The 144,179-nt window shown below is 34.2% G+C and overlaps 2 pseudogenes; both read left to right on the forward strand.

Moving 5' to 3' along the window:
• The first annotated feature begins 22,485 nt into the window (after positions 1-22,485).
• LOC149553905 (putative protein phosphatase 2C 55) lies at positions 22,486-67,231 on the forward strand (annotated as a pseudogene).
• Positions 67,232-73,017: 5,786 nt separating this feature from the next.
• On the forward strand, positions 73,018-75,259 carry LOC149553906 (sulfate transporter 3.1-like; annotated as a pseudogene).
• Positions 75,260-144,179: the final 68,920 nt, after the last annotated feature.

Genomic DNA, 144,179 nt, shown 5'->3' on the forward strand with positions numbered 1-144,179 from the left:
TAATATTGAAGAGTTATAGGTAGGAAGTCAACACCTTCTATTGTAGGAAGAGTTACCTAGTGTGCATTTAAATTTGGCCATTGAAACTATTGCAGGAGGTCCTCTTTTGTTTGGGGCCATTTATATAACTTGAGTCTATGACCATTGATTAATTATTTAAAATGCACTAGATCAATGGTAGTTAATTGGATGGCTCCATTTGCAAAGACATGGTTAATTTCATATGGACACAACCATCTTGTCTACAACTTACCTAGCATATCTTTAAATTTGGAATCATATAGTAATGCCCAGTCACCAACATGAAATTATTTATTGCTAATGTGGGAGTCATACCATTTTTTTCTTTACTTTTTTATAATTTAAGTGTATTCTAGAGCAGCCATGTGCATTTCATCGAAGCAATTAAGATGTAGAAGATGTTCTCTCTGTGCTGCAGGAAGTTCAATGTTCAACTCCACTGTGGTTCTTAAAGTTTTATGTTCAAATTAAATGGAAAGAATTGCTATTTTTCCATATAGGAGCTCAAATGGTGTGGCCCCTATGGTAGTCTTCCATGTTGTTCTATAGGCCCAAATAGCTTCTGGTAATCTGCTATTCCAATCCCTATAGTGAAAATGAACTACTTTTGTTAAGATGGCCTCTATCTCCTAATTTGTGACTTCTCCTTGTCCATTAGTTTGAGGGTGATAGGGTTTTAATTTTTGGTGCCTGATATTATATTGTTTCATCAATTTTGTGATCATATTAGAAGTAAATTGAGCACCTTGGTCAGTTACTAGTTCTTTGGGTACACCATAGTGAGTAAATATTTCATCATATAGAAATTCTACAACTTTGTGATCATGACATGCTTCATGGCTTTCACTTCAACCCATTTTGTTAGGTAGTTAGTGCACATAAGGATATATGATTTCCCATTAGATGGAGGATCAATTGGACTGATGAAGTCCATAACCTATTTGTCAAATTTTTTTAATGCTAGTTGTGGATTGAGAGGCATTTCATCTATTCTTGTTGGTTGCTCCATCCTTTGACACTTGTCACACATCTGTGTATAGTTGGCTGCATCTTTGTGAAGTGTGGTCCAATAATAACCAGTTGTTAAAATTTTCAAGGTTATTCATTTTTTTGCAAATTTCCCTCCACATGGTTCATTATGACATGCATGTAGAATTTCATATGTCTCATCCTCTCTCACACATTTTCTCATAACTTGATCAAGTCTAGTGTAAAATAAGATATTATCAATCCAAGATAAATGTAAACTTTTCTCCACAAGCAACTTCTTTTCCTTGTAAGAAAAATATTCTGGCATTTTATTAGTTGCAAAATAGTTAGCAATATATGCATACCATGGAGTTTGAATAGCAATATGAGATGAATGGTAGTGTCATTCTCATCATGGTGGATTCTTGATAAATAATTAGCTACCACATTGGCTCTTTTGGGTTTATCAATGATGGTGATATCAAATTCTTGCAACAATATTAACCATCTTGCTAACTAGTCTATTATTGCAGGTTTGTTCATGAGATATTTAATTGTTGCATGATCAATATGAAAAAATATGGGATAGCTAGTTATGTAATGCTAGAATTTGTTTAGAGCATAAACTACTGCTAATAGTTCTTTTTTAGTCATTGTGTAGTTTAATTCTAGTCCATGAAGGCTCTTGCTAATATAATATATTGCATTTTAAATATGTTGAGATTGTTGTCCTACAACTGCACCTATGACATAGTCAAAAGAATCTATATATATGTGAAAAGGTAAAGTCCAATTAGGGGCTTGTAGAATTGGGCTTGTAGTGAGAAGTTTCTTAAGTTGCAAGAAGGCTTCATTGGATTCTGATGTCCAAATGAATTCAACTTCTTTGGTTAGTAATGTATACAAGGGACTAGCTATTTTTCTAAATTCTTTTATGAAACATCTATAATATTCAGCATGACCTAGAAAAGATCTTACATCTTTCAGTTTTGTGGGTATGGGCAATGTTTGAATTACCTCTATCTTAGCTGGATCCACTTGTATTCTTGTAGCTGATATGAAATGACCAAGTACCATACCTTCCTACATGAACATGAAACATTTTTCAATATTAAGTGTTAGATTATGTTCTTGACTCCTTATCAAAACTTTTTCAAGATTCATCATTACTTCTTCAAAGGTGACTCCAAATGTTGTGAAGTCATCCATATATATTTCCATACAATCATGTTATATATCAGAAAAGATGCTAATAATAGCTCTTTGAAATGTTGTAGGAGCATTACATAGACAAAATGGTAAAATAGAGTATGCAAAAGTACCCCATGGGCATGTGAATGTGGTTTTATCTTGGTCTTCAGGAGCAATACTGATTTGATTATAACCACTATACCCATCTAGGAAAGAGAAATACTTCTTTCTAGCTAGAGTGTCTAGAACTTGATCTATGAATGGTAAAGGAAAGTTATCCTTTTTAATGGCTTTACTCAATTCTCTATAATCTACACAAATTCGTCATTTCTCTCCTCTTTTGGGCACTATGACTAGGGGTGACACCCATCTACTATCAGATATAGGATAAATAAAACCAACATCAAGCAATTTTTGCAATTCAGTTTTAACTATTTCTCTAAGGCTTGGATTTATCCTTCTTTGGGGTTGATAGAGTAGTAGACACCCTTCATTGATGTATATTCTATGAGTGCATAATGTAGGACTCAACCCTTTCATATCACCATAGTCCTATGCAAAAGCATTTTCTTGCTTTTGAAGTACCTTTGTTAACTGTTCCATTTGTATGGATGATAATTTGGGGTTAACATGAAGATTATGACGTTTGGACAGCTCAATAGTAGTGGTAGACTCTATCAAAGAAACTTTAGAAATTGGATTTGTATCTAATTCACATGGTAAAAGTTGATGAAGAATGTCTAGTTCTTTGAGAAAAGTACAATTCTCATCACATTGCTCACATGTGGTTAATTCTAACATGGAACTTTTAGATACATCTTTTTCTACTACACAATTCTTAGTAAGAATACTCTAAAGTACTGAATCCTCTTCCTGTATCTTTAGAAGGGATTATCTATGTAACATCATAAGCTATGCTATAGAGTTTAATTCTTCTTCTTCATTCCCTAAATCTGGCTAGACAGATGTGCTTAAATTTGGTAATGGTTGTGCTAGAGGATACAAATGAAATTTCTTTATTACTTTAGAGAGTCTAAAGCTACAACTATGTTTCCTATCATCCCATCAAGGGTTATAGTAGAACTATCTGGAAGTTGTAGAATTGTTAGAGTAACCCTTAATCCTTATATTGTCAACTTCTTCATAGTATCCTTGGTCATGAAATTTATAGCAGCACCAAGATCTATTAAAGCATTTTTAATAGACTAACCATTTATACTCACATTCACAACTGGACCACCTAGATCAAAATATTTTGGATTGACCAATTTTCCTAACATAATGTCAGCCAATTGTGCCACAACATGGTCTGTAGTTAGGTTCTCTTTCTTCCTCCTAGTCTTCTTTAGGTAGGCTTCTCTAATGAATTTCCATAGATAAGAACATCTTTAATAGCTTGGAATAGGGGTATTTGGACATGTATGTTCTTCAACTAATCAACAATATCAAAAGACTATTCCTCTATTTGTATAGGTTTACTTTGTACAAGCTTCTCTAGAAAAGGAGGTTCTACCACTGGTTGAGCTTGGGCTAAGATAGTGACATTGGTTAGGTCAACCTCTTTAAAGACTATGGGTTCTAATGCTGCAGGAGTATCTAGTATTTTAGATATAAGAGGCAATTTGGCTACTAGTAAAGTTGTACCAGATCTTAGATGTATATTTGTAACATTTTGAACATAAGAAAGAGTCAACAGTTTCTTGTCATAAAATTTCTTCTAACTTTTTGACACTATTGGTCTGATATCTATAAATAGAAGATCAATGCTTATTCTGAAACATAAAAGCAAAACAAGCTAACTTCAAATCTTCCAAAGAAAAAGGAAGAAAAGATAATAGCTCTAGGTAGGAATAATAAAGTCTGGACAACCGCTTTGACACAATAATAAATGTAGAGAAATATAACAGTTCTTCATAGCTCCTCCATATTAGCGGTCATGTCCCTTGGTACCATTATGACTCTTTCCTTTATGGCGTAATGTCTTTTCTCCTTGAATGCTATTGGTTGTCTTCAATGTTTCCCTTTGAATGCTTCTAACCATCTTCAACTCCCTTTGCTAACAAGTTAGTTATTATGTAGAGATATTTGCAAATAAGTATTATCAAATTAAATTCAAATATGAGAACATACATTCTAATGGTTATATAAAATACTATATTATATATATAATATTAGAAAAATATAACATACTATCTACCCATAGTTTAATCATTAGTTCAAGTAAACATAAGTTTACAAATGTCTTGGTGGAAATAAAATAGAGTTTTTAAAACTATCATAAAATAGAGGCAATAATTAGCCTCATCAAAAATGATAAGGAAAAAATTAAAAGGTACATGTTTTGTTACTAAATTTGAACATAGATCTATAAAAGATGCATTGGAGAATGAAATTTGGATTGAAGCTATGAATGAAGAAATTGATCAGATTGAAAGGAATGACACTTGGACTCTTGTTCCTATACCCAAGGATAAGAATGTAATTGGCACAAAATGAGTATTTAGAAATAATTTGAATGAGAATGGAGAATTTTAAAGAAACAAACCAAGGCTAGTTTTCAAGGGCTATGCTCAAGAGGAAGGTATTGACTATTGAGAAACTTTTTCTCCTATTGCGAGACTTGAAGGTGTTAGAACACTCCTTGCATATGCAACACACAAAGGATTCAAAGTGTATCAGATGGATGTGAAATCAATATTCCTAAATGGACTCTTAGAAGAGGAAGTCTACATTGAGAAACTTAAAGGTTTTTTTGATCCTAGCAAAAGGGACATGGTTTGTAGACTACACAAATCTTTTTATGGTCTCAAAAAAGCCCCTACAACATGGTATGAGAGGTTGCACAAGTATCTCATAAATATTGGTTTTCGAAGAACTAATGATAACAATAGCCTATACATCAAAGAAGGTCTAGATAAGAAGATTAAATCTTTGTGGATGATACATTGTTTATTGAAAATGATGACTTATGCAAATATTTTTCTAAGAAAATGAGTAAGGAATTTGAGATGTCATTTTTGGAGAAATCAAATTCTTTTTTGGATTGCATATGCAACAAAAGTAGGATGGTATCTATATTAATCAATCAAAATACATCAAAGAGATACTAAAGAAGTTTGGAATGGAGGATTCTAGACCAATTGGAACACCAATGTCTACTAGATATAAGCTTTCCAAAGATGATGATTGAAAAGAAGTAGATCAAACTATATACAATTGAATGATTGAAAAACTTCAGTATGTGGTACATACAAGATCTAATATAGCATTACCAAATGCAATGGTGGCAATATTCTCTACTAATCTTTAAAAAAAATCATATGATGGAAATCAAAAGAGTCATGAAGTATCTAAAGGGTATTGAAGATTATGGTTTGTGGTATAAGAAAGGAGAAAACTTTGAATTGAAAGCATTCATTGATGTTGATTGGGATTCGAAGCATTATTGATAGGAAGAGAACTAGTGGTGGAGAATTATTTATTGGAAAGAGGCTAGTATTTTTGATAAGCAAGAAGAAAATTGTATCGCTTAGTCAACAATAGAAGCAAAATATGTTACTACAACAATCAATTGTTCAAATTTTGTTTGGTTCAAACAACTATTGATAGTTATGAAGATATTAAGGATCTAGTTGTTATTTTACATGATAACATCAATTCAATTAACATTTCCAAGAATCTTGTGATGCATACCAAAACCAAGAACATTGATATTATGTATCATTTGTTAAGAGAATTATTTCAAGACAAGGAAGTAAGATTGGAATATGTGAATACAAAAGAACATATTGTAGACATATTCACCGAATCATTACTTAATGATGTATTTTTGTATCTAAGAAGAAATCTAGGGTTCATTCCCCTATATGAATCCCACTAATCAGATTTTAGTGATGCATCAACCAAGAATTTTGAAGATCAATCAAGTTGATGTAGTATTCTAAAGGGCAGATTACATATGAATCAATACATTAGGTATATGGAAGTTCATTGAGTGTTGTCTTTGGCATGAGATGTCAAAGAGGGAGAATGAACTTGATTTGATATCAAAGAGGGAGAGTTTGATATTGTAGTCACAGAAATCATAGATTGATGTCAGAGGGAGTTCTCATGGATGAGAATCAAAATGAAACTAAGTATATTATCCTTACTTTTATTTTTTCTCTAAAATTTTATTGTATTATGACATGTTATCTTTCCATAAATGCCAAAGAGGGAGATTGTTGAGAACAATCATTCAATTGTATATTGTCTTTGATGTTACACAAAATGTCAATTTCTTACAAGTCAGTGTCTATTGAGATCACTCAGGTGATGAAGATAGTTTTTAGTGTTTACTGAGTATTTTAGAGTCAACCAATTTTAGAGACACTAAGTGTCGAGCTTTACTCAGGCACCAAAGAAATTTTGCAAGAAGACAATGTAAACCGAGTTCACTCAGGCACCAAAGAGAAGTTGGCACAAAACTAATATTAACCAAGCTCACTTGGTTTCCAAAGGAATTTAGTTTAAGATGTAGTGTTAACTGAGTTTATGTGGTTAACAAAGGAAGTATGAAGAAATTCTTTTATGATTGGTGTTGATCAAGTTGGGTCAACTAATGAAGGATTTTCTTGAATCGACATATTTAGTTTGATGGATTAATTTGATAAATCTAGGTGACTGAAGGGATGAATATTAAATATTGTTAAGTGTATTCACATCATCTTGACAAGGCATAAGATATAAGGATAAGGTCAAGTTGTGGGATTGAAGACAAGAAGCATGGAAATGAAAAGATAAATCAAAGAAGAGAATTAGAAGGATAAAAGAGTATCTTGAATTGATTGAACTACAAAGTTTTATTTGATCAAGGAGGATCAAATATTCAAGCTAGAATAAAGATCTAAAATTAAAAATATAGTTGCATCAACAATTAGTTAATATTATTTTTACTCTCTAATAATTTTACTAGTGTATCAAATCTCTTAATAGAGTTAGCTTAACAACTATTTGCCAAATCCTCTAACAAGGTGGCATTTCTAGATTAAAGTGTCTAAAGAGCTCTAACAAGAACACTCCTAACAAGTCAATCAAGTCCTTTAATAGGGTCACTCCTAATAGTTTATTTTGAAACCTTTGACATGGTTGGCTCCTAATAGGGCTTAATTTAGAAGAGTAAAAAAAAGAAACTAGTTGCAATTGGTGGTTTTTGCCAAATTAGGTTTCTATGTTAAATCTTGGTATCATATGTGTTTATGTTATTTTCTTTATATTACTACAACTAATTTTATTAAGGATAATCACATTAAAAATCTAAAGAAGTAATCTTTCAATGCCGATCGAGTTACAACCATATTTTCAGTTTTAGCAAAGTTTGGTTTTGATTTGTATTAACATCTAAGGGATCTAAGATTTACTTTTGTGGTAACTGATTCATCCCTCCCCACTCAGTTACTCCTCTTATATCTCCAATAGCCTTAACTTCTTTTCCACTCCTGAATCTAACACTTTTCCTACCTTGGGTTGTTCCTTCTATAGTATAGGTACCTAAATTATCTCCTTATCTACATGTACAACATCATCTTCCTTTCCCCCATCTAGGCCCTTATATCTAACAAGGTTTGGCACATTGATTATTGGTGACATGGCTAGTTCTATGGAGATTCGACCTTGTATGCATTTTGGCTATACTTGGATAAGATTTTCAATGGACCTATCATCCTCATTTGTAGCTTGCTCAAAACTCCCTTCTACAACATAGCCTTTTTTATATGTGTGATCACCAAGTTTCATAGTGCAAACTACAAGTCCTTTCTTTCATCTGCTTTGTATTTCAATTTTTGGTTGGCCTCTACCAATGTTTTCCTAACTTACTCATGGACCTCTTTCATGGACTAATAAAATTCCTTTGCATGACCACTTTTTCATTCTATGTCTCCTATATCTCTTAGCTCACATATACCCCTTGGGTGTGTCCCATAGACTAATTCAAATGTGATCTTCCTTGTGCTCTTGTTGATACTATCATTATAGGAAAAATTTTCTTGACATAAGACTTGGTCTCATACTTTTCCATACTTCTTGATCAGACACCTTAGCAAGTTTCCTAGGACCCATTTTATGACCTCTATATGGCCATATATTTGTGGGTGGTAAGGTGATCCAATGGAAATATTGGTACTCAATTTCTTCCATAGGATATTCGAAAAATATCCCATGAATTTGACATCCTAGTCTAAGACAATACTTAGTGGAAGCCCATGCATTCTCACCACCTCCTTGAAGAATATTTGAGCAATGTGACTAGCATCATGAGTTCTCTTGCAAGTGATGAAGTGTCTCATCTTGCTAAACTAGTATACAACTAAACAAAAACTATGAAAATAATAGTTAGTTCTAGGTAATCCAACTATAAAGTCCATGTTGATGCATTCCCATGGCCTATTTGGTAGAGGAAATGGTTGGTATAACCCTATAGTGGTGGAAACCCCTTTTTCTCTCTAATAAAGACCACACTCTTCAATGTACTTCCTCATATCCCTATACATTTTAGGCCAATGGTAGAACCTCTAGTCTAACTCCAATTCTTTCTTTTAGGCCAAAGCACCCACTAAGGCATTTATTTTGCTTCTCGGTACACAAAACTATTGATGTAAGTTGGATTTCTTGCCAGCCCTTTTCTTTACTTAGGGATCACCTAGGATTCTCTCCTAGCCAATTAGGGTTCTACTTCATCACCCCAACATCAAGAGTACTTCTATCTTATCCTTTTCACTTCCCTACCTAGCTACAACAAGGTTTTTCCAACTTGCTTCCTTCCTAGAGACATCTTCCCCTGTCCTTCAAACTCACAATTTCATCAAACTTGGCCATCATGCCTTAAACATAGAGTGAGGGATGCAACTTGATGGTTTTTATAACCCCCCCATCCGTATAATCTAAAATTCCATAGGTCTCCTTATCAATTCCTTCAAACTTGACAAAATTATCCTAATTAGAACTAGTAGAATTAGGCCTCCAAAGTTATTTTTTGGGTTACAACACCAAATTTCCCATAACAAGGTGGTAAAATAATCTTAGATATGGATACCCATTTTGGAAAAGTTCAATATTTTGTGGGTTTCGGGTCCTCAACCTATTTATACACCCCTTTTCTATTTTTATGCCTAAAAACAAGGGTTTTAAGCATTTCCAATCAACATCCACTAGAGTCTAATGAAATGTATAACACAACTTGTCTTGGGAACTTTTCCTTTTGCATATAAGTCCCTAATACATCCCTCCTCCTTCTATAACTCTCAAATTGAACTATCTGATACATTCAATCCACCAAAATCCTCTTTCAAGAATTTTGATCATCTAGGCATGTAGGGAAAGCTTGCCTGAGCCATCACTTATGTTGGGACAAAAAATTGCATGCTTCATTTTTAGTCCCATTTTGAAATTTTGAGAAATCAAGCCCCATAAATGCTTGTGTACCCCACTATTGAGTCAACACATAAATAATGTTTAATGTTTCTAACACCCTCCACTCAGTGTATCTAAGTGTTCCATGATGTTAAATTGATATCCCGGGTCATTCTATGAAGTTTCATTTTGAGCTAGTTTCAAATTTGCATTTTACCATAAGTGTCAAAAAGTGGCAGGAGGTTGTGTTTGCATCTAAATATCTTTAACCCATAATTGTGTCATGACCTGCCACTTTGGGAGTATCTAGTTTATGTACCTAAGAACCTATGTTTCAAATTTTGAGTCATTTTGAGTCTGTTTGTCTAGGTTTCAAATCCCTTAAAGTCAACAGTTTATTGTTTTCATGCTTATGCACTTTGCACATAATTCTGGGAAGCCTTGTTTGACAAGCTATAACTTTTGACCAGTTGATTGAAATGCTGAAATTCCTTTTGTGTTACATTATAGATGTCAAAGACTTCCTATCTTTTAATTTTTAAGTCTTGATGAATCAGTTTGATCAGTTCTCAAACGCCATTCCAAACACAATTTCTATCTATTATTGGTGTCAGTATTTGCAGATTGATTGATAGCCCTATTCGCGATGTTATAACTCTAAATCTGTGATTCATCAAGTCAAATGGATCATACCCCTATATTTTCCACTAAAAATACTCCAAGTGTTTTAGTTTTTAAGTCTTGATGATTCCATATGCACACTTTTCTAGGTCTTTTCCATTTGCAAAAATCACTTTTCAATCAGTGTTCCTAGTTCCAAAATCCAAGTAGCCCACTTTGAATGTCTGCCATTTGTGCCCAGTTATTTGTCATCAGCCCAAATTGCATATTCATGTTCACCTCATGATAGAGATTTAACGCCCCAATTTTCATTTCCCCATGTACCCATTTGCCCAATTTTTTGAGCCAATTCTAAATCTAGTTTATGATATTCTAACATGTTTTTATGCAGGTAATTCTGAAGGGGCGACTTTGATGGTCAATATCTTTTGACTGGGAATTCTTCATGAGATGAGGTCTGACAAGGTAGAAGTGTGCAGATCAAAGATTTAGTGTGTCAGGTTTCAGATCTCGATCAGTTGTCTGGGTCAGTTTTCAAAGGACCTCTCGATATCAAATTGACAAGTTGGCAAGAAGTGATAAATCAAGTTTTATTTGATTAATCAGTGGTTGAACTTAATTCTAATGAGTTCAAGATGTTCAGTTGGTTAGTTTGAGAATCTTAGTTGTTCAAAAATGAATTTTTTTTTAGTCTAACCCACTTTGGGGCCGGACTAATTCCATCAAATGAATGGGATTATATATGGATTGAAGAAGCTCAAGCTGCAATTTTTTCTCATTATAAGGGTCCCCATGCTATCATTCATTGGCTCATGCTTGAAGTAATTAGTCATCATATGAGATGTTATTCATAAATGACCAATTGTTTATAATGATCTTACAGTATATGGGCATGAAGCCATATTATCATTTCTTCATATATTGTGCTTATAATGATTGAAGCTATGTTCTCATATCTTGGGTGTGGGGCAGAATATCTAACCAAAGTAAATAAGAAACAAATAATACAAAATGCCCAACAGGTGATCCCGTCCATGCAAAGATGAAAAGGAATCCTCGTGCAATTTTGGAGGAGGTTGCGGCTTTGAAAGTGCAGAGGCCAATGTTTTGATTTTAAAAGGGACTCTCCATGTTGAGCCAAGCCGCAGAGCAGGATTAAAAGGGGCTCAACACACACCTATTAATGAAGAAGATGCCAGGTAAAAGCATATAGCCGCAGGCAGTATGAAAAGAGGAGCATCTATGTTTTAAAAGAAGCCATTGAGAGGTAGGAAAAGCCAAAATGTCATGAAGAAAAGCAACACTCCATGCCAATGAAAAAGAGAGCATGAAGCCGCAAGGGCAATCCAAGGTGAGCTACAAGAGCAGGGGTGCTAGATAATAACCCACACATTATAATGTGGAATGAGCACATTAAAGTGCAAGGAAATTGTTCAAAGCACCACAAGAGTAGACAAAGGAAAGGAAAAAGATGCTAGAAGGAATCCATGCTTTCCAAGTGGCAAGCCATGTTATAAGAAGAACTCCATGTTAAAAAACCAGTCAACACCATTTTAAAACTACAGTCAAGTAGATTCAAAGCTGCAGGCAAGGAGGGAGTTTGGTGTTTGAATTTAGCAATGGGAGTTGATTTTAAAATGAGGAAGGTCACTCCACTTAGAATAGGGGCTACTACAAAGGACCCGCAGCAAGACACGACTTAATGTGTAGTATGGAGTATGGTGAGCAAATGAAAAACAAAGGGAAGCTTGTTTCAATAGCAAGGAACAAGCAATCATTAACAAGACTATTCACTTGTGCAATGAAAGAAGAAAAAGACCAAACATGGCAAATGAAGAGCCTACAACATATGAAAAGATAAAGTAGTTAGTGACATAAAAGAGAAAATAGAGATCAACGAAGAAAAAAGGAATGCCCAAAACTGTTCTGATATTCCAATATCCCACATCTCTTGTGCAGGTAACCTCAAATGTATTTAAATACAATCGCACACGCATTGAGAGTGTGAACAAGATAAAGGCTTTTGAAGCCTTATCCACAGGTGGGCCCATGATCGACCGAGTGGACAGTTAATGGCGACCAGCAAAATTTTGATCGAAAAAACATGCAATTCAAAGGCCAATGATGTCAGTAGGAAAGGAGATCGAAAAAGTAAGAAATTTGGCTAGTTGCTACCTCACTAGCCAAAAATTTCTCAAAACTCTGACTAGTGAAGTAGCGAGTCATTGGGATGAACGTGGATGAACATTGCTAACTCGCCAAATGGGACTTGCACGATGAATCGCCATAGCGAGGTGGTGAGGGTAGTCGAGTTTGTGCCATGTGGCACATCCTCACTATCTCGCCTAGCAAAGTTGCTCATCAGTTAAGCATAGTGAGTTACTGAGAAGGTGACAAGTGGCACTGACATAGTGGCAGGGTGGACGAATCTCGTGTTGACACATGTCATGGGCTAGTCAAAGGAAGTTTGACCTAGGTAGAAAATGAGGAGAAATTTTAGACTTTTCAAATTTTAATATTTTATTATTATTTTTCCTCAAATCTCACGTCAAGTTCATTTAAATAAGGTTTCAAACTTTATATAGTTTAAACTATATAATAGTTTAAATTTTTGCAAAATATTGTTCAAACCACAAAGCAGGGCCAATCTTTAGAAGGCCATAATAGGAGAAATTTTAAACCAAAATGGATGCTCCAATATACCGTTGGAACTGGGAGAACCTAAACTTTCCAAATTTGGAGTTTTTTTTTTGCACAGGTGCTTCTTGGTTCAAGTTATAGGCCAATTAGTAAAAATTAGGGAATTGGAAGCATAACAAGTAGTTTTCACCATTGAGCACTTGAATTGGTTAGGGGGTAGATTTAAAAGCTTGCTAGAATCTAAAAGTGAAGAAAATCAACTTCAGGTTGTTTTCTTACCTTCTCAAGACCATTTTAACTGATTTATTACTTTTCCCCGAGTTCTTTTTTACACCAAAATTAGTTACTCTTCTCATCATCAGATTTTGAGATATTTTGATGCCTTTGAGAGGTGGAATGAAGAGGATATGATATGTAGTTATAGAGAGAAGTTAGAAAGAAGCTTTGATCTTCTTGGGAAGAATTTCCAAAGGGACAAGTGTCAATTGCAAATTGAATCTAGGAATTTCCTTCTCCATACATATTCTTTCTTCTTCTTTGAAACGAGTGGTTGGTTGGTTTTCTATTTCTAGTTCTTGGAGCTCTACTCAGGTTGTGAAAGCCACACACCCAACATTTCTCTCTTGTATTGAACAACATTTTGAGTTTTTATGTAGATAGTCCTTACTAGTTAGGTGATTTCATGAGTTATTTCTATATATCTTTCATGAGAATAGATGTATTCTGTATAAATCAATCTAAATCTTGTCTCCTGATTATGGATCTGTTATTTCTTCTAATTTGTGATCAAAGAGAATAGATTAGGTTGCATTCCATTTAGGCATGTATGTGATTAATATGTCTTACTGGTGGAGCAAAGAACCTTGTAATTGCTTGATGTTTGTCACAGGGTTTGCAGATTTCATGATAGGATGTTCTGAGTATGAGATTCATTCTGTAGTAGATATCAATTCACAAAGTGAAGGATAGATCAAGGATCTTGATGTAGAGATATGTTTGAGATTCTAGAAGATGTATGGTTATAATTCATTTAATTTCCTAATAGATAAGGCACTAGTCAAGGATAGGATCATTCAGTTTTGTTGCTCATACTTGGGTCTTGCTATTATCAACATATTAAATCAATTTTCCCTTTTATGTTGAAAGCTATTCAATGTTAACTCACACTTAGCTTGCCAGTTTCATGAGTTATGTTCTTATCTATTTCATGCTTGTGATTCTTGGTTAATTATAGAAGATTCAGGGGTTTTTATATGCTTCATATTAGATTCAATGTATGCTTTGATAACTAGTACCATATAAAGAATCTATAGGTCTACCCGCCTAGGTTTTGCAGAGCCTGAAGTGCAGAAGGAGTATAGCCTTATGGTTGGCCCAGGTTCTTGGTGAAGTGTGTCCATTATTGGAGATAGTTTCCCATAGATGCATTCTTACCTTGCATACTTGGTTGTTTAAACACTGTTAAATCAGGAGCCAACAACTTAAAAAATAGAAAACTAGTTTTTCTAGGCATATCCTTATCTATATAAATTATAAAAGGAATATAATTCTATGTCCCTCAAATCCATGATGATTCCATGGTGAGGATTCATGGGGGTGTCATTCTTCACAAAGATTTCCAAAATAGAACAACAAACTATCTAATAGCAAATGATTTTTAAATTGTGAACAAAAGAACTCCTACCAAGTTTCAATATTAAAAAAAAAGTAATGTAAAAGCATGAAATACAAATATCAAACAAAAAAATAAGTCCACTAATCCATTTAAATGCTTGCACAATCAAAAATCCCTAAATTGTCAATTCAAGAATGATATTATAATGGTTTTTAGTTTTAAAATTCACTACTTACAAAATCCAACCATTGGAATGGGTTTCCTTCATGATTTTATCGATTTATCAAGAGTTTTCAAATAGTCATCCTAACTTTCAACCTCATTCACCCAAAAATGCAACATTTTGTCAAAATCTTGCCAAGCAACTTTCTAAAGTTGCTGACAACTTTTGTAACTCCTAGCAATTTTGAAATCTAGCCTTTTGAAACTTACAAATATATCTAGTATGGTCCCTTTATATTTTCTAGGCATGATTTATCCTTTAGAGTATCAAATTACATGATTTTGACTAATTTCACCTAATTGTTAACTTTACAATTTTGACATCTTTCCCATCTATGTGCCAAATGACATTGTATGGCCTCTAACCTATGTAAAAAGGATATAAAAACATCATAGAGCCAAAATAAGTTCAAAACCATACCTTCCTCAGACTTTTAGGGTATAAAACCTATACCCCTAATCTTTGTAATAACCAAAACACAAGGTAGGAAAAAAAAACTAAATGGATTTAACCTAGTCAAATCCACCTAGGATAAAACACACATGACCTTATTATGTCCAAACACAACCAAATGACTTGGCTAAGGTCAGTACAAGCCAAAATCCAAAAATGTGAAACTAGGAGTAGGAGTTAGCCTAGGTGCTCCTGTACCATACTCCCCCAAAAGAAAAGAGTTCAATCCACCCTTGGATTGAGCAAGCTGTAGTCTATGCCCAACTTCTTGATGTTTCCTTCCTTGATCCATGTAGCCTCTACATCTTCTTTTACATGCCACTTGACAAGATTTTTTTAATAAGTTGTAGTCTCAATCTTCTTCTAAACCCTTGAGTCAAGTACCTTGTCAATTTCCTTAAGTCATGAAGGAGTTAAGTTTAGGTTTTTTGCATCTTGAATGACCTCCTTAAGTATCTAATCAACATCTAGAGTAAGGCCTTTGTACCTAATCAAATCAACAACATTGAAAATTGGTGACAACCTAATATCTTCAAGAAGTTTCACCTTGTAGGCATTGTTGCCATACTTGGCCAAAATTTGGAAAGGTACCAACCTTCTCATTTAAAGCTTATGAGGAACTCCCTTATACAACCTTCCTTTTTTTAGATTAACTATCACAAGATCTCAAACTTGGAATTACATATCTTTCTTGCTGTCATCCACCTTATGCTTGAGTTTCTTATCATTTTTAGTTAAGATCTTCCTTACTGTTTCATGGACTTTGCTCAAGAAGTAGGAAAAGTATCCAACATATCCATTGCCTTTTACACCATATTTTAAATCCCTTAATTCAAATACCCCTCTAGGATGCAATCAATAAATAATTTCAAATGGACTCTTCCTAGTTGGCCTATTGACTATATCATTGTATGCATATTTAGCTTGGCCAATGAGATTATCCCAAACCTGTTCATATTCCTTAGTAAGACATATCACCAAGTTTCCAAGACTCCTATTTATAACCTTAGTTTGACAATCTATCTAAGGATGGTTGGAAGATACAAAAGATAGATTTATTCCTAGTTTATGCCACAAGGTCTCCCAAAAATGGCTCATGAACTTTATGTCCCTATTTGAAACAATACTCAAAGGTAAGCCATGGATTATTATCACCTCCTTGAAGACCAAATGAGAAATTTGAGAAGCATCATGGACTTGTTAGAAACAATAGTCCACCAATATAACTGAGAGGGGGGGTGGGGGGTGAATCAATTATATGACAATTTAAACATTTAACCTCTTAAACAATCTTGACCGTTCAAAGTGTTGGCTCTTGATTTAACAATTTTGTAAATAACCAAGAAACCAGACCAATGCATCTAAGGCTAGAAAATTCCTATGATGAATGCACTTGATTGCAGTCTTCAGCCAACAATAAGGCATAACTCCTTCTTTACTTTAGGCTCTGCAAGACCTAGGTAGGTTGACCTTGAGGTTCTGAGATATGATACTAGTGCATTTAAAACATAAATCTAAACCTAATTACTACAGATGTAAACCCCTATATCTCCTAATAACTCATGTAATAACACCGATCTATAGTAGCAAATTGCAAATCTATGAATCTCATTAGTTTCATTTTGATTCTCGTCTCCAATCTCAATGAATTTTCAATGTTTTATGATTTTTGAACAAAGAGCTTAAGTTATAGTTGTAGTCCCTTAAGGCTGTATGTTGTTTTATTGTTGCTTATGACTCAAGGAGTTATGTGAATTCTTCAAGGAATCAACAGGGTTGCAAGTTTATTGAGAAGGATATCATGTAAGAATGAGATTTAGATTGGACATGGATGTCTATTCACAAGGTGAATGGGTAGATCGTATATCTGAAGATACAAATATGTCTCAAATATCTATATGTATGTGATTAATTCATGGAATTTCCCAATAGATAAGGCATTTATCATTTACAGGATCACTTGTTCATGCTACTGCATATTAGGGGTTTTGTTGAATTCAATCTTTTAATCAAATAAATTTGGTTCTTCATGTTTCATAGTGGGTTCAAAGGAACTAACCTTCAGTCAACTTATGAGATTCATAGATTTGTAATTTGCTACTATAGATCTGTGTTATTACATGAGTTATTAGGAGATATAGGGGTTTACATTTGCAGTAATTAGGTTCAGATTTATGTTTTAAATGTATTGGTACCATATCTCAGAACCTCAAGGTCCACTCGCCTAGGTCTTGCAGAGCTTGAAGTGAAGAAGGAGTTATGCCTTATAGTTGGCCCAAGACTATAGTCAAGTGCATTCATCATAGGAATTTTCTAGCCTTAGATGCATTGGTATGGTTTCTTGGTTATTTACAAAACTATTAAATCAGGAGCCAACACAAAGTAAACAACAACCATAGAAAGATGCACATAAATAATTACACTAGATATGTTGACTAGGGAAACTGTTAATCAAAGGGAAAACTCCAGTGGTAATGATGCCCACAAAATGATGTACTAATATGAATGTTCCTTGTTAGAGGATGGACCTTGATAGGAGTCTATTACAATATTTAGTACAAGAGTCCTTGTTAGGAGACTTTGAATCCCTATTAAGAGTTGTGGAAGGCAGCTGAATCTATTGTCCAAATAGCTTCGGGATTAGATCAACGAATCAACTGTACAATTGACCACGATACTATTCCTTTTAGAATAATAGATGTGTAATAGGATTTTACTTCTTCCTCTATCTAGTACATCAAACTCCTTCACATTGAGATCATGCAATCTAATCTAGAATTTTGTGATCAGTAACAGTAACCCTTAAGGTCACTTACATGCATTCATAAATCACTCTACTACTTAGTAATTTGCAAGTCTTCACTTCTTCATCATGTTTTTGAAAAATAGAATCATCTTTCCTTTATACCATGCTCAATAATAATACTTTTATTATCATACATTAATTAAATGAAATGCCCATTTAATCAATGTTGTCAACTCACAATTATGCACAAACTTTCACATGTGCAACTTTCATACATGCACACTTTTTGACATCATCAACGGTCAATAAACTATCTCCAGTTCACTGTGCAACCCTTCATTGAAATTGTAATGAACTATAGCAATCATGCAATGGGAACTACTTTTCTAATAATATGTTTCTATATAGTTCTTTGTAAATCAATCATATCTTTTGTACACTATCGATTCTGATTTTGCACACTTGCCCATGTAAAAAATACACATTTTAGTACACATAGGTAACTGTACATCATCAAATAAGTAATATAATATTCTCAATACATTAATCACAGTTTGCTACTCTGTCAATCTTTTACAAAATTATTACTATGCTATCATCAATGACAAACATAGTTATAAATAATATTCTATAATACTCCCCCATAGTATCAACATTCATGTTAACAATCACCCCCTTTGGCATTGATGGCAACATAGATGAAAAACATATAGTTCCAATAATAGCAACAAGTCTTTTCAAATCCTCTTCATCAATCTTCATGCAAATCCTTTATTGTAATACTTCTCCCCCATAGTACAATGTTTTTCATGCCATACTTCTCCCCCATTGACATCAATGTCAAAGATAGTACACAAATGGTTCAATTTTGTTGAACATCCAATAATTTATCAACATGATCACAAGCTAGTTTTTTTCTTTACAACTTTATATATAAGTTCATAAAAAACTCAAGTGTCTAAAGACACTATTGTATACCAATTACCAATTACCAAGAGTCTTTTGTTGACTTTGTTCATCACAGATACTCCCCTATACAAGAAGCATCAGCATTCAGCCCAGTTTATCAATAGTACTTTATTCCTCGGACTGATGTACTTTTGTATCTTTTATTCTAAAATAAGCAGGGGCATAACCCCAAGCATACCTCTTAGGTACTTAAATGTATCCTTTGGTAAGGCCTTCATGAAAATGTCTACAATCTATTGTAATGGACACCCAAGAATGCCCAAAAGCTGAACCAAGGCTGAAATTATATTAATACTAAAAATGTTGCAATCAGTTACAAAGAGATGTATTCCAAAGGCCAAACCCTAAGGGAATGACATCTAGAATGTTACAACAAAGAATGAACGTTCTCTATTGCCAAAAACAAGAGTATGATTCACACATCCGAGCTCTTATCAAATGCAAGTCATAAACCTCTGATACAATAATTCCATGCTAAACAATGAGTCTCTCACCCCTATTTATCCTATTCCTTCACCCTTCTAGAAAGAACTAAAAAATTAATTAATTGTAGGTGCTAGAAGCTTCCCCCTTCCAATAATTAATGCACTCTCTAGAAACTCCTCTCTTGCAATAATTAATTGTGCTTCTAGAGGCTTCCACCTTTCCAATAATTAATACACACTCTAGAAGCATCTCCTTTGTAATACAATAATTAATTAAATTAATTAAATATAAAGCCACCTTTTAATTTTAATTTATTTAATGGCTTTATAAGAAATTAATTTAATTTCTTCTTATCCTCCACTTAGACTTTGGAGAACGTGAAGGCCAAAAGATGGGATCATTACAAATCCGCCCTCCTTGAAATTGCTTGTCCTCAAGCAATTAAGTAACATAATGAACTCCAACCTCCACCTAGATCCCAATTGAAGTAGTATGCGACATCCTTGTGGACATCATACCAACTACAAATCAGCATCATCAGAACCAACCACATGTCATGCAACCTAGCACCCAATACTTGTGCTGATGGTGAAGAAGTTAGAATGTCACCAAAAGGTAACTCTGTATAAGATCTATGAAATCTCTTCTTCCAAACTATTGCAACACAAAACTAAATATTTTTAGATGGTGAAAACAAAGCCCAACTCCACTCAGGAGAGTGATCAATATCAATCTCAAACATCAAATTGTCATAAGACAATGTGGCATCCATGTTGAACATAGTACTATCGCAGAAGTGAACATCTACACTTTGTTGATCAATAGTATAATATGACTCTGTCACTATATCACTCACCTCATTAGCAATAATAGGTGTACTATCATCAAAGCACACATCTACAACTGCATGCATACTGCTAAACTCCTTGTTGGATGGTTCAACAGACACAGAAGTGGTTGCTGATAGGATAGTATCCTCGCATTCTCCTAATCCCATTATTGTTGCATTGCCATCCTCTGACAAAGCTTCATATGTGGACTCTTGACTATCACCAATAGCATAGCCCAGTGGTGTCTCGATCCCATCTGAAGAATCAACTACCTTCTGTGCTGGAGCAGCATACGAATCGTCAATGTTGATGCCCATCTGTCTAGCCATAAGTTGCAACATCATATCCATTCACCTATTATGCTCCTATTGCATCTGCTGCCCCTCCTCTAATGAACTAAGAAACCTAAGCATTTCATTTTCTTGATCTGGACTGGTATACATTTTATCAGACTCTTTTCCCTTTATCTCGTTGTTCCAAATTCTCTATAAGAACTCCATAGGATGGCAGGACTAATAGCTCTGATACCACTATAATGGACACCTAGGAATGCCCAAAAGTTGAACCAAGGCTGAAATTATATTAATACTGAAAATGTTGCAATTAGTTACAAAAAGATGTATTCCAAAGGCCAAACCCTAAGGGAATGACATCTAGAATGTTACAACAGAGAATGAACGTCTTCTATTGCCAAAAACAAGAGTGTGATTCACACATCCGAGCTCTTATCAAATGCAAGTCATAAACCTCCGATACAATAATTCCATGCTAAAAAATGAGACTCTCACCCCTATTTATCCTATTCCTTCACCCTTCTAGAAAGAACTAAAACATTAATTAATTGCAGGTGCTAGAAGCTTCCCCCTTCCAATAATTAATGCACTCTCTAGAAACTCCTCTCTTGCAATAATTAATTGTGCTTCTAGAGGCTTCCACCTTTCCAATAATTAATACACACTCTAGAAGCATCTCCTTTGTAATACAATAATTAATTAAATTAATTAAATATAAAGCCACCTTTTAATTTTAATTTATTTAATGGCTTTATAAGAAATTAATTTAATTTCTTCTTATCCTCCACTTAGACTTTGGAGAACGTGAAGGCCAAAAGATGGGATCATTACATCTATTCCTTAGTGCTAATGTACTCTAGTCTAATTTCTTTTTTTGCAACTTTCTCTTTCAACACATGATGCTTTATAGAGATGTGCTTAGTCTTAGAATGCAAAACATGATTCTTAGACATGTTAACTGTACTTGTGTTACCACAATATATGATAATATGTTCTTTGAATGTAATTCCAATATCCTTCATCATCTACTTCATCCATATGACTTAATTATAGTTGTTCACTACTACAACATATTCTACTTTTGCAGTGCTTTGGGAGGTGCAATCTTGCTTCTTGCTGGCCAAGAAACCAATCTTCCACCAAGAAAGAATGCTTCTCCACTAGTTCTTTTTCTATCATCCCTATCTCTAGCCTAGTTGGCATCAATATAAGTGCAAATATTAAATTCATTACTTTTATCATACCAAATGCCATAATCAGATGTCCTTGTTAGATATCTAAATATACTTTTTACTACTACATAGTGATATTCTTTAAGATCATCTTGAAATCTTGCCACAATTCTAACCAAATTTGCTATATTAGGTCTACTATGAGTTAGATATTGCAATCCTACAATCATAGATCTATACTTCTTTTGTTCAACAATAGGTGTCTAATCCTTGCTTGATAACTTGTGACCAGTTACCATAGGAGTTCCAATAGGTTTATAGTTTTATAGACCAAATCTTTTCAATAAATCTTTTAAATACTTTGTCTAAGAAATAAAGATTCCTTCTTTGTTTTGAATAATTTGCATTCCTAAGAAAAATTTCATTTCCCCTATCCTGCTTATCTCAAACTCATTCTTCATATCTTCTAAGATTTTTTTATTGGCTTCATCATTTCCTCCAAAAATGATATCATTAACAAATAAAATTATTACTTGGGTAAGGCTTCCTAATCTTCCTCTTCATTTTTGGGGGAAACCTATTTGTAAGGAAATTGGTGAGGCTTTGGGGGACTTCTATATGGTTGATCCCCAATCCTTTGAGCATTCCCATTCTACTTTTGCTAGGATTCTAGTGGATATTGATGTTTCTAAGGGTCTCCTAGCTGAGATTATTTTAAATCATTCAAGAGGCTCTTGGACTCAAATGCTTGATTATGAGGGCCTCCCTTTTAGGTGTAAAAAATGTTTCAATACTGGTCATATGGCTGCTAAGTGTGTGTATAGGAATTCTTCAAACAAACAACCCTCCTCCTAGTGGAAGGGTGTTTTAGAATAGCATTATACAATATACAAATGCTCTTTTTTAGCAAAAGGGGATCCTAGTTCTATGTTGGTGAATGCTTCTGCTTCCAAGGTGGATGCCCATGGTGTATGTTCTAGTTCTCTTCATATAGATTCTGTTCAAGATAATGTTGCTATTGTAGAATCGGGTCATGTTAATGGTTCTGAGGCTACTATTTCTACACATGGCGAGTTGCATTATGCTTTGACTCTCTCTGTTCAAGGTGTTAAATCTGGTTCTCTTGTTTTAGAATCTGGTCATGATAATGGTATCATGGCTTCTGATTCTAGACAAGAAGGAAAGGTTTCTAATCTTGGTGATAAAGTTGGGCCTTAGTCTACTAGTTTTTTTTCCAATTTGAGGGAAGAAGTGAAGACAGATTGTCCTGGTCAAAAGGATGGGCATCTTTTTTATGCTATTATTAAAATTGGTAAACAAACTATCAATTCCAGTAAACTAGATGCAGTGATGGCATATGGTCCTCGTCAAAATTTGGATGTTTTTTCCTCTATTTTGGACTCTCAAAATTGGCAATCAAAGGCCACGATGGTTGAAGAGGGGTGGATACCTGTGACAATGAAAAGATCTAGCAAGTCCCTTCCTCAATTTGATATGAATTTGCACTCCCATAAAAAGGGAGTGAAACTGAAATCTTAGTCTTCTTGGCTAGTTAAGTACTCTTCCTCTTGCTTTTTTGGTCTAGGAGGTTTCTCTGGCTGTTTTGCTTTTGAGTGTGATTTTCCAGGTTCCAATTTTTTCTCTAGTTTCTAAACCCATATGTTGGTTTTAGGTCCCTACTTGACCTGGTTTAATTGTACTGCTGGTTTCAGGTCTGTTTAAAACCTGGTTGAGCTTCATGGCATATCTTTATTTTTGATGGAAAGGGTTTTGGGGCCCCTTCAAAACTTACTTTTACCTTAATCTAAAACAAATACAATTATTATTAGATAACCATCTTGTAATTTTTTCAAGTACAAGTTGCTATCTGTTGCCCCTTTAGAAAATCAATGCTTTTTAAAGTATTTATCTAACCTTGCATACTAGGTTCTAGGTGCTTTCTTTAATCCATACAAGGATTTCTTTAATCTACAAACCATTTCTTTCTCTTCTATCAAAGGAAAATCTTTTGGTTGCTCAATGTAAACTTCTTCTTCAAGTTCTCCATTCAAAAATGTTGATTTAACATCCATCTAATATACCTTGAAATTTTTATTTGCTACATATGCCAAGAACATTTTGACTACTTCCATTCTTGCTATAGGTGCATATGTTTCCTCATAGTCAATTCATTCTTACTAAGAGTAGCCTTTGCATACTAGTATTGCTTTGTTTCTTATTACTTCTCCTTGTTCATTCATTTTATTTCTAAATACCCATTTTGTACCAATCACATTTTTGTCCTTGGGTCTAGGAACCAATTCACATGTGTCATTTTTTATTATTTGTTGAAGTTCTTCCTTAATTGCTTTTATCTAATGATCATCCTTGATTGTTTTATCTGCACTTTTTGGTTCTATTTGAGATATCAAGCATAGTTCTTCATTGATTCTACTTCTTGTCATTACTCTTTTTTTTTATGTCCTATTATCTGATCAGAAGGATGATTTCTTATCACATTCTTATTTGGGGTAGGAGTTTCTACTTGAATTCTTATTTTAGGTATCATGCTTTGTTCTTCTCTTACTTCTTTAGTTTTCACATTATTATGCAAGTCATTGTTAGTCTTGAGAAATAATTCATTACATCTAGTGGTCATCCAAGAATAATCATCTCCATCAAAGTTATAATCCATTATCTTTTCTTTAGTGCCAAACTTTTCATCTATTCTTACATTTGTGCACTCTACTATAGTTTTTGTTCTATAGTTGAAACATTTGTAATTTTTACTTTTTAATGAATAGCCAAGAAACATATCTTCATCACTCCTTGGATCAAACTTACTGATATCATCATCTGTTTTGATGTAGCATTTGCTTCCATATATTCTAAAATATTTGACTAATGGTAAGTATTCAAATTATAACTCATAAGGTGTTTTCTTCATACCTTTTATGATATTCAGTGTGTATACTATTGTGTTGATTTCCTCTCTCCAAAAGGTTTTTGGTACATCATTCTTCAATAACATAGCTTTTGTTGCTTCAATAATTGATCTTTTTCTTCTTTTAGCAATCCCATTCTGCTCAGTTGTACAGGGTGAAGATAGTTGTCTCTTGATTCCATGCTCTTTATAGTAGATATTTAATTCTTTAGAAGTGAATTCTCCTCCTCTATCAGATCTTAAGCTTTTTATTTTAATCCAAATTCATTCTCTACTTTGTTCTTGAATATCTTTAATTTCTCAAATGCTTTTGACTGTTCCTTAAGAAAAGCTATGCACATCATTCTAGTAAAACCATCAACAAAAATCATAAAGTACCTTTCTCCTAGAATCCTCTTATTCTTGTAGGACCACTCAAATTTGTACGAACCAATTCCAACTTTTGTGTAGTACCAAACCGCTTGCTAGGAAATGAGACTTTCTTCTACTTAGCCAAGATACATTCCTTACAAATAATGTTAGTGGGCTTAGTGATCTTAGGTAAATCTCTCACAACAAGTTTATTACTGGCTTTCACAATGTTATCAAAGTTAATGTGACAAAATCTTCAATGCCATAACCAAATATTATCAATTTTAGCTACCAAACATGTTTTTTTATTGGAGTTTAACTGAAATACATTACCTCTAGTTCTTGTGCCAGTATCAAGTCAATTTCCTTCCTTACTCTTGATAATGCATGTGTCATTACCAAACTATAATTGGTAACCTTTGTCCATAAGTTATCCAACACTTAACAAGTTATGTTCTAGTCCATCAATAAAATAAACATCATCAGTATTTGTTTTACCATCTAATGTGATAGATCCAATTCCTGTAACATGGCAAGCTGCATTGTTCCCTATTTTAACAGTTCCTCCATCATGGCTTTTGAATTTGACAAATTTTCTCATATCACTAGTCATGTGATGTGAACAACCACTATTAATGATCCAATCCTTCAATTCAACTTGTAAGATCAGCACACTTTCTTCTTTGATTTCCCTATGAAGATCACCCTCCTTTATGGCTATGAATCCTAATTCATCTTCACTTTTTTTTGGATCAAATTCTTCTTCCTCTTCTTCTTAATTAACATATAAACAATTTCTAGTTCTTCTAGATTTGAATCTTCCCTTATATTTTCTTTCTCTTTAAAGACACTTAGATGCACAATGACCATATTCATTACATGTCCAACATTTAAAGATATTCTTACCATCCTTTTCTCTTTCCACAAGAAGAGCCACTTCTTCCTAGATCTTTTCCTCTATAGATTTTCTATTGCTAGCAATGTGTCCTTGTAATTTTGTGTTCCTTGCTAGACTAGGATTAATATTAAATGCAATAAATGTTGTCTCAACTTTTTCTAATTCTCTAGATTGTTTTAGATCAAATTCTTTAGTTTCCAATCTACCAAGCAATGTTTCTTTTGTGAAATTAGTGGTACAAGGTAACATTACCCAAATCATCCATGTTATTGTCTTGAAAGGTGGTGTCAGACTTTTCAAGATCTTCCATATTACTTCATCATTAGACTTCTTTCCACCAAGAAATGTAATTCCTACAACAATCTTAGATATTCTACCAATATAGGTTCTCACAGATATATCTTCCATCATCTTAGCATCTTGAAATGCAAAATATAGATTTTATAATCTAACTCTTTTTGCATGTATATCACCCTCATAATTAGCTGCTAAGTTTTTCCAATTTTCATGAGATGTTTTGAGTTGTTTTACTTGGCTATACTCACTTTTAGGTAAAGTACTTCTCTTTGTTCCTCAGTACAACTTTCAAGATTGTCTTCTTCCACAATTTTTTTAGGTGCTTTGGTTACAAGCCAATATCTTGGATCCACGCACAAAAGATGAGTCTTCATTTTATCCTTCTAGCTATCATAATTTGTGCCATCAAATCTTAGACTTTTTCAACAAATTCTCCATGGATCTCCCAAATTTTTTAAACATTTTCTTCAAGGACATGAGGCTCTAATACTAGTTGTTGGGAACAATATTCCACCAATATAACTGAGAGTGGGGTGTGGGGTGAATCATTTATATGATAATTTAAATATTTAACCTCTTAAACAATCTGGACCATTCAAAGTTAAAAACAACAATAAAAAGATGCACATAAACAATTATGCCAAATATGTTGACTAGGGAAACTCTTGATTAGAGGGAAAACCCCAATACAAATGATGCTAACAAAATGATGTACTAATATAAATGTTCCTTGTTAGAGGATGGACCTTATTAGGAGTCTATTACAACATTTAGTACAACAATCCCTATTAGGAGACTTTGAATCCTTGTTAGGAGATTTCAACCCTATTAGGAGTTGTGGAAGGTAACTGAACACACTATCCAAACAACTTCAGGATCAGATCAATGAACCCACTATCCAATTGACCTTGATACTATTCCTTTCAAAAGAATAGATGTGTAATTTGCTTTTACTTCTTCCTCTATCTAGTACAGTAGACTCCTTCACCTTCAAATCATGCAATTAGATCTAGAATTCTATGATTAGTAATAGTAATGCTTAAGGTCACTTACACACATTAGTAAATCACTCTACTCTACTACTTAGTAATTAGTAAACCTTCATTTCTTCATCATGTTTTTAAAACATAAAAGCATCTTTCCTTTATACCATGATCAATCATAAATCCCTGAGTCAACTTCACACTTTTATTATCATACATTAATTAAATGAAATATCCATTTAATCAATGCTATTAGCTCACATTTATACACAAACTTTCACACATGTGACTTTTGTACATGCACACTTTTCGACATCATCAATGGTCAGTAAACTATCTCCAATTCACTATGCAACCCTTCACTATAATTGTAAAGAACTATAGCAATCATGCAATGGGAACTACTTTCTGATACTTTGTTTCTATACAGTTCTTTGTAAATCAATCATATCTTCCATACACTGTCGATTTAGATTCTGTGCACTTGCCCATGTAACAAATACACATTATAAGATAAGTAATATAATGTTCTTAATATAGAAATCATAGTCTACTACTCTATCAATCTTTTATAGACGTATTACTATGATGTCATCGGTGAAAAACATAGTTATAAATAATGTTCTACAATGCTCCTCCATAGCATCAACATTCATGCCAAAAAGACTATCTTAAAAGGTATAAAATGTGTCATTTTCATGAATCTATCCACTACAACATAAATATTGTCAAACCCTTTCGTATTCCTTGGTAACCCTACCACAAAGTCTATACTTAAGCAATCTCATGGCCTACTAGGAATTGGAAGGGGTTGATAAAGACCTACATTAGAGGATGTGCCTTTTACTTTTTGACATACTACACAAAATTCAAAATATTTTTTGATATTATTTTTAGGCCAAAAGTATAACATACTAACTTACTCTTGAGTCTTATTGAATCCAACATGGCCACTAAGTTCCCCCTTATGTTTTTCTTGAATCAAATTCTCCCTTATTGATCCCTTAGAAATACATAGTTGACTATCCTTAAACAACAAATCCTTTTGAAATGTGCAATAAGAAAATTCACCTAGAAATTATTCTTATACTCCTTACATACCTTGTAAATGTATGCAAAATCTTCATCATTAGCATATAGATACTTGAAGCTATCAATGACAATGCTCTACAAATGAACCTCATGCACTATTAGGACTCTCTTTCTTAGCGTAGAAACTATCTTATTATGCACTCCTTTCTTGTACTTGATGTTAAAGGTGTAGGCTTTTAGGTATTCCATCAATTTCATGTTCTTTTTGCTGAGGAAACTTAGGGCTTGGTTATCTAAATATACCAAAAACTCCTTTGGAAGCAAGTAATGTGTCTACTTTCTCAAAGCTTGGAATAGAGCATATAACTCTAAGTCATAGGAAGAGTACTCCCTCTTGGAATCATTGAACTTTTCACTATGAAAAGCCACTAGCCTCCTTTCTTTTTTTATGACTGCCCCAATTGCCACGATGCTAGTATCATACTCTAGTGTGAAGAGTTTGTCAAAACTAGGTAGAAAAAGAATGGGCTGAGTAGCTATCCTCTTCTTTAGTGTCTGAAACCCATCATTATCTTGAGGAGTCTAATGAAACTTTGCATTCATTCCACCTTTATAGTTTCTAACATTGGAGCACAAATAACACTAATTTTTTTGATAAACTCACTATAATATTGGCCCAAACCATGAAAATTTCTTACCTCTATTGCAACTTTGGGAGTAGGCCAAGTTAGGATGACATCGACCTTACTTTGATCCATCTTGAGATTTCCTTGAGACAAAACAAACCCAAGGTACACTAGCTCTTACTTCATGAAGTCACACTTCTCTAAATTTATCATTAGCTTTTCCTCATGAAATTTCTTGAAAACAATTTGTAAATTTTAAATATGCTCCTCTTTAGTTTTATTGAAAATCAATATGTCATCTAGGTAGAAAACAACAAACTTACCAATGTAATTCTTCAATACTTCAGTCATAAGCCTCATAAAGGTAGATGGAGCATTTAACAAGCCAAATTGCATTACAAGACATTCATACAAACCTTATGTGGTCTTGAAGTTTTTTTTCCATTCATCCCGTTCCCTTATCATAATTTGGTGATATTCACTTTTAAGATCTATCTTGGTAAAGTACCTTGCTTCTCCTAAATAGTCCATTAGGTATTTAATCCTCGGTATTGGGAACCTATACCTAATGGTGATCATATTAATGGATCTTGAATCAATATAAACTATCCAAGTCCCCCCCCCCCATTTTTAGGTACTAAAATAATAGGCATAACACAACGTCTTATACTTTTCCTAATTAGGCCTTGGTCTAAGACCTCTTGGATTTACTTGGTGATTTCCTCATTTTTTTGAGGGGTCATTTTAATAGGTATTTTTTTTAGGAAGGGATGGCTCCTAGAATAAAATAATTTTGATGATTAGCAGGTCTCTTAGGAGGTAGGGTGATAGGTTGTCCATCGCTAACAATGTCCTTTGGTAGTTCCATTTTCTTTCCTTCCTTGTCAAGAACTTCTTGTTTAGGTTTCAACACTTATGCAAACCCTAATCCTTCTCCTTCCTCCAAGGTCTTCAAGAAATATTTTTCACCCATCATGAGGACATTAGGACTTGGATATTTAACCTCTCCTTCTTCTATTAAAGTTTGGATATTGAATGTCAGACCATCTTTCTTGAGGAGTATGCATCTTTGGCTCCATCATGAAAATCTTGTCTATCAAACTGTAATGGCCTCCCTAGTAGAAGGTGACATGCATTGATAGGTAGAATGTAACACAACACCTTGTACTTATACCTTTCTATTGAGAATTCAAATCATGCTTGTTCAGTTAGAAGGACATGTTTCCCCTTATTGAGCCATGTAATCTTATAGGTATTTCTATGTGGAATTATTTTCATATTTAGTTTGTTATCTAACTCTACTAATATGATGTTATCTATAGAACCTAAGTCTATGATGACGTTACCCACTTTTCCCATCATCTTGTATTTCACCCTAAATAGTGCTCTTCTTTTTCTTGGTTCTTCCTTTATGGGTTCCTTAATCAATGTCCTTCTTATCATCAAATTTTCCCCTTTTTCTAATTCTAAGGGTACTTGAAATGGTTTTTTGTTGTTGCTAGACTCTTCTTGTGCATATTTGACTCTTTTCACACTCCCTTTAGAAGTATAGCCTTTCTTAGGGTATCTATATGTAAGGTGTCCCATCTAGTTGCAATTATAGCAATTTATGGTTTCAAAGTAGGGTCCTCTACCTTTCTTGTTGCTTCTTCTTCTTCCACCATTGTTGGAGCTTCTTACCCTATTGAAACCCCCTCTATTAGAATTCCCTTCTTGTTGTTCAATCCACTTAGTTTCCGCTTGGCTTCTTGAGTTTGAACCTCCACCACCATAACCTATTTGATTCCTACCATCTCTACCTCTACCTTTGCCTCTAAAGTTGGTGTAAGATTTTTTCATTTTCTTTTCTCCCACTTCCAATGCCAATTGAAAAAATCTTTGGACTATTGTCAGTGTCCATAGGATGATTTATTATTTTATGTTCCACTTCAACCTACCTAGATACCTAGCCACCTTAATGGGTTCTTCTTCTTGAGTTCTTGATCTCAAACATAACTTCTAAAATTCTTTAGTATATGTTGACAAATCTCTATCTTTTTATTTTAAGCTTTGCCTTTTTCTATGTATTTTAATTTCATAGTCTTTAGGTAGGTATTTTTATTTTGCCTTCATCACCATGGCTTTCCATTTTATAGTTGGTTTCTTTCCCATATTATCCCTCTCTTCTTGGAGATACTTCCACTAGGTTAGTGTTGATCCTCTTGTTGGTTCCTTATTTAATAGTTTTGAAAACAACCAATAAACTAGACCAATGCATCTAAGGCTAGCAAATTCTTATGATAGATACACTTGACTACAATCTTGGGCCAACTATAAGGCATAACTCCTTCTTCACTTTAGGCTCTACAAGACCTAGGTAGGTTAACCTTGAGGGTTTGAGATATGGTACCAATGTAATTGAACACAAATTTGAACTTGTTTACTATAGATGAAAACCCCTTTTATCTTCTAATACTTATGCAACGACATAGGAAAGAAATAGCTACAGATCATAACCTATGAACTCATGAAAGGAATTAAGAATTAACAAGACATGAAGAACTAAATTTATTTGATTAAAATGATTTTTACAAATGACATTCATATCTGCTTGCATCTGACTTAGTGATCAATGCCTTATCCATTGAAACATAGAGTCATTGCTAGCAGGTTGACCTAACTTGATTTCCTTACAATTAAGTTCATCAATTGAAATCCCCAAATCCAATTCTTACAAAATATCCTCTTCATACACCTAGAAACCCTATCAGAACACTAAATCATTTACTTGACTCCTTGAATCAAAAGCAATAATAGATCTGATACACAACTCATCCAAGATGTCTTAAATCAAATGAACCTTATTCACTCAATCTCAAAGCTGATGACATATGAACAATTAGGAGATAGAATAAGAAAACCAAGATAATTCATGTAAATCCCCTTTTATATTCATCCTTGGAAAGACTAAATACATAAACTAGTAAAACTAAATGTAACTCAAGATACTTCACATGATCTAGCATCAGTTACCATTATCTCAAAGAAAAAAATACATGAAATGAACTAAAGATCTACATAGGTGTGGGCATGTGGTCTTCACTACTAGAGCTCAATTCAATAGATAGGAAGTAAAACCATCAACAATCATGGTTTCATAGTGAAAGCTAGAACCTTGCTGGTATCATAGAAAAATTACCAACAAAAAAAAATGAGAAAGAGAGAAAATGATATAGGAGAAAAGAATTCCTGGATTTGATCAAACAATGAAAAGTGTTCCCTTAGAATTCTTTCCCAAGAAGCTGAAAACATCTCTCTAATCTCTCCGCTCAACTCAAAAATCAAATCCTCATCATTTGGCCTCTACAAGCACAAAATATCGGAGATATTTGATAGAAATTAAAACTAATTTGATGCCAAACTTTACTCAAAGTAAAAGTGAAAAGGTAGTTAAAAATAATTTCTAAAAGCCAAGAAAACCCATTAGAATCAATTCTCTTCACATTTAGACTTCAACAAGCCTTTATATCTACCTCCTATCTAATTTTGATGCTCTATGATGAATTCTACCTATTCCATTAAGAATGCCTTGGAAAACAAAAATCTGCTTGCAAAGTGAACTGGTGAAGACCTGCTAAAAAAATGATAGCAAAAATGGAAAATTCACTTCTTCTTGGTTCCAATAGTATATTATAGTGCCCATTTTGGAAAAAAATTGCCCCTCTGGTAGTAATTTGAATAATTCAGTCCTGGGCTATGGCTTTGCATTAAAAAATAAATAAATAAATTCATATAGTTAGACTATATGAAACTTTGAAATTCATTTAAATATTTGCATTTTAATGATTTATGCATTGAATATTTGGACTTTGATTTTATTTTATATTTCATTTTTATTACTCCCCCTTACCACTTTTCAGAATCTAATTGGATGTGCAACATTTGAGACATTTTTAATTAATTAATTAATTAATATTAATTAATGTTCTTAATTCCTTCACCTCCATCTCCCATAGCACTAGAGGCTTTCAAATATTGCTTTACTTTCTTACGAAGCAAATTTCCTTTATGCCCATATGCTTTCCCGTATAAGCAAAGAGGTTTAAAATTCACTTCCCGAGCCTATGGGGTCCTCAATTTGCATACCATCAGAGAGCTTCAAAAATCGTTTTATGCCCACATGCTAGGAGCTTTCCCATAGCATCAGGACCTCTTCAAAGTTCAACCTTCACTCATATGCTTGAAGATGGAATGCACCACATGTCAAAATACGTCCACTTTACATGTCAACCACAGGCAAGCTCCACCATTTGAGTGCTTGGCTTCTAAAAGCTGCATGTCTTGTTAGACAACACATAACTTGAGTGCTTGGATATTTAAACCAATAAAGTACCCCTGCACTGGAAATGTGGGATCATTGTTGGAGACATCCTCTATTTAAAATGTCAAGTACTTTGTTTTTAGCATGGAAGTTCTTTCTATAGCTATATGTTCCTTCCCTCTTCATATAGTCATCCCTTGTTTCAACATGGGAACTCACTTTCCAACCATGACTCTCCTACTCCTCTGCCCATGGCAGCTCCTCTTCAATATATGTCCCCTTCTTGCATTTTCGTTTATTGATTCTATAAACTAGACTTGTGCCTACCAGTATTCTTTTTAGACATGAGTCTAGGTATTGACTATCCCCGTGCATGGCATATTCCCTTTGCTTAAGGCTTGTGTGGGCTGCCTCCTACAATTCTTGACTTGCATATGGCAAAGAATCTCTACCCCTGTGGCTGCAATCTATGACTTGTGGGTTCCATCACTACATGAGCTTGTTGTTCTTAAAATGGTACCTCCTATCCATGCCACTAGCCACTCATTCAGTCTGTGGCTTCAAACATTTTACTATTGATCCTTCTTTTTTTTTTTTATGGTTGATGATATCTACCTCAAAAATGTGGGGCTCTATTCTTGGCATCACCCCCTATCCATTGGTGTATGACTTCCTACATGGTGGCTTGTAGCATCGACATAGCCACTTCATTTCTCAATGTGCTTTTCCTCCCTCCTTGCACTTACTATTATGGACACCTCTAATGTCAGTTGCTGTTAGATTGTGGTGACTGATCAGGAAAGTACTGTACATACTTCATAATTTTTTTTTTGGGAAGTAGCCGACATGGTAGCTGACATATTATGGCCGACATATGGCCGACATGTTATAACCCTAAAGCAGTTTAATACTTGTATAAAAAGGGCTTAGGGTTGGGTATTTTATATATGTGGTGATATGGAATTGGTTCTTGTGGCGGTATTGAGCTGTAAGGGATTACGGATTGTAATCAGGTTGTAATCACTGGATTGTAATAAGATCAAACTTGCTGTTTGGTGGACGTAGCCCAGGGATTGGGTGAACCACTTTAAATCTTGGTGCCTTGTGTTCATTTCTGTGTGTTCTATTATTTTTTGTTATTGGTTATATTTGCATGTAGTTTTTATTTCTGTCTGTGGTTTATCCTAACAGTTGCCTCCTATGTCAATGCTATTATGTGCTCCCCAAGTTGAGATGGCTTGGGCAAGTCCTCCAAAATTTATTGGTAGAACTTGGGAAGAAGCTTCTTTGCTTAAATCTAGAGTCAAAGTCACAAAATCATCAACCTACAGCTCAATTGGTATCTCATTCTTTTTGAAAACTTGCAACTCTGGACCTATTGTATCAAGCATCACAACACAAAACTTCTTCACATTCCTCACACCTTTTTTTAGATTTTCAAGTGTTTCCTGATGATGCTCATTGTTTCCCCAAGAGAATTAAAAAAAAAAAGCAACTGTCATAGTCAAATAATTGACATTCTAGCCTTGAAGCATGCCTCAATCACTTCTACAGACCGTGATTTTGGCCCAAGAGTGCCAACTATCTTGGTCAATGCAAGAAAGGAAGTCTTTTCTAGTTGAAGATCAATCCCCAAGTTTCTACGAGAAAGGATGATACTATCTGCTTCTTGCAAAGTCTTGTTAAAGTGTTGTAAACCAATTCAACAAAAAATGAATCAGTTAGTTATTCTATAGCAGAATCACCTCTATATTTTCAATCTTGGCATATATATGGGTCTAGTGAAGGTTTAAGTATTTTCCCAACTTGAAAACTAATCATGGTTTGAGAATGAGGGATACTAGTTGTTGATGCTATGGCTCACAATGCCCCTACTCTTTAGAAGAATCCCTAGCACTTCAAAATGATCAACATCATTTTAATCTCTATCTATCTTCAATTGCACATCTTTATCAATCTTGTCAATCTAGCGGGATTAGTCAAGCCCCAAAGTGGGTCTGGCTAAAAAAAATTTGTTTCTAAATAATTGAACCTTCAAACTAGCCCAGTGATTATCTGGCACTAATTTGAATGAAAATCCATCACTAAAACATTATTAAATCTCATTTTACCACTTATCTATAAACTGCAACTTTTTGCTAATAGGGCCTATCGGCTAGCTTTAAAACTTGACCCAAACATCTGACCAAGCTTTGAAATCAAACAAACTAATCTTTGTTCCACACACTTTTACCCTGTCAAATATCATCTCATGAAGAATTATTAGTCAAAAGATATTGACTGTCAAAGTTGCCCTCCTAGAACTGCCTGCAAGAAAACATGTTAGAAAATAATAAATTGCATTTAGATTTGGCTTTGAAAACTGGGTAAACAAACACTTGGGAAAATGAAAACTAGGATGTTGGTTCATCTTCAAAAGGAGAATACAAATCTATGATTTGGGATCACGATGAATAATTGGGCATAAATGGTGAGTAGTCAAAGTGGGCTACTCAATTTTGCAGACAGGAAACAATGGCAGAAAAGCAATTTTTTCAAATGAAATGGACCTAGGAAAGTGTGTAAATGGATTTTTCAAGATGTGAAAATTGGTACACAATTTTACAGGAGAACATAGTGGTACAATCCATTCAATCTCATCTATCACAAATTTTTAGATATGACATCAAAAATTGGGGTATTGACAAATCTGCATTTCTTGACACTAGTAAAAAGTTATAAGTTGCATTTGGAATCACGTTTGAAAACTGATCAAATGGATTCTTCATAAGCTCAAACTTATAACATGTCTCTAACCTCTAAAATTTAATTCAAAAGGAAATTTCTCATTTTAGTCAACTGGTCAAAAGTTATAATTCGTCAAACAGGGCTTTCCAAAATTCTGGGCAATTCACATTAGCATGACATCAACAAATGACTAACTTTGAGAGATTCAAAACCTATTCAAACAGATTTGAAACAACTCAAAATTTTAACCATAGGCTCTCAAGTATGGAAACTAGACACTCCCAAAGTTGCGAGTCATGAAACATTACTGGGTGTGAGATATTCACATGCAAACAAGGCCTCATGTCATTGTTTGACACAGGTGAAAATGTAGAATTGTAAACTCCACAAAATAGGACTCCATGAAATGACTCAGAATGGCAATTTATCATCATGGAATGAGTGGATATGCTGAATGGAGGGTGTTAGAAACATTAAAGACCTTATGAGGTTCAAATTGGTATCTAGGTACATGTGCACGAAAAGTATTCATAGGGGGTTCAAAGTAATTCAAAATTTGAAATAGACACTCAAAATGGAAATGTAATTTTGAGTGCCAACACCTCTTAGTCTAGATTTTGATACCTTTTCTTTTTTTTGCTTTAGCAACCCCCTTACATTCAAAGTGGTTTTCCATCCCTTTAATCCATTCCATTACAACTTTAGGGTCCATCTTCCCACTAAACAAAGGAACTCCTTCTAGGACCTTTCCACCCAATGCCTTAATGGATTTAAGGAATGGTTCCTCATTCAACAGAGGGTCTAGTTTAGGAATTTTTTCTTCCTCATCAACCTTCCCCTACATTATAGTTTCTCCTTCTTGATCTATCTTTGTGGTTGCCTCAGCAACCTCCTCCAATTTTATCTTCATCTCCTCTAATGCTTCCTCTAGGATCCTTTTTCTCTCCTTTTCCTCCTTCATCTCATTGGCAAGTTTGCATTGGTCACCATGTATGCCTTCCCTACTAACTCTTTGCTATACAAAGACATCCCACTAGCCCCAAATCTTTGTTGGCTTTTATACCAATTTGATGTAAGTTAAATTTCTTGGCAGCCCTTTTCTTCACATAGGGCTCACCTAGGCTTCTCTCCTAGCCTATTATAGTTCTCCTTAGTCACCCTAACCTCAAGAGGATTTCTATCAAATCCTCTTCACTACCCTACCTAACTACACCAAGGTTTTTCCAACTTGCTTCCTTCCTAGAGAGATCTTTCCTTGTCCTTCCAAATCATAATTTTATCAAACTTGGCCATTCTTCCTTCAACATGGTGTGAGGGATGAAACTTAATGGTTTTTAGATTCCCCTTATCCTTATGGTCTCAAATTTCATAGGTCTCCTTATTGATTCCTTCATACTTCACAAAATTGTCCTAATTAGACATAGTAGAATTAGACCTCCAAAGTTACTTTTTGGGCTACAATTCCAAATTTCCCTTAACAAGGTAATAAAATAACCTTAGATATGAATAATTTTTTGAGAAAATTTCAATATTTTATGGTTTTCAGGTCCTCAACCTATCTGTACACCCCTTCTACTATTTTTATGCCTACAACCAAGGGTTTCAAGCATTTCCAATCAACATCCACTAGGGTCTAATGAATTTTGAGATAATGAATGTTGCACACATTGGATAATATTGTTCTATATTGTATTATTTTATTTTATTATGTAATGTTGCACCTAGATGGATGTGCAACATGTAAAGATTCCCATGGGATATACTTGATGAGTTGTATTGTAAAATTGTGATAATATTTTATGTAATTATTTAATATTGGAAAAAATATTAAATTTTCAATATAAAATGTGGGATTAATGGGTTAAGTAGTACATGGTTTCAGCACATGGTTTATGTAATACCACTTGCTGGTTTTGTGGGACTTTCTACTATATAAGCAGCCACAAGGGTAGTTGTTGTGTGAGAAGATAAAAAGGAAAAAGGGAAAGAGTCAAGTGGGACAAGGCTTGATAGGTTAGTCAAGGGGGCATTTGTGAAGATTGGAAGCATGGCATGGGATGTGTGGATTCATGCTTGTTCACATGGATTGCTTGGTTGTAGTTATGGCTTTGAAGGCTTCCATGGTTGTATTACAGTGGTTTATTTTTGCTGACTAATACATGGTGATGGATACTTTTGGAGGTTGGGCTTTTCCCTCAATGAGAGTTTCCCAAGGTATATCTTGGGCCACATTTTTGTGGGTATGATGTCTATTCTCTTGCATATGAATTTCAATTACATATCTATTTCAGATCTATTATGGTTTATCTGGAAATGGTTATATTCTTTGTTGTAAGTTTCCTTACAAGTGGTATTAGAGCCAAATTGTATTATTGTAGCCCTAGATTGAATCCATGGGAATGCACAAGAGGATAAAAGAAAGGGCAAGATATATGAGTTGTTTATTATAGATATAAGGGCTTTGGATTTGCTATTATGATAGAATATTGGTAGATTTTTTGGCATGTGAAATTGTTGGACAAAATGGTTTTTTTGGATGTTTCATTGAACTGAAGGTTATAGGGGGAGCTTGTAGAAATGACCTCCTAGGTAAAAATAGGCCTCACCATTGGATTCAGGTAGATATTTCCATAAATTTATATATATAATATGTTATAGTTTGGCCATGTTCAAAGGAAATGATTTTTTTTTTAGTTTCAGCCTATGATAACCATTAAATTTAATCCCATCAGAATTAATGTCAAAAAAAAAAAATCACAGTGAAAATGATAAAAATACTATCTTAGTAAAATGATCATAACTTTCTCTTAGGATATCGGATTTCAATTTTCTTATGGACATTGGAAGGCTAATTTAGAGTAGCACAACTTGGTGTAGGTTTTGTTCTATGATCTAGATATTTTGTCAACTTTAAGAGCCCAACATTTAGATATTATTTATTTTGAGCTCAAATTAGTGCATAACTTGGGCATATGTAGTTGGATTTTATGATATATATTGACTATGGTAGAATTGTGAATTTATTACATTGTATATTTTAGAAATTTAAGAATTGATGTCATTGTATACTTAGTTCATATTTTAGATTGGTCTCATGATGATATGGTTATAACCACAAAGTGGAAACATAATAGCAAGAAGTGAAAATGCAACATAAAATCAATCTTATCTAGTCCAAATACACAACTGGATAAGAACACTAAGAAGAATCCACACTTGTACCTTCAGGTCCACCAAGAGATCCTCTAGTTCCTAAGCCATAGGTCTAGCTCTTCGAATTTGCATATGTCTTTCCTTCCATACCCAACTAAAAATATGACTAAAAGACTCCAAAAGATACCTACTTATACTAATCTAAGCCAAAAGTCATCCTAGAATGCTAAAAACTAAATAAACCTAACATTAAATACATGAAGAGCCACAAGTCGACCTCCAACAAAAATTAAATGTCTAAAAATTGATATCCAAGAAAAATTGTGATATCTCATAGCTTTGATTGAATAAGAACTCATTCTTTGAGAAAAAGGTAGAAATTTATGTCTTCTACAACCCTTAAAATGTGAAAAGGCTAATTCATTAAGAATATGTATGCATCCATCCTGAAAGTCACATACAGAAGCCTATCATGCAACCTACCAGAAATTGATACTCCAAGAGAATTTCCATATCTCCCAACTTGTAATGAACTAGAACTTGTGCCTTTGAAAAAAGAAATCAATCTAAGCCCTCTTCAATCCATAAAATTTTCATCCTCTCATTCATTGCACAAAATTAGTTAAATGGTTTTCAATAGGAACTTAGAAACTAGAAAATGCAGCTTTAGTAGCAAGGTAAAAATAGTTCAAACTTCAACTCAATCCATCCAATCTTATAAAATCATGAAGAAATGGCCCCCAATGTGTCTCCAACACATCCCTAACCATTAAAATCATAACTCCACCAAAGTCCAAGCTTGATGCTCCTCAATACTTAACCAAAATCCCTCCAAACATGCAAGATTGCAAGCAAGCCTAGGATGCTCTTGCATTAGACACCCCAAGTTTGAAAAGATGTTCTAGTAACTAGAAGAACATCTTCTAGGATTTAGCACAGAAATCCCAAATTGGTTCTTCACATACATGTCCTCCAAGTCTTCAACTTGCGCACTCTTTCCCTTATTTTTCTTCTTCTTTTTCACATCCACCATAGGTATTCCATAGGTCTACTTTCCATGTTGATCTCCAACCTTCTCAAAATCTATCAACTCAACTCGACTACCAATACTCAAGTTCCTCCTACTGAGCTCTTTATTCTACAAAGGAATCAGGAAAAAATCCCTACCACCTTTCTCAATAGTAAACACATTCCTAGCACAATCATGCATAACCCTACAATCATACTACCAAGGTCTACCAAGTAAGACATGACAACTATTCATATCCACAATATCACACAACACTTGATCCTTATACTACCTAATCTATAAATTAGCAAGGCATTGCTCCCTCACTTCCAAAGCATGCTCACCTTGGAACTAGCCAATCTAGTAAGTATAAGGATGTCTCACTCTCTTCAAACCAAGTTTCTAAACCATCTCTTTAGCAACAAGGTTATTAGTATTACCACCATCCACAATCACCTTGCAAATTTTGACACCTAACTTACAAAAAGTCCTGAACAAACTAGTCCTCTAACAAGGATCTAATGTCCTCTCACTAATCAATACTCATCAAGCTAGCAAACTCTCTCCTTGCTTAGGTTGACTATCCTAGACTGCAACATCATTCACAATAGTAGTTGTCCTCCCAATCAGACATTCGAAAGATCTATGCCCTTCTTGACCACACTTGAAAAAATTACCTATGAACACACCTCCACCTTTCCTTCATTTCTGTTCAATAGGTTTTGGTTCACCTTTTGCTTTTAGTTTAGCTTGTGCCAAACTATCCTACTTCTCCTTCCCTGAAAAACTACCTTGATTCTTCCTCTTTAGCTTCTCCACTACTCTCAAAGCATACTAATAAGTAGCCTCAACTAAAGAAATATTCAGCATACCAACCTCATTATGAATATTGAATCTCAAACCATTAATAAACTAAGCTACCTTCTCTTTTGACAATTCTCTATGCCCAGACCAAATAGTAAACTTGTAAAACTCCTCGATATAATCCTTCATAGTCATATCTTTTTGTTTTAGATTCTATAACTTCTTAAATAGCTCAAGTTCATAATCAATAGGAATGAACTTAGCTTTCAACTTAGTCACCATCAATCTCCATTTAGTGATCTTCATTTCACATTCCTCTTCTCTGTCTCTTTGTATTTCTTTCCACCAAAGACTAGCATGTCCCTTTAGCTTAGTTTGTGCCAACCTTACTCTAAGTGGATCCTTAATATCCTCAAGCTCAAAGTAGTCTTCCAATTCATCAATCCATTCAATCAAGTCTTTGGGATTCAAAGTACTCAAGAAATTAGAAACCTCCATCTTATGCTTCAGCTTCAATTGAGATCCAGGTCGAGAAAATTGACTAGCCCTAATTTCAATAGGTCCCTCCACATGATCATTTCTATCCTCACTACTCGATCTAGCAATTTCAAATTCTTTGACAAATTCTTCATAACTACCTTCAGTACCCACATGCCTAGGTACACCACCTAAAGCACCTACAATTTTAGCAATCATGTCACTCTTCATCAATGCTTTCTAAGATCTAAAACTAGCTTTAGCCTCTTCCATCTCAGATATGAAATCTACTTAACCTCCTCTAAGATCCATTCTTCTACAACATCACTAAGATCATCAATTTCCCTAGGGTCTTATCTTCTTAGAGGCATCTTCCAAAATTTTAGCAAACCCTAAGCAAAAAATCCACCAATCTATAAAATCAATTAGCCATAAGATCACCCTTCTTTGAAAATCTTTGTGTATGTTGCCTCAACTTCAGTGATTTGTCAACACACTCAGGAACAATCTTGGCTCTGATACCATCTGATGTAATGCAAGGTAGGAGTATCCCCAAAGGAGGTGTCCTAGCCCCCAACAATATAACCACATAGCAAAAACACAATAACACGAAGCAACAATGCAAGATAAAACCAATATTATCTATTCTAGATACACAACTATATAAGAACACCAAGAAGAATCCACACTTCTACCCTTAGGTATACCAAGAGATACTCTAGTTCCTAAGCCACAACTCTAGCTCTTTAAACTCACATGTATTCTTTCTTCCATTTGAACCTAAAAATATGTGTAAAAGACTCCACAAGACCCCTAATTATAACATTATAAGCCACAAGTGAGCCTAGAATGTTAAAAACTAAATAAACCTAACATTAAATACTTGAAGAGCCACAAGTCAACCTCCAACAAAAATTAAATGTCTAAAAAATGATATTTGAGAAAAATCATGATATCTCAGAGCTCTAATTGAATTAGAACTCATACTTCAAACAAAAGGTATAAAATTAGGTCCTCTGCAAACCCTAAAATTTTCCAAGGCTTATTCATTAAGAATATCTATGCATCCATCCTAAAATTCATGTAAGGAAACCTATCATGCAAACTACCAAAATTTGATATTCTAGGAGAATTTCCATATCTCCCAACTTATAATGAATTTTAACTTCTGCCTTTGAAAAAAAAGGAATTAATCTAGGCCTTCTCAAATCTTTCAAATGTTTCATTATGAAAAATTAGGTACATGGCCTACAATAGGCACCTAGAAACTAGAAAAATACAGCTCTAACAAAGGGGTAAAAATGGTTCAGACTTCAACTCAATCCATCCAATATCTATATAATCATGAGGAAAAGTTCCTCAATGTGTCTCCAACACATCCCTAACCATTAAAATCATCCACCAAAATCCAAACTCGATGCTCCTCAATACTTAACCAAAATCCCTCCAAACATGCAAGATTACAAGCAAGCCTAGGATGCTCCTGCATCATTATTAGTATGTGGTTTGGATATGTATGATGACTTGTTGGATCTACAAGTTGTGTAGTGTTGTGAGTGGTCTCTACTTATAGGTTGCATTAATGGTTTAGTTATGGGTTTTTTTTACCCATTGATCTTTCATGATTGATACATATTTTGATTGGTGGCTTTGATTTGGGTTTTCTGTGCCCTAAGTCACATGATTTACTAATTTTTTCTTTATGTGGAAGAGATGAGATGTTGTTAATATTTATAATCATGGTGCAAGATTGTGGTTGACTATATATGCTACAATTTGGACATATTGAGAGTAAGATGCTCATTTCATGGATGTGATCATGGTGCCACGGATTTTGGTATGATATGATTGGATATATAGGTACATCCTTGGTGTTCACTTGGTGTAGATTCCTAATTTGACTATGGTGGTACATCTTTTTTATTAAGGATCATGGTTATTTAATTTATTTTGACAAGCTCATGATGTTTACTTTTATTTCTTTGATGGTTTGATATCTTGGTTGAATCTCATGGTTAGATGATGTTTTTTCATGATGATGTCATGGATAGCTTGGATACACAATTTAGTGGGAGTTTGTGATAGTGATGAGGTGACAGTGTAGGATTAGTTCTTGGTTTGGTTTATATGTTCTTGGTTTGGAGATCTTGGTTTCACTTGGTACTAACACTTTGGTTGTGTGAGTGTAGACTTAGAGTGTAGGAGATGGAGTGTTTGATGCCATAAAAGATTTGGTACCACGATTGAGTGGGAGTTTTTTGCATTGATATATTTATTGATTTTTTTGTAGATGTTGGAGGTTTATCCTAGATCTTGTTGCCATATAAATACCTTTTGACATTTTTATGGTGCACTTGTTATCTTCATAATGTATAAGGATGGTTAGATCTTGAGGACTTGTGGGGTTTTTGGTTATCTTCATGGTGTGTGGAGATGTTTGCACTTTGAGGACTAATAGGGTTCTTGGTACAGGTGTGGTTTATGCTTTCATTTGACATGTTATACTTGGTGTAAGGATGAATTTATTATTATGTCATGGTATACTCTTGATACACATTTAGAGTTTTGACATGGTATGGTATGTTCATATGGAGCATGTTATCTCTTTAGTTGAGATGGTTAGATCATGTTGTCATGTTTATGTTGTTGAGGACATGGTTGGAACATTGACATTGATCTTGGTTTATTTTCTTAGTATTGGGTACATTGATCATAAGCTAGATACTTATGATATTACTATGTTGCAGTTTGAGTTGGCATGGATTGATTGGTTACAAGTGCTCATGGATACTTAGAGATGGTGGTGATGTTGATTTCTCTTGGATTAGAGAAATATTTGTTAGGACGATTGATAGTTTCAATAGGAAGTTTGGGGGCCATTTACCTAATATGGACTTGAGAGGAGATTGTGTTGGAAATATAGAAGCAATAACTGAGAGCAGGGGTGAATTAGTTACCACTAAAATAAATCCCAAATCCCTTAGATGTCAACCATAAAAACTAATTTCTAGTGTTATTCAGTAAATACACAAAAATGTTGTAACTCAGTAAATGCAAAGTGTTATTTAATTTTAGCTAATCTTACATTAATTAACTTACAAGAATAAGAGACATAACACAAAAACATGAGACACCAGGATTTAACATGGAAACCCAATATGGTAAAAACCAACAATGTAACTAGTTACTATTTTTACTCTTCAGAAGTGTGCCCTATTAGGAGCCAACCCTATTAAAGGTTACAAAACACACTGTTAGGTGTGACCTTGTTAGAGGATTTAATCACCTTATAAGGAGTGGCCTTGCAAGAGGTCTTAAAAAAAATACAATGGTTAGAGAGTAACAATGAAATGACCTAATTATGATGCAACTAAATTGCTGATTACAAATCTCTATTCTACTTCATACTCGATCCTTCTTGATCGAATAACACTTTTCTCCTCTACAATGATACCTACTTATCCTTCTAGTTCACTCTCACCCTTTTTTTTAATTCAATCAACACACTTGCACACACACTAAAAATCTAAACTTGACATTTCATTTATATCATCTAGATTGTTAAGTAAGATCAATTAAAAATTATAATAACAATTAATCATCACCATAGTTGGCTAGAAAAAATACTTAAAATATATAAGATTCTTATGCAAAAACAACAAAATCCTTCATTGGCCAACCCTGCTCGGTAAATATTGGTTCTGAGATGATTTCCTATGTTAACCAACAGAAGCCTGGTTAACAATATAAACTTGAAAAAATCCTTTGGCAACCAAGTGAACTCGGTGAACACTGACCCTATCCCACTTTCCTATGCTAACCATAAGAACTCAATTGACACTATTTCCTACCTGAATTCCTTTGATGCTTGAGTGAGCTTGGTAGACATTTTCTTCACAGAGTAATCTTCAAGAATGCTCGGTAGATAAGGAAAATTGTTTTGTTGACCAAGTGAGCTTGTTAAGTATTGACTAACAACTAATATGATATTTATGCAACATTAAAGATAACACATAATTAGAAAATTTTATCCAACAAATTTTTCCTAGACGAGTCTTGATTGGAGACTTGGATATCTTGATGAGCATTCTCATTCCCCACTCTTGGTCTACTTGGTAGTTTGCTACTTGAGAGTTATAGCTCATTGTTCTCTTAGGTGCATTATTTTTTTGCTTGTCTTTCATGGATATGGATCTTGAGCTATGGTGCTTGATTTAGTCATGGAGGGTTCATTTGAGAGATGGTTTAGCATTGGTTATCTCCATTTGCATATGTTTTTATGCTAATTAAGTTTGGGAGACGGTTTTATATTGGGCATATTCCTTGGATTAGGAATGGTTATTCATTGGCTTAAGAATGATTTATGAGTTTGATCTTCATGTGAGAGTCTTAGATCCATGTTTAATTATATGGTATGGTTGGGTGTTGTTGAGGCTTCTTGTTGGGGTTTTATGGATGAGATCATACTTTTATAGTTTACATCTAGAGGTGTGTGTAGAAGGACATGATAAAAGTTATGATTTGCATGGTTTCTCTTTGGTCTTGGTTATCTTCCTGGATGTTTAGTTTTTCTTAGATTGGATTTGATATTTATTAGAGATTGTGATCACTAGTTTGTATTCATGTATGTCATGTGAGAGATGACATGTTTATTCTTTTATCTCTTTCCTCTATTGGTTGTGGAGAGCTTGGGAAACTGTTGCAGATTTTTTATGAGAGTTATTATTGTAGTTTATTGGTTTATGTGTTGTGGATGTCCTTGAGACTACACGGATTCACTTCTTTGAGATTTTTTGAGTGGATTGGTTATAGATTTGACATTATCTTTTATAGTGGAAGCTTCTTGGTATATATGTGGTAGGTATTGCTCTTGAAGCTTGTGATTACAGGTTATAGATCAAATTTATTGATGATGTGAGATTCACTTGGTATACCTTTCGAGGTATGGATAGTTGGATGAGTTTGGCACTTATTGTGAATGTTATTTTAGCTATGGATATTTTGACAACTACAGATACATGTGATTACCTTTGGATCAAGTTTTATTCTTGGCATTTTAGTTGGTATAGAATTTTATGATCTTCTTATGTGAAAGGTTGGGTGGTTTTTCATTTGGATGACTTCTATGTATGTCTGATGGAAGTGGCATAATAGGAGGTGAGATCATTAATATTTGAGATGCTAAATGTAGATACCTAAATCCTTTAGAAAATAAAGTATTTTTATTTTTTGAAAATATTCTTGATGACATCATCATTTATTAATTAATTAATTTATTTATTTTTATGCCATTAAATCCCTTTATCTTAATTAAAAATATTTAATTAAGGAATCCCTCCCAAAAATTTTTAAATCTTATTTAAACATTATTTCTTTATTTATTAATTATTTAATTAAAAAATTGACCGAAAAATCCAAAATAAATAAAAAAATTATTTTTTGCCCAAAACTTGGCCAATTTCTTTAAGACCACTAACCTCTTCCAAAATCTTCTAATCCTTCTTTAATTTTGATTAAAGGCTAATCCCATCATTTCCTACCCCTAATCCCAACTTAAAATATTTAATTAAGATTAAATATTAATCCTCCTGTTTATTAAAAAAGTTTTAATAAATATCTCCTCAACCCAAACCCTTGAAATAAATAAAACTTTATTTATTTCCTAAAAATCTAATTTATCCTCATCCTAAGAAGTTCTAGACTCTTCTAGAAAGTCTTCATCCTCATCGTAGGAAGTTCTAGACTATTCTAGAAAGTCTTTATCTTCATCCAAAGTCTAGACTCTTCTAGAAGATGTCTTTAAACCTAATCCTAATCCCCTCCTAACCTTGCCACATTCCCTAAACATGGGTTAAGACTTACTAACCCAAGCCAAAGTTAACAAATATCTACTCCTTTACCCACCCTCATTAAATGTCATCCACTTGCCTATCCCTAAGCTAATCCTAAACCATCCTAATCCATCCTCTAATCATTGCACAATCCTAAGCAAGCTTAAAACCTTCCTAATCAAGCCCAAGTCAAAATTCCTCTCATCTCCCTCAAAATATCCCAACCATAAAACTTTATGAAGCCCACTAGGCCATAAATGACTCTTCCAAGCCCTTTCATTGCTCTTACAATCCATTATGAGGGTCTTTATGAAAATTTTATCCCTTGAGCCTCCTTTGTTGACTCATCCTTCCCCTTTCCTCCATCATCTCACCCTGTGACATGTGTCACTCCCTGATTGGTTGTAAGGAAGCACAATCCATGTGCTCTCCTCTCATGCAATCTGAGCCCTCCATGAGCTTTTTCACATCCTTGCATCTTAGCCCTCAATCCCTCAAGCCTCTTGCCTATAAATTGGATCTTTCCCCTTTGCAAAAAAACACAATCCATGAAGTAAAGTAATAATGCCATTTTAAGAAGCCATTTTACATCAAAACCATACACTCACACCCAAATTCCAACTCCATTTGAAGCCCTTTTTGAAGCATAATCTTGAGCATACATCTTATTTATTTAGACAAAGCCACTCAACAAGAGAGCTTCTCATTGAGAGAGCCCATTAATGGCTCATATTCTCAATTGAGAGTACATCTTGGTCTATCTTGAAGCTTATGAATTTTGTTTAGTTTGTAGAAGTTTTATTTAAATTTGGTTTCTATTAGCATACTAACATTACTCATATACATTTTGGCACGCCTGGTGGGACCCCACATGGGTCATCTTCACTAGCTTTTTTAGTCAAGTTTTGTATGTCATTTGCCAATTTTGGCTAATTTTGGATATTTTTGTGATTGGTAGGATTGTATAAATTGGTTTTGTAGGTCCACATGAGCATGAAGAAGACAAAGGAACTCATAGTCTATCTCATAGTGTTTGCAGATTTTTCAAGCTTATAGGTGCACAAAGCACTTGGAATTCTTCTTCCTCTTCTTGTCTATATTCTTCTTCTATTCCTTCTACTTCTTCTTCTTCTTCTTGAGGGATCTTGGCCTTTTTTTTTTAAGGAAGCAAAATCATCCACACTTTTTTTTAAGTGCTTAAAATGAACCCCCAAATCATACTTAAATCCATTAAAAACTAAAAATTTGAAAAAACTAAAATAAAAATCTTTTAAGTGAAACTAAACCAATCCAATCATTTGCATCCTTGAAACATCAAGGTTTTAGATGCATTCATGCAAAGTTAGGAACACTTCATTTTTGGAAATTTAAAAAGAACTTCAAGTTTTCATTTCAAAAGGTTCAAAATCAACACTAAGTGCACACTAAAATCTAAATCAATCTCAAAGCATCAATCAAGGATAAAATGAACCTCATTTGCAAATATTTTAAAGTTCTTTTAAAAATCTAATGAAAACTAAGAGTCCTAAATGGTTGCCAAAATTGTCCTAAAAGCTTTGTTATTTGTTCCAAACAAATGTCTTGTTGCAAAATCTTGAATGTTTCCTAGGTTTTTCATGCATCAAAACAATCTAGGAATATCATTTTTTTAGGCTTAAAACATGCAAACTAGAACACAAAATCTTGAATGAAAACCAAAGTCCAAAGAGTCATTTTTACTTTTGAGTCCAAAACAATCTTGAATGATCTAAGGCTAAAACAAAGCACTTCAAAGTTATTAAAACAACACGCAAAATCTCAATCCTGAATGCTCAAAGGAAAAAACTTGAATGTTTAAACACTCGTCTTTGAATGCATGTTGCTAAAATCACTCTTCATCTTTTGAGGCATAAAAAGAATCCACATTTTAAAAACTTTTTAAGTTATAAAAACAAATAAAGACACTTTGAGTGAGTTTGTTGTTGGACTCACCCTCTTTAATCACCCATCATTCTAACCATTGGTTGCAATATCAGTGCCATCTATGGAGATGGGTCTACCTAAGAAGGTGTTAAGTGTTCCACAAAAATCAAACTCCACTCACTTGAGTTTTTATTGGTTTTTCTAAGATAGAAAATTTCTTGAATGCAAATTAGTCTCATTAACACTTTATTTGGGCATTAAAATTGAACAAATCTTGACATGGAGGGCCTTCAGGTGCGCGCTTGAAATCGAGCTTTACACACATCTTTGTTTTGGGCTTAAAACAAAATCATACTCAATCTTGAATTCCTTAAAGAGAATCAATCGATACTTGATGTGGAGGGCCTCTGAGCACGCAGGTTTACTTTCTTGTTGACCCTAACTCTTCTTCTTATTTGCATTCTTCGATCGATTTTACTTTTGTTAACGCTTCAAGTTAGAATTGAACATTTGCATCCTAAACATGTGTGTTTGCAAGGTCTAGATCAAAAAACTTAAGTGTTAGTTGGAAAAGAACTTTGTCTTTTAGCCCAAGGTCATCCAAATCTTCTCTCCCCTTCTCATCTTTCGAGGCTATCTTGGGTGCATAAGACTAGGATTCAAAACCTTGTTTCTTTTTTTAGGAGGCCTACTTGGGGATTTCATCACCCCTTGGATGACCTCAACTCCAGCATTCTAATAGAGTATAAAGATCGGGAGGTGAATCCAAAGACACCTCTCTTGGAATCAAGATTTTGTCACTTAGGCTAAGCCTCAAGAAACTTTATACCCTTGAGAAGTGAAAGAGGAGAAGTGGGTTACCACTCCTCTCGGCTGTGTGACATCTTTTTATTTTCATCTATAGATTTGGGCCTCATGTGCCTTGGGTATATCGAGGAATCCCTAGCTAAACCAACTCTCAGCCTTGTAGACAACCATCTAGGGTGTTAATGTGTTTGAAGTGACTGATCAAAACATTTGAAAAACATACACACTCCTTGGTGCAAGTATCACATTCTGAGAATCAAAAAACTTCTATTTAGTTGTTCCTATCTATTGCTTGATTTTTTATTTGTTAAATGAATGTTTGCCAAACTTGGTCAATCCTAGCTTAGGGCATACTTAGTGTAGTCACTACCTGTTCCAAAAGTTGAACAAGTTGAAGCAAAACAATCGAGATCTCTCAAAGCCAAGCAGATTTAGGAATTCATGTCAAAACAACTCAAACCCAAATAGAAGTTTCACAAAGCCAAACTCAAGCCATCTCAAGCATACCAAGAACTTTTAGCCAAGAGAAAGGAACTACCACCAACCCCTCGAATTGCCAAACTCCACAAAGCAGAGGAAAAAGCTGTCGATGAAGCCCTTCAAGGCACCTAGTTAGATCACACCATCCAACTTAACCAACATCCAGGAGTTAACCCTGCTTATGCCTTACCAACTAGGCATGATTTCTATGATTAGACCCCCTTGTTTCTCCACATCTTCTTGCATAAGGTTCACTTTAGAATCATCCTTGTAGGTAAGCCAGCCATCCTTAGTCATCCCCTTAAGCATTTGAGCTCATCCATCTCATTTAGAACCAAACCATCTAGCTAGCAATCCAAAAACTTCACATCCAAGCCTTCAAAATTGTTGTCACCTTGCCAAAAGTTTATCATTCCTAACATCTTCCAAATCCACCAATCTCACCTAGGTTATCCCTTTGACAGAGCTTTGTCTAGGGTAATCTAGCTTTGTCACTTATTATCCCTCATCACCTTGAGCTAAAGGTTGGGATCCACAAGTGGTAAATCTCATGTTCTTCCTAAAGGATCACCAGTCTATCCTTAAGTTGACACAATCAACACCAAGCTTGCACATAGGAAAGCAGGCCTTTCATAATTTGGCAACATATCTTTGAAGTTAGAATCCCAAACCCAATCCTCCTTAATTTTTGTCATATAGCTTTTCCTCAACCTAGGAAATCATTTACATAGAAAAGCCTTCCTCTTTTGCATCCATCAGCATTGTTGCATCTCATCCCTAGGAAACATTCTGCATTTTCATGCCACCTGTCACTCGCTTAGGCAAGAAGAAGAAGGAAACAATGGAGCCCTATAATTTGGATCAAAAAGCTTTGCTCCCCTTGAGTAGTCAACCATCCTTTAGCCCAGAGAATACTATACCATCACCTACTGACATCGAAGCTCTCATGAACCAACCAAGAAATGCAGTATTGGTGAACGCCATTATAGAAAAAAAAAAAAAGAAACAATCATGACTAACTTTTGAAGGGACAACATAGGAGTCTTCAACTTTGGAAGACCTCCTCCCTTATCAGAACCATCTCACCCATTGTTTGGGCAACTACCACTCCCAACAGGCTCTTATGATTCAAATTATCCTCAATACGAGCCAAAAGAAGAGCCTCAAACTAGTCCTTATGATCTAGCTGACCCAAACATACCAACCTCCACTCAAGTTGAAATCTCCCTTCTGTAAGCCAATCTAGCCACCACCACTCCACCATTGGTCCATAACATTCCATCCCAAACCCCCTTTGCCCAAAACACCTACCATTAACTCCCTTCACTATTGCTACTACTGCTCCCCAACCCAGCCTTCCAAATCCACCCATCTCCCAAATTAGTGCTAGTATCTTTGGCCAACCTCAGCAATATACAATAGTGATGCCACCTATGGGGCCAAGTAATCAACCCTTCATCACCCCCAGCTTGTTTACCTCAGCTCAGGACACAATTCCATAATTTCTACTAGGTCCTTGGAGCTCAGTGCCATCAGCCACAAATCCACAAGCTACTACCCTCACTCCACAAAGCTATCAGACCCCACAAGCTACTACCAATGTTCTGCCAAGCTCTCAAGTGACCCAAGCTCCTTCCACCACTCTACCAAGATTTCAAATCTAGCCACCAAGCTATCAAACCCCATCAGTTCCATTCCCAAGCTTTCAATTCCCACCATCTCCACCACCAACTAATCCATTACTTCCTATCACCAACTATTTTTCTATGCCACTTCTAGGAGGAAATCCACCACCACCAACCACCAATTACTTGGCCTCCTTTTCCATTCAAATACCTTTCCAAATGGGGGCACAACCCACATATATTGGTCAAACTCCTCAAATCCAAAGTCAAGTTCCACAAGCTCCCTGATCCTTCCCTCAAGCTTCACAACCATCTTATACCTTACCTCCACAAAGAAATCCATTTATCCCATAGCCAGCTTATGTTTCTCAATCCTAACCTCAAATCCAATATCAGCAGCAAGCCTCACAACACATGCAGCAATATGTGCCACCTCCACCTCAGCAACCCACCATCCACCATTCAATTGCCCAAGCCATGTACAATCCCTACCAGCCCATACCTCAAAGCCATCCATATTCCATTGCCCCATCTAGCACATACCTACATTGGGGGCACCTCAAACATCACCCATTAATTTAGAATAGAAAGCCATGAAGAAAACTTTGAAGAACATCCAAGAGGGAAATGATCCAAAAATCTTCAAGTTTGAGAATGTCTGTCCTTACCCATTTGATAGAGCCATTACTATGACTCCATTCCTCAAGCATTTTAAGACACCCAAGTTTGACAAATTTAGAGAAAAAGGAGACCCTGTCACACATATCAAATAATTTTACATGCACTGCTAAGAAGTGGCATACGATGACATCTTCCTCTTGTGCCTCTTTCCCAAAAGCTTGGTTGGACCAGCTCTTGAATTAGAATACCATATGGCACAATTAAAAAAATTTCTGAATTGTCTGAGGCATTTGTAGCCCAATATGCCCATCTTGTTGAAATAGAGCTATCAGTAGTTGATCTTGTCCACACTAAGCAAAAAGGTGGAGAAAGCCTTCTTGAATATTTGCAAAGATGGAAAACCCTTACCACCCGCATATCTTGCACCTTGCCAGAGCGCCATTTGGTGAAAATGTTTATTGATAATGCCCATCCCAGCTTGGCTCACCACATGACCATGAACTATTTGCAGACCTACAAAGATATCAAAGAGAAAGGAATGATCCTTGAGCAAAGACTCATTAAAGATGGTGTGCTCAAGATTTACAAGGAAGCCAACCAAAATCAAACACATTCCAATGACAAGTCTAGGTATTGGAACAAAAACAAGCACATTGCAACAGATGGCATCACTGACACCAGGCATGTGAATATTGTTGGTCCTTCCCAAAGTCAGCCCAACCCATAGTATCAACCAAACAATCAAAAAGCTATCAACTACCAACAACAGAATCACCAAAGCTATCAAAACCACAATCCAAGACCTAACTTTCAAGGGTCTAGCAATCAAGCTAATGCCATCAATGTAGCTGTAGGGAAAAAGCCCAGATTCCAACCTGCACCTAGAAATTATACACCCCTTGGTGAGCCTTTAGATGTCATTTTTGAGAAATTAGTCAGGGAAAACCTCATCAAATTTCCTCGTACCCAGCAAATTGACCCAAGCCAATCCAAAGCTGCATGGTACAAAGATAATGAGTACTACAAATTTCATAGGGTAAAAGGTCACACCACCCTCAAATGCATGAAACTGAAAGATTATGTGTAGGACCTCATTGATCGGAAAGAAATCATCATTGGTACCCAAACCTCTCCCAATGCAAGCTTACAGATCTATCAAAATGCTTTTCCTCCTCACAACAACCAAAATTCTGGAAAAGCACCTATCCAAACTAACAACAACAACACCAACAACCACTAGCCAAACCAACAACATGGGAAAAACAATGACCACACTTCATCCTATATAGATTATGGTAGCCTCATAGGTTGTATATCCGAGAAAGAGCCTTCTATCAATATTATCAATATCCAAGGACCAAACAATGAGTGTGCAGTCACCACTCGAAGAGCACAATTTAACATCACAGGCCCACAATTTTCACAAGCACCATCAGCTCCATCAAAAAGCCAGTACAATATCTTGGAACACCTTGGGAACATGCCAACCCAATCTCCATTTTAGACCTTCTCTGCACTAGTCCTATGTACAAGAACATCCTTGACAGTGCTCTCATAGAATCCCGTGTCCCTTCGAATATCAACGCTACTCATTTTCATAATCTTGTTGGACACCTTTCATCCTCATGTGCCCTATCATTCAAACCCACTGACATACCCATGGTCAAGCCAGATCACACCCTTCCACTCTGCATAGCCATTATGGTATCCAATTTTGTTGTAAAAAGAGTAATGATAGATAATGGATCAGCCTTGAATATTTGTACCCTAAAATTCATAAAACAAGCTAGGTATACTGAGGTAGATATCATCAGTGAGGTTATCACCATCAAAGCTTATGACAACTTTGAAAGAACCACAGAAGGAACTATTTTGCTGCCAATCAAGGTTGGGCTAGTCATCCAAGAAACACTCTCCCATGTTATTGATCTAAACCTACCATTCAACATCCTCCTTAGTCGCCCATGGATTCATGCCATGAAAGCCGTTCCATCAACTTACCATCTGTGCATCAAATTTTTGTATCAGGGCACTGAGGTAACCATCCATGCCGATCCAAAACCCTTTGCTTACTGCAATGCAGTTGAAGCCTCATATATAAACCATTGCCTTGGAATTGATATTGGCACATCCATCACTAGCTCATCCCACACTTGTAATGACCCAGAAACCATCCTCGCCTCCACCCTATCTACCGTGAAGATTAATAACAAAGGCTATGGAGAGTATAGTCTATTAGATGCATTTGTTGTTGGGGCACTCCCAATTGATCCACACGCTCATGGGTGATCGACATATCACAAAGCTAAGGAGATTCCACCTCCTCATTACAAATAGTTTGGCCCAACAACCTTTGTATCCTCAAAAATCCCTCTTCGTGAGGAGCTCACTCTAGATATCAACAATTGGTTACATAAGGATGCACGTCCAAGAAATCAAGCATGGCATGATCAATTTAGCCAAAAGTATCCCCAAAAACATAAACTCATCACTAAAAAATGAAACTATCAAGGTGGTGGTCTAGGACCAGAAGAAATAGGCATGCAATGCCACATCGAAGCACACCAGTGGGAAACAAAGTTAGGTCTTTGCTTTGGCATACCCACAACTGGGGGCACCAATGAAAATGGTCATGCTTTTTCAAACATTCACTGCAACCTTGTTGAAATTGAAGACATTCCTGAGGAAGTTGAAAAGAGAGCCTACGACGATATCCTAGACCAAATCTCCCTCGAAGAATCTATTCTCCAAGAACTATCCATCCATTTCATTGACCTACCACTCACCCTTCCACAACTCATAGATTAGGACCAACCAAGCGTCATACACATTGATGAATTCACATTAGAGGAAGCACTTCTGAGATTCATGGGAGCTGAAACACCTCACAAGCAAAAAAAGCCAGACTCAACATATATCTATAAGCTAGATCCCAAGGGGTATTTTGGAGAAAATCCCCAACCTAGTTCTAATACTCCCAAAACTGGAGCTAGGGTAAATCTGGGACTAGCTAAGGTAGTGAAGAGAGTCGCTCAGTAAGAAAATCTAGAGTCACAAGTAGAACATGAGGATTTAGCATTGCCTCCTCAAGATAATTGACCAGACGTGTCTTCTATTCTAATTGAGGATACTAGAGAAGTCAACATTGGTTCTTCAGAGATCCCCAGACTTGTTCACATTGCTGCATCCCTATCACAAGACCAAGTTGATCTCCTCTTTGAGGTGTTACAAGAGAACATTGGCCAATTTTCATGGTCATATCAAGACATGCCAGGGCTGGATCCAAAGCTTGTAGTTCATCATCTTGCAGTCAATCCAAAGATCAAACCCGTCAGACAAAAGCTTAGGAAAATGCACCCCAAGGTGACATTAATGGTCAAAACTGAATTAGAAAGAATGTTAGCTGCTAAGGTTATCCAACCTATCAACTACTCAGAGTGGATCTCCAACATGGTCCCCATCACTAAACCTTTTGGTGACATCAGAATCTGCACTACTTTCAGAGATCTTAACAAAGCTTGTCCAAAAGATGATTTTCCCTTGACCAACATAGATATGATTGTAGATCTTACAGCTGGACATGAAATTTTGTCCCTCATGGATGGATTTTCTAGGTACAATCAAATCAAGATTGCAGAAGAGGATCAGCATAAGACAACATTCACTACCCCTTGGGGAACCTTTTGTTACAACATGATGCCTTTTGGCCTAAAGAATGCTGGGGCTACCTATCAAAGAGCTATGACAGTGATTTTTCATGATCTCATTCATAGCATTTTGGAGGATTATGTGGATGATATCTTGGTTAAATCTCACACCTTCATGGATCATCTTGCTAACCTAGAGAAAGTCTTTGATAGGTTAGCCAAATATCATCTCATGCTGAATCCCAAGAAATGTGTTTTTGGGGTCACATCTAGCAAGCTTCTAGGCTTTATAGTTTCTAAATGAGGTATAGAGATCAACCCCAAGAAGGTCAAGGATATCTTAGACATGCCTCCTCCCCAGACACTACAACAGCTTCGCTCTCTTTAGGGAAAGCTTCAATCTGTCTGGCACTTCATCTCCTAGCTTGCAGATAAGTGTACACCATTTGCACATTTACTGAAGAAGGATGAAAACTTCAAGTGGGATCCTTTATATCAATGTAGCTTCAATTAGCTCAAGTAATATCTCACCAATCCCCCTATCTTGGTTCAACCAATTCCTAGTCGTCCCTTGATCTTGTACATATCAGCAACACATACTGCTCTAGGGGCACTTCTAGCACAGCTCGATGACTATGGCAAAGAAAGAGCCATCTACTACATTAGTAGAACCCTAGTTGGTTATGAACTCAATTATAATCCTATGGAAAAAGCTTGTTTGGTAGTTGTTTTCTCAACTCAAAAGCTTCGCCACTACATGCTAAGTCATACCATCCAACTAGTCTCCAAGATCGACCCTCTCAAGTATATGCTCTCCAGAATAGCACTTATAGGCCGTTTGGCCAAATGCGTTATGCTCCTTAGCGAATTTGACATCTAGTATGTGGATAGAAAGGCAATCAAAGGGCAAGCTATAGCAGATCACCTCGCTGATGCACCTCTTATAGATGCATATCCTTTGATCATAGAATTTCCAAATGATCATATCTATCTAATTGAAGAACAACCCCCATGGAAACTTTATTTTGATGGCTCATACACATCTCATAGATCAGGGGTAGGAATATTGTTGGTAACACCTCAAGGAGATTACATTCCAAAAGCCTTCAAGCTACAATTCCCTAGCACCAACAATATAGCTGAATATGAGGCTCTCATAGTAGGATTAAAGATAGATGTAGAATGGAACATCACTGAGTTAAAAAGCTTTGGTGATTCTCAGCTCATCATCAAGCAAGCCCTAAATGAATATCAAACCAAAGATGAAAAGCTATTACCCTACAAAGAGCTAGTTGATTAGCTAACCCAACATTTCACAAAGCTTCAGTTTACACAAGTACCTCGAATGCAGAACAAAGTAGCAGATGCTATGGCTACTATCGGCTCACTCTTGGAAATTCCCCAAGCAGCTACATAGTATGAGGTTTTAGTCGAGCAGCTCCTCACACCTACCTATGCGAATGAGGATTCAAACTGTGTTTGTATCTTGGTTGGTCCCCAATCCCCTTGGTACATTGAGATTCACACTTACCTTAACAATGGTATCATATCCCCTCACCTCACATGTACCAAATGCCATAACCTCATCTAAAAATCATCCTGCTATGTCGTTAGGGTTATCATGATACTCTCTCTTGATGTTTAGATAAAAATGAGGCCGCAATGGCTTTAAAAGAAGTACATTCCAAACTTTGTGATGCCCACACGAGTGGTATTGTCCTAGCACGAAAAATCCTTAGAGTAGGCTACTATTGGCCTACCATTGAAGAAGACTCCTTTGACTTTGTTAGAAAGTGTCTCCCATGTCAACAACACACAAATCTTGTGCATGCTCCAGCACAGGATCTATAGCCTATTGCACCACCTTGGCCTTTCGCTTGTTAGGGACTTGATCTAGTTGGAACTATCACACCTCTCTCATATGATGGACATAAATGGATAATAATAGCTACAGACCATTTCACTAAGTGGGTGGAAGCAGTCCCCCTAGTCTCAGCTACAGGAGTTCAGGTCTCCAAGTTCATCTTATACCACATTGTTTGCCGCTTTGGCATCCCATCCACCATCTTCACCGACCATAGAGGTAACTTTGAAAATCTCAACATGGAAGAATTATGCACTTCCCTCCACATCCATCACCACTTTTCTAGCCCATATTTCCCATAAGGTAACGGCTAGGTAGAGGCAACTAACAAAACCCTCCTCAAAATCCTAAAGAAAGTTGTCAATGATTTCGGTCGCGATTGGCACCTACAAATAAATCCAGCCCTATGGGGCTATTGAACTTCCTTTTGTACATCCATAGGAACAACTTCATACTCCTTAGTCTATGGTGCTAAAGCAGCACTACCCATAGAGGTTGAACTTCCCTCCTTGCACATATCTTTGCAAGGGAAAATATTAGATGAAGAGTACAGAGTAGCCAAACTCACCCAACTAGATCTCTTAGATTAGAAGCAACAACAAGCCTATGATGATCTCACAGTCTATCAAACTCATCTCAAAAGGAATTTCAACAAGAAGGTGCTCCCACAACACTTTCAGCCAGGCGACATGGTCCTCAAAGAGAATATGAAATTCCAAGCCAATCGAGAAAAGAAAGGCAAGTTTGAACCTACATGGCTTGGTCCTTATGTTGTCATTGCAACTTTTTTCTTCGGAGCCTATTAGCTATCTACACCAGAAGGAGAACTCTTGAATGATCCTACTAACATCATTCATCTTAAGAAGTTCTATGCTTGAAGATTCTTGGTATACCCAGCTTTTGAAAAATACAAAAAATACAAAAAAATAGTAAAGAGAAATAAGCGTCCAATGGTGAAAACTTGGCAATTCAAGTGCCTTGGATATGTACCTTGGTGAAAACTTGGTAATTTAGGTGCCTTGTGTGCTAAGACTAATCCATTATCTATCGCTATCCTATCCCTCATCCATCCATTCACAATCCAATAAAACACCTGCTTGTTCCCTTGGTGTTCTGACCAAATATCTAAAATCTAATGAAGCTTGTAAATACCTCTTGTACAGCTTGTAAATCTTGTACCTCAACTTGTAAATCTTGTACCCTAGCTTGTAAATCTTGTATCATCCCTTGTATCATAGCTTGTATATCCAAATCTTGTCGAAAGCTTGTACCATATTCCAGCTTGTATTATATGCCAAATCTTGTATCCTAGCTTGTATCCTATCACATGGACACAAAGAATCCCATTTTCCTTAAGCTTTGCGCAAACCATCTACCTATCCACCTATCAACTATTGCAGACATCCCACTCTTCACGAACATTCCCATCTAACAAAAACCAAAACATGGACAACCTTCTACATTTGTAACATATCTCGACCCATAAACTTGTACATCCTCTTTAGCTTAGTACCATTGTATCTATCCAGCTTTTGTGTCAGTTCCTCCTTGATCAGCATCTTGCACATATCGCACAACCCTTGGTTAGCTATTCCAATGCATCCTTTAGCTAGATCTCTTGTCACCAAAGTGTTATCCTTCTTAGTTCAGCTTGCCAAATGCATCACTCATCCAAAATCCATCAGCTTAGGTGCTCTCTAATAGATCCTTATAGGATATAGCTTTCCACATGTCTGATCTTGGTCCATTAGTACCTCATCCTACCCATCTCATTGGGAAACAGTTCTCTTTTAGATTTTCTCTTTCTTTTGATTTGGAATCTTCCCTTTTGGGTCTTGAAGTATCTTTTCCAAGCAATCTCCTTGTTCCCTCCTCAAGGTTGCCATGATCTTCCATATCATGGTATACTGCGAATGGGGCAATCTAAGCATAAGGTCTTGATCTTTTGTTTGTTTTTATTTTCTACTTGTGGGTTACCCAATGTCGGTTCCATGCTGCTTCCTCTAGGATTCATGTGTGATGCTGGGGCAATCCTTGCATGTTTGTTTTGAGTCATTCCATCAGTCCTCTGGCCAATTGGTGAAAAGGCCTTGACGTTCTTGGTAACCTTGGAAATTAACCAGTAGTCCTATAGCAAATCTAGTGCTCAACTACATGGTGATACTTCTCTTTGAAGTATCCCCCTGCTCAAAAAAGCTTCAATGGTTTCCCTTCATCTCCATTATCCCCCATCCATATCTAGCATCTGTCTCTCCTACCCTAGCTTATGCATCAATATCTCTTTGAATCAATCTGCACTTTTACCTTTAGGGATCCATAATCCTAGTCTTAGGGATCCACCAATCCAATCAATCCACCAAGCCTCATCTTTTGAGCTCCAAAATCCTAGTCCTAGGGATCTCTTAAACCCATCTTTCACCAATCTGACTCTTTGAAATCTTGTTGCATCAGCTTTATCATCGCTCCACTCCATCTTGTACAATCCCTGAGATCTTAAGCTTGCTTCCTATTGTGCCTTTGATTCTCCCTTTATCATTCTCACGTAGTGAGAGTTTGAGCTAACTAAACCTCTTCTCTTAAGCCAATCTGAGTCTCCTTGCTCATCTCAGATTCTTGTACCTTTTAAGAAGCTATCAAGCCTTGCTTTCTCTCCCTGCCACCTTCTTAAGGGGGCATCTCACAGTCCATTCTCTCCTCTTCTGCTGTAGCCTTGGGCATCTTATTTTCTTATCTTTGATGCCATGCCACTTGTGGCATCACATCAAAGAGGGGTAAAATGTAGATACCTAAATCCTTTAGAAAATAAAGTATTTTTATTTTTTGAAAAAATTCCTGATGACATCATCATTTATTAATTAATTAATTATTTAATTAATTTATTTATTTTTATGCCATTAAATCCCTTTATCTTAATTAAAAATATTTAATTAAGAAATCCCTCCCAAAAATGTTTAAATCTTATTTAAACATTATTTCCTTATTTATTAATTATTTAATTAATAAATTGACCAAAAACTCCAAAATAAATAAATAAATAATTTTTTGCCCAAAACTTAGCCAATTTCTTTAAGACCACTAACCTCTTCCAAAATCTTCTAATCCTTCTTTAATTTTTATTAAAGGCTAATCCCATCATTTCCTACCCCTAATCCCAACTCAAAATATTTAATTAAGATTAAATATTAATCCTTATGTTTATTAAAAAAGTTTTAATAAATATCTCCTCAACCCAAACCCTTGAAATAAATAAAACTTTATTTATTTCCTAAAAATCTAATTTATCCTCATCCTAAGAAGTTCTAGACTCTTCTAGAAAGTCTTCATCCTCATCCTAAGAAGTTCTAGACTATTCTAGAAAATCCTTATCCTCATCCAAAGTCTAGACTCTTCTAGAAGATGTCTTTAAACCTAATCCTAATCCCCTCCTAACCTTGTCACATTCCCTAAACATGGGTTAAGACTTACTAACCCAAGCCAAAGTCAAAAAATATCTCCTCCTTCACCCACCCTCATTAAATGTCATCCACTTGCCTATCACTAAGCTAATCCTAGACCATCCTAATCCATCTTCTAATCATTTGCACAATCCTAAGCAAGCTTTAAACCTTCCTAATCAAGCCCAAGTTGAAATTTCTCTCATCTCCCTCAAAATATCCCAAACATAAAACTTTATGAAGCCCACTAGGCCATAAATGACTCTTTCAAGCCCTTTCATTGCTCTTACAAGCCATTATGAGGGTCTTTATGAAAATTTTATCCCTTGAGCCTCCTTTTTTGACTCATCCTTCCCCTTTCCTCCATCCTCTCACCCTATGACATGTGTCACTCTCTAATTGGCTGTAATGGAGCACAATCCATGTGCTCTCCTCTCATGCAATCTGAGCCCTCCATGAGCTTTTCCCCATCCTTGCATCTTAGCCCTCAATCCCTCAAGCCTCTTGCCTATAAATTAGATCTTTCCCCTTTGCAAAAAAACACAATCCATGAAGTAAATTCATAATGCCATTTTAAGAAGCCATTTTGCATCAAAACCATACACTCACACCCAAATTCCAACTCCATTTGAAGCCCTTTTTGAAGCATAAGCTTGACCATATATCCTATCTATTTAGACAAAGCCACTCAAAAAGAGAGCTTCTCATTGAGAGAGCCCATTAATGGTTCATATTCTCAATTGAGAGTTCATCTTAGTCTATCTTGAAGTTTATGAATTTTGTTTAGTTTGTAGAAGCTTTATTTAAATTTGGTTTCTATTAGCATACTAACATTGCTCATATACACTAGATACTTTGATTTTGTTGTGGGTACTAGGATGAATCACATGGTTTACTTAGACCCATGATGGTGAATGTGTTGGGAAGGATTATTTCCCTATTCATTTATGTGCCTACAAATTGACCCTATGCAATGTATACAACAAGTGGGAGAGTGTTGAGATAATGGGTGTTGCACACATTTAATAATAATTTTTATATTATCTTATTTTATTTTATTATGTAATGTTGCACCTAGATGGACATGCAACATGTAAAGATTCCCATGGGATATATGTGATGAGTTGTATTGTAACATTGTGATAATATTTCATGTAATTATTTAATGTAGGGAAAAAGAATCAAAATTTTGTGGGACTTGCTACTATATAAGAAACCACTAGGGCAATTGTTGTGTGAGAAGACAAAAGAGAAAAAGGGAAAGAGTCAATTGGGACAAGGCTTGATAGGTTAGCCAAGGGGGCATTTGTGAAGGTTGGAAGCATGGCATGGGATGTGTAGATTCATGCTTGTTCACATGGATTGCTTGATTGTGGCTATGACTTGGAAGGCTTCCATGGTTGTATTGCAATGCTATTTTTTTGTTGAATAATGCATGGTAATGGGTGCTTTTGGAGGTTGGGTTTTTCCTTCACTGAGGGTTTCTCAGGGTATATCTTGTGTCACATTTTTGTGGGTATGTTGTCTATTCTCTTGTATGTGTATTTTAATTGCATATTTATTTCAGATTTATTATGGGTTATGTGGAAATGGTTATATTCTTTGTTGTAAGTTTCTAGTTTCTTTACAATAAAATGTATAAAAAAACTCCCCTTCTGCTTATAGCTCCCTCATACATTTCTCTTCATTATATAACTCTTAGATTAAACTATCTAATACATTCAATACATCAAAATTCTCTTGCAAGCATTGTGATTGCCTAGCCATGCAATGAAAGCTTTCCTAGGGCATCACTTGAAAAATAGAAAACCATTTTGTCTAGGCATCTCCTTTTCTATATACACTATAAAAGGACTCCACTTTCATGTCCCTCAAATCCATGATGCTTCCATGGTGAGGATTCATGGGGGAGCCATTCTTCGAAAAATATTCCAAAATAGAACAACAAACTGTCTAATAGCACATGATTTTCAAAATGTGAACAAAAGAACTCCTACCATCTTGAAATATAAAACAATAAGTATTATAAGATCATGAACTTAAAAGATTAAACAAAAATAGAATTCCACTAATCCACTAAAATTCTTGGGCAATCACTAACCCCTAAACTATTAATTTAGGAACAATATTATATTAGTTTTCAATTTCAAAACTCCTTACAAACTCTAACCCTTTGAATGGGTCTTGTTCATGATTTTATAGGTTCCTTGAGAGGTTTTAGTTAGTTACAAAAATGGAACATTTTGTCAAAATCTTGTCAAGAAACTCTTCAAAGTTGCTGACAACTTTTGCAACTCTTAGCAATATTAACATCTAGCTTTTGGAAATTTCCAAATAGATATAGTATGGTCCCTTTATGATGTCTAGCACTAGTACATTTGCACTTTTTTTTCTACAAAATTTTTTGACCAAATCTATGATTCTTTCTTTCTTTTTGGTTTTCCTTCCCGCATTGGTCAAAAATAAAAAAATTGTACCCTTTTTGGTCAAAATTTCAACTAGCGTATGTATTTGTTTCGACCAACTTCAAAATGGTATTATGTTATAATAAAAAAAAAAAAAAAACTTTTGTAATGCTACATTGCAATATATTTCTAAATCTTTGTATAAGCACAGGGGGCTTCATGCATGCAAAATAGTAATTTATTGCCATGTCGCAGGAGACTTATGAGAGGTCCTCCAAAATTTTGATTTCACAAGGCATGGCCAAGGGACATGGTCTGAAAATATCTAAGGTCCCAGTATTTCCTTCAATGGTGAAAGACCACAAGTATTTCCTTTTTTACCCATTTTCACTTTGCAAAGTCAACATACGCTAAGTGGAAAATTGAAAATATCCTTAAAAAATGACATGATTCCCAACTCTCTTGTACATCATACCTTCACACTTTAACAAATTTCCCAGTTCTATATTTTGAAATATCTTGCATTTAGCCAATCATTTAATTCTATTGATTTGATAAATGTGTGTAGGGACTTTTGATTTCATTACAAAGAAACTAGAGGCATTTGTGTTGAGTGAAGATGATATTTTATAGGCCCTTCATGGAAGGCATCTAGAAAATACAAATGCAGCAAAGGCAACGACATCTATGGTAGAAGGAGAAAAAGTAGCATAATATATAGAGACATCATGCATAGAAGTAAGGATAGGAGGTTGTACACAAGGAGGTAGGTGCAATCCAATGGTTCTAGTGGGCTAGCCATGTTTTTAAAGCTATATGAAACTTCAACTATCAAGGGTTGTTCTTTTCTTACCCCTCTCCATCTCTTGTCTCCCTTCTCCCATTCTCCCTCCTCCCCATCCCCCCTCTAGAACTACTACTATTATATGGACACTTCCACCTAGCTCTACACTTTGAAGTTGAGTGCATCTACCTTGGAGCTTAGCTTTAATTTTTCTTTTCCAACAAAGCAGTTATCTATTTCCTTAGGGACACTCGTCAAGTGGACAAAAGGATTTACAATTTTAGACATGATTAGTTTTATCTCTCAATCCATGAAGTCTACAAAAAAGAGATAATTATCTATGCTTTGACCTTCCTAATCTAGAAATATAGAATGTTATATAGAGAAACTAATGGCTGGAAATTTTGACTTCTTTCTTTAGGATAGCCAATAGATTATGATGGAAAGTTGGAAACCATGCACAAAAAGATTGAAAAATATCTCTGATTTGAAAAAAAGGAATTAAGCTTGGAAGAACCTTTTTTTTCCTCATCCATGTGAATTTTGAAGATCATTTTTTGGATGCTCATGCCTCTATGAGCACATAATAAACACATCTATTTTTACCAATATTATTGTCTAATGTAGATAGCCAACCTTTGGCTGATGTCCTGACATAATCTCAAGCCTTGATTAATTGTCAAATTTAGGGAAGATGTATATATTATCTATTATTATTTAATTCACATGCCACTTGAAGATTCTATTGATCTTTCTTTAAATCTAGCTATGGCTTTCACATTAAATTTTTGGCTACATGTCTCACTCTGTAGACAAGGAGTCTTCTCTCTCTCTCTCTCTCTCTCTCTCTCTCTCTCTCTCTCTCTCTCTCTCTCTCTCTCTCTCTCTCTCTCTCTCTCTCTCTCTACACACACACACATATGTGTGTGTGTATATATACATACATACATATGAGCATCACTAAAGTCAATGTTTGTTTAGAAATTGAGTTATGCTTTGAAATTTTATGGGCATGTTTTTTCGGGATTTGATAATAGATTGACACATTATGTTAATTTATAGTACTGTTGTAAAATAGAGAACTAGAGCAACTTGTCCTTATGGTCATTCCACATTGTATATGGGTTTTTAATAACTTATTGTTCAAGGTTGTAAATCTATATATTTTACTATTGTAGTGTAGACTAGATTTAAGGTTGTGAAATGGCTTGCTTGTATTCTTTGATGTATTCATTTGATAACTAAAATTAATTGATAGAAAGTATAGTTGAACTAGTTTTGTCACATCCCTGGAACTTTACTTTTAGTCATGTTCAAATTTGTAGATGAAGAATTTGTCTTTTCCATGGATTCTGGTCAGTCTATAACATGAGGGTGGGTTTAATTGTTAGAATTTTGGGGTTGGCTCTATAGAGCCTTATTTGATCTACTCTTGGCACCTTCATTTTTATACCACTTCTCATATTGGATCTAAGTATCAAACGAAATGTTTCTTGATAGAGTTTCATGAAACTATTGTAAACATGCATTACTTTGATGTAGTCTTCTTCATGGTCTCTTATGCTTAATATTTAATACATCTGTGGGCAATAAACTTTTGAAATTAGTTCCTAGATCACACTACCTTCCATATCCATACAAAGAGGATAGAGGTGGAGAAGATGCTCACTTTATCCTTACAAAGGAACAAGCTATTGGGGTTGTTGATGGAGAGGGAGGGTGGGTAGAAGTGGGCATTAATGTAGGAGATTATGCTAGAGAACTCATGAAAAATGTTGTTGTTGCCAATAAAGGGGAGCCTCAAAATTCTATTGATCCTATTAAGGTGTTAGAGAAGGCCTATTTTAGTACAAAGCCATAAGGATCCTATATTTCTTGTATTTTAGTACTTTTAGATAAGGTAACAGAAAAATCTCGAGTATCCTACATTTTTTGTTTTGATTTGTTATATTATCCTACATATCTTTTTTAGTTTTTGCATAAAATTGTTTGTAGATTGGAATCTTTGAGATTCTTCTAAAGAAAAAGTTTCTCACAACTATATTTATTGATATAGACTCATTTACTTCTTCATGGTTCTAAGTAAGTTTTCTTTTATACCTAAATATCTATTTTTTCATTATTTTTTATTTCCAAGGACTATGTGTAGCAAATCTAGGTGATAGCAGATTCATTGTAATAAGAGATGGGCATACACTATTCAACTTCCCTATTTAGCAACATGGCTTTAATTTTTGTTTTCAGCTTCAAAGTGGTGATGGTCCTGATCTTCCAAGTTCTACTTAGGTAATGGAAGCATATATTATTTTCCTTTTCATTCACTACATTAGACTTGTAGCTCTACTTGTACACCTAATATTTAATTAGAGTAATTTTAACCTATTTGGGAAGCATTCTTGCAGACCTTCATGATTAATGTGGCACATGGAGATGTTATAACTGCTGGTATGGATGTACTATTTGACAACTTGTATGATGGTGAATTGAATGCATTGGTTGTTGAAGCAGTAGGAGATAACTTTGGACCTCAAACAACTACAAAAAAAATTGTTGTATCTACAAGGCAGTGTGCACTAGAAAAAGATAAAGATACTCCTTTTTTTGATGCTGCTCAAAGAGTGGGCTATTGGTATAAAGGGGGGAAGTTGGATGACATAACTGATGTTGTTTCATATGTCACAACTATACATTGAAAATTTGTGTTTTCTTTAAAGTGAATATTCACAATGACATGGATAAAGTGATGCTTATTACTTGTTTATTTCTTTACCTATAAAGAGGTTATGTTAAAATATATTAACTTCTTTTACTAGATTGGAAAATAAGGATCTAATCAACTTCCATTACCCTATGAATTTTGTTTCTAAGATTTTCCTAATCCCTAATGAAGCATTGTCATGAGAAGGAAACATAATTATTACTTTTCCACTTCCTCTTCTTATAGTCCTCCACAACTTCTCAATTTGTCCCTAGACGCTCTATAGGGAGAATCACAATTTTCTTTGGCTCCAAAACACCTAGCTTTGATATATTTCCCATTCTAAGTGGTGAAATGGTTTTTCAAAATTGTACATTGTATAATTCCTAGCTCTCTTTTTCACAACACTCAACATGTTTAAGTGATAAGTTGCACAAATTTCCTCACAACTTCTGACTTAACCCTCCAAAACCATTCTCGGACTATAGTGAACACAGGTGTTTTACTATTTTGATCTCTAAATTTATAAAATTTAAAATTAAATGAAGTTTCTAATACATTTGAGCTGTTATTTTTTTCTTGAGGTGAAGATACTTGCATCAAGATATATTAAACACCTTTCATGGCTGAAATAATATATAGGTCACATAGACATGGACATTCGTGAGTCTATAGCTCATTTAGTGGGGATTGCATGCTTAGCCTTATTTGCTTCTTCATCATCTATTTTGATTCAAGAATTTTCTTCTAAGTTTAAAGTTTCTAACAAAGGAAGGTTTGTTAACCTATAAGAAGTATTCTTTTCTATGTCTCAAATTCTAATATTAAAATCAAGATTCAATGGCATAGGTTTTTTGAGGCAAACTCCTTAGACCCATGTTTTATTAGTGGTAGTTTGTTAATTATCACTAAAGTACAAGTCATTTAGTTGGACTATATCTCATGGGATGAGAATGAATGGTCTACTACAATGAGTTGACTCAAAACCTATGCAATTGAATCCTGATGTGAATATCATAAGGTTTGTGTATGTTTCTTTTGTAGGATATCTATTGTTTCTCCTTGTTATTTAGAATTGAATACTATTGATCTTCTAAAAGGTGGCCTTTAGTATTTAGCAGTGGTTTATTCTTTTTTGCATATTTGAAGATAGTCATGGAGCTATCTATGCTACTACTTATGTGCTAGTGCAATGTATGAGAGGAACTCCTCCTATAAGTGTTTTCTTGTCTATGTATACAATATGGCCTTTTTATTTTTTGGCATTTTGCCCAAGTTTATAGTTTGCTTCCATTCTTTTCTTAAGAGTGCAACATTGTAAATTAACTGGTTAGGCCATGTTTCTAATTTTGTTTGTATATATATAAATAATAATGCTTCCAGGAGTTCTTCTATGATTGCCTAGATAAATAGTTTTGCTAAAGTAGGTTTGAATTTTCTTTCCTATTTAGTTGTCAAAGAATAAATAAATTAATAATTCTTTTTGTCTAGGAGTTATTTTGAACTGTAATACTTTCTTATATTATTTTGATGAGAGTAATTCTCTACAAAAAAATGCATAGGATATAGATGTGAACATGCATGATATTGATTCTAGGATAGAAGTTTGAGTTCATCTAGATGCCCAAGATTTATTTTCTACACACATCCATAGGGTGCCAGCATTTTCATTTGAATCACAAGCTCAAACTGTGTCAAGGACCATTGTTATTGAATAACATCAGTTAGACACTACAAATTGTACATGTATGTGTGTGTATGTTTTACATACACTCACATACATATATAATCTTAGTCTAATTTTATATATATATATATATATATATATATATATATATATATATATATATATATATATATATATATATATATATATATATATATATATTTATTTATTTATATTTATATTTATATATCTTAAATCTGATCAAGCACTTCATATCAAACTAAGATGAAACTTATACATATATATTTACATTCGATACCAAAAATATGATGGTCTTGATCGATCCAATATGTCTCTTTATGAATAACACATCAGTCACAAATTAGTTAGTACTAACTAATCTAATCATGTAGAAGATCAAATTAATTAGTTAATATTAACTAATCAAATTAGAAACTCCTAATGATTGATATTGAAGGATTGTGACCTATCTTCGAAAGTGTCCATTGGAATCTATATATATGTGCACTAATGATTGTTGTATTGACATTGAAATTAATAAATGCTTAATAAATTCAACAATATATTGGCATTATCATATTGCTCATAATCATTATATACTGTCTGACTTATATCTTGTCTATATTGCAGTCTCAGCCTTTAGAGGTTAATATATAATGCAGATTGAGATTCAGAGATTAATTTATATTGCAGATCAAGATAGAGTAGGAGTGATTCTATTCATAGCTTCATTTCTAATCACAAGAGAAATAGCTAGGAGAGAAATGATTCTTGAATGTTAGTGTATCAATGATTAGATTTTTAGAGGTTTGTATCAGAATGGTATTTATCTTTTAAAAGGTAGTACACATTTAATCTCATAGTAGTGAATCAAATGAAGTCCCTACAATGATTTTTACTTTCTTAATAAACTACCATGCTCGTTTTAGTGACTACTAATATTATCAAGTTTTATGGACGCTATTTTAGTTTCCTTTTGTGTATAGGAAACATGAGTGATAAAAATATTAAGCAACCTTTACCCTAAAAAATTGTGCAGATCATCATGAATTGAATGTTACAATTGGTAGAATCACCAAGGTTTTAATATCTTAGTGAAAACCTTAAAATTTTAATTAACTACAAAAATCATGCAAGATCTCTACTAGGTATTGTAATTTCATCATGTTTTATCTCTATTATAAATTTCCTTGGCATTCCTTAGTGTAACTTCTTTCTTTCTTTACCACAATGTTGGGAGCCTTAAGCTATATCATTGAAGTGTATCCCTAATAGGGTTTTGTATGCATATATGCTTTGTCCTATCTTGCCTTATTGCTAGATTGCTTTTCTCTGAGGATATTCTAGCATTAAAAACTGATATTTACTTTGTAGTTTGGGAAAATTTCTTTTTAAGTATGGCCCATAAGTAGATGCACTCTTTGCTTCTAATGTTATAGATTTTGTTTGCAAATGGTATGAGAAAATAGTTTGATAGCTTATTTTGGTGACCAAATCTCATTTGAGCAATAATTCCCCATTTGGGTTAAATTTGATTTGAAGTTGTGGGATGAAAGTTTGACAACAAGCGTAGAATTTGATGGCCATATTGGTTGTTTTTTCACTTTTGCACCATATATGATAGGATGAAAATTTTTTAGACCGTATTGATTGATAGGTTAAGTTTTTTTAGAGATTGGGCTCTTACATACAGGATGAATCACATATACTAAAGGTATTAAAGATTGAACATATTACTCTACATTTATAAGGTACATCTACTCTTATACCTGTAAGTAAAAGTGCAAACTTGTTAGTAACCCATGATTAAAATTAAAAGAAATAAACAATCTGATAGAAGCTTAATTCATTTACAACCATGTTTTGCAAAAGGGAACTATTTAGCTTGTATTGAACCAACAACCTCATATTGGTGTCATCCAAATGAAGTAATCTACATTTAGAGTGAAGGTAGTCTAAATGTAGATTAGTATTTCTATCCTCCATGTAATTTTTGCATATGTTGAAGTTGTTGTCTATGCCTACTTTTGATTTGGAAACATGTAGATTGACGAAGGGAGATATTTTTGAGGGGCTCGTGGCTCTTATATTTTATTAGTCAAGTCATACCCTTAGGCAAATAAAAAAGAATAGAGCCCCACCCCCAAATGTGACTTCACAAATGACTTACTTCTTGTCTATGGCTACATTTGCATCTACATAAACACTTGCACCAGTGTTGGTACAGGTTTCCATCTATGATCTGCATTTGCATTATTTTGTGTATATGTGTGGGTATTGGTTGTGCATGTGTTTGATTCCTTGATGGGAGAATACACTACTTTGAGATTTTGTAAAACTGTGTAGCCATCATTTGGTCTTAGAGCAACTATAAGTGAAACTCTCTAGAATAAAATTATTAGCTGGTCACTTTATTTTCAAAGCTCTCATTAATAGGAAAACTATTTTTACATTTTAATTTAATTTAAAGAGAGTTGATAATTGCTTGATTGAGCTATTGGAGAAAGAGAGAACACTAATGTTCTTTAACATTTACAAAAAATATTTTCTACTTTGGCAAGAAGGTAGAAGTATGATTTTAAGAGTTGAACAATAATTGAGGGTTGCAGCCAATAGAGAAATTGGAAAAATTACAATAGTGCAGTTCATGTTTCATTGAGAGAATAGGTAATTGGTCTTTTATTTTCAACTAATTGAGATGGAATTTGTTCAATACAAGCAATGGAAGTGGAAAATAATGTAGCATTGATTATAGTTAGGGAAGCTATAATAGAGAAGAATTGAAGTTCACAAGAGGTGGGTGTAGTGAGTGTTGAAGCCCAAAGGAGCAAAGGAAGCTCAAAGGTTCTAGATAAGAGAACTAGTGTTACCAAAAGGCCACATTTAGTGGAGAGAATCTTGGTGAGGTACTGATAGCAAGTGAAACAGGCTTGCTATTGTATAGGCTTAACATAGTTCATAATGGGAAAGGAAAGAGGAAGAGTGAAGATGATGGCTCTTACTCATGATAGGGGTTTAAGTGAAAGCCACAATCAAATGGAGGAGATTGCCAAAGAAAGTGGCATAGAGATGAAGAGAATGATTTAAGGAATTTGACTGAGAAATTGCTGAAATGAAAGAACTTAGTTTAATGATGATACTAATATGAGAAAGGAAAGAAGACAATATATTAGCATTTAGTCATATACTATGCACTCTCAATGTCACCACTACTTCTAAGTCTGCCACATCTCGTAAACATGATTTTCCATTGTTTCCTCTTTTTATGGATGTCAGTTTATTATTCTCTTTTACCTTGTCAAAGCTCATACAAAACATTAGTAGGTTTTTATCCACCTATTGAATGATCTCCTTTTACAAAAGTTTGTCACTTATTCTTCTATATTGTTTCATGGTATTAAAAGCAGAATGACTAATCCTTACAATTTTCATGTACTAGTACTGATTAGATGGTCACCATTATCATTAGTTGATAATGTTTTCCACCTTTGTGACTATTTGGCCCAATAGGTCAAGGTTGTATTGAGATGACTGTCATGTACTGATCCTCTCTACCTTTGATTATTTGGTCTATAGGTGATCCTCATTTTGAGATATGACTATCATAAATATTGTTTTTATGCCGCCCTCTAAATTTTTGCTCCTCTAGAATTCACAAATTAGTGTTTTGGCATGTTTTTCACTTGCTCCATCTTGTTCTCAAGAAAAGTTGTTTCTTAGTTGTGACCTTGATTGAAAAAAATGATGGGGCTCTTAAATTTTTCTCATAGTTTTGAATATCTATTCCTTTCACCTCCATCACTCCTCACTTACATGGTGTTTTCTATTTGTATTGTACTCTACCAATCCTTCACAACTTCTTGTTGACTACTTCGTTATAGTGGTTTTACCTTTGATATTCTTCCCAATGAACCACTTTAAGACTGCATATGATTATTAAGAACAATGTTTCCATCTTTCCTGGTCATTTAAGAGGAGCAACTCATGTCTAATGAATCTATTATTGGGCATCAATCTTTTGATGCAACAACCACCCTAATTTTTGTGATAATACTAATATGCCATTTCTAGTTAAATATTGATAGCATACTTTGATGTGTTGGGCCACATCTAATGTTTTTGTTTGGCTTGAGTAGGTTGGTGATTTGAAAAGTGGATTAAATCTAGTGACTATCAATAATTTTTTCTTTGATGAAAAAATATTTGAAGACTATAGTAACAATAGGACTGATAAGTCAAATTCTCACACTTAGTGTAATCATTACTCCTATCTTATTTATTTATTTACAATTGGTAATTCATTTAGGCTGATTTGGGTGACATAAAAAATAGGAAGGAATAGCAATTGGTATAATTTTTGGGCTCATTAAGAACTATCATATTGATGGTAATAAGGAGATGATTGTTGTTGGCATGATGAACATTATAGGTCCATGTTTCTCTTGCTACCTCATAATGGGTAAGTCTATTCCTCTTATTTGTTTGGACTCCTAAAGCTTTAGGTTTTGAACTTAGTATGGCACTAAAGTTTTTTTGTTTTTAGTACTGAATAGCCTTGCTTTACTATACATGAGGTATGTTTAGGTGTCTTTCAAGGTCAACTGTAAACTTCAATGTTGGCTACAAGATAGTAGTATCAAACATTGTGATGGTCATTGGAGTGATGTTAAGTCTCCTCTTCTTAACTCCACTCTTTTACTACACTCCCCTTGTACTCCTTTCTTCCATTATAATTTTGTCCATGCTTGGCTTAATTGATATACCTAGAGCTTATCATATTAGCAAGTGGAAAAAATAGATTTCTTAGTCTACATGGGAGCTTTCTTTAGAGTGGTCTTTGGAGATATTGAGATAGGTCTTATCATGGTGGTATGTTGATAATTCTTATTATTTGATTGCTAGGGACCTATGAAAAATGAAGTATACATTACATTTGTTTCAATAGTATTAGTTTTTGAATTTAGTAACTCTTAAAATAAAATGGTAAAATAATTAACGAAATGCTTTCTTTACTCAACAAAGTTTTCATCCTTTCATTGTAGCTGGTCATTTCTATACTAAGATTGATAATGACTATTTCAAGACCTCATACTATAGCTCTTGGAAATATCCCAAACATCACAATATATAGAGATATTGAGAAGTATATGGATGTCATAAGAGTTCCAGGAATTATCATTCCATGCATATATTCTCCAATATATTTTGCCAACTCAAACTACTTAAGAGAAAGCTTAGTTATCTATTTATCAATCAAACATTGTAAATAATATCTTCAAGAATCAATTTGTTTTAAGTAATTTTTGAATCATTCATAGTAATGATTTAAACCCACAAGTTTCCAATAAAACATAGTACATGATCCTACACATTTCATCTTCATAAATTATATTTATAGAAAAAATGGCCATATCACTCATATTTACATGTCATGATCTACCATTGAACATAGGCTGATGAGATGGATAGAGGATGAAAAGGATCTTCAAGTTAAAGAAGATATTTGATAGTATGTTATTTTGGATATGTCTTGTAAATTGTGAGATCCACCCATTTCTTCTACTTCCATAAATCTCATTATTTGTTATCACCCCATGAAAGAGGCTGCCTTTAGATGAATAAATTCCCCAATTTGATATTTAGTGTCATGTGGGTGAAATTTAATTGACTTTTCAAGTAGTTCATATGAAATTATATTAACTTTTTAAGCTTCATCTACTATTTTATGTGATGCTAGATGATCTACTTGCACAAATCAAAACATGTCTAAATAGTTCATATGAAAATATGTTGACTTTTTTAGCGTAATCTACCTTTTGATGGGGATTTCAAATTATCTAATAAATTCTACATTCTCTAAATTCTAGCACATTGATTTTAAACTACATTTAAATGATTCACTCCTCTATTTTCATTCTTGAAGTTGTAGCCAACATTGACACCGAAAAAATTAGAATGTTGCAAGAGCTTAAGAGGCTCCTTGATAACAAGCATCTTCAGGTGATAGATCATATCTATTTTTAACTTCAATTTATATATCAATGTTACAAGGTTCATGGAATTACATAAGAAACATACAATTGACTTTAAAGTTGGTAAAAGGGTTTTTTAAAAAGATACAATCTTTTCATAGGAGAAGTATGTCCTTATATAAGACAATATTCTACTTAGTTGAGCTTATATGGGCTTTAGCTAGGATTGGCAAATCTTGGTTTGAATTTGATGGAAAAATTCAATAAGGAAAAGTTTACAGAGTTTTTGGGCCAAAACTGGTTGTTTGTCACTATTTTTGATGGTGTGACAATCTGCAATTTGCTCCTAAATGCTCCTAAATAAGAAATGCATGGCAGCAAAGATGAACTAAATGTTCTTAATACAATAGTAGCTTGAGTGGTAAAACTTGATCCAAACTCAAAGAAAGATAATCTTTGAGACTTTTTAGTTTTTCTTTGTCTATTTGAAGACAAGGAAAGAAAATAGTTGAGATAACAAAGCACTCCAAAGCATTACATTAAATTTTCATGGACCTTACTAGAAGATTAGATGAATTATATTGCCACTATCATACAGAAGTACCTTACTAGTATAAATGTTAAAGAAGGAATATTCATAACTTCAAAGAGGGTGAAGTCTTCTTTGGTTTCATAATGTAAACTATTGAGAATCAAATGGGAGGACTCATATTTTTCTTCTAACTCCATGCAACAAATTGGGTCTTATTTCTTTAAAACTGATGCTAGTTTAGGCAATCAAATTGAGTAATTTTGTTTGTTGTATGCCCATGTGTATTGGAGGGTTTTCTATGTATCTTCCACAACTAATAAGTAACAAAAATTTCAAAAGTTTCTATGTTGTAATTATGCTATCTGAACTAAAGAAGGAGGTGGTATTTTCTCCATTCTCCAACTTGACCAGTCAACCCAATGCTATAGGAACTTGATGACCTTAGTGGCTTTTGCTAGCTTTTCACCTAAATCCTTAATAAAGTTCTCTCTTGTAGCATTTTTCCCTCATTAATTCATATACTTATAGCTAAAATCTTTTATATTTTTGTGTGCAACTAAAACTCACTCTTGTGAGGTTTCATTGCTTGTCCAATTGGAATCACTATATGAATAGAAAATAAAATATAATAAATTATAAGGCACACTTTAGAGTGTGTACTATTACTATTCATATTAATAGGAAACCTAAAGCATAAGTAGTACCAAATTCATAACCCACACCTATGTAGATTAGTTTCATCATTAGGGAAGTATTTTACCATGAGACTTCAAATCTTTGAGTTTTTCTAAAGAGGGTAGGTAGCACTTTTCATGAAATTTATTTTATTGTAATCATCAAGAATCTGAAGGACTTGAAGTCATAAGAATCAAACTACTCATTAGGGTAGTGGCTTTCTGTAGGTCCATCAGAAGAGATATACAAGCTTTCATTCATGTTGTTCAATGTGTATTTAACAAGAACAACTTGAAATAAAAATCTCCTTCATCCTCAAATAATGCATTGCCTAGGATGTAGATATGACTTTTCACAGATATGGTACAAAATATTCATATCTAGATTATACTGAGGCATCTTAAGAAGTTCAAACCACCATGTGGGTGTAGCCAAATTGAAATTATTGGTGTTCACATATTAATCTGATCTCTTTTCCTATTTCTCTTCATTTAGTGTCACATATCAATTACTTTTAGTGGATTCCCTTAAACATAGATTACTTTTTAGTTGAGGGTCACTCAATTTTTTTGTATGTAGCCTATTAAGTTGCTTAAAGAGTTGATGTATCAAGTCACAAAAATTGATGAACTTAACTACTGGTAGGACTAATCCAATTTTTTTGTATAAGATATTGGGAGAGGTGATCAAGGTAGGAGCCATCACTACTAGTATTAGGGATACTATGGGGTATTTATTTCATTCTGAATGCTACGAATTGATTGCAAGCATCAATGCTAATACTTCAGGAATTAAGAATGCCATTATTCATTGCCAAAATGACCTTGGTCTTGCAACTACCAATACCTTGGCTATAATATTCCTTTTCTATCCTTCTCACTAGTTTCATTATCTATAAATTTGTGGTATTGAGTGTTAAGTTTATGAGTTCTCATAATGTGAATTATAGGGCACACTTTCAGGACTAGGTTAGTTAAAGGTGATTATTAATGGATTTGGAGAAAGAGCTAGAAATGCTTCACTTGAAGAGGTGATAAAAATCTTCACGAGAACATTTATAGAGTACATTTGCAATTTCAACTTCTTTGGGTTGCTTAAATTCTATCCACTCACAAATATATTCACAATTTGCTCATTTAAAACTTTTTTCTCAATAAAGCTTTTTTTTTTTGTTACGTTGACTTATATGCCATATGAGCCAAGCATAATAAGACTGGCACATATTTTTATTATTTAAACTTGAATTCTATTCACAAGCACCCACATTCATGTAGCTCAACCTTGTTGCATATATTGGCTATCTAATAGTGCCAAGAGAAATTTGAATGTGCATCCCATTCAAGTGTTATCTCTTGTAATTATAAACATGCCTTTAACACATACTAGTCTACTTTTTGACTTGTGGAGGTGACAAACACTTTTGTATATAGCTAGTAAAATTCCCCTTCAATATTTCTATTGATTTGAATCTAGTTTACTCTTGCAAGAGTAATCCATTCTACCCATCGCATAAATCTCATAGAGATAGGTTATTAGTTACTGTCATTTGAGAATTGTTTAGTTATTTAGTTTTTCTATTTTCTATTTATTTATGTGGTTAAAGATTGATTTCTGTTTAGGTAAGTTCTATTTCATGTGGGTCTTTTGATAGGAAATGTTTGGATTCAAATTCAAGGTTTATTCATGGGTTCCATGCCCATATAGCATAGAATTTTTACATGTATGTGTGGTTACAGGTCCCTGAATTGCAGTGAGGGTAATTTGAACTTGGTCTCTTATAAGATGTCATATCTTACTATACAAAACTAGCCCTTGAATTAATTGCTAATCTTGTTAATATATTGAGAGGTGAGGAGCATGGGGCTACAAGTTGGGGATGGGGTTAATTGATGTATGCCAATTTAATCTTCAAAATTTAGAGCAATATCAATACCAATACTACATCTGACATCAAAATCAAACAACTATAAAATGATAAGCACAACTCCACATCCACATAAGAGAATGTCAAATCTATGTGGGAACCCAAAAGGGAAAAAATATTGTGAGAAAAACTGCTTAGACCTCTAGCCCAAAACCAACCCCACAGAATTATAAAGAACTTACAATTAATTTATAAGCAACAAAACACAAGAATACAACACAAGAAAGAGGCAACAATCCCCAATCATATTTGTAGGCACCAACCTACACAAGACAACAATCCCTTAATCAAAGAACTGAGCATCAACTGAGAAAATGGGACACTAACCTCAAATACAATTAAGATATAGAAGATAAAAAAGTTATATCATGCGAACCTTCCAAACTCAAAACTTTATAATCTATTTGGTCTGGTTTATTTTAAAACACTCTCATAGTGTCACTTCAACTTCTACATTAGCACTCACATAAGAGATAGGAGCCCACAAAAAAGATGAAGGCCATCGGTTTGTGGTACATGTTAATCAGTGATGAAGCAAACAATGAAGAAGTGACCTCTCCATAGCCCTTACAACCACAATGTCAACCTCCTAGAGATTAGAAACCTTATATTAATTGGTGGCTTTGACCCCAAAAATTAGGCTACATCTACATCACTCACATAATTGATGGTGCCCTATGCATAAATGTCCATTTGTTCTATGTTGTATCAAGCAATTTTTTCTTATCCAAGCCATTGAATTTGCAACCTTTTAAATCTCTACAAAAGTAAAGTTGGAGTAGGAGAATTTTTCTTCTCAAAGGTATCCTTTGATTGTAAAGCATTCATTCCATTATCTGTTGAACTAGACATGTCTTTTTTGTTGAAAAAATAATGGAATGGACACTTTACAATCAAAGGACACATTTGAGAAGAAAAATGTTCCTACTCCAACTTTATCTTTGTAGAGATTTAAAAGGTTACAAATTAAATGGCTTGGATAAGAAACAATTGCTTGATATAGCATTAAAAAAAATTGACCAAACATGGTGGAAATTTTGACCAATTCTTGATAGTTTTCTACCAAGAATTGGTCAAAATTTCCACCAATTATAAAAAAAATTGATCAAACATTGGTGGAAATTTTGACCAATTCTTAATAGTTTTCTACCAAGAATTGGTCAAAATTTCCACCAATTCTAAAAAATATTGACCAAACATTGGTGGAAATTTTGACCAACAATGACAAATCAAAACTAGCAAAAATTTAAAATTTTTGACAAATGTATTGGTCAAAATTTCAACCAACCTGTAGGTTGGCTGAAATTTTGATGAGAAAGATTACCATGAACTACTTGGTCAAAATTTTGACCAACCTGGGTCAAAATTTTGACCAAAATTTGTCAAAAATTGAGTCCAAATTTACTAGTGTAGGTATGATTTAGTCTTCAAAGAATCAACTTAACATTATTTTGACTAATTTCACCTAATTGAAAACTTTGCAACAATTTACATCTTTTTGACATCTTTCCCATCTTTGTGCCAAATGATAATGTCTAACCTCTAACCTATGCAAAAGAATGTAAAAACATTATAGAGGCCAAAATAAGTTCAAAACCATACCTTCCTCAGAATTCTGGGGTATAAGACCCATACCCCTAATCTTCTTAACAACCAAAATACAAGGTAAGAAAAAGAAATTCAAAAGCAACTAGAATGGATTAAGCCTAGTCAAATCCAACTAGGAGAAAACACACACGACCTTCTTAGGTCCAAACACAACCAACCAACTTGGCTAAGGTAACTATGAGAGAAAAGAAAAAAAATTTAAAACTAGGACTGGGAGTTAACCTAGGTTCTCCTACCCAAACTATCAACATTTGAAGGGAAATCTATTTTGTAGGGTGTAATTTGCATAATCATAAAGAAAATGGTTGTTAAAATCCACACACACTTTATAGGTTTCTAAAAAGTCTCCATCCTCTTGTATAGGTTCTTGAAACTCTCCACTTGTATACTTTGCAATTGCACTTTATTTACTATCAACAACCTCCTATAATGGCATCTGCAACCTTATTGTCTTGGCCCTTTTTATGCTTGATGGTAAAGGTGTATGGTTGTAGAAACTCTACCCACTTAATGTGCCTATGAATCAACTTATCTTGAGTTTTGATGAAACTTAAAGCTCGGTTGTTAGTAAAGACTATAAACTCCTTAGGTGAAAGATAATACCTCCACTCCTTGAGGGCTTGGACTAAGACACATAGCTCCAAGTAATATGAAGAGAATTTAGTCTTATCTTCATGAAGAAAGCTATTGGTCTTCCCTCATGACTAAGCACTTCTCCTACTGCCACATTACTAGAATTACATTCTACTATGAATAACTTGGAAAAGCCTATTAGAACAATAATATTTTGAGTGGCTATCTTTTTTTTAAGGAATTCAAACCCTATATTGTATTCATTACTCCACCTAAACCCACCTTTTATAGTATCTAGAATAGGTCAACAAATCTCACTAAAACCCCTTATAAACTTCCTCTAAAATTGAGCCAATCCATGAATGTGCTAGTTCAAGATAGCTTCAACTTATTGGAAATATAAGAAGAGTACCTAAGAGGGGATGGATGAATCAATTACCACTAAAAAAATTCCAAACTCCTTAGATATTAATACGAACTTCTTACTAACTCAAATCCTTGCACAACTCGGTTAGAATTATAAATTCACTAAAACTTGATTAACAAAGAAGCCTTGAGATATTAATGTGTGTTAACCTTTAGAAAATTATTTTTAGAAATATAAAATAGTAAGAAAATAACATGAACACATGAGACACCAAGATTTAATGTAGAAACCCAGTTTGGGAAAAACCACCAATGCAACTAGTTATAAGTATTCACTCTTTTGATGTGAGCCCTATTAGGAGTCAACCCTATTAAAGGTTACAAAACACAACTATTACATATGACCTTATTAAAGGATTTGAATCACATTGTTAGAAGTGTCTTATTTAGAGGGCTTAAGATACTTTAATCTAGAAATGCCACCTTGTTAGAGGATTTACAAAATGACTATTAAGTCAAATTTTTAAAATAGATTTCTTAACTTGCATAATAGTTAGAGAGTAAAAATGATTGGCATAATTAATAAAGAAACTAATTTGTAGATTCATATCGCTATTCTAGTTTATCCTCTAGATCCTCCCTAATTAGAATATTCTTTGCAACTCTTTTGATGTTTTGTTCTTAATTAGATATCCTTCTTAATTCACATCTTATCTTCTTCCACAACTTCCATATTTCAATCCACAACTTGAACTTTCATATATATGAAACCCAATGTCAAGTGAGCTTGAATACACTTACAAATAAATAATTAACATCCACTAAGTAAGCTTACATTAACAATAATAATAATTGTTCTCCTATAGGTTAGCTAATATTAAAACTGGGTCACTTGGTTACCACTAAGTTCCTTGTAACCAAACTAACTTGGCTTACATTGAAACCCTTTGGTAATTGACCTAACTTGGTTAACACTTGAATCCTTCGATGATCAACCTAGCTCAGTTTGCACTTGATCTCTGAACTTGACTTCTTTTGAACTTCTACTCAGCTAAAACTGTAGTCTTCTAAGCTCGATTACTATTGGCAGTGTTTGGTTAGAATGTAATATTTGTGTAACATCAATGAAAATACATAATTGAATAATTTTTTTCAACAATCTCCCTCTTTGGAATTGACATAAACACAACATGTCATAAGAAAATGAAACTTACAGAAATCAAAATGATTTATAAGATTTTATAATATCCTTAGTTTCACTCTAATTTTTCATCCATGAGAACTCCCTCTGAGATTCTTCCTTTGGCATGTTAACTTCAAACTCCATCTAATCAAGTTCCCCCTCTTGCTTTTGATAACCCTCAATTTGTTTGATATGAACATGACATATTCAATTCGATGCAAGAGCATCCTAGGTATAAGAGAAATCTGGCATCACTCAAAAATATTTCAATTCAATTGTTTGAATAAGGGTTTTCTTAAGGTAGACTTGTTGTCTATAGAGGCTTGCTACTTCATAAGTCAGTCATACAAGCTCGAAATGTCCTAATTTTAGAGGTGGATATTCATCTTAGATATATAAGCCAAAAAATTGAGGCTCAATTCCATATCATGCATATTCATGGATTTATTGCCAATTTTTAGTTTGTAATTTTGTTATATAAACTTCAAGCTCACCGTTGGAGGTCTAAAAGTGTTTGAATGAGGCCCAAAAACTTGACAAATGGGTGCTTGCACCAATCTATAAGAATATTAGGAGTTTAAGTTTTCAAAAAGTGTTTGTAATAGCCAATTGGAACAATGGTTCAAGAGTTATGTTCTTCCAAAGTTGGGCTAACCAAAACATCCAAGATAAATGTCAAAAATGTATTTGGATGACTTTATATGTATTGTTAGGGCTGTCAGCCCTAGATATTAAGTTTGAGCATTTAGTATCTTTTCAAGCAACATAAAAATGCCTATTTAATAAATTTCTAAACATTATCTAGGATAGCTCTAGGTGATAGCTCACAACTTTGTCTTGCAGATTACTATAATGAAGGCATCTATGTGGATTAGCATATTGTAATTATAAATTCTATAATTCCACATTTGTAGAATAATAAGAAGCCCATATTTTATTCCCACAACTATTTTTTCTTCTTTTTAAAATCTTTTTATGGTTTTAAGAAGAGAACCCTTCATCAAGTGGTATCAAAGCTAGAGAACCTAAGTGTGTGGACAGATCACTAGTTGTGAGGTAGTTCATGCTAGGATCATGGTTTGGGTTGAGTATGTAGACAGATCACTAACTGTAAGGTAGTTTGCAATAGGGTTTTAGCAAGAGTATGAAAATCCATCCATGAAGAGAGTATGGTGGAAGATTCAAAGGTGTTACACATGATTATTTTAGAGCTCTCTAGAGGAAAATGTAACTAATACAAGAATAGATGCATAGAGGAATAAATCTTGCCATAGGAGATGATGAAAGCAAGGATGGAATAGAAGAAGAAGGAAATGTAAACCAAGATGGAGTAGATGAAGTTCTTTAACTACAGGAGGCAAATATTTTTAAGGTCATTTATAATATTAGAAAAAGACCTAAGTTTGATGTTCCCACATTTTTAGGAAATCTCAATCTAGAGGAATTGATCAACTAGATCAATGAATTGGAAGAGTACTTTGAATATGAAGTTATTGAAGATCTAGATAGGGTCAAGTTTGTGAAGGCTAAACTAAAGGGTCATGGAAGGATCTCATGGTAGGAGATCTAGTTGAATTGAAATAAAAGAGGAAAGGATAAAAATCACCAGATGAGATTGGATGGTAGCTAAAATAAAGTGACATTTCATTCATATGCATTATAAGCTTGATACTTTCAAGATGAAAATGCAAGGGTTGAAGCAAGTGGGGAAATTTTTTCAAGAGTATAATGAAGAGTTCTATTGAGTTATCATTAGAATCAACCATGCAAAAGATGATAAGGAGAAAGTTTGTTGTTATATTAATGGGTTAAGGCTAAGTATTCCAAATGTGTTAAGTCTAGTATGAATGACCACTATTGAGGAGGCATATTAGATTTCTCTAAGAGTTGAGGAGAAACTAAGAAAAAGGTTTGACAATAAGAATAGTGGAAGAGGTGATAGTTGAATATCTGACATATGATCTTATAGAGGCCAAAATGATGATTAGAAGAAAAAGGATGACATTGGAGGTAGAAGTCAAAATTAGAGGGGGAACAATTCCAATCATTTGGAAGATCAAAAAAATAGAGATCATAGAGGAAGGGGAAAAGGAAAATGATCTAAAGAGGAGGCTTTCATGGGAAATGTTTTCACTATGGAAAAGAAGGGCTAGTTCACCAAACAAGGTAGTACATAGAATGACACTAGTAGAAAGTGAAGAGTTAAGCAAACAAGTTTGTGAGTTGTTGTAGAAGGGGTTGATCTAAGGGAGTCTAAGTCCATGTGCTCTATCAAAAGTATTAGCACCAAAGAAGAATTAAAATGGAGGATGTGTACAAATTCTCCCACTATCAACAAGATCACAATCAACTATGAATTTTCATTGCCAAGGATGGATGATATTATGGACTATTTTAGTGGGGTGGAGTATTTCACAAAGATAGATATGAAGAGTGGGTACCATTAGATTCATATTAGAGAAGGTGATTAGTGGAAAACTAATTTCAAGAAAAGGGAAGGACTGTATGGGTGGTTAATCATGCCTTTTGGGATATTCAATACACTAAGAACTTTCATGAGGCTCATGAATGAGGCACTAAATGAGTTTCTGGGTAAGTTTTTCATTGTTTACCTAGATGATATTTTGATCATTAGTAATACATTAAAGGATAATTTGATGCATATTTGAAAGGTTTTTTATAAGTTGAGAGAAGAAAAGTTTATGATAAACCTAAAGAAGTGCATTTTTGTGAAGGATTTGGTGTACGTTGGATTTATAGTCTCAGCAAAAGGTCTAAAAATACACCCAAAGAAATTAAAGGCTATCCTTGAATGGCCTACTCCAAAAATTAATAAAAATCTAAGATCTTTTCATGGACTGGTTGGTTTTTATAGAAAGTTCATAAGAGATTTTAGCAGTATTTGTGAACCCTTGATAGAAACAATGAGAGGTGATAAGAAAGAATTTAAGTGGACTATAGGAGTAGATAAGAGTTTTAATTTGTTGAAATAGAAAAATATAGAATAGCTTGTTTTATCACTTCTATATTTTAACAAAGGTATTTCAAGAAGATGATGATGCTAGTGGTATTGCAATAGGAGTTGTTTTGAGCCAAGAAGGTAGGCTTGTTGCTTATTTTAGTGAGAAATTGAATGATGTAAAGAAAATATTATGTTTATGATCAAGAATTTTATGCTATAGTTCATTCATTAAAGAAGTGGAGACACTATCTTCTTTGTATACTAATCATCAAGCTTTGTAATATTTGAATAGCCAAGGAAAATTGAACCAAAGGCATTTGAAATGGGTTGATTTTTTGTAAAGTTATATTTTTTATTTTGAAACACATGAGTGGGAATTCTAAAAAAGTTGTACATGCTCTTAGTAGAAGACATCTTATGCTAAAAAAATGTAGCTTGAGGTGGTTGGGTTCAAGGAAATCAATAATTTATATTCAGAGGATCCTAATTTTGCTGAAGCGTAGAAGGCTTGTACAGAACTTGCTACTCTTGACATGACAAAGTGGTTGGATTTCATAATCAAAGATGGTATGTTTTTCAAAGGAAGTCAATTTTACATTCCAAGAAGTTCAATGAGAGAGAATCTCATCAAGGAGAAGCATAGTGGAGGATTGGCTAGAAACTTTGGTAGAGATAAAACCATTGCTTTGGTTTTTGAGAACTATTGTTAGCCATAGTTGCCACAAGATGTGAAGAATCTTATATAGAGTTGTAGAGTATGTTAGATGGTGAAAGGAGTCAAGAAGAATATGAGGTTGTATCAGTCATTACCTATACCAGAGAAGTCATAGGAGGATGTCTGCATGGATTTTATTCTTGGATTACCAAGGACTTAGTGAGGGCATGATACTATTTTTGTGGTGCCTGAAAGGTTTCCAAAGATGACACATATAATTCCTTGCAAGAAGACCAGTAATGTTGTTCATGTGGTAGAGTCATTTTTCAAAGAAGTGGTGAGACTACATGGTCTTCTAAAGAGTATAGTTTCAGATCAAGATACCAAATTTGTTGGGTATTTCTGGTGTACATTGTAGAAGAAATTGAAGACAGAGTTGAAGTTTAGTTCATCATATCATCCATAGTCTAATGGACATAAAAAAAAAATTGAATCAAAGGCGAGACAAGTAATATTGAAGTAGAAGAATTTGCTAAACATTTGAAGAACATCTATGAGGAGGTGAGGAAGAACATTATAAAGATGAATATACAGTACAAGGTTAAAGTAGATGTGAAAATAAGGTATAAATAATTTGATATTGGAGATAAAGTCAAGGTTCATTTGTGAAAAGAGTGTTTCCTAGTGGGTACATATAATAAGCTAAAGATGAAGAAGTTTGGACTATGCAAGATAGTGAAAAGGCATGATCCTAGAAATGCCAATGAATTAGAGTGGCCTACTGAATTGAATATTTCACCTTTATTTAACATTTTAGATTTGATAATATATTATGAAGGAGGTGATGGAAATGAAGTTGGAGAAATGAAGTGGAGTTTTCTAGCAGCTAGTTCAGCTACAAAGGTGATTGAGGAGAGAGTGGACAAATGTATTGGCAGAAGTACAAGGAATAAAGCTTATGAGGAATACCTACTCAAATGGAAAGGGAGGCTAGTAGAGGATTCCTCATGGCTAGAAAGGGAGGAGATTAACAATTTTTTTCTTTTGAATACTTGAGATGTGATAGGGTCGCTTCTCAAATTACCCTAGATGTCTAATGCAGGAGCATCCTAGGTGTAAGAGAAATGTTGCATCATCCAAATTTATTTCATTTTAGTTGTTTGAATAAGGGTTCTCTTAATGAAGAGTTTTTGTCTATAGAGGCTTTATATTTAGTAAGGTAGTCATACAACCTTAGAAAGTTCTAATTTCAGAGCTAGATGTTCATCTTAGATATATCAGCCTACTTGTTAAGGCTCAATTCCATATCATGCACATTAATGGATTAATTATTGTAGATTTTTGGTTTGCAATTTGCGTATATAAACTTTAGGCTCACTATTGGATGCCTAAAAATTCCCAAGTGAGGCATAAAAACTCAATGGATGGGCACTTGTGTTGATCTATTCCTATAGATTAGGAGCTGAGGTTTCTGAAAAGTGGTTATAATAGCCAATTAGAGCAACAATCGAGAGTTATGGTCTTCCAAAGTTGGGCTAACTAAAATGTCAAAAATGTATTTCACCAACCTTTTTATTCATTTTTAGGATCTTTCACTCATAGGTATTAAGTTTGAAAGTCTAGAACCTTCCTAGGCAGCATAAAATTGCCTATTTAAGAAATGCCTAAACATTGTCTAGGATAGCTCTGGGTGATAGTTTGTAGCTTTTTCTTTTAGATTATGCAATGAAGGTAGCCATGTGGGTTAGCATATTTTAATTGTGAAAGTTTTGATATAATGATTTTATAATGTACCTTATGTACTAATTCATATGCAATGAGCTCTGACTTCTATGCATCAACTTGATAGATCTCCAATTTAGTTTGGTTAATGTATCACTAATCTATAGTATAGTGAGAATCAAATAGGGGAATGGCCCCCAACTTTCCTTTCTTAGATACAAAATGTATCCTTAGGTAATGGTTTGATAATTATATCACCAACCTTCTCTTTTGTGTTTACATATACCAATCTAACCTCTTTATCTTGATCTAATTCTCTTAGAAAATGATACTTTATGGTGATGTGTTTTGTCTTAGAGTGCATCACTAGATTTTTGGATATATTGATTATACTTGTGTTATTATCGTAGATAACCATTTGGTCCTTGATTCCTTCCTTTATTCTTGACAACAATTGCTTGATCTAGACTGTGTTAAAATAGTTAACTGTAGCAGCATCATATTCTATGTCTCTTGTACACTAAGAGGTGTAATTCTACTTTTTACTAGTCTAGGACACTAGCCTCTTTCCAAGAAAGAATGCTCCTCCACTGGTTCTTTTTCTATCATCAACACTTCCAGCCAAATCTACATCAATAAAGACTTTCAACACAAAGTTTCCTCCTTTCTTGTACCATATACCACAGTCTTGAGTACCTTTTAGATATCTCATAATTATTTTGACTATCACCATATGATATTATATAGAATTTGTAGAGAACCTTGCAACTATACCAATTTATAATGTAATATCAAGTATTGTGTTAACAACATACTGAAGTTTTCCAATCATAGATCTATAGGTAGTTTGATTTACCTCTTGAATCATCATTCCTAGATAGTTTGTGGACACAACAGACATAGGTGTTCCAAATGGTTTGGAATCTTCCATTCTGAAGGTCTTCAATATCTCCTTGATATATTTTGACTGAGTAAGGTAAATTCCATCCTTCATTTGATGAACTTTTAAACCAAGAAAGAATTTTATCTCTCCAAACATTGACATTTCAAATTCTTTCCTCGTTTCTTTAGAGAATGATTTATATAAGTCATTATGAGCTTTGAATAATATTATATCAAAATATAGGAGTAACTAAGAGGGGATGGGTGAATCATTTACCACAAAAAAAAAAAAAAAAAAAATCCAAGATCCCTTAAGATGCCAATATAATTCATAAACCAATACTTGTTGAAACTAAAATACAGTTGTAACTTGGTTAACATAGGAGCACCCAGTTTACTCTAAGAATTATTGTCACTCAATAAATACTGAAATAATCACTTCTTAAGATGTTTAGTGTGTTAAAACTTAATTAACTTAGTTGTAGAATCATAAAGCAAATAACATGAGCACAAGAGACACCAAGATTTGATGTGGAAACTGAATTTGGGAAAATCACCAATTGTAACTAGTTACTATTTTTCACTCTTCTAAAGTGAGCCCTATTTGGAACCAACCTTGTTAAAGGTTAAAAAACACATTGTTAGGTGTGACCCTATTAAAGGATTTAGTTCACCCTATTAGGAGTGGCCTTTTTATAGGTCTTTAGACACTTCAATCTAGAAATGCCACCTTGTTAGAGGATTTGGCAAATAGCTATTAGGCTAAATCTAATAGGAGATGTGATTCACTGCTACAATTATTAGAGGGTAATAATGAATTGACCTAATTGATGATGCAACTATCTTTTCTGATTTTAGATCTCTATTCCAGCTTGAATACTTGATCCCCCTTGATCAAAATGTTCTTTGCATCTCAATCAACTCAGATACTTTGATAGCCTTCCAGTTTGCTTCCATGATTTATCTTTTCGATCCCATTCTTCTTTATAATTCAATCCTCAACTTGACCTTATATTTACATGTTTTAGATTGTCAAGTCAGCTTAGATACACTTTCAAACAAATGAAATTAATCCCATGAGCTAGCTCGAACTAACCAAAAAAATTGTCAAATCAAATATACTGATATAGGAAAATCCTTCGTTAGCTGACAGAACTTGGTCAACACTATCTCACAAATGACTTTGCTTCAAAATTCCTTTGGTAATCGAGTGAGCTTGATTAATGCTGGTTGCATGCAAACTTCCTTTGGTAACTGAGTGAATTTGGTTAATACTAGTTTTGTGTTGTCTTTCCTAGAATGCTTGACATACATAGGAAACTTTCTTCAATGCTTGAGTGAGCTCAGCTGACAATGATTGCTCAGTAAAACACTTGGCATTTTTGTTACATCAAATACAATGTACAATTGAATGAGTATATTAAACAATCTCCTTATTTCTTATTGATGGCAACACAACATCTCATGATATAAAGAAATTTTAGAGAAAAAATAGAAGGATAATATCCTTAGTTTCATTCTGATTCTCATCCATGAAAACTCTCTCTATCAATGTGAACTCCCTCTAACATCAATGTCATGCCCAAAATTTAGGGCAAAACATAACTACAATTTTTTTTTTAATTTAAAAAAATTATTTAATTTCTTTATTTTAAAATGGTAAATAGTTTGTTACACACAAGCAAGTTGCAATTTTATGGATTAAAAGACTAACAAGATTAATCTACTAATGGTCATACCCATTGAACATTTTAGGTATGACTCAAAACACTTAATAACATTATCTAAAATGAAGGTGATTGCTCAATTGTTAGATATAGTGAAAAACTTTACTACAAGTGTTCAACCTAATGAATGCCTCACATGGAATGATGATGATAGAACTATCATGCCTAGCCGCATGATCTAAATCAAATCCTATTCTGATAGTAAACCTTATCACAAGGGTATATGTACTTGGTCATGAAAAATAATCTTAGGTATGAACTGAATTGGTAAAATTGACTAGCCTAGGATATAATAATGCATTAGGAATTAATAATGCTGGTCATTCTTTCAAGGCATGTTAGGTTGTGATTGTAATTTTAATACATGTCAAGATCATTGTAACATTCAAAGAAGGATCCCAAATTCATGTCATTCAAATCATAAAGGTGAATTAAATAACCTACTAGATAGATGATCATGCATTCAAACTGATGACTAAAAGTGGTACTAAGACTGGATGACCATTCCTAATAGGTATTCAAAAAAAAGGAGGGGAACATTATTGAATCCCATATTATATGGTACCATGGAATTCCTTTCATTTCAATGACATAAGATTTATGGATATGTAAGCATATTACAAAATTTATAATAATTCATATGATGTATAAACTTAATTTTCAATTCACATATATAATATGTACCAAGCACATTGATTACAATTTAATAGGCAAACTAATTATAGATATGATAGATAGTAAATGTCATTTGATAAAGTTATGATTTACTATTTCGATACTTCTTGTAAGCTAAATACATCAACTATGGATTATTAATGGAATTAATCATAATAAAATATGATATAATATACTCTAATTTTAACAACCAAAATATATTATTAGTAGCTACTACTCATAATTAATAAAATTCTAAGACTAACTCCAATTGTAAGGTCTATCTCAAACCACTAATATTCTCTAATAACCACATAACTAATTTGCTCAACTAACCTAAGTCCTAACTTTACCAAGTACACTTTACACTAACCTATGAATAACACTAAACTCATTTCTTAATCTAAACTCTTAAGTTTTCTAACACACTTTATGTGATACACTATTCCTAAAACTCCAAAACTTTTTTTCTACCAAATAAAATCCCATTTTCTCCAATCCATCCACTAGTCTTAGTGGTATGTGGCCTCCCACCTCCAAAACCTAAGTCAAATCTAAAACTCCTTCCTAAGGATCCCTTTTTAACATGGAAAGGTGAGGGTTCTCAAGGGATGTACACTTGGGATGGGAGGAAGCACTTGGTGTGATGGAAAAAGGATTGAGAAAGAGAACGCATTCCAAGAGGTAGCAAGGGCTATGTCCCCTCCCCTCATACCTTCCATGGCCACCCTTTAAATTGTACATTCAACTAGGAATATGTTTAGGTTCCCGTGACAGCTCAAGTAAGTGGTCTAACCCTAATAGACTTGTCAGTGCGTTGATTGCACTTATGAGGGATGCATGGTATTTGGGGCAATACTAACATTGTAGTTTGTATTATATAGAGGTTTACCCAAGGGAATTAACTTTTAATTGACTCACTAATAGAGGTAACTAGCTTGAAAGACAAGTTTATTAAAGTTCCTATTTTCTTACTAACATTCAAATTGTACATTCATTCATGGGTCCACTAATGCCGAGTGTTATGAAACCTATCTCTAATACCAGAATGTCGTGCCCAAAATTTAGGGCAAAATACAACTACAATTTTTTGAATTTTTTTTTAAATTTTAAAAGGTAAATAGTTTGTTACACACAAGAAAGTTTTGGTTTTATGAAATAAAAGACTAACAAGATTAATCTACTCATGGTCATACCTATTTAGCATTTTAGATCAAACTCAACACACTTAATAACATTATCCAAAATGAAGGTGATCACTCAATGGTTAGATATAATGACAAACATTACTACATGTGTTCAACCTATGAATGCCTCACTTGGCATGATGATGATAGCACTATCATACCTAGCAGCATCATCTAAATCAAATCCTATTATGATAGTAAATGTTATCATCAGGGTATCTATACTTTGCCATGCACAATAATATTAGGTATGAACTGAACTAGTACAATTGACTAGCCTAGGGTATGATAATGCATTAAGAATTAATAATGGTGGTCATTGTTTCAAGGCATGTTAGGTGGTGAGTGTAATTTGAATACATGTCAAGATCATTGTAACATTCAAAGAACAACCCCAAATTGATGTCATTCAAATCATACATGTGAATTAGATAACCTAATAGCTAGGTGATCATGCATTCAAACTAATGACTAAAAGTGGTCTTAAGACTTGATGACCATTCTTGATAGGCATTCAAAAAAAAGAGGGAAACATTATTAGATCCCATATGATACGATTCCATGGAATTCCTTTCATTTTAATAATGTAAGATTTATGCATATGGAAGCATATTACAAAATTTATAATAATTGATATGATGTATAAACTTAATTTTCAATGCACATATATAATATGTACCAAGCACATTGATTATAATTTAATAGGCAAAATAATTTTAGATATGATAGATAGTAAATGTCATTTACTAAAGTTATGATTTACTATTTTGATACTTCTTGTAAGCTAAATACATCAACTATAGATTATTAATTGAATTAATCATAATAAAATATGATATAATACACTCTAATTTTAACAACCAAAATATATTATTAGTAGCTACTACTCATAATTAATAAAATTTTAATACTAACTCCAATCCTAAGGTCTATCTCAAACCACTAACATTATCTAATAGCCATATAACTAATTTCCTCAACTAACCTAAGTCCTAACTTTACCAAGTACATTGTTAGGATTAAACCATGGACATAAATAAGAATTACATGTAAATATAACCAATAATAGAAAATGATAGATCATACAAAAAAGAACACAAGGCACCAAGATTTAAAGTGGTTCACCCAATCCCTGGGCTATGTCCACCAAATAGAAAGTCTGATATTATTATGATCCAGTGAATACAACCTGATTATAATTTGTAATCCCTTATAGCTCAATACAGCCACAAGAACTAATTTCACATCACAACTTAATGAAAATACCTAACCCTAACCCTTTTATACAAGTAATTTTATGTTGTTTTAGGGTTACAACATGTTGGCCATATGTCAGCCATATGTTGGCCATAACTATGTATAGTACTTTCTTGACTAGTCATCACATTCTAACAATCTCCCACTTGGGGACTGATCGAGCTCCACACTAAAAAAAAATCTCCCACTTGGAGACTAATCCTATAGCTATACTGATACCACCTGGGGCTCCCACTAGATCAAACTACCCTAGACTCTATTGTTATTTTATTCATGTTTAGTCTAGAAGACCAACCAAAGCTGAAGAAGAGTTTGGCTTCTCCCTTGTTATTACCTTTGTCAACATATCTATTGGATTATCATTTGTATGTATCTTCTCTAGCTTTAACTATCCATCCTCCAAAACTAACTGAATGAAATGGTACTGCAACTGTATGTGTTTGATCTTTGAACATAGAGCTAAATTCTTTGCAAGATGAATGGCACTTTGACTATCTGTAAACAAATAATTATCCCTCTGAGGGTGTCCCAATTCTTCCAAGAAGAACTGAATCCATATCATCTCCTTGGCTACCTCTGTAGTAGATACATACTCTACCTCTATAGTGGATAAATAATCAAACTTTTGTAACCCAGAAACCTAGCTCACAGTTGCCCCACCAATAGTAAAGACATAACCTGTAGTACTCCACCTGGTATCAATATCCTCTACCAAATCTGAGTCAACATTGCCCTATAAATCAGTAGTAGAGCTCCCAAAGTGTAAACACTTATTGGATGTTCCTCTCAAATATCTAGGAATCCATTTGACTCCATTCCAATGCTTAATTCTAGGATGACGCATATACCTGCTAATGACTCCCACTACATGTGTAATATCTAGCCTAGTACATACCATAGCATACATCAAGCTTCCTCCAACTAAAGCATGGGGTACCTTGGACATCTTATCCTCCTCTTCTTTTGTTTTAGGACACATCTCCTTAGTCAACTTCAAATAACTAGGTAAAGGTGTGCTAATAGCATTGGCATTCTCCATAGAGAAATGTTGCAACACCTTCTCCACATAATCAGCCTGAGATAGCATCAATGTTCTATTCTTTCAATCTTTACAAATCTTCATACCAAGGATTTGTTTTGCTGCCTCCAAATCCTTCATAGAAAATGCATGTGCTAATTGGCATTTCAGCCCCTTAATGTGATCCATGTTAGACCCAACTACAAGCATATCATCAACATATAAACATAAAATAATATAGTTTTCATCATCCAACCTCTTAAAATAAACACAATGATCTAAATGACACCTATTATATCCATGCTCATGCATAAAACTATCAAATTTTAGATACCATTGCCAAGGTGCTTGCTTCAAGCCATATAAATTTTTCTTCAATTTGCACACTCAGTTCTCCTTACCTTTGACCTCAAATCCATGTGGTTGAGCCATATATATTTCTTCATCCAAATCACTATGAAGGAATGTTGTTTTAACATCAAGCTACTCTAAATGAAAATCTTCAGTAGCCACAAGACTTAAAATAATATAGATAGAAGTCATTTTAATAATAGGAGAAAATATCTCATCAAAATCAATGCCCTTTTTCTATGCAAATCCTTTTACAACTAACCTGGCTTTAAATATTTTCTTACCTCCTTCCTCTTCTTTTGACCTATAAATCCACTTATTCTATAAATCCTTTTTACCTGTAGGTAATTTGAATATATCCCAAGTCTTATTTTTTAGCAAAGAGTCCATTTCTTCTTTCATTGCAAACTCCCATTGAATCTTAGTATCTACCTTCATAGCTTCATCATAGCATTCAGGTTCACTAGCATCAGTAAGTAAAATAGAATACAAAGTGGGAGAAAATATCTCTAGAAGTGTAATTTTCCTTGTTGACCATCTAACATTCACCATTCTGTGTGGTATTTTTTGTTGCAGTTGTTGTACATGACGAGGAATGGTTGGAACATCAGCTTTTTGAATATCATCCAGCACTACATAATCATCTTCTTTCTTCTCATGTTGCTGCAACAGATCTTTGTACAACACTTTCTCATTGAATATGACATCCCTTCTTATTAAAATTTTATGATTTTCAAAATCCCAAAGCCTATAACCAAATTCATTAATAACATATTCAACAAAAACACATTTCTCTGACTTAGCTTCCAGCTTGGTTTTATTTTCAAAATCTATGTGAGAAAATGCTTCACAGCCAAAGGTTTTGAGAAAAGAATAACTCACCTTCTTACCAGTCCATGCTTCCTCTAGAATACCACAACCCAAAGGAGTAGAGGGACCTCTATTAATCAAATATATAGTAGTATTAACAACCTCTACCAACATGTGTAAGGGTAACCCAGCATGCAACCTCATGCTCCTTGCATGTTCCATTTTAGTTCTGTTCATGCATTCAACCAGTCCATTTTCCTATGAAGTCCTTGGAATAGTTTTTTGTCTATGAATACCATTAGTAGAGAAATAATCTTCAAATTCATGACTACAATAATCACCACCATTATCAGATCTGAGACATTTTAATTTCTTACTAGTCTCATTTGCAACCAAGCATTTCTATTTCTTAAAAGTTTGGAATGCATTAGATTTATATATAAGGAAATAAATCCATACTTTTCTAGTTGCATCATCAATAAATGTAACATAATAATGAGAGCCACCAAGGGAAGATACCTAAGTTGGTCCCCATACATCGGTATGCACAAGCTCTAATTTCTCCTTTTTGTTTTCCTTCCTACTCTTTACAAAACTCACTCTCTTTTGTTTTCCATGCACACAAATTTCATAGAAATCCATATTAACACATTTTAGACCTGGTAAAATTTTGTTTGAATGAAATAATTTTATACCTTTCTCACTCATGTGCCCAAGTCTGTTGTGCCACAGTGTTGTATTAGAATCTACAACAACTATTTGTTCTCCCTATTCAACTACAACAGTTGTTCTTGAACATTCATTTTTCTTTGAAAAAATTAAAGTAGAAGGAACAATATGACCTATAAAAAGATATAAGGTACCTACTTTCATGCCTTTTGCTAGTACAGGGGAACCTTTTGAAACCTTCCAATTTTTATCATTAAAAGTAACTACACAACCCTCATCACCGAGTTGCCCTACTGAAATGAAATTTCTACTTAGCCTTGGAACATGTCTTACCTCATGTAGTAGCCAATGATTCCCAGTCTGCAACTTAATCTTAATTTTTCCCTTTCTAACAATCCGATAGGGTTCATTATCCCCCAAATAAACAAGCCCAAAATCCCCTTGTACATAATCAATGAAATAACCTCTATGAGGTGTAGCATGAAATGAAGCATGAGAATCTAAAACCCATGAATCATCAACACTTTCTAAAGATAGAAGCAAAACATCCTCTTCGGATTTGTCACTTGCCACATTTGCCTCCTTGTCTCCATCTAGTTTATCTCTTTCATTTTTCTTTCGATTCTAGCAATCTTTCTTTTTTCTGACCTAGTTTCCCATAGTACCAGCAATCGTTCGGTCCTCTCGATTGAGACCTCCTCTCCTTTGAATTTTCTCTTGATTTCCCATGATTTCTAGAGTTACTTCCTCTCTCATTCATTCTACCCCTACTTTATGCATTCAAAGCACTTCCTGATATAGATCCACCTGAGGTTTTCCTACAAGTTTCATCACTCAAAATAACACCGATCACATCATCACATTTTAGGGTACTAGATCCAGGAACAAAATTACTCACGGCCATTACCAAGCCATTCCAACTTTCAAGAAATGAACACAAAATCAAGAGATCCCTAATTTCTTCATAAAAATTGATACCCATAGAAGATAATTGACTAGTAATAGTATTAACCTAATTTAAATGATCCACAATAGATCCACCTTCTACCATTTTCATATTAAATAAACACTTCATGAGAAATACCTTGTTTGAAGTGGCGGGCTTTTCATATAGGGTCACTAGAGTTTTCATCAACTCTTCTGTCATCTTCACTTTTGTAATATTAAATGCCACTAATGTTGCTAGGCATAACTGAATGCTTTCGAGTGCCTTTCTATCTAAAAGATCCCATTCATCATTTGACATAGATCCCTGATTCTTGGCTTTGCCTTCTAGCAGCTTCCATAAATCCTTCTGATAAAGATAGTCTTCCATTTTCATATTCCATAACTAGAAGTTCTACCCATTAAACCTATCAACCCTCAGCATACCCTCATTTTCCATCGCTCCCACTCAACTGTAAGACTTTCCTGCAGAGGATAACTAAAAAACAACCTCACTCTGATACCACTTGTTAGGATTAAACCACAAATAGAAATAACAATTACATGCAAATATAACCAATAATAGAAAATAATAGATCACACAAGAAAGAACACAAAGCACCAAGATTTAACATGGTTAACCCAATCCCTAGGCTATGTCCACCAAATAACAAGTCTGATATTATTATAATCTAGTGAATACAACCTTATTACAATCTATAATCTCTTACAGCTCAATACCACCACAAGAACTAGTTTTGCATCACAACTTAATGAAAATACCTAACCCTAATCCCTTTTATATAAGTAATTTTATGCCACTTTAGGGTTACAATATGCCAGCCATATGCTAGCCACAACATCGGCCATGGCCCAAAAAAAAAATTCAGGGCACTGCCCCAAACCCCATAGAATTTATGAAGTATGTACATTACTTTCCTAATCAGTCACAAAAATCTAACATACACTCCACACTAACCCATGAATAACACTAAACTAATTTCATAATCTAAACTCTTAAGCTTTCTAACACATTTTATGTGATACACTATTCCCAAAACCCCAAAACTTGTTTTTTTCTAGACGCAATCCCTTTTTCCTAAAACCATCCACTAGTCTTAGTGGTAGGTGCCCCCCCCCACCTCAAAAACCTAAGTTGAATCTAAAACTCATTCCTAAGGATCCCTTTTTAATATGGAAAGGTGGAAATTCTTATGGGATGTTTGCTTGGGATTGGAGGAAGAGTACACATTCCAAGAGGTGGCAATAGCTATGTCCCCTCCCCTCATACTTTCCATGGCCACCCTTTTCACTACACACTCAATTAGGAATAAATTTAGGTTCCCTTGAGTGCTCAAAAAAGTGGTCTAACCTTGTCAAACTTTTCAATGCAATGATTGTGCTTATGAGGGATGCATGGAATTTGGGATGAGACCTTTACTGGATGCTCCCTAAGTCTTTGTACTTAGTCTCCCCTTAGTTTATATAAATAATATTTCTCAATGCATGGGGCCATTTTCTAAGTGGAGTAGGTACAATGTGATCTTATTTTATAGTTTATATATATTTCATTTTGTATGGACCATGTTATGTCCTTTACAAGGGTCATGTGACCATTCTAAGGGAATGATTTTAGGGGCAATACTAACATTTTATTTTATATTATATTCCTTTCAAATGTTTGTTGCTTTATATAAATATATTGAGTTTTAAAGTTATAGATTCAAGGGAATATTCTTTAAGATTATTTTATTGGTCTGTATTAGATATTTCCCACTTTCCATACAAAATCTAGAGAATTGGATATCCACTTATGGGCTTGTTTGCTTATGTATTTCCTTGTGTGCTATTTTTCTACTTAGTTATTTATCTCTATTCAAAGGTTATGATATTAGTTTTGTTTTGGAAATAGTTTAATGTTGTCCTAAAATTCTAATGTATATGTTTAGATCAAAAGAAATCTATCAAATTCACTCTAAGAATAGGTTTTCTACATGTGATGCATTTGGAAACAATATCAAGTATGAGCTAATAGGTCAAATTGAATCAATTTGAAATCTATTAATTTGAATTTTCTCTTCTACAATGAAAAATTAGATGATATTTTTCATTGAACTAATTACATTATGAAAATTTCTTCTCATGATCAACATTTTTCAAATACAGTCTCCTCATATTATTTCATGGCTTGAAAATAAATACAATTCACATATACTTGATGCTTTCCAATGACCATTAAATACAATGAATTCTTTATTTGAAATGATTTCTCTCTAAATTCTAACTATATCACCAATAATATTCAAATCCTCATTAATTACTTGTAAATGCACACCATTAACAATGATACAATTACATCTCTACAAATTCCTATATTGTTAGCATGCAATCATGCATCACAAGTAGTGAACAAGATGGAGATTTCTCCATCACACATGCAATACACAAATGACAAGGTTATTTTCCATGCTTCTTCTACCCATGATCAATCCAAGCTTTCTTTTCTATGGATCCAAAAGCACAAAACTTGAAAAACATTTACACAAGAACCATGGAGGCTCACCTCCCAACATAGGCTTCTAAGAAGCCACCCATTGAGTTGGGGAAACAAGACTCAAATGGGTTACATTCAAGTAGCTAACAAAAAATCACAATACATAAACAATCCCTCCAATTTTTAACACAATTATTCACAATTGGAATCCTACGACAATGGGTGAAGGTGTGCTTTTCAAATAGGAGACTTGTCATATCAACCAATATCTACAATAAAAAATTTCAAGCCCTTTTCAGGATTTCAAAAATCAGAAAATTCTATTCCTTTTTGGGGCTTTTAGAATCATCCTCCAAACATACTAGCATCAGCTATAGCTTCCTTGGAGCCCATACTCCATAAACTTCCATTCCACACCATACTTCCCTTATCACCCCCAAAGAAAGATATGAATGATTATGGCATACAAGGGAGCCCATACTCCAAGATTCTCAACCAAATTTTCAATCCCAACTAACCCCTTCACCCAAGGCATCTCTTCCCTCCTAAGGGTGTGTGAATCCTTCACACTCATTAACATTCATACACACAAAAACAAGGAAAAATCTACAAGAGAAATCCATCATAATAATGGCACATATCAACAATCTCAACATAAGCACATGATATGAATTTTAACACAATGTGAACAAGAACAACTTCATTGCAAAAGTGCGGTGAGAATTATGGCATGGGCACCAACCTTGGTTGAAGCTAAAGGAAAAATGAAAGTTTTTATAGAGCTCCCTTCTCCTTAGTCCTCCTCTTCAAACCCTAATTTTCTCTAAACTTAGAGAGTGGGTGAAAACTCCACTAGTTTGTCAAAGTTCACTAAAAAGACTCTCTCACTATCTCTTTTTGGAAAAAACATCAAGCGACTATCTCTTACAACTTTGTCCCTACCAAATTTATTATTTTGACTAAGTGGAAAGATGGGGATGGAATCATGGGACAACTCAATTTTCGAATTGTTGAAAGAATGCATTGGTTAAGGGACCCCATAGGCTAGGTTAAAAATAAAATGGTCAAATTTAGGCCCCTAGCATGTTATGCTAACATATGGGTAGCTTATTTTCACAAAAAAGGCACTTTGGGACCACATATTGACCCTATAAAATCATTTTCATGTTTGGATTCTGAATTCCCCTTGATGGTGACCCATCCTATCTTTTCTAAAAGTGGATTTGCTTAAATCTTTTGAAGGGTATTTAGTTTAAGGTTAAGTGTTGCCATGACCAAAACCCTAGGTGACACATCATCAACACATAAATAATTACAAGTGTCAAGTTACACATGTAAAACACATTACACATCACCATGACATGTCCCTAATGAATTTATTAGACTAAATTTACTACACACGTGCAATCTTCTATTTACGAAATAAATACAACATAATGAGCCTTTTGAATATTCCAAAGATTTGCCTTGGCTAAACTATGTCCACATAAGAGCTATTAGATTTCCACAATCCATCAATGCTGAGATTTGGTATCTGGATTTGATTGTGTGACCAATTTTTATCCTTCTCTTCTTTTGTATGCATCCTGATGATGGATCACGGAGTGTGATCTGAAAAGTTGATGTAAAAAATTGGTCACACAATCAAATCCAGATAGAAAATCTTAGTATGTCCACATAAGTTTGGACCTTGTTTCCAAGATTAAATTCCATGGACTATAACCATCCCTCTACTTTAGAAACTAAGCCTGCTCTAGCTACCAAGAAAGATGAATGGACTATGGTGGTGAAGAAAGGGAAAGGTGCAGCTACAGCTAAGGTAGGCTCTATGCCTATGGATTCTGGTAAACCTGGCTCAAGCCAAACTCCCCATAAAGCCCTAGTTCTAGTGCTCCCTCTACCTCTTGTTTCAAATCCCAGAGTCTAGGGGACTATGGTTATTCATACCCCAAATCCATGTCCTCTTTGGACTCAAGCACCACAAGTGGTGTCGATGATTGCCCAACAAAAGCTATGCTGGTCTCATAGCCCAGGTGGCCATGATGAGTTTTTTGATAATGGGGAGAAGCTTTGAAGGGTCACAGCTATTTTTGACCCCTCTTTTGGGCCTCCTTCTTTTTTACACAATAGTTTATCCTCTCTTGGTAATGCAGATGACATGCAAGCTGGGTTACCATGAATTTCATATCATGGAATCTGTTGGGGTTGATAGACCTCCCTAGAAAATGTTTTATCTATGATACCAAACATTGGTTTGATCTTGATGTGCTTTACCTCTAGGAAGTTAAAGTTGTTGGGTTTCTTCTTACCTTAACCTATCATGTTATTTGGCTGAATAGTGCCATTTTTGCTTCTCAATGTGAAGCTAGTCAAGGTGGTGTTGTTACTCTTGTCTCCCCACATTTAATATCCTCTATTATATCACATGGTACAAACCCTTCACACAGGGTGGTTTATATTTTGCTATCTTTTTAGAATCATTATTTTGGTATTGTTAACCTTTATGCTCCCAATGATGTTGTTGAACATTCACAACTGTGGCACTAGTTGGCAGATCATTTTCCACTTGCGACATGGGTTTTCTGTGGGGACTTTAATATGGTTGAGCTAGCCTCTAACAATGATGGCCTAATGTCATTTAGATGGGTATCTAGTGAACAAAAGGCCTAGTTTTACATGTGGAACAAATTAGGTATTTTTGATCCTAATGCTTCTCGCCACCACTCTGATGGGATTTGGCACAACTGGTCTAATTTTTGAGCTAGATTTGATAGATTTTTTAAAAGGCTTGATAGGGCTATGATTTTTGCACAGTCCTTTTTCTCCTTTTCTTACAAGCATGCCTTGCCTACCATTCCTCTACTTGATGTGACATTGTAAGATCACTCCCCCATCCTCTTTTCCATCATTGGGCAAATAGCTCAACCTCGCTTGAATAAAACCCAATTTTACCTCAACACTTCTTTATTGTCCTATTCGCCAACTATTGCTCACATCCTATGTGTTTGGCATCTTGAGCTTCGATCCTAAAATCATCTTGGATGGATTAAATGGTGGAATGATGCTATCATTCATACTCTATGATTTGTTTGCATTTATGGTAGACAGCTAGCTATGTACCACAAGTGACCTTATAAAGCTAATACTCTCAATATGCATATAGCCTCTGAGGCTATTTGCCATGAATATGTTTGATACAGATCTCCAAGTTTGGATCACCAATTTTGAGCACCAAAAGTAGGTTTCTAATAGTTATGCTACCAGGGGAGCTCAGATTAAATCTCATCTCCATTGGTTAGAGGTCAGCGATCAAGCTTCCAAGGAATTTTTTAATGCCTTTAGGGCTTGTCATTCTATTATGGGCATCAAGTGCATCTAAGAAGATCACTAGGTTCTTTTTAACCTACCTCATATTCTCCATGCTTTTTTGTGTCATTATGAGTAGTTTTTATAGCTTTGGGGCCATCTATTGCATGTGATCAAGTGCTACAAGCCTGCCTTGATGTTACTCCCGATATGCTTGCTCTAGAGCAGCATGCCTTTTGTGAAAAAAAGCTTTCTCTTGTAGACTTATAGGAAGCTATCATATCCATGGCTAATGATGAAGCCTTGGCTATGATGGCTTCCCTTGTGAGTTCTACAAGATTTTTTTTAATGACATTGGCCCTGACTTGCTTCAAGTGTATCTTGAAGCCTATAATTCTTAAATGTTAGGCAATATTATCAATAAAGGGAATATTAAATTCATACCTAAAGCTAGCGACCTTGAAGATATTTTTAATTGGAGGCCCATCACCTTGTTGAATGTCTCATACAAGATAATTTCCAAAGCCCTTTTTCTTAAAATCTAGTAGTTACTCCCTCAGATTGTTTGACATAAACAAACTGGCTTCATCAAGTCCTGCTATATCTTGGATAATGTCATTTCTATCTGGGAAGGAATGCAATGGGCTAGGCAATCCAAATAGTAGGCCTTTTTCCTAAATATTGACTTTGTAAAAGTATATGACCATATTGGATGGCCCTTTATTCTTGCTATGCTTCAAGTTCTAGGTTTTGCCCCAAGATTTTGTCAATCAATGTAGATGCTCTTTGGGGATGCTTCTGCTTGCATCACCATTAATGGTTTCTAGTCTAAAGTTTTTTGGCTTTTCAAATCTATATGTTAAGGTTTTCCTCTTGCACCTTCTCTCTATGTTTTGGTAGCCAAGAGCTTTGCTTACCTACTAGCCAATGCCATCTCTTGAGGGTTGGTGCATGGCATTTCCTTACTAGAGTCGACTAGCCAGCTGGTTAATGGCCATTTTTCTAATGATTCTTTCCTTACTTTGATTGAGGATGAGGAGAATATTACCAATTCCTTGCAATGTTTAGATACCTTTTGTCTTGCTTCAAGGTTGACTATTCAATGGCCCAAAACCTTGTGCTATCGACAATCTTTTCTTCTAGGCCCACACTAGTTGTAGCAGTATGGATGCAAATGGGTCCAACATGGTGAAAATTTTTAATTCTTGAGCATTCCCTTTATTTTCCAAGAATCTCCTATGGAGTTGTGGAACTTTTTACTTGCTAGAATTGAGAAGAACTTAGAGTATTGGATTACTAAGCCCCTTTCACTTGCAAGGAAGTTCCAAATATGCTCCAAAGTGCTTGCTGCTACTCATGTATATTATTCCTCTTGTTGGGCTCCCTCCAAAGCCTCATATCTTAAGTTTGAATGTCTTCTTTGGGACTTCCTTTGGGCCTTTGATGCTTTGCATCATGGCTTTCACAGCTTGGCCTAGAATTTTTATTGTTTACCCAAGAATTCTAGTGGTCTTGGATTACTTTCCATGCAAAGAGGGGATTTCCCTCTATGCTAAATGGGTCATACGAGCTCTCACTATAAATGAGGGCTAGAATTTTTTTTTACATCATTGTATTTCTTCAAGCTTCCTAGTTAACCACTAGCCTAGAAAGGGATTGGTTTTCAAACCCTTCTTGTGACTTCTAAACCTATTCAGATACAGGATACTTTTGTTGCTAAGAACATTTGAAAGTCTTGGGAAGCCATTAAGCCTTGGCTTCATTGGGCTAGTAACAGATTCAAAGATGGGCTCTTAATGAATCAACAAAACCTTTGGTGGTTGCCCTTGTTTGCCACTCAAGGGGTGCCTCTAGCCAAGATTCAAGGAGCCAGTATTTTGCATTTATCTTGTAGGGGTATCAAGACACCTAAAGATTTATTCTCTAGGGTTACAATGAGCCTTGGCTCATGGGAGGACTCGCAGGTATAGCATTGGCTTATCCATCTAGATAAATAGATAATTGATCTTCTACTTTCTATGGTTCTTCCCAATTTGTTACACAAGCCTAAAATTCAATCATCCTGTCCCTAGTGGAAAGATTGAAAGTGGTGCCCTACCACTCAAATGACTAGTTACAAACCCAAGCTAGGGTATTGGTGTCTGGTGCCCCATCTTCTGATGGTTGATACCCTTAATCAGCATATGACATTTGCATTCCTTGTACAAGACTTGGAATCTTAGATTTTCCATTGTTTGGCATGGTATCATTGAGCCTAAGATTGCTCACTTCACCTAGGGTCTCCTTTTATAGGGTTTTCCTTTGCCTTGGCTTCATTGGGCTAGTAACAGATTCAAAGATGGGCTCTCAATGAATCAACAAAACCTTTGGTGGTTGCCCTTGTTTGCCAATCAAGGGGTGCCTCTAGCCAAGATTCAAGGAGCCAGTATTTTTCATTTATTTTGTAGGGGTATCAAGACACCTAAAGATTTATTCTCTAGGGTTACAATGAGCCTTGGCTCATGGGAGGACTCGCAAGTGTAGCATTGGCTTATCCATCTATATAAATAGATAATTGATCTTCTAGTTTCTATGCTTCTTCCCAATTTGTTACACAAGCTTGAAATTCACTCATCCTATCCCTGGTGGAAAGATTGGAAGTGGTGCCCTACTACTCAAATGACTAGTTACAAACCCAGGCTAGGGTATTGGTGTCTGGTGCCCCATCTTTTGATGGTTGATACCCTTAATCAGCATTGATATTTGCATTCCTTGTACAAGACTTGGAATCTTAGATTTTCCATTGTTTGGCATGGTATCATTGAGCCTAAGATTTCTCACTTCACCTGGAGTCTCCTTTTCTAGGGTTTTCCTTTGGGTCCTTGTCTCTAGCATCTAGATGTTCTTGACCCTAGATGACCTTTTTGAGGCCAAACTAAAAGCTTTTTGCATATTTTTTGGTTTTGCAGAAGAACTTAGAATTACTTTCTCTAGATTCTTTATTTCTTTAGGCCTTTTCATCCTGAAGCCTTCACTTGGCATATGGTGGTTTTGGGGGATGCTCTAAGACTCCCTTTTAGATATGCCCAGACCTAGCATGCTTTCAGAATGGAGATATTATTCATAATTTGGAAAGATCACAATACTATTTATTCTATCATAGCTTTCTTGATATTTATATTATAATGTACTCTAAAGCACATATTTGTAATAATGTCATGATGCAGATCCAAGTATAAACTAACAAGGTCACGCTACAAGTGGCTCACCTATAGGAGCCACTTTCCCCTTGGAGAAATGCCCCTTGTATAGTAGCTCGAGTACCTCCAGATGTTTTATCTAGTGACTTCTATCCTCCTCATAGTCGTTGAAGAGGTCAGAGCAATTCTACTTGCCACTTGGAAACCCCCAAGTTGCAGCCTTGTTGCCACTCTCCTAGTGGTGGATTTGCTGTCCATTTCCACTTGGGTTCACCTCCTCAAAGGGTAGGGGTTGGTCCCCCATGGCTCCCCTTGCTACAACTAATGTGGGTTTGCCAACTGCTCACTGTGACCCTAAGTGGGTGTTTCCCCGACTGGATCTTTTCATTTCTCCTCCTAGTACTGAGGAAGATAAAGATAAATACAAAGATCTTGATGTTATGGATGTTTGAGCTCCCCTAAAGCCAACCATACACCCCAAGTACTTCTTGTTAGAAATAGATAATATTGAGATGGGGGTGAATTGGTATTTTCAATCTCTTTGCCCACAACTAAATATTATTAATTAGTTTGCGACATGCATAAGAAAGAGAACCAATAATGCTAAATAGTATAAAAAACCATACATAAAGAGAACTCATAACACCATATTTTGTTAACTAGAGAAACCCTAGCCAAGGGAAAACCTCGATGGGAATGAAACCCACAAAATGATTCACTGTATAAAGAATTTGGTTAAGGATATTGAGCCTATTAGGAGTCGATGAAGAATGTATAGTGTCTTGAGTCCCTGTTAGGAGACTAGGCCTTATTAGAAGCCTCAATCCTATTAGGAGTTACTTCAACCATGTTAGGAGTTTCTTCAACCTTGTTAGGAGTTGGTAGATCATATACAAATGTGTGCAAGAAGAGCCCTTTGCCCTAACATGCAACTATACAATTGAGTTCTTCAAGAGAATAGATATACATATAACACTAGATCACTTGTTGTAATTTGCACATCCTTTGATTCTCAGTTCATCACACAAGAGGTAACTACACATATATCAATTTGCATCATATCTCACATCACAGAGTATCTCATCGCATTGCCTTCATTTTAACTTCACAATTAAATTTCTTTACTTATATCAAAAAAAATAATAAATTCTTCCTTAATCAGCTCACATATCATTTTTAGAGTTGGCTCATCAATATTTGATAATTAAAACAATTATTCAAGTCGTTCAACATAGTTTACTAACATGCTCTATTCTACACTTTGAAATAATTGCATCAATATTTCCTCCACAACTTGAACTAGATTTTTTGTATGAACATGTGCACTAGTATGCATCATCATATGATGTCATGCATCTAGGGTTAATTACGTAAGAGAATACTCCAAGGGAATATTCTACTATCAACAAATCTTGTCATGTTGTTGTAACATTGTCCAATACTTAGACAATTTTCCTTCACAAAAAATCATAACTAAACTGCAAAACATATGTTTCCATAAATAAATAAAACATATCTCACCTTATTTGATTGATTGGTCATATTGCCAACAATTTTTCCCTTTGGCATTGATGGCAACATCTTGGGAAAATTGGCTAAGTCTCAAACATGTTGTCATACTAGTCAAAGTAAATAACCATAACATAGTAAAAATATTGTATTCATATTTTGAAAAAGGTTAGATCCCTTATAGCTTTGATTACAAGGTTTTCTTAAAGAAAAGCTTACTACTATACTTCAAGATACAACTATTTAACTTACTATTGATTAAAATTTTCCTTATTTTTCCCCCTTTGACATCAACGACAGAGGTGTCAACAAAAAAAAGTCCTATCAAAATTTGAAAGCTACATCAAAACTTGGAGAAGCAATCACTAAAGTTAGTTTTTAACTATGCAAGGTGTTTCTTTGAACTATCTTTCAGTGCATTAGACACACTAATTAGCTAGCATAGAGCATATGTGGCTAACTCTATTGCATTCAAATCTATAGCCACAAATTTTTCATATGAGGTCTTGCCTACCAAGAATTCCTCCAACTAATTTTGTAGCAATTTAATTTGTAGGGATAAATGGTCCCTCAAAAGAGTAAATCTTTTTAGAGCTTTCTCCTTTTCTACTTGTATATCCTGGATGCTATCATGAATTTCTTGCATTGTATGTTCAAAGGTTTCTAAATTCTAATTCTATTTCAGAAAGTTATCAGTGAGCATCTGAAGCTCAGTTATCTTTTCATTGATGTGTTCATCAAAACTATGAAGGTGAAGGTATCCCATGTTGCACTTAGCATATATCAGCTTCCCTTCCTCCATACTCTATCTTAATGCCTTAATGCATCCATTTAATGTTTCTACATTATTTCTTATATTTGTAGACATATTGTTAAGAATTTTACCATCATGCTTAGTCTGTGGTTGAATTGTAGCCACATTGGTAAGCATTTTAAACTCATTATCAAAGGTTTTGCACAAAATTGCTACTTTTTGTTGAATGTCTATAGGTGTATCAACATAACTTACTATCTTCTCCAATCTATCCAAAACTAAGATTAAAGTCTTCTTAATAGACTTGACTAATTTCTTCTTTTCAAGGAATTTACTTAAAGAAGATATAAGGTTTTGTGCCTTATCTTCTTCATCTGACTGAACTATTTCTATAGTGACCACTCTACTTGTGTAAGTGGTGAAGATGGTTTTACTACTTTTGTGGTCGTAGGTGCACTTGTAGTAGCTTCTTTAGTGCTAGATTAAAATTACTTTGCAAAAGGTGCATCTTCTTCCTTTTGCTCCTATTTTTTTTTCCTCATCAAATGAGCTACTATAATCAACAATATTTCCAACAATGTTGTGGCCAAAATGTTTAAATGGGTTTTCAGCTCTATCCATTGTCACATTGGTGTTATCTACTTACATCGATTCACCACCAATGGTAATGTGTAGCGAATCACTTGGAATTAAAGTTTTAGTTGGTTGCTCAACATTGTGAGGTGGACTGACTATTACCATAGTATGACTTTTCTCCTCTATATGTACATTCTTCTTAGTCTACTTAGACATAGTAGACATGTATGTAACTATAGCCTTTTGAATTTCCATATTCACTTATTCATAATTTCCTCCCATAAGAAGAATGGATCTCTTCTAATTCCTCAATAATGGTGCTACTCCATTTAGAGTTTCTATTATCTCTTTCTCATTATTTACTATACATAACTTTTTCACCATATTTATCCTTATTTTCTTATCTTCCTCAATTACTCTACTTTTCCTATTTCTTAGTCTATTGTACAAATCTTCAGGTATTTGACCTCTTATGCTATCAAACTTTTCATCTTTTAAGATCATATTTCTAACTACAACATTCTCTACCTATCTTCAATTCATATTATTATACAAGTCATAATACTTATTCAATTATACAAAATTATTGTCATTAATAATTTGCACGTTAAGATTTTCTACACTTGGTTTCCATATTTTTCTTCTAGTTGAAGTCTTTACTTCCTAATCTTCTAGTACTACTAGTCTTTCACCAGTCTCTTCTTTAGATTTAGAGGAACTCATTTGCAAGGTTATCCTCTTACTTGGTCCACTTATAGTTTTCTTGACTCTCTTCTTAGTAGGGTGTTTGGTTTTTCCAAGCCTTGTGGACTTCCTTGGTGCTAATGCTTCCCATATTTTCTTTGGACTCCTTAGAGGTTGCAACTACATAACTACTACATATGCTACTGTAGGTGCTTGTCCACTTGTTTATATAACTGTGACCTCTTTAGTAGGTCTAGCCACTACAATAGGTGTAGAGGCCAATAGTTCAGATTAACCATTGGCCTTCATTCCCAAGGCTATCCCTTTAACTTCTTCAAATTCCTTTCTTGTCATCCTTGATTCCTTTAAGATAGAATCAACTACTTTTTCTACCTTTTTGTTGGAGTCCATGACTATTTGATTTGTTTTAGCTACTCTCATCTTCTTATTATGTCCCCCATCTAGGGAATTTAGAATCAAATTTAGAGTGTAGGATTATCTTCACATATCCTTCAATCAATTCATCACTAATTTCATAACCCATAGGTTCAATGAACTTTACTCGAGGAACTACTACCTCCATGCATGTAAAATTTGTTTCTACCATAAAACATAGTTCATGCTTATATTTTTCTACCAATGCAGGAGGTATCCTATACCTTTTCTTTATTTCAGCTTGGAATGATTTCATTATTCTATCATTATCATTATCTCTAAAAGTTTCTAGTTTAGTTCTATATGCACGAGTGATAGTCTGCATTGCATACTCACTTCCATCAAAATTTGAAATACTAGGAAACTTCATTGTTGCATAGAAGAATATATGACTTAGTAGGGATTAAAACCTAAAGATTTCTCTCCTAGATTTCTTGATTTTTGGATATGTTATCCAACAACTAAGTTCAAATAATATCACATAGATTAACCTTTTCACCCTTTATTGCCATCACATAAGCTACATGAAGAAATTTGGCAAGGACTAAATCTATCCTAGATCCATGGTTGAACTTATATCCCAAAATTTTATCGATAATTATTACTCCATCATCTTGAATGGTGTTGATCTTCATGTTTCTACCATCAAAACATGTATTAAGATTTGTTTCAGCTAATTTGTGCACATTCTTTATGTTGATGGGATTGCATCCTTCATTGTTCAAACTTGTGACCTTATGAATTAGGTCATTATCGATGAATATAATAGAATCTCCCAACCATAGGAGATCATTATGTACTCTTCTTATAATGATTTTTGTCCATTCATGGTTATCAAAGTTCGTGTAGAACATGTGCTTAACTAGGTTAAGTTATTCTAAGTATGCATATTCTGGTTTCAATGACAAATCATTGTTAAACATTTTCTCTAATTCCTTATGAATCTCAATATCTACTATGGTTTCTATTTGATAGTGAATATAACCTCTTATGTCCTCAACATGAAGAACATTTTTTGGTACTTGCAAAAATGATCTAATGGGGTCATCAAGTAGAGAAACAAATGTGTATTCCTTGAAGTTATATCTAGGTCTATTACTGATATTAAACACTTCTTGTCTTGTCATTTTTGAAAATATGATCAACAAATTTGAAAAATACTTTAATTTCACATTTTAGGGTTTTTCAGCAATCTTGTGTATGTCTAAACTTCTTCAACACTTCAAATCTCTCTTCAATATTGCATTTAAGATTTTGCACAACTAAATGATGTTCATAAATCAATTTGCATCCTTTAAATCTTTTACAATTTGTACTTTGTATTAAATGCATACTTGCTACCAGTTTAATATATTGTCTCTGTATAATAGAGAGGTTATTCTTCTTACATATTCTTATACTGATCATATTAAGTAATGCATACTTTACTATAGACTCCTCTCAATTTCTAGTATATATTGCTAACTGTGCAACTTGTGATATTCTCTCTAACATCAGTTATAATTAACCGATGCACTATTTTACTGAGAATGCTTAATGTAGGTAAGATGGGTCATAGACAATAAGTCACTTTACTATCTTATCGAGTACATTAGGATGTGGTTCTTTCTAGACTTTATGAGAACTTCTAGTTTCTTTTGCATTTACAAATGTTTCCTTAAATTCTTCTATCAGTTCCTTCATTTCTTCCTTCAGACTGTCATCATTTTTTTTGTTGTTCCTTCTATAGTTCCAATTCTTGTTAAGGTTTCTTCCATCCATTCTAAAAAACTTTGTTGCATGTCCAAAGTTATTAAATAATTGACATACAGGTACCTTCCTTCTTAGTTCATTCTATTGGTCATCAAGTGCTCTACAATTCCTTGCAATGTGTCCAAGATTGTTGCATTTGTATAAAAATATTTGCCTTCTTTCTCTACTTTCACTATTATAAGATCTTCTTTTGTTGCCTACATGGTTAGTGTTCCTAAACATTCTACTATTTGCATTATCATTATCAAATTTAGGTTTCTTACAACCTACTACATAATGTCCATATCCATGACAATTGTAACAATAAAAATTTGAAATAGGTTTAAATGACTTACCTTTGCAATCATTTTTAGTATGTTCAATTTCATTATTCCTGGCATGAGATTCCTGTCTTCTATTATTCTCATTTTGATTAGATTCTTTAGATTTTTGAGAGTGAGTAACAGTCTCTTTGTCTTTAGATGTATCATCTATTTTGCTTATGTTTAAATCCTTTTGACTTCAGGAGTATCAGGTTCTTTTCTCTCAATAGATTTGTTGGTAGATTGTCCAAGGAAGAATCCTAGTCCAATCTTATCATAACTAGGTTTTTGTACACATATTTGTTCTTCAATCTTTTCACTATTCGTATATAATTTCTCAAGCTACAATTTGGTTTGCACCAATTCACCTTTCACAATAGTGTTGTATTTCTCTAATTCTACATACTCTAACTTGATAGATTCTAATTTAGATGTTACTTTGCTTAACTAGGATCTTAGATTTGCATTTTCAACTTTTATTTTAGAGTCATTGTTTCCTCCATTTTTCTTAAGACTTAGCTTGAGTTCAACTATTTTTAACTCATGTTTTAAGATCTCATTTTCTTTCATTAGATCTTCAATATCATCATCACTAGATTTCTCACTAGGCCTTTTTTGCTTCAGGTTATCTATCTTGTCCTTTAGTTCACTAATGTAAGCTTTTACATCTTTATATATGTCTTTTAGGCCATCTCTTTCATTAGTAAGGAGATCAATTTGTTCAAGAGATTTTTCAAGATTCTTCTTCAGCTATTCCATATCCATAGGGATCTTATTCAAGTTGTTAAGCCTTTTCTAAATAACTAAGTTCTGATACCAATTGTTAAAAATAGATAATACTGGGAGGGGGGGTGACTTAGTATTTTCAATCTTTTTGCCTACAACTAAATATTATTAATTAGTTTGCCACATGCATAAGAAAGAGAATCAATAATGCTAAATAGTATAAACAACCATACATAAAGAGAACTCATAACACCATATTTTGTTAACTAAGGAAACCCTAACCAAGGGAAAACCCTAGCGGCGATGAAACCCACAAGATGATTAACTATATAAAGAATCTGGTTGAGGATATTGACCCTATTAGGAGTCTATGAAGAATGTATAGTGTCTCAAGTCTTTTTTAGGAGACTAGGCCTTGTTAGAAGCCTCAACCTTGTTAGGAGTTGCTTCAACCCTATTTGGAGTTGGCAGATCATATACAAATGTGTGCAAGAAGAGCTCATTGCCCTTACCTGCAACCATACAATTGAGTTCTTCAAGAGAATATATATACATAAAACACTATATCACTTGTTGTACTTCACAATTCCTTTTATTGTTCATTCTTTATACAAGGGATAACTATGCATATATCAATTTGCATCATATCTCGCATCACATAACATTACTTTGTGTTACATAGTATCTCATTGCATTTCCTTCATTTTAACTTTGCAATTGAAGTTCTTTACTTATATCAAACATATTAATAAATTATTCCTTAGTCATCTCACATATAATCCTTAAATTCAGCTTAGCGAGATTTGATAATTAAAATAATTCTTCAAGCTATTCAACATAATTTACTAACATGCTCTATTCTACACTATGAAATAACTGCATCAGTATTTCCTCCATAGCTTGAACTAGGTTTCTTGTACGAACATGCACACTGGTATGCATCATTAGGATAGCATCATGCATCTAGGGTTAACTATGTAAAAGAATAGTGCAAGGGAATATTCTACTATCAACAAATCTTGTCATGTTGTTGTAACATTGTCCAATACTTAGACAATTTTCCTTCATAAATAATCATAACTAAACTACAAAACATATTTTTCCATAAATGACAACCACATATCTCACCTTATTTGATTGATTGGTCATATTTCCAACACTTTTGGGGTTTTGACGACAAAGACCATCCTTCAGCTAGCACTACTCTTGGAACCTAAAGTTTTTATTTCTATTTATATATATATTTTTTAATGAATAGTTGATCTCAAGCCTTGGGCTATTTGAACTCAAGGGGTGATCCTATATCCCCTAAGCCTTTTTTTGTGGATATGTATCTTTAAAGTTTTAAATTAATGGAAAAGGTCTATTCATAAAAAAAATTTAATATTCTAAATCACATTATATTTCATTTTCTATCATGGTGATGAAATGTTGAATCTATATTGTTAAGTCAACCAACATGAAAATTAGTTTTAAATACATATCTTAGGTCAAAATCACCATAATGTAAACCTCACGACTAGTATCCTTTGATGCAATAAAATTTTATTACTAACAATATCCTATTATCATTCTTAGATAAAACACATAATAAGGTGTATCAATTATGTTAGGTAAATCAGGAGGTTTGCATAGTCACATAGTTTTCAAAATCAATCTTAAAATAAATCTTTTACATTTTTATTGAGCCATGAATATCAACCTATCCACCTAATAGTACTTGCACAATAACTAGCTTATTGCATTACAAGATACTGAGTTCTACCATGTAGACCCTTATCCAATTTTGATAACAATTTTCATCTATGACTATTAGTAATGTTCACAAGGGTGCATGTTAATTTATATTTCCAAAATTCAATTATCCTAACAACACATACATTATCATGAACCCATCAACATAGTTTCTAGGTTATGACATCTCGAGCCTTTATTCCATAGGTCTTAGCTTATCAACCTAATGTAATTCTGAATATGATACTTAACACAACATAGACTAAAATATATATTGGTCCCAATAATATCTCACACAAGGCACAAAAAATTACCTCTCATCCCCTTACACTTTCTAGCTTCGATCATATTCATGTTATTAAGTTTTATAATAGGGTACTAGGGAAGGGACCTTACAATCAATCTCTTTGATTTCTTTGATTTTCCTAGCTACAATTTCTCCCTCTAACAAAAAATTCTCCTCTTTGACATTAAACTCAAAATTTCTAAATTTTGTTATGACAAAATCTTCCTCTTTATTGATTCAAACAATTTCTGTTATATGAAAAACTCTCCCTCTTTGACAATCCAATTCCAAAGAAAATGATAATGTAGTTTCCATGTACTTGATGTACTGATTCATATGCAATCTATTCTGTCAATACAATATCAAATTTTCTAATCTTCAAATTTCTCAGTTGATGCATCACTAAAATCTAATTAGTGAGCTTCAAACTAAGGAATTTCCCCTAGCTTACCTCTTAGATACAAAAATGCATCCTTAGGTAATATCTTGGTGAATATATTTTCAATCTATTCTTTTGTATTTACATAATCCAATCTCACCTACTTGTCTTGCACCAATTCTCTCAAGAAATGATATTTTATTGCAATATTCTTGGTCTTGGTTTGCATAATTAGATCCTTAGATATATTGATTGTACTAGTGTTATCATAGAAGATAACAATTGGGTCCTTGATCTCCTCCTTCATTCTTGACAATAATTCTTTGAAGCAAACAATGTTGGAAAAATTGACTATTGTTACAACATATTCTACTTTGGTTGTAGACTGAGAAATACAATTATGTTTCTTTCTTGTCCAAGATACTAGTGCTCTTCCTACCATCAACACTTCCTACCCAATCAGGATCAGCGAATGCTTTCAATTCAAAGTTGCCTCCTTTCTTATACCACAAACCATAATCTTTAGTACCTTTCAGATATCTCATGATTCTTTTGATTTCCATCATATGATTTTCTTTAGAATTAGTAGAGAATTTAGCCAACATACCAACTACTAATACAATATCAGGTCTTGTGTGCACTACATACTAAATTTTTTCAATCATTGATCTATATGTAATCTAGTCTACCTCCTTGGAATCATTATTTTTGGAAAGCTTATGTCTAGTAGACATAGGTGTTCCAAATAATCTAGAATCCTTCATCTATTGAATTTGTAAGACAACAAATAATTTTATCTCTCCAAATATTGACATTTCAAATTCTTTAATCATCTCCATAGAAAAATATTTGCACAATTCATCATTTCTAGTAAATAATGTATCATCCACAAATATTTTTGCCAATATTATATTCTTATCTATTCCTTCTTTGATGTATAGGTTTTTGTTATCATTAGTCCTTTGAAAAAAAAATCTTTATTAGATAATTATGTAATCTTTTATACTAGGCTCTAGAGGCTTGTTTGAGATTAGACAGGGCTTTGTGTAATCTTCAAACCATGTCCCTTTTTCTTGGGTCAATGAAACCTTCTATTTTCTCAATGTAGACTTCCTCTTCTAAGATTCCATTCAAAAATATTGATTTAACATCCATCAAATATACCTTGAATCCTTTGTGTGCTACATATGCAAGTAGTGTTCTAACACATTCTAGTCTAGTAACAAGAGAAAAAGTATATCCATAATCAATTCCTTTTTCTCGAGCATAACCCTTGCATAAAAATCTTTCCTTGTTTCTTGAAACTCTCAATTATTATTCAACTTATTCCTAAATACCATTTTCTACCAATTATATTTCTATCCTTGGGTCTAAGAACAAGAGTCCAAGTTTTGTTTCTTTTAATCTAATCAATCTCTTCATTCATTTCCTCAATCCAACTTTCATTTTCTAATGCATCTTTATCATTCCTAGGTTCAAACATAGTAAGAAAACATATACCTTTTAATTTATTCCTTATCATTGTGCCTTCTAACTAATCTCCAATGATTTGCTCAGGTGCATGATGCCTACTAACATATCTAGCAACTCAAGGTTCCTTCTTTCTAAATTCACTTGGTTTACCATGATCTTGTAAATCATGCTTGGGTCCCACTATCTATGACTCAGGTCCATTAGATGACTCTATTTGCACTAGTTGAAAATTAGCTCATTCTGATTGTGACTCATTTTCCATTGGCTGCAATGCAGATTGAACTAGGGATTTTGGGGACTCAAGTGGTGAAGACTGTTGATTTTCTTGAACTTTAGGTAAAGTATCAAGTTCACAGTAAATAAAGCTTCTATAGTTTTTGGGTTCTTTTCACTTTGTTCTTCACACTCTTTTACAAATTCAACAATCTTTACATGTGCACTTTCTATAAGTTTGTGAATAGATAGATTTAAACATTTGTATACTTTTCTCTTATTACAGTATCCAAAGAATATTCCTTCATCACACTTCACATCAAATTTTCCTTTTCTTGAATCCTTTAGGATATAAAATTTTCTTCCAAATAATTTGAAATAATAAACATTAGGTTTATAGCCATATCATTTTTCATAAGGTGTTTGATCTAAGACCTTCAACTTAACTCAGTTCAAGGTATGAACTGTTGTGATGATTACTTCATTCCAGTATTTGATAGAAATATTTGTCTTTATCATCAGTGTCCTTGTGCAATCCATAATTGATTTATTCCTCCTCTCTATTATGCCATTCTACTAAGGTGTACCAAGTGCAGATAACTATTTTTTTATTTCTCTTTCATTGTAGAATTCATTGAATTCATTTGAGATGAATTCACTTCCTCTATCTAGCCTTAGACACTTTTTTTCCTTTCCTATTTATTTCTCAACTCTTGTCAGATACCATTTGAACTTTTATAAAGCTTTGGACTTATGCTTTAAATATATAAGTGTCATCATCCTATAATAATCGTCAACAAAAAAAAAAAAATTACTTATCTCTAGAGTAGCTTTGTATGCTAATAGGTCTATAAAGGTCTTTATGATCTAGCTCCAAGACTTCTTCAAAATGATAATTTTTTCTTTTAAAAATTTTCTTTCCCATATTTACAATTTGACAATTTTTGCACATGCCCATATTGAGGCTTGGAGTGCCTCAAACCCTTTTATTCTTTATTATGTTGATTGGGTTATCAAAAATCACATGACACAACCTTTTATGCCATAACAAGCTTTCTTCTACTTCAACTATGAAACATGAATTTTTTGTTAGATCTAGGTAGAATAGATTACCTCTTGTTTGATTTCCAATCTCATCTAGATTTCCTTTTCCATCTAGCAACTTGGATTTCCTATTCATGAGTTCTACCTTGAATCTAATTTTATTCAATTTTACCACATTGAGTAGATTATGTTTCATTCCTTCAACCCAATAAGTATTGTCACATTTGAGATCATTTGTTAGTCTAATACAATCTTTTTCCTTCACATAAAAGGCTCATCATTTCCAAATATGAAACTCACACCATCATAGTGTTCCAAGTCTTCAAAATTAGATTTATCACCAGTCATGTGGTGAGAACAACCACTATTAATGATCCATGTATCATTCTTACTAACATGAGAGATTAGGGTCATCTTATTGTTCTCATCATCTAATTCATCCTTAATAGCAATGTAAAGAATTTTATCTTCATCACTACCATAAGAATCTTTAGCCATGTAACAAGATTTCTTATCTTTATCCTTGTAGTCCTTATATCTTTTGAAATATTTCTTGCCTTTGTACTTGTCATGCTTCTTTTCTTCTTTTCCTTCTTTTTTTGGACACCTTGCAACAATGTGACCAACTTCTTCACAAGAAATTAGATCAAAGGAATTTGTCCTTTGTACTTTCCTTTGCCTTTAGGAAATATTCTTGCAAGAAATGCTTCAATGACTTCAAGATCATCATCAGAATCATCTTCATCTTCTCTGTCAAAATTTTTTTCTTTATATTTTTCATCTTTCTTCTTGAGTGATAGCTTGGCTTTAAATTCAGACTCAAGATTACTAGAGTTAAGAACATAATTATCAAAGTTATCTAACTCAAATGCTATCATCCTTCCCACTAGTGCATCTAAAATTATATCATTCTTAGGATCACATCTTATTTATTGAATACATGATACTCTTATTTCATAAATTGAAAGAATATTTTTGAGTACCTTGCTAACCACTATTATATCATCAATCTTCCCACTCGAGGTTCTAATTGCACTCTCACTAGCTTTGATTCTTTCACTATATTGTACAATGTTCTCATCTTTTTTCATCTTCATTTGATCAAAAAAACCTCTAAGACTTTATTCTTTAGCTCTACTTACATTTTCCTTACCTCCATAGATATCTTTCAACTTGTCCCACATTTCATGAGAAGTAGTATATTCTTTAACTTCATCAAATTTAACATAATTGAGAGTAGAAGCAATGTCAATCATCATTATGTTATGGTTCTTCTTTTCCACAATCAAAGTTCTAGTAGGTGCCACATATTTTTTTTCTAAATATTTTAGACCTGTGTCATGAATGGTTGTCAAATGGAGCTTCGTGAGTACTTTCCATGCTTGGAAGTTATCTCTGTTCAGCTTAGGAATCTCCCTTTTGTAAGATATCTTGATCTTTAGCTGAAGTCCTCAAAACCTTCTTTGCAAGCACCAAAGGCTTTGATACCAATTTTTGGAAATATAAAAGGAGTATCTAAGAGGGGAGGGTTGAAATAGTTACCACAAAACAAAAAAATATAAGATCTCTTAAGATGTTAATATAATTCAAAAAACCAATATGTTGTTGAAACTAAAATACTTATGTAACTCAATTAACATAGGAACACTCGGTTTACACTAAGAATTACTGTCACTTAGTAAATAATAAAATAATAACTTCTTAAAATTTTTAGTGTATTTAACCTTAATTAACTTAGTTGTAGAATCATAAAGAAAATAATATGAACATAAGAGACACCAAGATTTAATGTGGAAACCTAATTTGGGAAAACCACCAATTGTAACTAGTTACTATTTTTTACTCTTCTAAAGTGATCCATGTTAGGAGCCTGTAGATGCTCAAAAATGGTTTCATCACATTTTCATACTAACTCATTCCATTTTATAATTCCACTAACTCTGATCTTTTGGCCAACTTGACCATATCTCAATAGTGTCTGTCATCATTTGTATCCTCTTTTACATCAATTTCATATCATTTTGAAACCATCTCAAATCAACTCAGAAGCATTTCAAATCAACACAAAATCAACCAAAATTAGTCTTAATCAACTCAAAACATTTCAAACATCCCAAATATATCACCATTTTTCCAATCCTAGGCATTTTTGTGGCTTTTAGCACCTTGCAAACCTATCAATTATCAAATCTTATCAATCTAACCTTAGTACTATCATGGCTCTCAGTGCTAGGTAAAACTATCATTTACAACATCTAATATTTGACATTGTCAAGTCTCTTGGTGTTGGATCATAGCATTTTCAAGCATTTAATAACATTGACAATGTTTGTCAATGTTATTATGTTCAACCTTATCAATCAATCTCAATCCTATAGTATTTTACAATGTCAATTAAATGTTACATATCTTTAATTCATGTCATGTGTCCTTGGCATCTTATCAATTTCAATCAATAGATCAATATGAACATGGATTTGGTCTATCCATCATCATCCTAATTAATCTCCATTATTATCACATTTCATCAAAGGATACTATTGCACTTATTTAATCAAATTGGCCAATCATCTACTAATTTTCTCTATAGGATTAAACAAACCATAATTTAATCATGTTTCATTTTATTAATTATTCTTCCTAACTAACATCCTAAATTAATTATTTTTATTAATTAACTGATTCATCATTCACTAACCATGGAAATTCTCAATTTCCTAAGTCACATTTTCCATCATTAATTCTATTTTTTACTAATTTCTATTTGTGTGGAATAAGGGATTTTAATTCAAATATTCCACATGATTTTGACATCATCGTGACACATGGGCATGATACATCGTGGATTCTCCATTTACACTTAGATAAGATATGTCATAATTGATATATTCTTATTCTCTTATGCACATCCATATTTGGCTTCCATTTTCATAAATGCTTGGTTTTAAGTGGGTTTGAGGTGTCATATGACACATCATAGATCCTCTTCCATCTTTAGTCAATTATTTTGACATCCAAGCATCATACAATCCTACACTTGGCATCTTGTGTCATATGTGTCATGGATTCTCAAAGGAATCTCTTTCCAAGTCACATATCTAGGGTGACAATTCCAATGCTCTCATTTTGAATGTTAATTATAAAATGAGCATTCTTCCTCTCATTTCCAATCCCTAAGTCTTGAGTCCTTGAGTACATAGTCTCTCTCTCTCTCTCTCTCTCTCTCTCTCTCTCTCTCTCTCTCTCTCTCTAAAATCACATCTTCTAGTATTCTCATAGCATTATCACTATCTTAGGCTTTTGCTTCAAAATTGTGTGCACTATAGGCAATTTGGAGCTACATCATATGGAGAAGAAAGAAGGACATGGGAGCTACAAATGAAAGAGGGGGTTTCTAACCTTGTGTTGCTTCCTTTTTATTTATTTTTCTTTCATGGTAGACTAGAGGGTGTCAATTTACGCTTATTGAGTTTGTGATTTTCTCATAGTATGTTAGACATTAGCCCATTTTCTGGTCCTACAGAGCCAACCCTATTAAAGGTTTAAAAAATGCACTTTTAGGGTCCTTGTTAAAGGATTTAGTGCACCCTATTAGGCATGGCATTGTTAGAGGTTTTTGGATACTTCAATCTAGAAATTCCACCTTGTTAGAGGATTTGGGAAATAGTCGTTAGGCTAACTCTATTAGGAGATATGATTAATTGCTACAATTATTAGAGATTAACAATGACTTGACCTGATTTCTGATGCAACTATCTTTGTTAATTTCATATCTCTATTTTGGTTTGAATATTGGATCCTCTTTGATCAAAATGTTCTTTATAGCTTGGTCAACTTAGATAATCTGATATCCTTCTAATTCACTTCCTTGATTTATCTTTTCAATCCAATTATTCTTCACAATTCAATCCTCAACTTGATCTTATATATATATATATATATATATATATATGTATGTATGTATGTATACATATGTATGCACATATGTGCATATGTATGCACATATGTACATATGTATACATATAGATACATATGTATATACATATATACACATATGTATATATATATATATATATATATATATATATATATATATATATATATACATATATATATATATATATATATACATATATATATATATATATACATATATATATATATATATATATACATATATATATATATATATATATATATATATATATATATATATATATATGTATATGTATATATATACATACACACACACACACACACATATATATGATTTATCTTGTCAAGTTAGCTTTAATACACTTTCAAAAAAATTAAATCAATCCTATGAGTCAACTAGAACTAACCAACAAAACTATCAAATCAAATATACTAATATAAAAAAATCCTTCATTAGCCAACCCAACTTGTTCAATGCTAATTCAGAAACAACTTTCCTTCAAAATTCTTTTGGTAACCAAGTGAGCTTGGTTAACACTGGTTCTATACCAACTTCCTTTGATAACTAAGTAAACTTAATTAATACTAGTTCTGTATCTCTTTCTAGAATTCTTAGCATACATAGGAAACTTCCTTGAACACCTGAGTGAGCTTGGCTAACACTAATTGCTCTATAAAATAGTTGACATTTGTGTTACATCAAAGACAACATACAATTGAATAATTGTATTTAAAAAATATATCATCCACAAATATTTCTGCTGACAATATCTTTTTTTGTGGTCATTCTTTAATATAAAGTCTATTTTTATCATTGGTTCTCTGAAAACTAATCTTTACCATATATCCATGTAGCCTCTCATACCATGCTCTAGGAGCTTGTTTTAGACCATACAAAGATTTATATAACTTATAGACCATGCCTCTTTTATTTGGATCAATGAAACCTTCAGTATGATCAATGCAAACTTCTTCCTCTAGAATTCCATTCAAGAAAGCTAATTTTACATCCATTTTATACACTTTGAATCCTTTGAATACAACATATGCAAGTAATGTTCTAAACCCTTTAAGTATAGCAACATGAGAAAAGGTTTCTCCATAGTATACAACTTCTTCTTGAGTATATCCTTTACACACTCGTCTTTCCTTAATCTTTGATACTTCACCAATTTCATTCAATTTGGTTCTAAATACCCATTTTGTTCCAATTACATTTTAGTTGTTGGGTCTAGGAACAAGAGTCCAAGTATTGTTCTTTTCAATTTTCTCAATCTCTTCATTCATTACTTCTATCCAACTTTCATTATTCAATGTATCTTTAATAGTTTTAGTTTTAAATTCAATAAGCTATAAGGAAACTTGCAACAAAGAATATAGTCATTTCCACATAACCCATAGAATAAATATGTAATTAAAATCCACATGCAAGAGAATAGACAACATAACCACAAAATTGTGACACAAGATATACCTTTGGAAACCCTCATTGAAGGAAAAACCTAGCCTCCAAAATCATACATCACCATGTATTATGTTGGGCGTTCATTTTGCATGAGGTCAATAGCAGGAATCCATAGTGTAATTCCTCTCTTGAAAAGCAAATCTTTTTAAGGATCCACTCCGAGATTCAATGTTTGTCTTGCGATGTACCAAAATCTACTCTGTAGAAGATAAATGTGAATGTTCACAAGGAGGCCTTTGCTAGTTCTAAAACCCTTTTATCTTGGAATCGAAGTAAAATCTGTTTTCTCTCTCAAAATATCACACCAAAAGAACAATATTTTTGTATTTTCTATTTTTCAATGAATGCAACTCTAATAATGCAACTACTATGAGGTCCTACTCTAATATGGGGTTAGCAAAGCAAATAGCAAAATTGAAAACAAATAACATGAAATCAAATAACTTGAAATTGAAATTCCTAAATGGAAATAAGCTATAGAACACAACACACTACGAGTTAAACCTTTGAAGAAATTGGTAGGAAACCAATGAAAATAGGAACAATGCTTCCTAAAATCCACAGATGCAATCATCGGTGAGAATCTTTAACAAATCAAATGATGTTTCACTCCTTATCAAATTGCAAGGCCATGGAAAGTGCACTCATGCGAGACAAAAAGCTATGTAGACACAATCGGGTGATCTCTTCTCAAGCTCATTACATCAACAAAATTCATATATCTATAGCAAACACGAGAACTAAAAGATTGCACAACTAGAAACAACACAATAAACCTTTGGCTCAATCACAATCTCATGAATAAAATCCACAAAACAATGACACATCCAGGCAAGAATAACTACAATCCGAATGCTAGCACCAAAAGCATAACTTTATTGCATAATAACAGTGGCCTTTCTTACATTTTACAATGGGGTATTTATAATAAATCCTCTCCTCAATTTGTGTTGAGAGTCAAAGATATCTTGATGCAATAAAATTCTTTTAAAACATTTTAAAAAACTAAATATATACAAACTAACAATCTAATTGGTGCTTAGAGGGACTCCATCCATATTTTATTCATTAATTAGATGTATGAGCCCCTTATATGTCAAAATCAATGGAAGCATGAGAGAGAAAGTAGGAGGAGGTCATCAATCAAAGTGGAAGTGTATGAAGGCATCAAAAATGGAAATTGGCCCTTCACTAGGAATGTGTCGGAGTTAACTTGCCACCAGAATGTGCTCTCGATGCATGGAAAGCATTATTTTTAGAACTGACAGTTAACTATTGGTACACCTCTGAATTGTGGAGCTATAGACCTATAGACCTACGTACCTACAGACCTGCATACCTATGAAGCTACAGAGCTGTGGACCTTGGAAGCTCAATTTGCCAAAAAATCAAAGTTCTCAATTTTGAAAATGATTTCTGGGTTTTGGTCAAATGAGTTTTTAGATCACTTTTGTATACACTTCATGCCCCTTTTGATGATTTACACCCCCTTTATAGCTAATTACTTTCATAAACTTACACTTCCTCCGCTTCTTCAATCAAAAATCTCAAGACACCTACATTGAATCTTGTCCCCAATAGCTGCATAAGATGAGGAACCTGATTTGCTTTATGTGTCCAACCTCTGTATCTTTAACCTTTTTCTTCTCTCCACCTGTACAATCCTTCCTGGCGAGAAATCAAGTGATCCAGATTATCCAAGACGATCAAATGTTTGCAATTCTTTCATATTTTTTCACAAATTTTTCTAGGCATTTTTAAATGACCTTTTTGGAGGTATTTTGCTCAAAATTTCAAATCGAAACCTTTGTCAGTCCCTGAAACTAGGCAGCCGAAGGCTCTTTTTTTAGGGACTAAAATTAGATCTTCAGTTCTTCTTTCCAATAGTATAAGTGATTCTAAATTTTGAGTCCTGAGTCAAAAGTTATGATCTTGATAAGTTGAGGATGTCATTTTTACCTACAAAAGAAGCAAACATTAGTCCATAGAGTTAACAATGCATAGTAAAGACACTAGCTACTCAAATAAAACTAGAGATGAATCCTGAAATTTGGCTGAGTTTGGATTTCTAAAGCCTCGAAATTTCCTAGAATCTTTACCTTATCTCGACGAGGTCTAGAACCTATCTCAAAAGATTTGTCAGATATATTGAAATATATCTTAAGTATAAGGAATTAAATATATGTCAACTCATACATGCGACGAAGGTGGGGGTACACCCACGGCGATGGTGGCATGCGCGCGGAGGGAGTGCGTGCACATATGGAGGAGCGCACACGTGCAGAGGGGGAGGTGCATGCATGGTGATGTGGAGGAGCGCACGTGGTAGGGGGTGGAGGTGCATGCGGAAATGGTGGCATGCATGTAGAGGTGGTGCATGTGTGCACAGAGGATCCCACATGGACATAAGGTGAGCTACATGCACGACACTATGGAGGAGCACACGTGGCAGTAGTGGAGGTGCACACAATGATGGTGGCATTTGCACAAAAATGGTGCATGCACGCACAAAGGAGTGCACATGCATAGAGGGAGAGGTATGTATGTGGCAGTGTGGAGGAGTGCCCACGACAGTAGTGGAGCACACGTGGTGAGGGGTACACACACGATGCAAGGTGGAGGGACATGCGCGTGCAAAGGGAATGGGAGGTGTGCATGGAACTTTGCGCGCGCACGTGATGTGGGACGGGGTGAGTTTTCTCTTCTCTCTTTTTTTTTTTGTTTAATGTGTTTTTCAATTTTATTTATTTATTTATTTATTTTGACTTTCTGACTCTAAAATTCTAACTTCTAACTAAATTTTCTTCTCTCGACTCTCGAACTATGAGTCCAGGAGTCAAAAAAAGTAGGGGGGTCCCCATTCCTCACTAGGAATGGGGTGTGTGTTGTGGAGACCACAAAAAATAGCCCCAAAAAAGGAAGAAATGACCAAGGCATTTCTTCATCAGCAAACATTTCTCTGACATGTGTTAAACACCAACCAAGCTTCAAACATCCCAAGCATCTTTTGAATGACTTCTTAGTCAAAATCTCAAAACTTGAAACCTTCCAGCTCAGTGTGTGCATTGTGTATTCATTCCTTTTGATGTGTCAGGCTGTAGTCAATCAAAGTTTTTTGACATCTCAAAACAATCTTCCACTCCTCCTAGCTTATTCATTTGGAATCTCCACGAAGGCTTTTTATCAATCAATTGCTTGACTAGATGAGAGAATTAGTTCAAGGGCTCTTGGTAGGATGTCACGTTCTTTTAATTTCTAACCTTTTGCATAATTACTCCATGTCATTCAACACGTTACTTTTGATGAAATAATACTTTTGAATACAAGACACTTTGTTTTGCAATGTATCTTTAGCCATTTCAGATCTTTAGAATCCTTCAGACTTAACACTGTGTTTTCTTTCTTTCTTTCTTTCTTTTTGAATTTTGTATCCTAACTACGCTTAGACTATGTAGTCAGAACATCAGTGTCATTTCTTGGATTCAATCTCTTATGAACATCCCTTGCATTCCTCTTTTAGAACTCTTTTAGGAAACTCTCATGCCAAACAATGATCTTAGCAACCTTTTGAGGAGATCGCTCCTGTTTGAACTAGTCAGAGTTTGGATCATTTCTCATCATCTTTGACTTGAAATTGAACAACACCAAACACAATCAAATCTTTAAATTTCCAAAGTGTTGAGAACTTGTTAGTCTAGAGTCCTGATTTCCTGACTAAAAATCCCTAATTTCCACAAGAAATGTCTATTGCTCGGTTGGTATAAGGCACACAATCGTCCAAATATTTTGACAAAGAAATACCTCCTCTTGAAATTGGAACCAAAGAGTTGTTAGTAAAATCTTGAGAAAAAAAGAAAATCTTTCAAGTACACCTTTACCCCCAGGACTGACAGAACTTTGAAAGAAAACACATGACTGAAAGCAAAACAGACAACAAAACCCAAACAAAAAGACTTAACTCAAAGAAAACTAACACCTAACTAGAAAGACTAAAAAAGACTAAGAAAAAAAAAACTTATCTACAAAAAACATTGAATAATAAGAATCTGGGGTAGTTTTCAGTAGATTTCTCATTATGTCTAATAGTAATGAACCACCCCATATAGTTCTCAAAAATGCTAACTTGTCTTTGTACTCAGAAAAATAAAGTTTGGACAATCTTGGTTCAAATTTGGGGCACAAATCACACAAAATTAGAAGTTGTGGTAACTCTTTATGGCCATGATTAATCCACAAACAAGTTCTCTTACCTTTAGCATCATATTCAAATTGAAAATCATCAAACTAAGAGGGATAATGGAAAGATATCACCTGATCTAGAAAATCCCCCACCATAGGGGTATACTCACACATCATAATTTCTCCTTCTAGTGGTCTCATCTCATGGTACACCACTTCATGCACACATGGAGACACTTTAAGTTCCACTCTAGGCTCCCTTGGACTAGAAAACTCAATTACCAGCCTCCCTTCCAAATTAAAAGATTCATTACTATCATCGACCAAGATGTTTGCTGCCTCATATCCCAAAGAAACTTGTTCAAAATCATATTTTCCCTCCATTGCAATCTCCCAAGCTAACAAGAAATTGGGGCAACTTTCTTCTAAATGGAACCCAAATGGATGGATTCTACATGACTCATTTGTTGCATGTTTTGATATGTGTGTGGAATACCCGCAAATAGACATTTCCTCGATCAAGCTTGAGACCAAATTGAACACTCTTTCCATCTCTTCTAATGACATATCTTGCTTTGAAGGAGGCAGCTTATCATTATCCAATGGGGAGTCAATATCACCATAGGAAGAATTGGTGTCTTCTTCTTGATGACTTTGCGATTCAAAAATCTCACCAACTTTAGGATCTTCTACATTTCCATCACTTTTTGCAACTTCATGGAGTTTTGGAACTTCAAAATTTCCTGCACCCTCAAGATTTCTTGTCATATCCACACTTATTGTGACATCGACACTTGGAAGAATTTCTTCATTGAATGGGAACACAAACTCCTCTTGACCATCTTCATCATTTTTTTCTCCTACGGACTTATCACATGATTCAAAAATCATTGCACTAAATTGCAAGGGTTGCTCCTCCATGACTTGGTCAAGCCGATCCAAAACATCATTGTACCCATACCCATTTTTACTTGAACTCATGCCTATAATAAGATTATTCTCATTATTGATGTTCTTGTAAAGGCTAGAATTCCCACTCTAATTTTGAGAATAATTGTTTTGGGTAGCAAGTTGTCTTGGATGATTGCCTTGCTCTTTTGAATAATTTGACTTTATTTTGATGAGTTCATTGGATAAAAGAGACATCGTCTCCTTCATGGGCTTAAGCTCTCTAGCCACATCATTTTCTACTTCAATGGATGCAACTACCTTTTGTTCAAAGAAAGTGGTCTTTTGAGACTCATATATTGAATATGTAATTGTTGGCATTGGAGCAGTAGTAACCTAACTTGTGAATGCAACAGCTGCTTTGAAAATCTTTTCAATGGTATCAATGTCTCTAGGTGGGATCCTTCTTATAAAAATAGAATTTAATGAATCTATTGTTCTAAAATAGATCTAGATGGTAACCTCCTATGGTACAGTGTATGGAAACTCCATTCTTTGATACATCCTATAGAAACGATGATTAAACTATGAAATAGTCTCATGGGGATCTCTCTTAATTGAGATGAATTGATGATATAGAAGAGCTAGATCAACATAGATCTTGAATTGTTCTAGAAACTTTCTCTCAAAAGAGTTCCAATCCCTTATTGATGATGGTGGTAGATTGAGGTACCAATTGAATGCCATTTCCCCCAAAGTGTAAGGAAAAAGGAAGCTTACCACATCCATATGTTGAATCTGGTTTTGATTACAAATCTCTTTGAAAAATTTAAGATGATCCTCTATTGTTCGTGATTTTCCATAGATAAACCATGGGTAAAAACTTTTCAAGATTTTTGGGCAAGTCATGTAATGGTCCTGTTAGGTTCAAAGGTGAACTTTGGGCATTGAAGAAAGACATGGTGCATAATGATGGAAATGTGTGAATTCGAATGTAAAGTGAATGATGATGATGAAATGTGTAATGTGAATGGGTGGAGTTCTTGGAATCCCTTTATCACTATGATGCTTATGAAAGTGACTGATTTGTAGGAACTTGTGTTTATTCTAGAAAAGTGCACTTCTAGAGAAGCACACTTTCTCAAAACAGTGCACCGCAAAATTTTACAGAGCTGTGGACATGTAGAGCTATCAAATTTGCAAACTTGTAGGCCTGCGTACCTACGGACCTGCGGACCTGAATTTTTAAAAAAATTAGAAGTTATTTCTAAACTTTTACAGAGTGCAGATTATTGCAAGGGTGCAAAACTTTCAAAACTTTATCAAATCTTTCTTGTTTCCAATAGTAGGTTCTTTATTTAGGGCCCTCCTTCTAGCGCCACTTCTATTGGGTGTTCATTTTGCATGAGGTCAGTGGCAGGAATCCATAGTGTAATTCCTCTCTTGAAAAGAAAATCTTTTTAAGGATCCACTCCAAGGTTCAGTGTTTGCCTTGTGACGTACCAAAATCCACTTAGTAGAAGATAAATGTGAATGTTCTCAAGGAGGCCTTTGCTGGTCCTAAAACCCTTTTATGTTGGAATCGAAGTAAAATCCATTTGCTGTCTCAAAATATCACACCAAAAGAACAATATTTATGTATTTTCTATTTTTCAATGAATACAACTCTAATAATGCAGCTACTATGGGATCCTACTCTAACAAGGGGTTAGCAAAGCAAATAGCAAAACTGAAAGAAAATAACATGAAATCAAATAACTTGAAATTGAAAGTCTTAAACAGACATAAGCTACAGAACACAACACGTTGCTAGTTAAACCTTCGAAGGAATTGGTAGGAAACTAATGAAAATAGGAGCAGTGCTTCCTAGAATCCACTGATGTAATTGTCGGTGAGAATCTTTAACAAATCAAATGATGTTTCACTCTTCATCAAATCACAAGGCCATAGAAAGTGCACTCATGCAAGACAAAAAGCTATGTAGACACAATCGGGTGATCTCTTCTCAAGCTCATTACATAAATGGAATTCATATATCTATAGCAAAAAAAAAAACTAAAAGATCACACAACCAGAAACAACACAATAAACCTTTGGCTTAATCACAATCTCATGAATAAAATCCACAAAACAATGACACATCCAGGTAAGAATAAATACACTCCAAATGCTAGCACCAAAAGCATAACTTTATTGCATAATAACAATGGCATTTCTTACATTTTACAATGGGGTATTTATAAGAAATCCTCTCCTCAATTTGTGTTGAGAGTAAGAGATATCTTGATGCAATAAAATACTTTTAAAACATTTAAACAAACTAAATATATACAAACTAACAATATAACTGGTGCTTAGAGGGACTCCATCCATATTTTATTCATTAATTGGATGTATGAGCCCCTTATATGTCAAAAATAATGAAAGCATGAGAGAGAAAGTAGGAGGAGGTCATCAATCTAAGTGGAAGTGCATGGAGGCATCAAAAATGGAAAGTAGCCCTTCACTAGGCATGTGTCAGAGTTAACTTGCCATCAGAATGTGCTCTCGATGCATGGAAAGTGTTATTTTTAGAACTGGCAGTTAACTGTCAGCGCGCCTCTGAATTGTAGAGCTACATGAAAATGTAGAGCTGTGAAGCTATGGACCTATGTACCTATGGACCTGTGGAGCTACGAACCTATGTATCTGTGGAGCTACAGACCTATGTACCTACAAAGCTGTGGACCTATGGAGCTGTGGACCTTGGAAGCTCAATTTGCCAAAAAATCAAAGTTCTCAATTTTGAAAATAGTTTCTAGGTTTTTCTCAAATGAGGTTTTAGATCACTTTTTGTATACACTTCATGCCCCTTTTCTGATGATTTACACCCTCTTTATAGCCAATTACTTTCATAAACTTGCATTCCCTCCACTTCTTCAATCGAAAATCTCAAGGCACCTGCATTGAATCTTGTCACAAATAGTTGCATAAGATGAGGAACCTGATTTTCTTTATGTGTCCAACCTCTATATCTTTAACCTTTTTCTTCTTTCCACCTATACAATCCTTCTCGATGTGAAACCAAGTGATCTAGATTATCCAAGATGATCAAATTTTTGCAACTTTTTGATATTTTTTCGCAAATTTTTCTAGGCATTTTTAAATGACCTTTTTGAAGGTCTTTTGCTCAAAATTTCAAGTCAAAACCTTCATCAATCCTTGAAATTGGGTAGCCAAAGGCTCATTTTTTTAGGGAGTAAAATTAGATCTTTAGTTCTTCTTTCCAACGGTGTAAGCGGTTCTAAATTTCGAGGCCCAAGTCAAAAGTTATGATCTCGACAAGTTAAGGATGCTATTTTTACCTACAAAAAAAGAAAACATTAGTCCATAGAGTTAAAAATGCATAGTAAAGACACTAGTTACTCAAACAAAACTAGAGGTGAATCTTGAAATTTGGCTGAGTCTAAAATCCTAAAGCCCTGAAATTTGGCTAAGTCTGGATTTCTGAAGCCCTGAAATCTCCTAGAATCTTTACCTTATCTCAGGGAGGTCTAAAACCTATCTCAAAAGATTTGTGACATATATTAAAATATATCTTAAGTATAAGTTGATGTATAGATGTATAAAGGAAGGAATTAAGGAACTAAAATTTATGGACGTATAAAGGAAGGAATTAAGGAAGTTGATGTATATTTAATTCCTTAATTCCTTCCTTTATACGTCCATAAATTTTAGTTCCTTAATTCCTTCCTTTATACATCTATACATCAACTTATACTTAAATGATATATTTTAAACCCTTTTTTATGGCTACTTAGATAAAACTAGAGGTGAAAGGGGGGCTTGGGAAGCACACATACTGCTTTGGGAGCACAGTGGTGCATGCAGCATGAAGGAGCGTGTGTGCACAGAGGTGGATGTATGCGCAATGACGATGGGGGTGCGCACACAATGATAGTGGCATGCACGCGAAGGAGGTTTGCGCATGCACAAAATAGTACACACATGCAAAAGGGGAGGTGCATGAACAGTGATGTGGAGGAGTGTGTGTGGCAGGAGGTGGAGGTGCGCATGGTGACAATGGCACATGTGTAAAGTTGGTGCACATGCACATGGAGGAGCACACGTACACGGAGGAAGAGTTGCATGCACGGTGGTGTGGAGGAGCATGCATCGCAATATTGGAGGTGTGCATGGTGATGGTGTTGTGTGCGTGGAGGAGCGCACGCACTCAGAGGGAGAGGTGCATGCATAGCAGTGTGGAGGAGTGTGTGTAGCGGTAGTTTAGCACATGTGCATGGAGGGGAAGGTGGGCGCAATGAGGGGTGCACACATGACACGAGGTGGAGGGACATGTGTGTGCAGAGGGAATGGGAGGTGTTCACAGCACTTTGTGTGCACATGCAACATGGGACGGGGTGACTTTTCTCTTCTCTCTTTTTTTTTTTTTTTTGTTTAATGTGTTTTTCAAAAAAAAAAAATTTAATTATTTTTTTTTACTTTCTGACTCTAAAATTTTAACTTCTAACTAAATTTTCTTCTCTTGACTCCCAAACTACGAGTCCAGGAGTCGAAAAAAGTAGGGGGGTCTCCATTCCTCACTAGGAATGGAGTGTGTGTTGTGGAGACTACAACATATTATTCAGCAAAAATATCATTGCAATACGACCATGGAAGCCTTCAAAGCCATAGACACAATTGAGCAATCCATGAGAACAAGCATGAATCCACACATCCCATGCCATGCTTCCAACCTTTACAAATGCTCCCTTGGCTAACCTATCAAGCCTTGTCCCACTCAATTCTTTCCCTTTTTCTTTCTCTCTTCTCACACCAACAACTACCCTTATGGTTGCTTATATAGTGGCAAGTCCCACAAAACCAGCAAGTGGTATTACATAAACAATGTGCTAAAACCATGTACTACCTAACCCATTAACCCCACATTTAATATTGGAAATTTAATTTTTATCCATAATATTAAATAATTACATAAAATATTATCACAATGTTACAATACAACTCATCAAGTATATCCCATGGGAATCTTTAAATGTTGCACATCCATCTAGGTGCTCCTAGATAAACATTAAATAATAATATAATATAATATAATATAATATAACAATATTATGCAATGTGTGCAACACCCATAATCTCAAAATAAGCATTTTGGAAATATAAGAAGAGTAACTAAGAGGGGAGGGGTGAATCAATTACTAATAAAATAAATCTTAGATCCCTTAGATGTCATTACCAAATATAAACTGAAAACTGAATATTGTTGAAGCTTGGTAAACACATATAGAATGTTGTAAATTGGTAAAAACTTGACATATAAAATTTAGATGTTATCTGTGATTACCATTACTTTAACTTAGTTGATAATACATAAAAGAAAATAGCTTGAACACATTTGATACCAAGATTTAACGTCAATACCCAATTTGGAAAAAAACACCAATTGCAACTAGTTACCATTTTCACTCTTTTGAAGTGAGCCCTATTAGGAGCCAACCCTATTAAAGGTTACAAAACACACTATTATGTGTGACCTTGTTAGAGGATTTAATCACCCTATTGGGAGTGGCCTTGTTAGAGGTCTTTAGACAATTCAATAGAAATGCCACCTTGTTAGAGGATTTGCAAATAGTTGTTAAGCCAACTTTGTTAAGAAATTTTGATCACTACTACAATGGTTAGAGAGTAACAATGAGATGACCTAATTTGAATACAACTAAGTTGTTGATCACAGATCTCTATTCTAGCTTGCTTTGCTATTCCACAAGGATATTCTTCTTATCCTTCAAAATTTCTTCCTCTTCTCATCGTTAAATCTTCAATAACATCTTCTAGCTTTTACATCCACATCAACACACTTTGAAATCACAACTTCACCTTATACTTATATCTTTTACTTTATCAAGTTGGCTTAAATACAAATGACAATAATTAATATTTATTACCTCAGTCGGTTGGAATCAATAGATAAATCAATTAAGCTTACTATGACAAAATAAGAATGTCCTTTATTAGCTGGTCTAGCTTGATAGCAACTAACTCAGAAACAATTTCCTTTGTTAACCAAAAGAAGCTTGGTTAACACTAAAAACTGTATGAAAATGCTTTGGCAAATGAGTGAGCTAAATTAGCACCAGTTCCATCCAACTTTCCTTCATTAACTGAGTAAGCACAGTTAACACTCACTTTCTCCATACTTTCTTTTGACACTCGAGTGAACTCAATAGACACTGCCTTCTAAACTAGGAAATCACAAGAGCACTCGATAGACTTACAAAATTACATTCACTGCATGAGTGAGCTTGGCATATACTAACTAATAAGGATATGACATTTTTGTAACATCAAATACAACATAATTAATTAATTGTATCCAACAATCTCCCTCTTTGGCATTGATGGCAACATAACATGTCATAGCACAATGAAATTTTGGATTCAACTTTGAGAACTCCCTCTTTCATTAAACTTCTTCTTTGGAAAACTTCTCCCTCTTTGGTTCCTTACTTTATATTGGTTTCAAAAATTTCTCAGAGATATGACAATAAACTTTTCCCTCTTTGACAACACATGCCAAAGATAATGATTCTATTAATACCAATGTACCTTAAGTACTGATTCATTTGCAATATGCCCTTAGTAATTTTGCACCAACTAATTGACCTTCAATAGGTTCTGGTACTTGCAAAAATGCTCCAATGGGGTCATCAAGAAAAGAAATGAATGGGTATTTCTTGAAGTTATATCTAGGTCTATTACTAATATTAAACACTTCTTGTCTTGCCATTTTTGAAAATATGCTCAACAAATTCAAAAAATACCTCAATTTCACATTTTAGGGTTTTCAGTGATCTTGCATATCTCTAAACTTCTTCAACACTTCAAATCTCTCTTCAATCTTGCACTTAAGATTTTACACAAGAAAATGATGTTCATAAATCAATTTCCATCCTTTAAATCTTTCACAATATATACTTTGCATTAAATGTGTATCTACCACTAGTTTGATATAATGTTGCTATATAACAAAGAGGTTATTCTTCTTATATATCCTTATACTGATCATATTAAGAAATGTGCACTTCACTATAGACTCCTCTCAATGTCTAGAATATATTGTTAATTGTGCAACTTGTGATATTCTTTCTAACATCATTTATTATTAGCTGACACATTTTTTTACCCAGAATGCTTAATGTAGGTAATATGGTTAACATACAATAAGTGACTTTACTATTTTATAAGGTACATTAGGATGTGCTTCTTCCTAAACTATATGAGAACTTCCAGTTTCTTTTTCCTTTACAAATGTTTTCTTAAATTCTTCTATTCAGTTCCTTCATTTCTTCCTTCAGACTATCATCATTTTTTCTATTGTTCCTTCTATAGTTCTGATTCCTATTAAGATTTCTTCTATCCATTTTGCAAAAAAAAATTGTGTGTCCAAAGCTATTACATAATTGACATACAGGTACATTCATTCTTTTTCATTATTATGGTTGTCAGGAGCTCTACAATTCCTTTTGATGTGTCCAGGATTGTTGCATCTATAACAAACAATTTGTTTTCTTTCTCCACTTTCATTGTTGTGAGATCTTCTTCTATTGCCTGCATGGTTAGTGTTCCTTAAAATTCTACTATTTGCATTATCATAATCAAATTTAGATTTCTTACAATCTACTACATGATGTCCATATCCATGAAAATTATGACAATAAAAGTTTGAAATAGGTTTAAATGACTTACCTTTGTAATTGTCTCTAGTATGTTCAAGTTCACTACAGCTGGCATGAGATTCATTTCTTCTATTAGCCTCATCTTGATCAGATTCTTTAGATTTCTCAATAACATTCTCTTTAGATTTATCATCTATTTTTCTTATGTTTAGATTGTTTTTGACTTCTAGAGTATTAGGTTCTTTTCTCTCAATAGATTTCTTGGCAGATTGTCCAAGGAAAAATCCAAGTCCAATCTTGTCAAAACTAGGTCTTTGTATAGATATTTGTTCTTCAATCTTTGCACTACTAGTATATAATTTCTCAATTTTTTTATTGTTTGCACCAATTCACCTTCCAAAATAGTGTTTTATTTCTCTAATTCTATATGCTCCAACTTGGTAGATTCTAATTCATATGTAACTTTTCTTAGCTGGTATCTCATATCTACATTTTCAGCTTTTATTTCAAAGTCATTCTTTCCTCCATTTTTCTTAAGACTTAGCTTAAGTTCAACCTTTTTTGACTCATGTTTTAAAATCTCATTTTCTTTCTTTAGATCTTCAATATCATCATCACTATTTTTCTCAGTAGGTCCTTTTTTGCTCTGGATCATCTATCTTGTTCTTTAGTTCACCAATGTAAGCTTTTACATCTTTATATCTATCTTTTAGGCCATCTCTTTCATCAGTAAGGAGATCAGTTTATTCAAGAGCTTCTTTGAGATTCTTCTGTAGCTATTCCATATCCATAGAGATCTTATTCAAGCTATTAAGCCTCTTCTAAATGACTAGTCTCTAATACCAAGTGTTAGAAATAGATAATACTAAGAGGGGGAGGGGGGTATATCAGTATTTTTGATCTTTTTTCCCACAATTGAATATTATTAATTACTTTGCTACATGCATAAGAAAGAGAACCAATAATGCTAAACAATGTAAGAAACCATACATAAAGAGAACTCATAACACCATATTTTTTTAACTAGGAAAACCCTTGCCAAGGGAAAACCTTAGTGGGGATGAAACCCACAAGATGATTCACTATATAAAGAATCTGGTTAAGGATATTGACCATGTTAGGATTCTATGAAGAATGTATAGTGTCTCGAGCCTCTATTAGGAGACTAGGCCTTATTAGAAGCCTCAACCCTATTAGGAGTTGCTTCAACTCTATTAAGAGTTGGTAGATCATATATAGATGTGTGCAAGAAGACCCAACTGCCCTAACATGCAACTATATAATAAGTTCTTCAAGAGAATAGATATACATAAAAAAATTGATCACTTGTTTACTTTACAATTCTTATGATTGTCAATTCTTCATACAAGGGGTAACTACACATATATCAATTTGCATCATATCTTGCATCACATAACATTACTTCACATCACATATTATCTCATTGCATTCACATTTTAACTTCACAATTGAAGTTCTTTACTTATATCAAACATATTAATGAATTCTTCCTTAATCGGCTCACATATCAACCTTAGAGTTGGCTCATCAAGATTTGATAATTAAATCAATTCTTCAATTCATTCAACATAGTTTACTGACATGCTCTATTTTGCACTATAAAATAACTGCATTAATATTTCCTCCATGACTTGAACTAGGTTTCTTGTACAAACATGCACACTGGTATGCATCATCAGGATGATGTCATGCATCTAGGGTTAAATATTCAAGATAATATTCCAAGGGAATATTATTCTACAAACAAATCTTGTCATGTTGCTATAACATTGTCTAATAGTTAGACGATTTTCCTTCACAAATAATCATAACTAAACTACAAAAAATGTGTTTCCATAAATTACAACCACATATCTCACCTTATTTGATTGATTGGTCATATTTCCAACAATTTAAACCAAGGTTTCCTCCCTAACCCTTGTGACCAAGTGAAACAAGGGGAACCGCTCGATCATAACTCAAAACTTAGCCAATTCTTGACTTGAGGAGATCATGTGTTGGCCATAGATCTGGATGATGTAACAATGCAAGATATGTTAAAGCACTCAAGATCTACCTTTTCTACACCATCATAGCTTAAACTACAACATGTTAACATAACCATGCAATTAGGCAAAAACAGCATAGTTGCACCTTTGCCACCTTGACCCTAGTTGATGCTCAACAAAATGTGACTATGCAAATTGAATAGTCACAATTTAAAACATTCAAATGCATATTATAAGATATAGCCAATATTTAATTCAAAGCCCTAGTTGCCCATCGGGTGATTTATCATTCAAATATGATTCTTTGGTGGGAGGGCATTTTGGCTAACATTTCTGGTGACTCAAATAGGATGCAAACCTACTTAGCATATGACTAGTGATTATCAAAAGATCGATTGGGCTATGGAATCTTTGAAACCATGAAACTCATCAATTTTATTATTTTTGCCACATTTTGAGCTATAACATGCCTTCTTCTTTTGCAGCTTGTCAAAACTTAGAACCAAACCTCTCTACTACAAAACAAAACATGTGCTCATGTACTTCTTCAAAATATGAAAGAATAGGAAGGGAAAACTAGTCTAACTATGTACATGAACACTTATTTCATCAGAAGTAAGGCTTGAGATATGTTTGATTGACTAGAATAGGCAAGACTTCACCATTATGTAATTGAAAAGCATTAGATTGTTTGCAACTGATGATTACATAGGGACCACTCCATAAAGCATCAAATTTTGAATTTCTCCCTACCTTTTTACTTTCTATGTCCCATTCTAAAGCAAGATCACCTTCCTCGAAACTTATGGGCTTAGCCTTCTGTTCAAAACTCCTCTTCATCTATTGCTAATGTATTTGTAAGGTTTTTATTGTTTGACCTCTTTTCTTTTCTAGCTCCATCAAATATTCCATTCTTACATACATAATATCATGTTCAATTAATTCTAACTAATGAGCCAACTTAAGAGCAAGAAACACTAGTGATACAAGAAGCCTATCTTCTTTGCCATATACTAACATGAAAGGACAATTTTCTATGGCTCTTTTGGCCATTATTCTATCACCCCAAAGGGTAGTTTTCAATTTTTGGTGCCAACACCTTTGGCTATCTTCAATAGTTCTCTTGATGATTCTAATCAAATTTTTATTGGATGACTCAGCTAAACCATTTCCCTAAGGATAATAATTAGAAGATGTGCTCAAGAAAATTCCATGATCAATTGGCCATGCTTAAATTTGAGCTCCTACAAATGATTTAACATTATCTAATATTATGGTAGAAGGTGCACCAAAACTTCTAATAATTCCATCAAGTAATTCTACAAAAAAAAGCTTTTGTAGAGTCTTTTAAGGCTATTGCCTATGTCCACATTGTAAAATAATCTATAGAAGCTAGAATCTATTTGTGACTAGAGCTAGAAGGCGGGTTAATAGGACTAGTGAAATCTAATACCCACTAGGTAAAAGGCTGATCAACCTAGATGTGACAAAGTGGAAGGACTACAAGTTTATGTTTACCTAAGAAGAAGGTGCACATTCTACACTTCCTTACATGCTCATGGTAGTCATGGAACAAGGATGGCCAATAGTAACTTGCTCTCATGATCTTCATTGCAGTAGTTCTTGCTGAAATGTGGCCACCATCAAGACCATCATGAAGTGATTTAACTATCCTCTCTGCTTGATCTACATCAATACATCTTAGCAGGGCTCCATTGAAGTCTCTCCTAAATAGAACACCATCAGTTATATTATAAGGAATAGAAAATGGTTTGAAATATCTTCTCTTACCTTTATTTAACCCTTGAGTATATCTATTCCTAGCTAAGAAATTCTTCATTTCATCTATCCAACTCCTTGGACTATCATGTCTTGCCTTCTGTTATTCTGCTAATAACAAGACAAATTCTTCATTAGGATTATGAGATGAGATCATCTAGTCACACAATCCTTTTCCTCTTATTAGTTTGGTGATTTGAATATCCACATCATACTCCATTACCTTGGTGATCCAACTAGCTCTTTTCTCACTAATGTCTTTCCTTAACAAGAAAACCTTAACACTAGCATGAGGGACCAACAAATGGATTTTGTTATGAAACAAAAAATCTCTAAATTTTTTCAAGGCTCTTATGATTGCAAGGGCCTTCTTTTCCACATGGGCATACTTACTTTCATATTTTTTGAGTCCTTCACTAAAGAAAGTGATAGGCTTCTCTCATTTTTATCATTTAGTTGAGTCAAAATAGCAAAAATATTTGACCCTCCTCCTAAGGTGTAAAAAAATAAATCCTTATCAAAATTTGGTTTAATGAGAGTAGGAGTTGAAGCTATGGCTATGTTGATATCTTCAAAACCTTCTTTCCCTTCCTTGGTCCATGAGGAGGCCATTTTCTTTTCTAGCATAGTTGTAAGATGCTTCACCATAGTAACTAGGTTAGGAATAAATATTCTCACAAAATTTATTCTACCAAGAAAACTTTGCAGACCTTTCTTGTGACTAAGAAGAGAATGGGCAAGTATTGCCTTTTTCCTCTCTAGAGCAATATTCAAGCCATCCTTAGATACAATATGTCCTAATAATTTCCATTGGTTAGTGGAAAAGATAAACTTGTTTGGATTCAAAGATACTCTATACTCTCTACATCTTACAAACACTTGTCTGAGATGACCAAAATGCTTTGCTACATCCTTTAAATGTACTATGATATCATCAAGGTAGACCAATACAAACCTCTCAATCATATTTTTGGAGGACATCTCCATTTCTTTTTGAAATGTGGCACCAACATTCATGATTCTAAAAGGCATTTTACTATAGGCATAGGTGCCCCACTTAGTAGTGAAAGAAATTTTATATCTATCGGCTTCCTTGACTAACACCTAATTATAGCATAAGAATCTATCCAAGAAAGAGAATCTCTTTTAACCACTAACCTTGGACAATATTTACTCCATTAAAGGGAAAGGATCAGGATCTTTGAGGGAGGCTTGGTTAAAATCCTGAAAATCTATGCACAATCTAATCTCTCCATTCTTTTTCCTAATAGGGACAAGGTTTTCCACCCAAGAAGAATGTTTGATAGGGAAAATGATATTGACCTCAATTAATTTGGCTAGCTCATTTCTCATTAGGTGCTCAATCTTGGGGTTCACTGGCCTCTATTTTTGTCTAATAGGCTTGATATTATCCACCAAATCTATAGTATGTTGAAAAAAACTAAGGTCAAATCCCTTTAAATCATCATATGTCAAAGAAAATATATCATTAATTCTTGGCACAGATGAACAAAAATTTCTTGCTTCACCTTAGAACATACCTTCCCTATGCTTAATGTCCTTCCATTAGCAACTATGATTGGCATATGGTCTCCTTTATTTACAGGTAGATTCATGCCTCTTTCCCTCACTTGATCATAATGATTGAAGACACTCTCTAAGGTAATAAGACCCTTAGGTAACTTGTTCGAGATGAGGTTGATGATTTGATCACCATATTGTTCATGTAATCTCTACTAATTTCTATCTGAGAACTCTACTTCATTATGCAAGAAACTCACAATTTGTGCACCAGACTCAAAAATCTTCCAATGGATATCATTAGCAAGAATAGTGGCATTGACCACAATTTCATCCTCTACTTCTTCTCATCTTTGAGGCTCCTTGGAACATCATAAGATGCACCCACTACTGCAAGTCTATTAGTGTGTCTATTTTGTCTTCTAAAGATGCTTTGGATATTAAATGCATTGAAACCCTTAAGAAAATCCCACACTCTATGTTTATAAGACTTAAGAAAACTATTCTTAGTAACATTTTGATTCCTCACTTGATTGATCATGAACTCATTATCCTCATGCACACTCAATGCTTGGATTACTCTTTTTTGAGCAAGTAAGAGATCTTGAATCAATGCCCCATATTTTGCTACATTATTAGTACAACTAAATTGGAGCCTAAATGAGAAGTAGTATTTTTCTAGTGCAAGAGAAACCAACATCACACTATCCCATGACCCATTTTTATTTCTTGATCCATCAAAATACATACTCCATATCCCACTTGTATCTTCTTTGGTTTTCATCAAATTAGGGACAAAAGCATCTCATGCTAATGTACAATAAGTGCCCAAGCTAGTCTTTAAGGGTTTTGATATAGGGTCAAACTAATAAGCATTAGCCCAATCATTCAAGAGGAATCAAGTGTATTAGTTATAGAAGTGGTAGGCTCATTGTCTATATCATTTTCATCTATCTCTAGGATGGTGCAATTCATATTGATGATATTTGGAGTGTAGGACTCAATATGATAGAGGGATAATGGTTCTTCTCTAATAGAATCTTTGGTTCCATATCTAGTTCTAAAAAACATATACAACCAATTAGAAGATATATAACCACCTATTTGAGTAGTGAAGTCTCTTCAAAGAAAAATGGAAAAGTGTGGCTTGACCTCAACAATTGATATATCTTGAACTATAGTGCAACCCAGACATGCATGTAAGGCTATTTCAACATTCCTAAGGATTCCCATAGTCTTGACAATACTACCATCAAATTGTATTACCTTCTTAACAATAGGTTCACATTTCATTTTTAAGATATCAACAACATACTTGGGCATTACTAAACTACTAGCATCTGAATCAATCATGTAGTTGTGGACTAGCTTATCTCCTATAATTAGAGAAACATAAAATGGAGGTCTAACCCTTTTACTTGTTTCTACCTCCTTTGATGGTTGTGCAAAGCTCACAACATTCTCCACACTAGATGATTGATCTCTGAGTTCAATGTTTTCCAACTCCTATTGTAGTAACCTCCTTTGTAATGATATAGGAGTTACAACATGCCACACAAAAAATTTTGCATTGGTCTTCCTCATTTACTCTACCACACTAAAAGGAGCATTAGATTTATTTTTTTTTGTGAGCCTTTGAAATAGAAGCTTGAGGTGGGATAGTCTTTGGATTATTCATATTATCTTTTCTTTCACCCTACCTTTGTTGCTAAGGGGCATTGGTAGTTAGATTCACATTGTATTACTGGGCAACTACTTGTACATGAGGTACTATACTTGATGTAGATGTTTGATTAGGAGTTTGAGAGGAAACTTCTTCCACAACACTTCTCTTGCTCTTGGTATTATAAGCATGGGAATCTTGGTCTACATTATCATGTTCATCTACTAGGTAGTTCATAAAAGAACAATCCTCCTACTAAAAAGTATCAATAGGTTTATTAGCATTGTATTACTGGGAAATTATTTGCTCTATTATAGTTAAAGCCAAATAAGATTTTTCCTTTTGACACTTGCAATATCCATAGGAGTAGTTACAAGAAGGGTAGAAATCTTGATCTTGGGCAAGGTTATTTTGAGGGACTAAGGCCCTATTTAGGTTCGTGTACAAAGACTAGGGGTGGTCAATAGGCTATTCTAATTGGGAGGTCTACCATGAATGGGACCATGACTTTGGAGTTGGAGAGACTTATTATTTTGAGCTTGCTACCTTTTGATAGTCACCAGCTCATTCCCCATCTTCTACACTACTACTCTATTGTCTTTAGTCTTCCTTTCTTGGTCATGCATCCTCCTTTCTACATTTTTCATTAGTGTCTACATCATGGATTGAATCCTACCAACCCCATCAGAGGATGTGGGGGCTATTGGAATCATAACAAGAGGCTCACTTATAGAGGAGACATTAATAGGGGCCAGAGTGAGTTGATCGTTAGGCATGTTGGGGAAGAAAGGCATTAGGGACCTTGGAGATAACTTTACTCCCAATATTAAAATATTCTCACCTCTTATGGTAATCTCATAAGCATTTGACCAAGTGTCACCTCCCATAGATTGTAGAGTGATAGCAATATCACTATGAAAGGCTCTAAGATAATACAAGAATACATTATTTGGAGAGGGCTTCACTACAGTAGGTATCCTATCCCAGGTCTTCTAAAGCCTATAATTGAAATCAATCATACACTCATGGGGAGCCCTCTTGATAGTTGTTAGTTGTTCCAAAACTAATAGGTGATCACTTTTTTCCTTGAAATGTTTGAATAAGGATGCCCCTAACCCATCCCAATAAGTAATGGGGTTATGAGGAAAAACTCTATACCATTGTAGCACCTTTCCCTTTAGGGATGAGGCTAGGATCCTAACTGTTACATCGTCCTCAATGATGTTAAGAATATTACAAACATTAAACACATGTTGAATATGATCAATAGGGGAGATAGAGGATTTACCAGTAAACTTAGGTGCACTTCTAAGAGCTAATATTGGTATTTCATTCCTTTGGGTTAATAGGAGGGGGCTTCCCCCATTGAAAGTGGCAAAAGCATGAGCTCTAGCCATGTAAACAAGTGATCTATTAATATTAGTAGATGGTATCCTAGGCTAAGACCTAACAATAGGAGGGGTAGAGATAGATCTTATAGGAGTATGTGTTGATAAAATACTCCTAACTACTGATAAGGATACCCTAGCCTTTCTTCTTGAATTTTAAAAAGAAAGCTCTTGATTTTGAAAGTTACCTCTAGAGGATACTCTCATTTGTTTCTTGGGTATGAATCATGGGGTCTAGGAACTAGATTGTTC

Source organism: Cupressus sempervirens, chromosome 6 (genome assembly GCF_028749045.1).
Source record: "Cupressus sempervirens isolate cs-2001-9-10 chromosome 6, ASM2874904v1, whole genome shotgun sequence".
NCBI lineage: Eukaryota > Viridiplantae > Streptophyta > Pinopsida > Cupressales > Cupressaceae > Cupressus > Cupressus sempervirens.